Source organism: Phyllostomus discolor, chromosome 3 (genome assembly GCF_004126475.2).
Source record: "Phyllostomus discolor isolate MPI-MPIP mPhyDis1 chromosome 3, mPhyDis1.pri.v3, whole genome shotgun sequence".
Taxonomy (NCBI): domain Eukaryota; kingdom Metazoa; phylum Chordata; class Mammalia; order Chiroptera; family Phyllostomidae; genus Phyllostomus; species Phyllostomus discolor.
This window is the reverse complement of record NC_040905.2, coordinates 989492-1104652: the sequence shown is the minus strand read 5'-3', so window position 1 is coordinate 1104652 and position 115161 is coordinate 989492. Positions and strand designations below refer to the sequence as shown.

General features: G+C 64.6%; 3 protein-coding genes across 3 annotated transcripts; 1 reads left to right on the top strand and 2 right to left on the bottom strand.

Annotated features, from left to right (window-relative positions):
* The first annotated feature begins 6445 nt into the window (after positions 1–6445).
* IL31RA (interleukin 31 receptor A) lies at positions 6446–35745 on the top strand. Its single transcript, XM_036020030.1, has 14 exons — positions 6446–6526; positions 10335–10452; positions 13552–13721; positions 18868–19019; positions 22835–22994; positions 24536–24615; positions 26186–26402; positions 28488–28664; positions 29482–29580; positions 30279–30425; positions 31932–32072; positions 32875–32968; positions 33939–34085; positions 35085–35745. The coding sequence occupies exons 1-14, from the start codon at positions 6472–6474 to the stop codon at positions 35734–35736; spliced, it is 2409 nt and encodes an 802-aa protein (XP_035875923.1). The 5' UTR covers positions 6446–6471; the 3' UTR covers positions 35737–35745.
* A 14472-nt stretch (positions 35746–50217) lies between these two features.
* Positions 50218–83251, bottom strand: IL6ST (interleukin 6 signal transducer). Its single transcript, XM_036020152.1, has 16 exons — positions 83049–83251; positions 71138–71216; positions 67177–67482; positions 66045–66165; positions 64101–64267; positions 63401–63555; positions 62325–62484; positions 58661–58743; positions 57849–58059; positions 57196–57378; positions 56424–56525; positions 56103–56249; positions 55264–55404; positions 52431–52527; positions 51851–51932; positions 50218–51149 (listed from the first exon to the last, which is right to left on the bottom strand). Exons 2-16 carry the CDS (start codon positions 71199–71201, stop codon positions 50463–50465), a joined length of 2706 nt encoding a protein of 901 aa, XP_035876045.1. The 5' UTR covers positions 71202–71216; positions 83049–83251; the 3' UTR covers positions 50218–50462.
* On the bottom strand, positions 82687–85545 carry LOC114506925 (basic salivary proline-rich protein 1-like). Its single transcript, XM_028524861.1, has 2 exons — positions 85465–85545; positions 82687–83697 (listed from the first exon to the last, which is right to left on the bottom strand). Exons 1-2 carry the CDS (start codon positions 85543–85545, stop codon positions 82687–82689), a joined length of 1092 nt encoding a protein of 363 aa, XP_028380662.1.
* Positions 85546–115161: the final 29616 nt, after the last annotated feature.

Here is a 115161-nt window from a genome sequence, read left to right as displayed (position 1 = left end):
GGCGGCTGCCAGCAGACGTGTCTCTCTTGCATCAACCGGCGTCTCCCCCCCTCCCTCCCTCCCTCCTCCCCAACACTGGATGGACAGGGATACAGCCCTTTAGGGAGAGGCCCAGCGAGAACTCGGTTGGGAAGACGGGCCTGGTGCGCCCGAGCGGGGGCTGCCGGCAGCTCTGGGGCGCGTTGGGGGTGAGGGGCGAGGGGCCGAGGGCCGAGGACGGGGCCACTCACGACGCGGACCCCGGGGACCCTGTCTGCCTCGGGACTCACTCGAGAAAAGACACCTTCTTCCCTCAGCAACGCACTCGCCTTAGCTTCCTGTGCGCTTCTTACTTTGTAGAGTCCTCGGTTATTGACGCTCTTTGAGTCTCTTGGAATAACAGAGCTTAAAACTCAAAACCTTGGACAGCTGCACAAAAATGTCTTCTTTCTTTATATTCTCTGTAATTTTTTTTTTACTTTTTTAACTTCTTTGTGTTAAAAACCGAGACACAGATGCACACAGCAGCCTAGGCCCCACCTGGCGTGGCGACCACCGGGGCCACGGTCCCCGCCTCCGCATCCTGTCCTGCCGGGAGGGGTTCGGGGGCCCCCACACTCGGGGAGCTGTCGCCTTCCGGAAGGCCCCCCGCAGGGCCGGCCCGGGGCCTGGTCCCCGGGGGCCTCACCCCTCTCAGGAGCGTGTCCGGTGGGTCAGCGAAGGTTCCCTCCCCTTCCCCGTCTCGGATTTGCTTGTGAGCGGGGAGTGGACGTGCCTTCCTGCGCGTGGGAACCTCCCGGGGCTGGGCTCCCAGCCGAGGCCGGCCCACGCATCTGCGAAACCCTGCGCTGAATTTTCTTGGGGTTCTTCTTCTTTCTCCTGTCTTCCAGTTTCCTTTCCTCCTGTCTCTTCCTCAGCCCTGCGTCCCCGTTCCAGTTCCAAGCCCTCGAGTGTTGGTTCTCCAGGCGCCCCCTCTGGGGCCTCCTCGGTGCCCCCTCGCACCCCCTCGCACCCCTCCCCCCCCCCCCCCCGGGAAAGCGGTCCACTGTCTCGTCGGAGGGCTTGCTGACTTCTGCGGCCTCCGCGCCCTCGGCAAGGCCCCTGCAGTCCCGCACTCGCCTCTTAACCGTCGTCTCCTCTCGGATGCCACACACCTGGGGGCCTCACTTGGAGCCCAGGTGGCCAGGTCACCAAGGCGGACGCAGATGGTCAGGTCCTCCCAGAATCACGGTGTCTTCCTGGAGGCGGTGGCAGCCAGGCACAGGCCCTGCTCCGGAGGCAAGCTGGGCCCGGAAAGCTGCTGGAACCCCTGGCCTCCCTGGTTGGACCACGGCGGTGGCCTTTGAAGGGGCAGTGCAGCTGTGACTGGGGACGGAGATTGCCGAGACAGGGCGGGTGCCAGGGCCTGGTCAGCAGTCAGCCGGGTGGGGGTGTGTTGTTTTCTAAGGAGCCCCGCTGTGCCCCCCTGGGGCACAGGTCATTGGGGGGGGGGCTCCTGGAAGAGGAGCTGGGTCATCCTGGCTTCCCGTGGCTTCTGAAGATGGGGTGCAGGGACATAGCTGGGGGCTCCGGTCCCCCATTGCGCCCCCACAGAGGGTCCCCTGTGTGGCCTTGGCCGTGCCCCAGGCAAGACTGCTCCCCTGGCCCGGGCAGCCCCACCGCCTGGCGCTGACTCGGCTCCCTGCTGGGGGAAAGCCCTCCCCATTTCCAGAAGCGGGAGGTTCCCTCGGCAGCCAGAGTTCCCCGAGATTCTCCGGCTGCCTGCACGTCAGCACCCGCAGCCCCTGCCATGTGGCGCTCTGAGTTATGACTCTTGACTCACTCGGCTCCCAGAGCTACAAGCAAACCCGGCACCCGGTCGGGCCCCGCACTTTCTTCCAGCGCGGCAGGCAGACGGACGTTGGCCTGGGCTGAGCCGGCCTCGGCCCTGCCTCGCTTCCCCACGTCGGACCCCCGGCCGCGGCCCTTCCCGAGTCCTCCTCGAGCGTCTCCTTGCCGCAGGGAGGCGGCTCCTTCCTGCAGCGGCTGCCCCGAGTCACCGACGAGAGGCAGGAGGCTGGGGAGGCTCAGGTTGAGGCTGGGTTTCTTTCCCGTCCCAGCCTCGTCCTCCGTCTCTCGCCTGTGGCTCCATCAGTAACAAAAGGGCTCAAGTCGCCGTGCCCGTGCTCGAAGCCGTCCCGGGACGGTCTGACGGAGCCTTAGATGTTTGGGGAGCCGGAACCGAGGGCCAGGCTGCCTGGGCTCCGTTCTCCGTGTGGCGGACTTGCTCCGCGGCGTGGCCTCGGTTTCCCCATCTGTAGAGTGGGGGTGGACATGCTGCCTGCGGGCGTGGGAACTATTCGTCTGTAGGTGAGCGTGTTCCCGGGGGACCGCTGTGAAGACTGGATGGTCTCATCGCGAGGACCTAGCGCTCCGCCGGACTCAGGGTAAGGGCTGCCAGTGTCCCTCACTGTCGTGAATGGTCAGTGGAAGCTGCTGCCTCGGTGGCTGAGCTGCCCCCCCCCCCCCCCCCCCGCCTCTGGGTGCAGCGTGCCCTCTGGGTGCAGGGTGCACGTAAATAAGGATTATAAAGCTCTTTTCCGAATCAGCTGCTATTAAGTTCTTTCCTCGGCTCCTCCCTTGGTAAAGACAATCACGAGGTCACGCAGCTCCTTTCTCGAGGTGAGGGGACGTGCTCTGAGCCCCACCCCACCCCGCCCCACCCCCCCATCTGCGAGGGCTTCCTGAAGGGGTGCGTCCCTCCCATCACTTACGCCACTGCTGGGCGGCCTCGCCCCGGCGCTGGAGTGGTCCCACAGCAGCGCCGGGCTTTTTGCGCTGACCGCAATGCCCTGCACTTCCCGGCATAAGTGGGTGCAGTGGCGTCCGGGCCTGGGCTGGGCTTAAAAGCGAAGGAAAATCCCGGGGCAGCCGGCGAGGAGACACTCACACTTGCCTGCCCGCACACAGGACCCCAGACGACCCTCCGGGCCTGGCTCCGGCGGTAGGGGACGCAGCACCTCGGGACCGGCGGGACGCCCGGGGCCAGCGCCCGGGGCCGGCGGGCAGGTGAGCGCCACACTCAGTCACGCACGCACGCGAGTCCGAGGGCGCAGCCCCTCGAGGGCGAGGCCTCTCCTCCTCCGACGTCGTGGGTGTCTCTCCTGTGGGGTCGGAACGCAGCGCACGAGCTGGGCCCGGGGAGACGGGTGGGGGCGGCCACGAGGCACCCGGCTTTGGGCAGCTGGTGCTTTAAAGTGCCGGGGTCGGGCGGGGGGCTCACGGGGGACGGAGGCGAGGGGCTGCGGGGCACGTGAACAAAGTGCACTCGGTCTGTCTGGGCCTGGAGGCTGGGGAACGTGAGGCCCAGGAGAGCCCGAGGAAAACCCGCACCAAACCCAGGAGTTTGGTGTCCGGGGGGCCGAGGGGCGGGAAACCGCTCACAGCTACTGCTTGGTCTGGGCGGGCAGGGTCCAGGCTTTGGGGTAAGACAGTCGTGGGTTCGAGTCCCAGCTCCACCCCGTGAAACCTGGAGGGTTTCTGGACAGGCCGCACACACTGTTGCTGAGGCGACGAACGCTTCAGGGTTTTGGAAGGACAGGGACGGTTTGTGTGACGTCGTCGGCGTCCTGCAGACTCGGGGCTGCGTTTTGCGGGCCCCGCCGCCGGCCATCTCCCAGCGGTCTCAGCGCGGGGCAGCGCAAGCCTCCCAGGGGCACAGGCTCCGAGACCGAACGTAGCTGACGGCAGCTTTTAAAGACGCCTGGGACGTGCTGGCCACAGAGCGAGCCGCCAGCGCCGGGAGTGCCCGCTGTCCCTCAGGGCGTGCGTGTGTCCCAGAGGGGCCAGCACCGCGGCGCGGCTCCGGGGTTTCTCCTGACGGGGGGGGGCGCCTGTCAGGCGTGCGGCGCGGCCTCGGCAGCGCTGGTCGCTGGGCGACGGCCCTGAGTGTCCCCTCGGGCTGGGCACGCCGCCCGTCGCCTCGTCCGGAAAGAACGAGGCCGTCCGTCACTGGCCGACCTGGCCGGCGCTGGGCTGTTCTCCACGGAAAAGCGGCGATTCCGTGAGGTCCCCTGGAAACCTGCCTCGCTGGGCTCAGAGGCGACGCGGCTCACGCGGGCACGGGAGCGAGCGCTCGGGGGACAGGAGGCCGCTGTCGTGGTCACCGGCTCTGCCCTTGAAGGAGAGTGTGACCCGGGCCCCCTGGGCTCAGAACCGGCTCCCACTGGTCTGCGAGCCGCGGGCGGCTGGGCGGCTGGGGGCCTGCTCCCTGCCAGCCTCTGGGTGTGCGGAGTGCGGTCCCCAGAACTCACCCCTTCCCCTTCCGGCCCGTCCTGTAAAGACCGGCCCACGCTGTGCACAGTTCCCGGCCCACGGCCGCCAGCACATGAGCACAGTGAGCGTGGGCGTGCGTGGGGGAACGCAGGGCCCGCCCGAGGGGAACCCCGCCCCCTGTGGCACGGTTCTGTGCAAGTGACGGCAGATGGAGCTACTTGGTGTCCAGGACGCAGTGTTGGGCGGGAATTCCTGAACCTCGAAGGACGACAGCCACGGGGGGGGGGGGGGGGGTGTGACCGGGACTGGCCGGCGAGCACCACAGCCGAGCTCCGATCTCGCGCCTCGGCCTCCCGAGACAGGACGTGGGAGGCAGGGGTAGCACGCCAAGACTCTCAGCATCGCCTGGCCGGGTCCTCCGTCCCCTTGGGCGCTCTGGGCCCCCCCGGGCGTGTCTCTGCAGGCGGGTCAGTGCCTCTCCACCCCCCAACCCCCCCACTCTGCTCCCCCGAGGGCCGGGGCGCAGCGCCTCACCCTGCCGGCTGCATCCCCCAGCCTCTGGCCCCTCTTGTTGTTAAAGACCAGGGACCTGGAAGGCAGGCAGGGGCACGGGCTCCTGTTCAGCCCAAGCACCACACGAGTGGCCAGCCGGTGCCGGTGCCAGAGAGCAGGCGAAAGCCGGGGAGAATTCGTGAGAACTCCGGGGCGGCCGGGCGGGGCTGTCTCCTGGCGCCGGTGCCGGCTGTCAGCCGCCGCCGCAGCCTTCCCGCCCTGCCTCTCGGTGTAATTGATCCCGAGGGGTTTTTTTAATTTCTCGAATGATTGGTGAGTAATCTCATTGTAAAGGAGCCAAGCACTCATTACCACCAATTAAAAATATTTTATGTGCGATTCTTCTGCTCAATATTTAATATCGGTAACATTTAAAGTGCGAGCACAGCCCGTCGCAGACTGCCACCGTAGCTTCGGTGCCTAGACGTGTTCTCGGGGCCGGTCGCCGAGACCCTGGGCACCCCGGCCTCCCCGGCCCCGGCCACGGCCACGGCCACGGTCCCGGTCGGCTGCCCTCCCCCGGGGGGCCTGCAGGGCCTGTGCGGGCTCGCCTCCTGGCTGTGGCGGGACGGAGGGGGAAGACAAACAGTCCCGAACAGTGAGTGCTCAGCAGAGCCACTCGGGGAGCAGTTTGTTTTCGGAGAGCACGCTCGCTCTCCGTTCCTCGCTGGGAAGCACACGTGGCCGTCTGCAGGTCGGAGCTCGTCTGTGTGGCGCTGCGCACCGGCCCCTGTTGCCGGAGATGCCGCTCTGGCTGCCAGGCGCCCCCCGGGCGGGCGTTTGCCGGGCGTTTTCACGGAGTGAGGAATCTCCGCTGGGCTGCCCGGGAGACCGCGGGCCCTCTGCCTCCTGTGATGACTGGGGGGCGGGGGGCGCCCCTAGCTGCTCCCCCACCCCCCCGACTCCCCAGGGTGAGGGGGGGCAGCAGCGTGCTGCCCTGATTCACCCACAGACAACTCGGGGTGTCTTCCTCGCACCAGGCGCCGCCGCGTCAGTGGGAAGGCTTCCGAGAGGACCAGCCCCAGTGTTCCGCCCGTGAGGAGCCACCCCCGCGGAGGAGGCGACAGGTACAACAGGTACGCCGCTCGCTCGGAGCCATTCCGCAGGCGCGCCCTGCGGCCCCCACGGCCGGGGGTGAGGAGGGGCCCGGGCCGGGCTGGCCAGCGCCTCGGGGGAGCCCAGGGAGCGTGGTCGGGGGGAGGTAGCCGTGGGGTGGCTCTGGAAGGGGGTAATTTACCGGGTGGGGGAGAGGGAGGGTCTCCCAGGCAGGAGGAACCACCTGTGCAGAAGGTGGAGAAGTGAAACACCAGGGTGCTTTCGGGAAGGGGGGGCGTGGGGCTGGGTGCGGGGGCCAGGCAGCGCCCGAGGGTGGGGGCAGCACCGGGGACCCCCAGCGCTTCCTCTCCGGAGCGTGTTCTGGCGACCGGTGCGCCTGCTGCACCGCACGGCGGCCAAAGGGTGGACGCGGTGAGGGGTGGGCCGGGGCTGACGGGGAGTTACAGCAGGTCTGCGAGATGGCCGCCAGGAATAGATGAAAAAACGGAGGACCCTAACCTAGCCCTCAGAGCCCTCAGCCTCCGTGCGTCCCTGCAAACAGAGTCGTCGGGGAGAGAGAGAGGAGCCGGCTGACTGCTGACCCCCGACCTTTCCAGGTCCCTCCCCGGCCTGCCGGCGTCCGCGGGGACCATGTGGGCCTGGGCGCTGTGGCTGCTGCCCCTCCTCTGCAGACCCACCCGGGCAGGTAGGTCGGCCCCCGGGGCTCACGGGTCTGATCTTCTTCTTGGGGCGGGAGTTGTTCACTCGAGAGCAGAGGGGTGCCCGGACCGGGGCACAGGGGACAGGGCAGCGGGGCATCTGCGAGCGCCCCGAGTTTGTGCGGGTGCCGGTGTGGGTGTGGGTGCAGGGCAGCGTACGTTTGTGGGGGTGCGGACTCGGCAGGACGGCCCAGCTGAGGACCCCCCCACCCCCGAGAAGGGCCACAGCTTTAGAGGAAGATCAGGGCTTGTTTCGGTCGTGTCTGTGTGAGGTGGACTGACGCTCACAGACACACAGAGAAACAAAAATACGTCAGTTCCCCCGTATGTGCGTTCACCCCAAGGGTATAAAGGGAAATGATGACCCCCCCCCGCCCACGCGTCTACCGTGGTCCAGCTCAAGACTGTGCCCGCAGGGCTGAGATTCACCTCCCCCCCCCCCCCCCCCCCCGGGATGGTGAAGAGTTTCTTCCAGACCCGGGGTGGGGGGCGGGCTGGGGCGCAGGGAGAGCGGCCCAGGGCCTGTTGGGGCTGCTGATGTGGACGCCCCGGGCCGGGGGCGGTCGGCAGCGGAAGTTCTGTCCTCACCGCTGTGGAGGCTGCAAGGCCAAGGTCAAGGTGCCTGCAGGGCCAGCTCCCTCCGCCATCTCTCTCCTCTGCCATCTCTCTCCTCCGCTTGCCGGTGACCTCTGTCGGCTGCTGCTTTACAGGGTCCTCCCTCCGCCTGTCCCCGTCTCCTCTCCTCTTCCAGGAAGGCCGCCAGTTGGAGAGGTGGGGCCGCCTGATGCTCTTGTTTTAACTGACACCCCCGACAGGCCCCATGTCCAAGTGCAGCCACCTGAGGCCCCTGGGAGTTGGGGCTCTGATGTGTGGATTTGCGGGTGCAGTCCAGTGCACAGTGTGTAGAAATCGGGGGTCGCCTCTGGGGCATCCAGAACCCCGAGGTGATGAGAATGCTTTTCATGCCTCCGACCTGGCCGGCCCCTCCTCCCCCGGGGGCTCCGCCCAGGGAGCCCCTCCTGGCCAGCTCAGCACCTGCAGTCACCCCGTGACCCCCGCCCCCCCCCGCTCGGGTCCCGGCCTCGGGCCTCTCAGCTCCTGCCACTCGCCAGTTCCCTCACCCGTCCTTTTCCGTCTCCGTCCCCTCGCCGCCCGTGCTCACACCGTCTCCTGTGTAACTGGCACCCGTGCGCACCTGGCTTCCCTTCTAGAACATTCTTCCCTGGCCTCTGCTCAGACTTGCTCTTCAGTTTCAGGATGCTTTTTGGAGCACTAGCTGTAGAACAGCGGCACCGAAGCGCTGTGGGCCCAGGGAGGAAGGGGAAGGAGGGCGGGCACCGTCTCACTCGGGACAGCTTCCCTCTCGCAGGTGGGGGCCTCTCTGACGGGCAGGGACGTGCCCCCCCCCCCCCCGGGTTTCTCTGGGAAAAAGCTCACGGACGTTCCCTTTCCTTCTGCACGTGGCGGGGGGGGGGGGGGAGCAGCCGTTTCTGGGGCGCGTGAGTGTGGTGACGGGAGTGTCTGGGGGTGTGGGGGAGGATGGGGGGTGTGAGGGTGCGTGTAGCCTTCGGTCGTCCCTTTCCACCCCGCGCTGCACCGAGTCCAGACGCCTGGGGAGGCCGGGCGGGCAGCACCAGGGGCTGGTACGCGCCCTCGTCCGGTCGGGCCACTGCGCCTGGACCGTCGTCCGACGCCGCGGCGCCCCCGCCTGGCCGTCCCGAGCCCCTCTCTGCCGTCCCTGGGGGCTCCCTCACCCGCGCGCACAGCGCCCATCTCACAGACCAGGCGTGCGGACGCACACGCAGATCTGAAACCCCGCACCCGCACCCGCACCCGCACCCAGCCTCGGCCCTCCTGGCGCAGGGCCCCGCCTCCCGGGGCAGAGCCGGGACGTGCACGGCCCAGGTCGGCCGCGCAGAGGACACAGGACGCCCTTCTCCTCCGAGACCCGGCCGAGGAGTTTCAGAGGGTGCCCCCCCCCCCCGCCCCCGGGAAGCCAGGCAGGGCTGAGGAGGCGAGGGGTGGGGGGCACTTGCGTTCCTCACTGTCGTCATGGTTCCTCCTGCTCACCGGGTCCCCCCTGATTCTGCCTCTGTGGGGTGAGTGCCCGCTCTCCCCCCGCCGCCGCTGCCCAAGGTGGTGTCTGGGTCCAGGGCGGGTTTGTGCCACTTGCCAGAATCGGCCGGGGCCCCCAAATCTGTCTGCGGGGGTCCTGTGTTGCCCTCGCCCTTCTCTGGACCCTCTGCTGCCCTCTGCCCCCTGGCCGTCCCCCAAGGGACAGCGGCTCTGCCTGGGCCTCGGTGTGTCATCTGACTCCCGAACTCCCCGCCCTGAAGTCCCGCTGTGTGCAGGAGCCCCGGCCCGGGCCAGCTGTGCTCATGCTCCCCTCCCCCGCCCCGGACCCAGGAGAGCCCTGTGACACTCGCCTGGAGGGGCTCACCTGGAGGGGCTCGCCTGCAGGGCTGCCCCAGCCCCCACCCGCCCCTCGGGCCAGCCCGGAGGCGGTGCTGAGTGTGACCTGCGGCTTCTCCTGGACCCTGGGTCAGCTCGTGAGGCCCCCAGGCTGTGCCTGGGAAGTAGGCCACCAGCCCAGGGGACCGTGGCTCCCCCTCCCACCTGCCCGAGTCCGCCCGAGAACACGCACCTCCGAGCTCCCTGCCGTGCCCGGTGTCCCTGCCCACACCCCACCCCAGGACTCGCCTTGCTGGACTCGGGGGCCTTTCCCCACTACTTCTCCGGTGGGGGCTGCCTTCCTGGGAACGCTGGGCTTCGCTCTGCTGCAGCAGTTGCCTCCTTCTCCTTCTCCTAAGAACTCCTGCGTCCTAAGGCCAGGGCCGTGCCGGGGGCTCAGACAGGAGTGAGTTTGAGCCTTGGAGCGGCACGCTGTCCTCAGTCTGGAACCGCCCTCCGCTCTCACCCGTGTGCCCGTGCGCGTGTGGGCGGTGACCCCACGGACTCGGGGGGGGGGGGTGCAGAGAACGGACCTGAGCAAACGTGTAACACGGGGGACGATTCGTGGCCGGGTGACATACGTGCCTCCTCACTGACTCGGCAGCGAAGGGGACCTGGTCGTCGCAGTCATTAGGGACGGTGACGAGAGCGTTTGATAGTTCGAGGTGTCCGCCACACGTGCCGTGTCGCGGGACGACAGCCGACACACACCTGGCGGCAGAGGCACAAGGAGGGCCGTCGCCGTGAGCAGGTGACCATGCTCACGAGCGGGGACACCGCAGGTGTCGGCGGCAGCTTGGCGGGACGGGAAGACGGGAGCGTCTTCTGGTTCAAGGTCACACGCCCCGGGTTTCTGCCTCCGGGCGTCTGCAGGGTGCAGATCCCGGTGCTGAGGGAGCTTCTGCTCCCCCGGGGAGGGGTGGGTGCTCCTGGGTGTGTGTGGGGGGGGGCTGCGCGGAGGGAGGTGGCCGAGGCAGGACCGCACGGCCGCAGACGTCTCCGAGGCACCCCCGCCACACGCTCGTCCGGGGCCTGGTGCTGTGCGAGGCTGGAGGGCGGGGAGGCTCGACATTTTCACGCCCTTCCTCCCCCTCGCCCATCGCCCCGTTATCCGGAGTGGCTCCGTCATTCGCTGCTTTGCTCCGCCTGGTGTATGAATACGGTTTTGGGGTTGGGTCCTGTCCTCGGTCCGACTGGGAGGAGCTGCTGCTGGGCCCGGCCGCGCGCCCACAAACCCAGCGTGGGACCGGCCTGCTGTCATCGAGAGGCACAATGCCCTCAAAGTTCACCGGGCGCTGACGCCGCTGTGTTTGTGTGTGTGTGTGTGTGTGTGTGTGTGTGCAGCTCTGCCCACGAAGCCCGAGAACATCTCCTGCGTCTACTACTACAAGAGAAACTTTACGTGCACCTGGAGTCCAGAGAGAGCAGCCAACCACACGTGGTACCAGGTGACGAGAAACCTGTAAGTCCCGGAGCCTGCACGCTGTCGGTAGGGGCGGGGGGGATGTGTTTCCAGTCACAGCTTCCGGGGACCTCTGTGGTGTCCAGTGGCCGGCGGCCTTTGGGCCACTCACAGCCCTGTGGACACACGGGGTCAGAAACGATGGGGGCGGGAGGGGGAGGCGCCTGGCCGGGCTGAGGGCAGTCCCGGTCGTGCACACGGTGGACAGATCTGTGTGTTTACTGTACTCAACCGCATTCTTCCTCTTCCCAGAATGTGTGATAAAACTGTCCACGCCCCGTGGACCCGGGTGCAATGGGAGGGCACCCTGCCCACCACCAGTTGGCCCTGTGGGCCCTGTCCTCAGGCTCCCACCAGGACCGTGGGCCCCAAATTTGCACTGCCTCGAGCCTCCCTTTTTATTCCAATTCTGTGGGAGTAAAAAATAATTTTTTTTATCACACTTCTGGCTAAAAGTTGGGTGTTTCAGTGAGTGTGCAGAGGGGTGTTTTAACTTCTTTTTTTTAAGATTTTATTTCTTTATTTTTAGAGAGGGAAGGGAGGGAGATAGAGAGAGAGAGAGAGAGAGAGAGAGAGAGAGAGAAACACCAGTGTGCGGTTGCTGGGAATCATGGCCTGCAACCCAGGCATGTGCCCTGGCTGGGAATTGAACCTGCGATGCTTTGGTTCCCAGCCCGCGCTCAATCCACTGAGCTACGCCAGCCAGGGCTGTGTTTTGTTCCCGAGACATGCAATGTGTGCCACGGCCCGGGGGCCCGTGCTGGGCACCTGGGGCGGGGGGTGCGATCCTGCTGCAGGTTCCGTTGCAGAAAGAGCGTCTCTCACTCCAGGCTTTCGCTCCTTTGTGTTTTTAGATGCAGGACCTCGTGTCTGCTTCTGCTTTGTCTTTCCTCAGGACTGGTGACTGGTGTGGGGAGGGGTCCGCTTGAGTCTCACAGAAGGAGCAGGGAGAGCACCCCTTGTGCCCCGCGGCCCTGCTGCATCAGGGGTGGGACTGAGACACGGGTCAGGACGGGGACCACCAGAACTTTCCTGTGAGGGCCAGAGCGCAAGCCCTCTAGGTGTCCAGGGAGGTGGCCCGTCACACCGGCACCAGACGTGGCCACTGTAGCAGGAACGTGCTGTCGACCGGGCGTGAGCCAGAGGGCCCGCCTCCACCCACACCTCCTTCACAGACCCTGGGGTTTGAGTTTCACATAAATTTTCACAAAATAGTCTTTTTATTTTTTCCCTAACCATTTAACCATGAGCAACCTGTCCTTGCCTGCGGGCCCTACTAGAATGCGTGCTGGCTCTGCTGTTGAAAATAAGGATGACAAAGACCCACAGGCCACAAGCCCCCCCGGCCCGCACCCACCCCCCACCCGCCCACACGTGCTGGGAGACCTCGAGTCCGGAAGCCTCGCTGGGTTCCCTCACAGTTTGCTCTTCTACGTGCTCCTGCCCGCTCCTTCCGCCCGGCTTCCTGTGGGCAGCCGTGACCGCCTCCAGCTGCTGTGTGGGGTCAGGAGCCCCTGGGCGTCCTCAGGCCGGTGTCAGCCCCCTCGATGGCTCCGGGCTGTGAGGCTCCCGGGACGCCCACCCCGGCTTCTGCTCTTGTGCGGGGGTCACCAAGGACCTCTCCCTGGGGCAGAAGGGCGGGCCTTCCTTGCAGACCGTGGGCTCTGAGAGCTGGTGGCGGGGTGGCGGCGTGAACAGATGTCCTGCTGACGGCAGGAGCAGCAGGGGTTGACTTTTCCTCGGGGACGGGGGCTGTTGGGGGCCTTCACGGAGGCAGGGGCTCCGCCCTGGACTGAGGAGCCACGGAGGCACAGCAGCGGGGACAGGGGGTGTCCTTCTGAGGCCACAGCAGGAGTGAAGGCACAAGTCCTCGATGTGGTCACAGCACAGGCAGCCATAACATGGAACAAGGTGTCACATGTGGACCCTGTGCCTGACTGCCCCCTCGTCCTTGTGACCGCCCCGGGTCACAGGTGTGTCACTCTTCTCGTTATAGAGATGAGAAATTGGGGTGCAGACTGCAGACGCGGTGAGAAGCGGGCCAAGGTGTGGGTAAACGGGGCAGACTCAGGACTCCAGTCCGGTCCCCGTCCAGAGCCTGACCCTGTCCCCTGACCCTGTCTGTCCCCTGACCCAGCATGGCCCTGGGGGAGTGCTCGTGCTGCCCGGAAGCAAGAACAACCCTTGCGGCTCTTTCTACTCCCAGGTTCCACCTTTCCCTGCGCCCTGGCCCCGCCCAGCAGATGTGGCACCTGTGACGTGCCCCTCTCTGTCCTCGGCCGCCCCCCCGTCCTGCTCACCCCCCGGGCTGTGACTGCGGCTGGGCCCCGAGGGCCCGGCAGGGTGTGCGCCTGTGTGCACCGAGTTACGGCCTCACAGGGTTTACGGGACCTGCCCGGTGATCTATTGGACTCCTTGCCTATTTAGTAGATTTCCTGTCATGAATTTCAACGAGTCTCCTGAAGTCAATATACACCCATGGCACAAAATTCAACCTGAAAAATAGGAAGAATGTGAAATGGCGCCCAGACCCCGTCCCAAAGGCGACACCGTCAGCACTTGGACGGAGGCCTCTGCGGACGCCCCCAAGGGCGGTCCCACGGGGACAGGACTGCTCTGGGCGTAACGCATGTCCTGCTGTTCCTCACCAACACTGGACAGAGCACGGCACCGTTCCATACCCGTGCCTGGGAAGGACTAAAAACGGCCGTTTTAAATTCCGTGTCTGTATCTGCCCTAATGGAGTGAGCAAAGCCTCTTTGATTTTTTTTCTACTAAAAACAAGCCCCAAGGCTAGAATCTGGGGTCTGCTGGGTATTTGTTACCAACAGGAAATGCACAACAGTGCCGCCTTTGATGGACTCACAGGGGCCCCAGGAGGTCCCCACGGTCTCCGGCGCCCCAGGCAGGCGGGACGCAGTGGGCTGTGGTCTCCCCCGGAGGCGAGGATGTGGGAGAGAGGGGTCGCGAAGTCTGGTCTGTCCGGCTCCCCAGGGCAGCACAGACCGAAGTGAACGCGTGCATGCGGAAACATGTTCCGTGTGGCTCTGTTAGAAGCTGCTGAACTCAAGCCATGTCCAACCATGTTTCCCTTCGAAGCACCCTGGGAAAAGTCATCGACTCCTGTAACTCCACAAGTGAGGGTCCTGCTTCCTGCTCTTTCTTCCACATGGTCACGTACCCAGAAACGTACACCATTCGAGTGCAAGCTCGGAACGTGGATGGGACGGCCGAGTCCGATGTCACCGTTTGGAACTTGAATGAGACAAGTAAGTGTTATTGGGTGGCTTGTGTACTTTTTCCTTAAAAAAAGATGCTCCCCCCTTTCAAAGAGATACCTGTGGACTCAAAAGTAGACCCAAAGACCAAGGGTATAGTGGGCCCGTGTTATGCATAAACGAAAAATGTGTCTTCTTATCGGAGCAGGATTGGAGAGAGGGAGGGAGGGAGGAAGGAAGGGAAGAAGGGAGAGATTGGCCAGATTAAAAACAAACAACGAGAAAAGACGTTTTCCTGGCCCCTCATGTCCTCCTGCCGTTTGCACCGTAAATTGTACTCAAAGCAACAGAGTTTTCCCCTTGAAACGCCGCTGCTCACGCAGGAAAGGAGAGGAAAACTCTGACTTAAAAATGTCTCACGAATTCTTATTTTCACTTCTTTCTCAAAACTCATTTTCACTACATAATTTTTAAATAAGAGCTTTGCTGCTGAGATGTAATTCAGACGCCGTGAAGCTCCCGTTCCGTAAGTGACGGCTCAGCCTTCGGCCACGCTCACCAAGCTGAGCACACGTCTCAGCCCGGAACATCCCGTCACCCCAGAACATCTCGTCACCCCCAAAGACATTTCCCATCAGGTTCCTGACCTCCCCTCCCCCCGCCCTCGGGCAGCCGCGTCCCGGCCGATTGGCCTGTGTCTGACACCCCGTAGACGTGGGAAGCTACGTTGTGGCCGTCACGCCTGGTTCCTTTCACTCCCGTCATGTTTCCAAGGGCACCTCGTTTCTGCAGCCTTGTCAGTGCCCGTCACTCCCTGTGTAGCTGAGTGTCGCCCCAGCTCGGGGGGAGGCCGCGTTTCCTCCATCTGCACACCGGTCGGCGGGAGTCGGGGCCGCTCTGCTGGCCCTTTCGAACGCCGCTGCTGTGGGTAACCGTGTACGGATTTCTGTGTGGACACGTCTCAACCCTCTGGGACAGCTGCCTAGTGAAACGGCGGGGTCACGGGGTAGCTTCCTCTTTGGGGTGTCAAAGATCTGTCAAACGTCCCCCAAGGGGTTGTGCTGTTGTCCTTCCCCGCTGGCGACAGTAAAGGCTCCGGCGTCTCCACACCCAGCTCGGGCGACGGGCCGTCCTCCCGTGACCGGGCCGTGAGGCGGCATCCTCTGTGGTTCTCTCACCTGCGTCCCCCGATCACTAATGCGCGATGCTGGGCATCTCATCATGTGCCCCTCAGCCGCTGGGGCGCCTTCTTTGGAGAAACGTGTCCCCTACCCCTTTGCCCCTTTTAGGGTGTCTCGTCGGCACCGTCGAGGGTTCCGCGTTCTTTCAGCGGTCTGGGGACAGGCTCCTTATCAGATACACGATTTTCTCATATTTCCTCCCTTTCTGTCAGCCGTCTTTTTAATTTCTCGATGGTGTCCTTTGAAACAGGAAAAAATTAACTTTGATGAAGTCCAATGTATATATTCTTTTACTGTGTGTGCTTTCTCAGATCTAAAAAAAAAAAAAAGATCGCTAACCAGGAGTCACGAAGATTTACGGCCGTGTTTCCTTCTGAGCGTCTTATAGTTCTGGCTCCTGCGTCTGGTTCTTCGGCCCACGCTGGGCGCGTTTCGTGCGTGGTGTGTGGCGGGCGTCAGACCTCGCCGTTTCGCTCGGGCCTCCCCGGTTGTCTACGAGGGCGGCCCTCGCAGAAAAGTGGTTCTTTGCCCCGCAGAACGGGCTGGCACCCTCGTCAGAGCCCGCCCACCGGGAGGGGAGGGGTTTCCCGTGGGCTCTCAGTGCTGTTCCTCTGACACGTGTCTCCACTTCGTGCCAGCGTCACACTGCCTCGGTTACTCTAGCTTTATAGTGAGTTTTGAATTGGGAGAGGGAGTCCTCCATTCTCATCGTTTTTCAAGATGATCTGACTGTTGGGTCCCTTGAATTTCCATCCGAATTTTAGGGTCAGCTTGTCCATTACCGCCGAGAAGCCTGCTGGGATTTTTGTAAGCTGTTGCTCTCAGTAATGGCAAATCTTCCAGCCCGTGAACATGAAATGTCTATCCACTCATTTGGGCCTTCTCTGACCCCTTCAATTACGTTTCATAGTTCCCAGTGTTCAAGTGCTGCCCTTCTTGGTTAAATTTGTCCCCGAGTGTTCTATGATTTTTGATGCTATCGTAAATGGGATTGATTTCTTAATTTCACTTTCAGATTGTTCAGTAGAGTAAACCAACGCAGTCAAGGTTTGTATGTCGATCTTGAAGCCTGCGACCGTGTTGGACCTGTGTACTGGGTCTGTGTGTGTGTGTGTGCGTCTGTCGCTCAGGGTTCTTCTCTGTCTGTGCAAGACGGTGTCGTGTGAAAATACAGCTTTACTTTGTCCCTTCCAGTCTGGGGGCCTCTTCGTCCCCCTTGCCGGGTTGCCCCGTTCAGAGCCACCAGGTCCTGTTGAGCAGAAGCGGAAAGAGCAGGCGTTCTCGTCCCGACCTCGGGGGGGCGCCCCTGCCCAGTGTGACATCAGCTGGGGGGTTCTGCAGGTGCCCCCCGCCTTGTGTCCCTCGTTGGTGGAGTGTGGTGCCCGCGTGGTTCTGTCCCTCGTTCTATTCAAGTGGTGTGTTCTGTTGACCGACGTTCCCGAGTCACACAAACCTGTGTCCCTGGGATGTGTTTCACCTGGCCGTGGTGCGCGCTGGCGAATTTGGGTGCTAGCTTTCCATTGAGGGCTTTTCCTTTTATGTTCACGGGGACCGTTAGCCTGTTGTTTTCTTGTGGAGCCTTCGTCGGGCTGGGCATTGGAGACAGGTGATAGCGGCCTCACACGACAAGCCGGGGTGTGCCTCCTGCTCTTCCGTCGCTCGGGAGAGCTTCTGGAGCACCGGCTTGAGGGGGGGCAGCAGGAACTGGGTGCGGGACGTGCTGGGGAGGGGGTGGGGCAAGCCAAGGCCTTTCCTGCCGTGTCAAAGGGGACTTTTCCTTCACTGGGTTTCCCTTCGGGGGCCGCAGACCTTTGACGGGTCCCTAGAGCTGCAGCCAGAGGAGCCGGGGCAGTTTCTGCATTTGGTTGTGAGTCTCGTCTCTTTGGGGGACGCACCCGTGGACTCCCCAGGCCGTCCTCGCTCCGTGTCCATCGGCACCTCTCGAGCAGTTCCGAGGGCCGCTTCCACTCAGGGCAACAATTAATGGCGTATCCCCTGGGTGATGTAATTGCAGGATTAACCGGCGCCGCAGTAGGGCTTGTGGGTCCTGCACTGCAGGCCGTGGGACTCCGCGGGTGGGAGCAGGGACCGTGGGAGCAGGGGCACGGACAAATCCCAGCGGAGTGTCCCATGAGGAAGTCATTTAACCTTCAAACCTCAGTTTCACCTTCTTAAACACGAGTATAACACATGCCAGGTGGCTGAGAGGAGGCGGCAAAGGGACGCTTCTCAAAAAATGCTCACAGAGCGCTCAGTAAAAGCCAGCAGCCTTGGAGAAGTCACCCGGCATGTGTGCGGTTTGCAGCTGCACCCATGGGTGGGGCGGCCACACAGGCAGACCACCGCCTTTGGCCAGGCATGGTCAGCGCATGCTGCTTTTCCAGGAGCTGCAAAGAGCGTTTTAATTCCTGATGTTTTCATTTCCCTGGATCTGTCTAAGTGGGGATGTCACTCTCCCAAAGTCTCTGGGGGTTGCCAAGGCAACGGATCTGATACGACTCAGTGTTCGGTGGGAGTGGCTCAAGAAACCGCTGGACGCAGCGAGCCCAGGAGCAGGGTTTATTAGTGGGGAAAAGGGGGAGGTGGAGCCAACCCAGGGAGGTCAGGAGGTCAGGACTCACTGGGTTGTTCTCAGGGCAGGGTCTTAAAGCTCAAAAGCCCACGGAGGGGAACTGGTTGGGGTGCAGAGTCGGACTCCACTCTGGAGCTGGCGGCTGGGTGCCCTGCCGGCTGGCCGTCGTTCTTGGTGCATCTCGTCAGCCTCAGTTAGAGCCACACCCTGGCACACCGGGCAGGCTGGCCCCAGACCCCAGTCTCAGCCGGGCTTCTGTGTGTCCCGGGCAGGGTCGGCCGGCAGCTTCCCGGGCAGGCGGTTTCCCACAGAGCTGTCTCCCGCCTGGTGATTTTCCGTTCCTCTCAGGCCTGCTGGGGTCTGTCACTCGGTGCTGGCGGCAAGGAACCCGCACACTGTCAGCGCAAGCCCTGATTAGTGCAGCCTCACTAGAAAGCACACGGGCGTGGAAGCAGCCCCAGCCGTGTGCACACACGCCCCTTCACTTCCACCCCAGCGGGACCCCAGAGGCCAGCACAGACGCAGAAAAGATGCTGCCCTCGCCCACCGAGCCCCTCACTTCACCAGTACCTGGCGCCGACTCAGCGCCAGCTGGTCATCCTAGGCTTGGCCACCGAAGTGGCTCCTGCTCTCGGGGCGGTGGGGGGCTTTACGGCGAGAACTCAGAAACTTCAAACGCGCAGTGACCCAGAAGGGTCCGGTCAGCGCTGTGTATCTTCAAGGTGCAGCGTTATGAAGCTCTGCAGACAATCAGGTTCTGAAGCATTCTCAGTGCAAGGGGGCCATGTGCCGATTACACAATGTTCTTTAAAAAAAAGAGGAAGGTGTTATTTAGCACAGTATCAATATTGTTGGAAAAACATGCTAATAGCCACACAGAAAAAAAAGCCTGAAAACACACCAGCATGAACAATGCCTGTCTCTGAGTGATGGCATTATGGGTAATTTAAAGTTTTTCTTTGTCTTTTCTATGTTTAAAATTCTTTTGAATGCACATATGTTACTTCTATAACCAGGAACCATGTGAACATGTTTTCAAAGGGAGAGATTTGGGGTGAGAATATTTGTCATGGTCAGAGGCCCGGACAGGCCGTTTTCTCTGGGGCATGCCTCCATGGGGGGGCCGGGGGCGAGGAGAGAGGCAGGGTGGGGGGGAGGGGAGCAAACACCCCTTTCCTGGCCTAACAGCTTCCTCCTCCATCCTGCCCTGCACGCCCGCCCAAGCAGGAAACGCCCTCCGTGGACATTTGGGGGCTTTTTGGGGTGGGGCCTGGAGCGGTCCTTCAGCACCACCTCCAAGACGCATCTGGGTCCAGCCCACCACACAACAGGCACCGCCGTTCCTTTCCCAGGGTTTTTGTTTCTTGTTTCAGTTTTGGGTGGGTGTTTTGGGTGCTTCCTCATCTTATTGCTGATACGAGAACTCCATGGTTTTTACTTCCAGTAAAAGTCGAACCACCCATGAATCTCAGCGTGCAGCCGGTGCCGGGCATCAAGCGGATGCTCCACGTGCAGTGGGTGAGGCCCTCGCTGGCCCCCATCTCGGTGGATCTCAATTACACGCTCCGATTCAGAGCCAACGAGAGTGACCTCTGGGTAAGCGCCCCCGTGACCCGTTTCTGCCCAAGGGCCGGGAGCAGGGGACTGTCCGCAGCTTCTGTCGGCCGGCTCTCCGCTCTCCACACTGGAAACAGGAAGGGGAGTGAGGGAGCCCTTCCGAGCCGGCGTCCGCAGGCCGTGTAGCTGGGGGCCGTCCGACTGTCCCCGCCCCAAGCTAGGAGTGCGTGGGGCCAAACTAAAGGGTGAGAACGCTGCTTTGCCATCCACCCCGGGTCCGGCCCAGCTGCCTCGGCTGCCAGCGATTCCCCAGGCTTGGCTCTTTCCTTTTTCATTTTTCCAACCTTTTTGACACCCTGATGGATGCATGAGACACATTGAGAAAAGTGAACAGAAGATCAATATTGCATTGAATAACCTGTTACTGCCCTCTTAGTGGTATAAGCTCCCCTCACCATTACCTGCTCCCCCAGAGCTAGCAGCTACCCTGACTTCCGGGGGAATCCTCGAGAGCCCTTTGCTCTGTACTGAGGTGCGAGCCTGCAGCCCTGAACAGCGAGGTTTGGACACTGTGCGCTCTGCCTGCCTCCCTCTCTCTCTCTCTCTCTCTCTCTCTTTCATTGTTGTTTGAGCACCATCGTCTCTATTTCCCCCACCACACCCCCTCCACCCCTCCCACTCCCTCCTGGATCCTACCCCGCTTTGGTCTTGTCCGTGGGTCATTTACATGCTCCTTGACGGCCTTTCCCCCGTTATCCCCTTTTCCCCTCCCCTCTGGTCACTGTCAGTCTGTCCTCTATTTCAATGTCTCTGGTTCTGTTTTGCTTGTTTCTTTGTTCTGTTGATGAGGTTCCACTTAAAGGTGATATCATACAATATCTGTCTTTCACTGCCTGGCTTATTTCACTCAGCACAATGCTCTCCAGCTCCATCCACACTGTCACGAAGGGTAGGAGCGCCTTCTTTCTTTCTGCTGCATAGAATTCCATTGTGTCAGTGTACCTCAGTTTTTGATCCGCTAACCTACTGATGGGCACTTAGGCTGTTTTCGGCATTAGCCTATTGTAAATAATGCTTCTGTGAACATAGGGGTGCATGAGTCCTTTTGAATTGATGTTTTGGAATTCTAAGGGTTTATTCCCAGCAGTGGAATCACTGACTCAACAGGCAGTTCCATTTTTAATGTTCTGAGGAGATTCCATGCTGTTTCCCACAGCGGCTGCCCCAGTCTGCACTCCCACAGTGCACCAGGGTCCCTTTTCTCCACAGCCTCGCCAGCACTTGCGTTGATTTGTTGATTTATTAGTGATGGCTATTTTGGCCGGTGTGAAGTGGTCTCTCATTGTGTTTTTTGTCTGCATCTCTCTGAAGGCTAGTGACGTGGAGCATTTTTTCATGTCTCTGGGCCTCTGCATGTCCTCCTTGGGGAAGTGTCTATTCAGGTTCTTTGCCCATTTTTAAAAATTATTGTATTGTTGTTCAATTACAGCTGTCAGCATTTACCCCCGCCCCTCCCCCCACCCCAGCCATCCCCACCTCCCTCCCCTGCTTCCACCCGTGTCCTTTATAGTTGTTCCTGAAAACCCCTCCCCCTTCCTCCCTTTATCCCCTCCCACCCTCTCTCTGGTTACTGCCAGACTGTCCTTAATTTCAGTGTTCCTGGTTATATTTTGCTTGCTTGTTTGTTTTGTTGATTAGGTTCCTATTAAAGGTGAGATCATATGGTATTTGTCTTTCACCACCTGGCTTGTTTCACTTGGCATAATGCTCTCCAGCTCCATCCACGCTGTTGCAAAGGGTAGGAGCTCCTTCTTCCTTTCTGCTGCACAGAATTCCATCGTGTAAATGTACCACAGTTTTTTGATCCATTCATTTACTGATGGGCACTTGGGTTGCTTCCAGCACTTGGTTATTGTGAATTGTGCTGCTATGAACATTGGGGTACATGGGTTCTTCTGGATTGGTGTTTCAGGGCTCTTAGGGGATGGTCCCAGCAGTGGGACCACTGGATTGAAAGGCAGATCCATCTTTAGTTTTTTTGGTTTTTTTTTTTGAGGAGATTCCATAGTGTTTTCCACAGCAGCTGCACCGTCTGCATTCCCACCCACAGCACACTCTCCACCAGGAGCTCCAGGCTGGCTGAGGAGTTTGGCTCAGGCTTTGCACCAGAACTTCTGGTTCGTCTCCGAAGGCGTGAACGCCTGGGGTGAGCCGGATCTGGCACAAAGTGCGGATGGCTGGAAACCAACCAGAGGAGTTGTTTTCATTGGGATCCGTTGCTTGTGTCGAGCTGTGGACGTTTTAGGTTGAAGTCTTTTTGGAGGGCCAGTGGACCCTGGACAGAAGGCCAGAGGACAAGGGGCCCTGGGGGCACGTGTCTGGGGGACCCAGCAGCCTTCTCCCGGCGTCCAGGCTGCGGGACAGGCCCCGAGCTGTGCTGGGCAGAGCTTGCTGAGCACACCCAGCAGGCAACCCCTGCCCGTGACGCAGGGACTAGGAGAGCATAGGAAACACCCGAAAGATTTAAAAAACTAGTATCATCTATTTCAGAAAGCAGGAAAAGTGAGAGAGGACTCTACTTGACTTCCTTGCACGTGGATTACTGTTGTTTGCACTTTCGTTTGCCCGTGGACAGCCTTCCTTGAAGGTCTGTCTGCCTCCAGCCGGGCCCCGACCGCCAGCCCCTGCGGAGGCTCCCTGACCAGAGCCGACGGCTTGTCCCAGACCCACCGTGGGGTTGTGTCCAGCAGCCCCGCCCTGGCCCCGCAGCGTCCCGGGGGCGGCTGGAGGAGGTGCTCCAGGAACTGGGGCTCGGCAGTGACCCAGCCCTGCGGCCGGTCCTGCTTCCCGGGGGAGGCCAGGTCCCCCTGGGGGGCGAGGCCAGCGGGCCCCCCACCGGAGCTGGGCGCTGAGCTGGTCGCCACAGACACCCCCACGTTGCCCGGCGACAGGCTAGGACCTGGGTGCGGCTCTGTGCTGGTCCCCTGGGGCGGCACCCACGCCGGCACTGGCAGGCCTGCGGCCCTGGGGCCCCGGGCGGCTCCTGCACACGCTCCCACATGGACTGCCTGCCGGCGCCAATCAGTGTAAACCACAGTGACAAGCGCCTCCGGCAGCGGCAGCACGGCCACCGCAGAGGCGAACAGCCAAGCCTTTGTCTCTGTTGGGTCCATAAGAGAGGTCAGAGGTCAGAGAAAGCGGCAGGCTCCGCTTCCTGCGTCGGATGCGGTGCTCCGGAACGGAGTGTTCATGCATTTTTCTCCCCCGGGAGCGGAGCGAGTGTCGAAGGGAACGGAGCATCCGGGCTGCAGCCATCGCTGGCAGCTGCCCGGTCGCCCGTAGCCCGGTCCTCGGACAGGGAGGCGGGGGGAGAAGGCGGCGGGCGTCTAGGCCTGCGGGAGCGGGAGCTCCCATCTGCCCCCGCCGACGGCAGCGCTCAGGCCGCCCACGGTCCCCCTGCTGCTGCTGCTCCGGGTGCTGTGCAGCCGTGAGGTTGAGCTCGGTGCCCCTGAGGGCACCCGCTGTCCCCCAGGGCCTCCTCTCTAGGTGCCGGCGTCGCCGCCAGAGTCTGAGCTGAGGCCGGGGTGGCCGGGGCCCCAGGGCCCCACCTCGCTTCTTCCGGAAGTGCAGGCCGGCTTCTCTGCCTCGCACGCTTAGCGGCGGGAAGTGGCGGGGAGTGGTTTTGGGGTCCCCGGGCATGCGTGGAGGCTTGTGTGTGAACACTATACACCGAAAGGCCTGAGATGCAATGCCGCTGGTTCTGAAATGGTGAGAGGGGCTTGGGGAGCGAGGAGGAAAGGTGGACGGGCTGCTGGTGGTTTCCCACGCGGCTCCACGGTCTCTGTGCCTTGCAGACGGAGGTCAGCTTCGAGGAGGTGGACGGGGGCCAAGCCTACAACCTCACGGGGCTGCAGGCGTCCACGAGGTACATCGTGGCTCTGCGGTGCGCGGCTCCGGAGTCCAAGTTCTGGAGTGGCTGGAGCCAGGAAGCGATGGGGACGACCGAGGAGGAAGGCAAGCGGGGCCCTCGAAATCGCCTTCTGCCGGCGGCGCTGGGTGGGGGTGGCCCGGCCCCCTGTTGTAGGGTTTGCCACGTGCAGCATCTGCGAATCGGGAGCCAGTGGTCCCAGAGCTGGAGGGCCCACCCGCCCCACCCCCAGGTCAGCCAGTGGCCTCTGGCGGTGCCAGCTGTAGCAGCAGCCTTTTCTCTGGGAGTCAGAAGTTCAGACCCCATTTTTTTAAAAAGATTTTATTTATTTATTTTTAGAGAGGGAAGGGAGGGAGAAAGAGAGAGAGAGAGAAACATCAATGTGCGGTTGCTGGGGGTCATGGCCTGCAACCCAGGCTTGTGCCCTGACTGGGAATCGAACCTGCGACACTTTGGTTCGCAGCCGGCGCTCAGTCCACTGAGCTACGCCAGCCAGGGCTTAGAGCCCACTGTTAATGCACTTGTAAAGGCCTGTCTTACGCTGCACGCGCAGCGGTGTCGTGTCGAAGACCTCCTGTGGTCCACTGAAGACACACTGCAGCCCCGGAGCCGCTGTCACGGGAGGAAGGGCCCAGGGGTCGCAGGCTATGGGGGGGGCCGGGTTTCGTGGCCCGTCTTGGCGGGCCCCTCCTTCTAAAACATCGGGGGCAACGGAGCGGCTCTCCGGGCTGCCAGGACCCCCTCCCCAACCACACCTTTGGGCGGACGGCCAGAGTTCAGTTCTCCCTCGGGGTGACCTCTTCGCTCAGCTCTGCCCCGCCCCTCGCTGTCGCTGGCCTCCCGGGTGACCTCCTGGTCCTTCCGCCCCATGTCTCCTGCGGGCTCTTCGCGCTCTGGCCAGGGTCTGACGTCACGGTCGCCGCCGGCGCCCGGAGTCGCCACCAGCGTTGCAGCGGGCTCACGGCCTCAGCCACTGGGACGAGATGAAGTGGCCGAACAGTGGAAGCTGCTGGCCCCTGGCTGGTTAGATCCAGTCGACACTCACTGGGCACAGTCACCAGGAGGAAGCTTTTGCCTGTGTTTTCCTTCATTGTTTTTTAGGGTTCCAGAAGAAATTAATGAACACGCACCCATCTGCCCCTGAGAGACCCTCACTTCCCCTGTTCTCACTCGCACACGACTGGTTCTGTGTTTGCACCAACGTGCCAGTTAGCACGACGCATCGCAAACCTCTCTGAACTGCTTGGAAACTTCTAGGTTGGAGCACTGCCTCTTTTCTCTGGGACGATGTGGGATGTCCTCCCGCGTGTAAGCACGTCAGTGCCTGCCACGGCCACACGTGACGTGTTCGATTCAAGTCCGGCTTTGTTTCTTAGGAGCGTGTGAGCGTGGGCAGCTGCCTCGCTGCTCCGGGCTTCAGGCTCGGGGCTGACGAGGTTGGGGATCCCAGACCTCGGGGCCGTGGGGCCATGGGGTCCAGTCGTTCTGCAGGGAGATGTGGACCTCGCTGGTCGGTGCGATGCTGGCCCCGCCGGACCCCGTAGCAAACCCTGCCCGGCTGCCCAGGTCACGGTCACCGCCGCCTGAGGGTGACCGTCCGTGCTGAACCCCCCTCTCGTCCCCACAGTTCCCTTCGGCCTGGACGTGTGGAGGGTCCTCGGCCCGGTTCAGGCGGACGGACGGCGGCTCGTGGACCTGCGGTGGAAGGTGACCGCGCTCGGGGTCCTCTCTTTACCTAAAAGCCCCTGGTCTCTTATTCCTGGGAGAGCCGTGAGTCTCGAACTTTGACCTCCCGAACCTCCCTCCCACGAGGCCCCGTGATGCCCGGTCTCGCCTGGCTCCCCGGCTCGCACAGCCTGCAGGCGCCTTGTGGACGGCCGGGGAGTGCGTTTCCTGGTCAAGTGCAGGAGGCCCCTGCTGAGAGCCCCCGCGGGCTGGCCAGCTGTGGGGGCGGGGGGGGGGGGGGGCAGAGCCCACAGCCCCTGGGGTGTCCTCGGGTCACTGCAGATGTGTGTCATGCGTGTCCCTGCATGGGGGGGGGCACAGCAGCACAGAGCAGGCCGAGGCGTCCTCGCTGGGGGGGAGGGGGGGGGGGGAGAGTCAGGCCGGCAGGGCAGAGGCCAGGGAGGGGGAGCAGGGCGGAACGAGGGGAAGGGGAGGGGAATCGGAAAGGCGAGGGGCAGCTGGAGAAGGAAGCCCGGCCAGAAGACAGGGAAGACGGGGCAGCTGAGGGACGCCCCAGAGGCAGGGCGGGGAGTGCCGGGGGGCTGTGCCCCCAAGTCTCGGTGAGCGCTGGCGCACTCTCCCCGGCGTGCCGAGGTCCCGAGAGCTCAACGTGCTTTTGACAAAGGAGAAATCGCCCGGCTTTGCCAGACGACATTCAGCCCCCCCACCCCAGGGTCAGTCAGAGCATCCTCTGACCCTGGGCCTTTCCTCTCCCCTCCCCTCCCCTCCCCTCTTCCAGGACGGGGGGCTCCCTCGGCGGCGGAGGGACAGGGGTGCCCAGTCAGTGGGGCCAGCCCCCTGGGGGGAGGGGCAGCCAGCCACGCACATCCCACGGGTGGTCAGCCACCAGGCGGTGGGGCAGGTGGGCCACCTGCGAGGGAGGTGACGATGGGCCAGGAAGGCAGCCCAGGCCGGGAGGGCAGCGGAAGCAGGGACCCCGAGGCCCCGTCTGGGTGTCATCAGAGCAGGAGGTCGTGCCGCCCCCGGGAAAGCCTCCGGCCGGTGGCCTCCGGCGTAGGGCTGAGAGGGAGAGCTTGCCTCGGAGCCCCTGGGCCACCTGAGGCTGCCCGCCGGGGGCTGGGGCTGGGGGTGCCGGGCACCTGGGCTGGGGAAGCAAGCCCCCTTATGCCCCCTCTGCAGAGGAGGTGGGGATACGAGGTGACTGCCCGGGACCCTCCACCTGTGGGCTCTCAGGCACGGGGTGCCGGGGGCCAGCACAGACGTGGGGTTGGCGGAGCTGCTTAGTGACACTCTCCGACCTGTGGGCCGGAGGGGAAGAGACAGCCGACAGGTAGTGGGGGGCCTGCGTGCACGGGCCCGGGCCCTGCCCTGGTCTGGCCGCATGCGTCGGGCTTCTGTGAGCGCGGAGCCCAAGGGCGCTTCCGGCAAACGCCCCTGAGGGTTCGGTGTCACAGCGCGGGCCGTGTGGTTCGCCCGGCTCAGCATGGGAGAGTGGATGTCACCCCGCCCCCTCCCCGTCCCCCATCCAGCACCAGCTCAGGGCTCGTCTCTCTCTGTTTTTGGCGACAAACGCTGGCCGCTCGGCGTGCAGAAGGCCCGAGGAACCCCGCCCCTGGAGAGGACGCTCGGCTACCTCGTGCAGTATTTTCCGGAAAACGGCGCTCACCTCGCACGGACCAGTGACACCACGGACCAGCACCTGGGGCTGCGCCTGGGCCGCAAGGCCTACCGGGTGTCCGTGGCTTCCTACAACTCCCTCGGACAGGGGCCCGCGGCCACCCTGCGGGTCCCGGCCGTCGCCGAAAAGCGTGAGTGCCGCACGCACGCACCCCTCCCTCCGACGCCTGCCCCTGGAGGAGGCGGTGGGGAGAGCCCCCTCTCCTCTCCGGGGTTGCTGCTTCTCCTGAGCCCCGAGGAAAACCAAGGGGGAGCTTTTAGGTTCTGTGGGAAGGGCAGAGCTTTCCGGGGACTGATGGCCCGTGAAGCAGCGTCCAGGGAGCAAAGCCCCTGAAAGAAACCAGCCCCCGTAAGGCGCCAGCCCGCACCACCAGCCCCCGAGATCCGCCGGCAGCCGCCTTTGTTTCGGCCCGAACGGCGGCCGAACCCCCCAGAAAACGGGCAGGGCCGCCGCTCCTTCGAAACCCCCCAGTCCTGACCTAGTCCACGTCCCCGCCCCCTGTGCTCACACCCCCATTCTTCCCTCCCACCCACTGACCGCCGGTTCGGGAAGTCCCTCCCGTGCACACCCGCCCACACATGGCTCACTGTGCTGCCTCCGTGAGGCCGTGTCTGGCGCTGCACGGTTCCTCGGCCGACCTGTGTGTCACCCCCGTGTTAGGATACAGCTCCCTCTCCGGCTCTCGTCCGTCCGAGGCACGGCCGGGCCCGCGGCGGGTCTCCCAGCTCTGCTCTGCGCCAGGCCCCAGCGGGACACTTGCTCAGTCCCCAGAGGGCTTCCCGTTCGCGTGCCCGGCCCCGCCCTGCCCGGCCTGGCCCTGCAGGGGCCCAGCGTGCGTCCGGAGTGGCACCCAGCCGTCGGTCATGAGGGTCCCAGACCAGGTGCCGGTAGACCGCAGCTCGTGGGCCAAACCTCGTGAACCGAGTTTCACCGGCACGGCCGCGCCCTTCGGTTCGCCTTCGGTCCAGCGAGGGCAGAGCTCGTCGCCGTGCCACAGACCACCGGCCCGCAGAACCTAGAATGCTGACCGTTCGGCTGTTTACGCGGGAGGCTCAGGCACTCTTGCTGGGCACGGAGAGAGGGTCCCCCCAGACCGCTGTGTAGCAGCACAGTGGCGTCACCGGAGAGCGGCCGCGGTGGCCGTTCTGAGCGCAGCCGTCAGCCGGAAGCTATGCCGTCTCCTCGGGCCCCTCTGGGAAGGGGGTCCGGGACGGGGTCGGGGACCGGGCCGACTTGGGGCTGTCTGGCAGGCGCGCAGCCCGCGGGCCGTTCCAGTGCCCGGAAATGCCCGAGTCACCCCCTACCCTACCCCTGCCCCACCTACCCCGGGCGCCGGGCCCAGGCTTCCAGCCGCTGGGGCTTTGCAGGTTTGCTGGGGGCGCCATCCCTGTGTCTGCCCCCCGCCCCCCCCCCCGGACTTTGTGTTCACTTAGACACACACGGCCGCAGGCTCTGACCCCGAAGGCTCTGGTGGGGGGCGGGAGAGCAGCAGGGGCGGCGGGGGGGGCGCGTCTGATCTTCTGAGCCCCCGCCCCGCCCCGCCTCCCTGCACCTGCAAACAAGACAGGTCTCTCATTCCGACTCCCTCTCACACCCGGGTTCGAAGCTTTCCTGCTAAAGGGGTCCCTGTGGCCTGTTTCCAGGCCTGGGCTCTCCCCCGGGTGGGCAGGATGCCGCTTACCTACCGGTGGACAGCTCGGCCCTTTGGTCGGGTGCGTCTGTGTCTTTTCGGGACAGACACAGGTCTCACCACCTGGGGATAGGCCATTATCACCAGGTCGGGCGGGGCCCGCTGAGACACGTGACATGGGAAGTCACCCCCTTAGTGTGATTATCGGGCCACCCCCTCCCAGCTTCCCAGCCCCACAACTGCGGGTGCCTGGAACCCTCCCTTTAGAGACCCATTCTCTGTCACTCTGGCTTGTGTCCCTCGGGCTAGCAGGGACACCTGTGGGAGGTGAGGCCCTGGGTCGTCAGCACGGCAGTGGGGGTGTGTCTGGGGAGACAAGGAAGGGTTCAGAGGGCACTTCATCATCGAGGGCGGGGTGAGGAAAGGGGACAACAGAAGGGGAGAACCCCCCCAGGGGGTCTGCGGTGGAGGTCCTGACCCCCGACCTCCTTCTTTACGCCCTGGGCAGTGGCCGGACGCTGACGTGGTGGGCGTGTCGGGAGGGGGTGCCGGGTGTCTGAGAAATGTCCTTCTGTCTGCCCCCAGCGGTCCCGTGCATCGAGGCCATGCAGACCCACCTCGCCGGGGACCAGCTGGTGGTGACGTGGCAGAGCTCCGCCCCGGACGTGGACATGTGGGTGGTGGAGTGGCTCCCGGACCAGGAGTCCGCCGCCCTGTGCTGGGAGCCGGTGTCTGGGGCCCAGAACTGGACAGTCCAGCGAGGTAGCCCCCGTGGTCCCACAGGCCCCCTCTGAGTAGGGCCCTGCTCCCTTCCACCTGTTCCTAAGTCTTGAGCGAGGCTGCAGAGCTGCGACCGGGGCTGGTGGCACCGGACGGGCCCGGAGCACACGCTCTGGGCATTCCCCAGCATGTCCCCAGGACGCCGGGGGGCCAGGCCGGGTCTCCGGCAGGTTCCCGGGGGGCAACGCCACCTCAGGACCTGCCGCCCGAGAGCCCTTCCCGGCGTCCCGACCACGTGGTGACGGAGAGTGTGCAGCCCGGGGCTCCCCCTCCGCTCCGGCTGCCGGTGTCTGAGCCGGGCCCCGTCCCCGGGGGACAGGCACCAGGCACCACCACCCTTCCAGGACGTCCCCGACCCTCGGAGGACACACGGGTGGGGGGGCTTTACCCTCCCGACCCCGTTGGCCCGAACTTCTCCCCACGCAGCCGCACCCGCATGAAGGCCTGCGCCTCGGGCAGGGCGGCAGGCGGGCGGAACCAGACCGCACGGCACCCGTGCAGAGGGGTGGGGTGCTCAGTCCCCGAGTCGCCCCGCACAGCCCACACCGGGGACGGCCCGGCCTCTCGTGTCTCCCCTCCTGGGCGGCCCTGTCATCTCATCGGGGTGGTGCAAGGTTAGTTTTAGGAAATAACTTAAAACGCCGGGGCCAGCGTGGACGCGAGAGGCCGTCCAGCCCCGCCTCCTCACTTCTGGACGAGGAAGTGGAGCGGGTGCCGTGCGTCCTGGGTCGCAACCCTTGGCCCGGCGTTCTCGCCGCACGCCACACTCTGCACCCAACGCCTCTCTCTCTCCCTACAGCCGGGCTGACTTTCTGGTGCTACAACGTCTCGGTGTATCCGGTGCTGCGCGACCGAGTGGGCGAGCCGTCCTCCGCCCAGGTCTACTTCGAGCAGGACGGTGGGTGTGGGCCAGGTGCTGGGCAGCGGGGGCAGGGAGCGCGGGGCCCGCGGGCCCATCCGGCACGCAGCCGAGGCTGCGAGGGTGTGCAGCGGCCCCGTGTGCTCGACGCCGCGGCGGCCGGGGGAGAGAGCCGCTGAACGTCAAAGCAGGGGGGACGCCAGACAGCACCAGGTCCGAGCCCCTGGGCTCACAGACGGGGAACAGGCTCGGAGGGGAGCTGAGGGCAGAAGCGACGCCGAGTGAGGGCCAGGCTAGGGGCCCCACGGAGCTCGCCGTGAGTCGGAGACCTGACAGACTGTTTTTGACTGCGTAGCGACAAGCAGGGCTTTCCCCGGCGAAGTTCTCAGACCTCGTGGTTGTCTTCCTGGAAGTTGACACCTCCCAGCTCCAGCAGTGGGCGGTGTGTCTCGTCACTCAGAGTGGCCCGTGGAGACATGCCCTTCGACTGCTTGGTCGTCGCCGGGGCAGGTGTGAGTGAGAGAGCTGGGCGTCAGGGTAGAGCCAGGGGCCCACAGAAAGAGCGAGGGCCCCCCTTCCCCTCCTTTTCAAGACGGAGGAGCCGGCAGGGCGGCTCCCTCCTCCGGCCCAGCCCCCGACACCGACTGGGTCTGCGTGCTGGACGGGGCCCTGCGGGGCGGGGAGGAGCACCTGCTGCGCCTCCGTCCTGTTCACGGTCCGTCCCCCGTCCCGTGAAGCCCCGTCCGCAGGTCCCGTGACCAAGGTGGAGAACATCGGCGTGAAGACGGTCACCGTCACCTGGAAGGAGGTCCCCAAAAGCCAGAGAAACGGCTTCATCCGCAACTACACCATCTTCTGCCAAGCCGAGAACGGACAGGGATTCTGTGAGTCCACGTGTGGCCAGGCAGGGAAAACCCCAGGACCCCGGGCAGAGGTGACGGCGGGCCTGCCACAGGGCCACCTGGCCGGCGACCCTCGGCATCCGGGGGCCTCCCCGAGAAGGGGCCCGAGGGCAGCGGCCTCCTGAGGCTCTCGGAGTCTGCGGAGTGGAGGGTCAGCGCCGGAAAGGCCTGTAGCAGCCGGAGTGTCAGTACGCCTCGCCCCGGTTGGGTGGGGACAGGCTCCCTCCCCGGAGCCTCCTGGGCGTCGTTCCAGACGGGGCTTCCCTGGGCTGGGGGGGGGGGGGGGTGCGGACAGACCCGGCGGGTGGCACTCACCTCCGAGAGGGACCTTCGCCGCGCCTCCTGCTGTCCCTGCCCCGTGACACCTTTTCCTCGGACCCACAGTCTCCGCCGACATCCCCGTTTCCGGCCCAGGCTCAGCCTTCTGTCCTGTTCCGGACGATTCTTTGTTCCAACCCGATACCTGTACATGCGCCCCGTCCCCGTTTCACGGTGTGCGTCCGTGCCGCCGGTGCCCGCCACCCCGTCCGTGTCCACCCCGAGGGGACACCCGTGCCGGTCGTCGGCCGCTGCCCGTCACCTTCTCACGCACAACCGCCCTCCGCCACGCACGGAACCCCGCGGCGTGCGGCCTTTCGTGTCCGGCTTCCTCCCCTTCTCCCGGTTTTGCTTGTGGCGGCGCGTGCCAGCGCCTCGCTCCCTCTCACTGTGAACAGCGCCCGCCGTGCAGGTGGCCGCGTGCCGTTTCTCCATCGTCCGTCCGCGGACGTTCGGGGTGTCTCGGCCCCTTGGGCGCGGCGGCCGACGCTGCTGTGTGCTTCCCCGGGGGGTCTGGGCGGGAACCTCTGTGCACAGGCGTCTGTCTGAGCCCCTGCGTGTGGCTCTGCTGTGGGGTGCATCCCTCCGACGGCTGCCGTCCAGCTCCCTGGACCACCCCGCCCCCCCGACTTCTGCGCCGCGGCGTGTGAGGGTCCCGCCTTCCCCACGTCCTTACCGACCCTCGTTACGTTCTGTTTAAAACACCTCTGCGGGGTCCCAGCGGGAGCCGTGCAAAGGGCTGTCCTGCCGTGGTGTCAGCGTGCACCCTCCTTCCCAGGAGCCCACGGGGCGGGGCGTCTTCGCTTGCTGGCCGTCCGCACACCTTCGGGGGTCTTCTCCCTCTCCTTGCCCATTTTCAGCCTGGGCCGCCGTTCCGTTTGCGGGCTGTGAGGGATTGTGTGTGTGTGTGCTCTGCCCCACCTACCGCACGCCCGGCCGGAAGCAGTGTTTCCCGTTCGTCCCGTGGGGGCCGTCTCCCTCTGACAGCGTCTTTGATGCACAGGAGCTTCCAGCGTCGGGGAAGCCCAGTCTAACCTGTTTCCTCCCGTTGCTGCTGCTGCGTGTTTGGTGTCGGGCCCCGGGAACCCTTGCCCCAGGGGTGGGGGGTGTCGCGCAGCGGGGCTGGCTCCTGACGTGCTCACCCCTGACGCCCCTGCCCTGCCCCCGCAGCGCGCACGGTGGAGCCCGGCACCCTGCGGTACGGCCTGGGGTCTCTGGCGCGAGGGACGCCCTACACCCTGCAGGTCATGGCCAGCACCCGGGCCGGCGGCACCAACGGCACCAGGGTCAACTTCAGGACGCTGTCCATCAGTGAGTGTATCCTCCCAGCCCTGGCCGGGCTCCTCGGCTCCTTGGTGGGGGGGAGAGGGTGGTGAGGGATGGTGTCCCCCAGGGTCGGGGAGAGCCAGGGAGGGAGGGCACCCCGAGTGACCGGAGCATCTGTTCCCGAGCTCCTTGCCTTCCTGGAGGGCGTGCGGGTGCAGAGGGCAGGGGGCAAGGGCGGACCAAGGGCTGGACCCGGAGAGACCTCCATCTTGCTGCTTCCTCGTGCGAGGCCCCACGTCACCTTGAGGAGGGGGTTGGGGTTCGTGCTGCGTTCACTCTCAGCCCCAAGCTGGCTCCCCCAAGAGGCTGTCCCCGGGTCCACAGCCACCCCTTGCGTGTGTCCCAGGTCACTGCACGGTGGGGCCTTGCAGGGGACGTCTGGGTGGGACAAGCACCGCGGGCCCACAGGAAGGGACTCAGCCTCAGTGTGTTCGGAGTTTTTCAAAGCAGAAGTGTGCACACTACGTCCTACTCATCAGCTTTTACCTTAAAAATAGGAAGCAAGAAAGAAATTTTGTTAAGATTTTATTTATTTTTAGGGAGAGGGGAAGGGAGGGAGAGAGAGAGGGTGAGAAATATCCATGTGTGGTTGCCTCTCACTCGCCCCCTACTGGGGACCTGGCCCACAACCCAGGCATGTGCAGTGACTGGGAATCGAACCAGCGACCCTTTGGTTCACTAGCTGGCACTCAGTCCACTGAGCCCCACCAGCCAGGGCTGACCTGTGCGTTCTGGCAGGCCAGCAGGAGCCCCGCCCCGGCCCACCCTGTCCCCCTCTTCCCCCCAGGTGTCCTGGAGATCTGCCTCATCACCACGCTGGTTGGCGGCGGGCTGCTCATCCTCACCGTCCTGACGGTGGTCTATGGCTTCAGAAGACCCAAGTGAGCTGTCGGCCCACAGCGTGTGCCCTGGAGACCGGGGCTGGAGATGGGGTGGGGGGCGCGTCAGGGAGGGGGAGGCCCCCCAGCACAGAGGAGGTGTCCTCCGTTCCCTGGTTCACAGCTGCTGAGCACCCTGCCCACCCCCGGCCAGGGCACCGGGCCCTGTGGAGGCCTGGGGAGTGCCAGCGGCCCCTAGGCTTTATCTGCTGCATTGGGCGTCTGAGGCCGGAGCTGGGGAGACGGCCCTTCCTCTCAGTGTCCAGAGGGGCCCCTGGGGGCAGCAGGAGGACTCCAGGCGGGCAGAGCCTGGCGCAGGGAGCCCGTGGGCCGTGGAGTTAGGCTCCTGGAGGCCGTGAGCTCAGTGCAGACCGCTCCCTCCACGGCAGTGTCTGGGGAGGGGGGCTCCCTGGCTGCCGGGCGCTGTCCCGCCTGCCCCAGCCACTCTGGGGCGGGGAGCTTGCCTTCAGGGTGCCGTGCTTCTCTCCCCAGAGCACCGCTCGCTGCCCCGAGGTCAAGGGCTCCCCACCCGGCCGACCTCTCCTCAGCAGAACTGCCCCCCCCACCCCGTGGGCCGTCTCTGCCCAGCAGCTGCGCTCAATTATGGGCGCGCTGACGCCAGCCTCAGCCCCCGCACGCAGATTGTCACCCAGCCCCCGCACGCATTCTTGGGCACTTTGCACGCCCAGCGCGTCCCTGGGGGTGCTGCCGCTGCTGGGCGGGGCCCCGTCTCCAGAATCTGGGGCACGAATCTCGCAGCGACGGCCCTGGGTGGCCTGACGCCTGGGGCAGGGGCAGGGAGAGCTCTGAGGGGGACAGGGCTCTTCCCACCTCGCCCTCAAGGTCGCCCCCATGCCGCTCGATTCCGGTTTGAGTCAGGGGCCGGGAGCCGCCCCCCTGGGCTTGGCCGAGGTGGCCCTGCAGAAGGCTCCCGGGGGGGCTCACGCCTGTCTGGGCACCTTCTCTCTTTCAGCAAGCTGAAGCGGCTGTGCTGGCCCCAGGTCCCCAACCCCGCCCAGAGCAGCCTGGCCACCTGGCGCTGGGACGGCCTGCAGGTGAGCCCGTGCTCCTGGGTGGGGGGGGGGGGGGGGGGGGGGCGGCCCTGCGGGGCGCAGCCAGGGCACGGTTCCCACGGGCTCCGGCTCTGGCCTGAGCAGGGCAGGGCCCGGCCCCGCAGAGCGAGGGGAGCGGGAGCAAGACGCTCGCCCCACCCGCCCGAGGGCCTGGCTCTCTGGTCAGGGAGCGAGGGGCCGGCTGTCTGGGGCCACTGGGCAAACAGCCACAGCCACGGCCACGGCCACCAGGGGGGGCCGCCTGGAGACCCGGGAGGACCCGCCGTATGCGGGGCCAGAGGCAGGGGTGGGGTTGGGGGGTGGGGGTGGGTGTCCCCGAGCTGCCTTCGGGGGGAGGGGCTGGGATCGCCGTCACCACACTTTGGCAGCAGGGATTCCGGTGACCGACTCATCAGTGGAAACCTTTTTTTTTTTCCCCTAAAACTTAAAACTGAAAACAGTTCTGAAACCTTGAAGGTTGAATTCCTTGCTTAAGTGAAAATAAGCCCAGTCACATGGGACTTTTAAATCGTCACCGTTGAGAGGTCGTGTCCAGCATCTCTCGGGGCAGGAATCGTTACTGTCACCCCTGTTCCAACTCAGGAGTCTCTCTCTTCGGACGTGGACACTGAAAAACTCTTTTTACGTCGATTTGAACTTTGGTTCCTTGGGTTCCATTTCCTCCTCTCTCTCATCAGCCTTGTGTGACCCCGTTCCCCTTCCTGCCCATTAAACGTAACTAAGGGAGCAGGCGGCCCACAGGCAGGGCCGGCCGGCCGGGGCCGACGCCGCTCTGGAACCAGCTGCAGGTCCCGTGGGCTGTGCCCAGGCGCCGGGCTGGCTCTGGGGGGGGCACAGGTGACACAGAAGACACCGTCCCTGGCACGGGCTGCCTGGGGCTCCTGGGAGGCTGGCGCGTCCCTGGGGCTGTGGCTGCGGTTTTCCCAGCTGTGAGGGCTCTGTGACACTCTGCTCCAGGCTGGGCTTTGTGGGCGTAGAGCTGAGGGCTGGGGGGCCTCAAGTCCCCTGGCGGCAGCCGCTGCCTGATGCACTGCGCCCTCCCTCAGACCCGGCCGCTCCTGCCGGCCTTCCCAGAGGGGCGCGTGGGGGGGCGGGGGCACCTCCCCTCTGGTCTCAGGGGGCCGGCGGGGGGCTGGTCGCAGGCGGGGCCTCGGTGCCCCAAGCCTATGGGCTTTCGGTTCCGTTGTGCATAGCCCCCACGAGCCTCCGGGCGCCCCTCTCTTTCAGACGAAGCTGCCGCAGAAGCCATGTGACGACTCCGTGACCGCGGACGACAGGGCTCTCAAGCCGCGCCCTGCCCCCAGTGACCTCATCGACAAGCTGGTGGTGAACTTCGGGAGCTTTCTGGAAGAGGTGTCCTCGGAGGAGTCCGGGAAGGGCCGGGAAAACCCTCTGGGAGGGGAAGACAACGAGTACGTGACCTGCCCCGCCAGGCCTCCCTGTCCCCCCGGAAGGGGTCCCGGGGAGCCCCCCACGGCGGCCGAGGCGGCACCCGCGAAGCCCCAGCCCGGGGGGTCCGGGCGGCAGGCGGGCGCCGGCCCCGGAGCCAGTGAGCCGCTGCTGCCCCCTGCGCAGGGCGCCGGGCCGGCCCGCGTGCCGGGGGAGGGGGCGCCAAACCCCTACCTGAAGAACTCCGTGACCACCAGAGAGTTCCTCCTGTCTGAGACGCTCCCGGACCACGGCCGGCGGGAAACCTAGGTGCCCCGGGGCTCGGGGCCTCTGCGTCTTCCCCAGCCGTCCTGCCCTGCCCAGCCCCCACCCCACCCATCACCGGCCGCGTCGGCCGGCCCCCGGATGGCCAGGCCGGCACCAGCAGGACCCACCCGCGCCTCGCCCAGGAGAAGCCGTCTGTGTCCTTGAGTGCAGCTGGTTCGCTCTCACAGAGGACGGCGGCCGGCAACTTGCAGGGACAGACCGGCCTTCCCAGGAGTTGGGTCAGGGTGGCCCCCTGGCTGGGCCTGCTCCTCACACAGAGCTCACGCATGGCCAGGGGGCAGCCTGGTGGGAGGGGGCGGGAGGGGGCGTCTCTCTCCCATCACCTGGGGCTCCCGGGGCTCCAGGCTCCCCCACACCCCACCCCCAACCTGATTAGCCCTGAAATCTCCTGGGTCTGTCCTTCCACGTGGGGGCGAGAAGCAGATCGGCCCTGTTGGTGGCCCAGGCCCCCGGTCCCCCTTGTTTAGCCTCGAGCACCCTGCACAGCGCCCCACCCTCCCCTGAGGGTTCTCACCCAGCACGCAACGTGGGGTCCCACAGTTCCGCCGCTCTCTGGGCCCCAGCCCGCCCCCCACTGCCCGGTGCTGCTCTTGCTGCCCTCCGTGTTGCACCCCCGTCTGGGGCAGAAGGACCACCCAACGCTCCAGTGGCTTTTGTCCTCGAACCTCCGCTGACTCAGGGCCCAGGGTGCCAACAACACCCCCTCCGGGGCCTCTGCCCGGAAGCGGCCGAGCGGCAGGGGCACGGAGGTGGGCACTGCAGCTGCCCTGCGGCTCCAGCCGTGACTCAGGAGCCTTCTCCCGTGCGGCCAGGACTCCTCCGGCCAGAGCCGGCCGAGGCGCAGGGAACCCGGCGTGTGCCAGACGGAAGGCGGGTGTGAGGAGTCGGCCACCGGCTCAGCTGTGCAGGACCTGGAGCTCACTCCCACCCCGAGGCCCTGACACGGAAGAACCTGCAGCCCGGGGCGTGGTTCCTGGCTGTTTGGGGCTCGGACCCTGTCCACCCCTGGACGGCCCCTGAGCTCAGAGGGTCGGTGGGCGGCAGTGTTCGCCCCAGGCTGGTGTCGGGAGCCTGCAGCCCCACCTGCCCTGCAGTGTCCCTGGTCACTTTCCTCCGCCAGTGGCTGCGTCCTGACGGGGTGCAGAAGCCAGCAGGGCCGCTGCCCCGAAGCTCTCTGCTCTCCTTCAGCCTCAGATGCGGGCAGCACGCCACCCCGCGCCCCCTTCTCCCCTGCTCACAGTGCAGCGACCGTCAGGGGTGGGGTGGGCGCTGCCTCGTGTCCGGGCGGCAGGAAGGGACCGCGCAGAGGGACACACGGCTGTGGGGGGCTTTCTGCCCTGACACCCACCGCCGCTGTGCGGTCGGGCACTTCTGGGAACCCCGTCCCCCAGGGCCCCTGAGGGGCCCTCCTCACCCCACATTCGGGTTGTGAACTTGCCGGAGGGGCAGCCTGCGCCTACGCGGTTCTCTCTTCCCCGTGACCCTCTGCCCGCCTCCGCTGGGGGACCTCCTCAGAGTGTGTAGCGGTGGGTGGGGACGGCTCACTGGGAGGGCGTCCCCTCCCCCACCATGTCCGACTGCCCCTGGAGGCGGCTCTGGAAGCTGGAGTCGGCTCTGGAAGCTGGAGTCTGACAGCCTGATGGTGGGGCCACCAGCAGGGGGCCCAGCTGCAGCTGCTAGTGGGCTTCAGAGCCCACGCGGCCCCCTCTGCTCTCCCTCCCGCCTCTGCTGACCCTGCCTCTCCGGCCCCCTCCCTGCTCCGCCCCCACTCCCTGCGCCGCCCCTATCATGCAGGCTGGCCTCTGCTGCCTCTTCCTTTTTCTGATTCCTTTTCCTCCCGTTCCCTTCCCCCCTTTCCCATCAGCTTCCTCTGACCATTGTCCACATTTGCTGCCTTTGCAGAGGCGGGGGCGGTAACCTGGGAGGCCTTGTCTTAGACGGGTGGTGGGGGGCTTCCCCCAGGGGCCAGCGTTTCCAACAGGACAAGGGGCAGTGTTCCCAGGGGCTCCAGAAACTTGCCAGAGGCCCCAGCTGCCTGCTCATGGCAGAGCCACAGGGCGCGGTGGCTGCCGGTGACCTTCCTGTCCCTGGCCCGGCGTCCTGGGCTGCCCCCGCGGCCAGGCAGGCTCCCTGCATGTCCCCTGAACGTTGGAGACACCGCGAGGCCACAGCAGGATCCCCCTGGTCTCAGTGAGGCCCCTGGAAGCTGACAGAACCCCATTTCCCGGGCTCCGGGGGCCACTGCGGTGGTGCCCAGTGACACCCCCTTCATCCAACAACACAGAAGCCAGGCTGGGGGGAACGGGGTGACAAAGAAGGGGGTCTGGCCTGGCCCAGCCCCCTCCCCAGTGGCTGCCACTCCCCGTGTGGGGAAAGCCCGCCCCCAGCCCAGAAGGGCCTCTGTCCCCACCCCCAGCCCTCACAGCTTCCCGTCCCCGCCACAGCTCAGGGGGGCGCTGGGGGGTCTCTTCTTGGCTTCTATCAGTGGTTCTCCATCGGCTGACTGCCCCCACCCCCGACATTTGGGGGTGCTGCTGCCACTCAGTGGGTCGCAGCCAGTCGTCAGCCTGGGGCGCCCAGACCAGCCCGACAATGAGGTGTCACCCTAGGGTCAGCCCCCAGCGCCCCGGGCCGGCTTCACGGGTGGCGGGTTGTGCGTACTGAGCGCCCTCCTCGCCCCAGGCAGCCACCAGGTTCGCGGGGTCCGCGGCTCCGGCACCTCCGGCCCTTTCCCGCCGCGAGTCGCCGTCCCTGCGGCCCGGGGTGTGGCCCCCTAGTGCGAGCCGTCGGCGCGGCTGCCCCGTGGTCCGCGCCGCTGGCGCCGCCTCCAGGCCGACCACCCCACCCGTGTTCGCTGTCCGCACGCCTGCCCCCGCCTTCCGGGGCCCAGAGCCGCCCCGGGCTTTGCCGTGGGAGGCGCAGCTGGGAGGGAGGCCCCGCAGCCCCGCCCCCGGAAGCAGGGCCGTGACGTCATCGGGTGGGCGGGGACAGCCTCAGAAGGCGCCCTTACCAGGCCTTTTGCGTCTGACCTTGCAAATAATAAAGCTGCAGCACCGCTTTCACGCCAGGCTGCACTGCCGGCTTACCGTTCCACCCGCGCAGGTGTTAGAACTCGGCTCAGAACGCAAAGTCCGGCGTCGTTAGAGGGCGGGGGTGTCCTGCTGCAGGTGCCCAGGAATCGGAGAGGGGACCTGCCCCCGTCCCCTGGGGACCCCGGGGGGCCCTGCAGCCCCCCTCTGTGCTCTTCCCCTCTCGTTCCCCACAGCAGCGTTTCCAAGGTCCTCCCACCCCCCAGGTTCCCTCCCAGCGTCCCCCTGCTGCTCCTGCAGATGGCCTGGCCCCCTCTTCACGGAGGATGCGCGCCCCCCCCTTGCTGGCCCACCCCCTTCCGGACGGACTTTGGGGATGGGCTCAGAGGTGGAGGTGGCCCAGCTCTTGTCCCCCATCCCCCACCCGTCTTGCACTTGTCCCTTCCCCCTTGGGACCCACTTGGGTCACTCCCCCCACAAGGAGAGGGGACAGAGGGTGCGCTGCGGTCCTCGCCGCCCCTCTCCCCCGGCTCCTCACTCCCCCCAGATCAGCCCCAGGTCGGAGGGGGGGCAGAGTGGGCCCCGTGTCTGTAGCAACTTCCCCAGGGAGAGAGCTGCGTGGCTGGAACTTTCCAGAGGGACAGAAGGCAAGCACTGCCGAGCAGACAACTGGGGACGGGGCGAGGACTGCGGGCTGGCCTCCTGCGCCCCCAAGTCTGTCTCCCGGGGCGGAGCTCAGCCGGGCCCCCAGGGGGAGAAGCCGGCTGCCCGCTGACTCTGTGCTGAGGCGGCCCTGTGGGTGTGTTCCAGCGTCCGGCCACGGCCGAGCCTTTTCCGCGGCCGGGGTCTGTGGGGCCAGGCAGCAGCCGGGCCCCGGGCAGGGGTCCAGGCATCCTCTCACCACTGGTGAAGCTGCCTCGGGGCCCTGGCCCCACTCGGGACCACGCCGGAGCGCAATGTTCCAGGCAGGGACAGGCCCTGCCCCGTGGGGCGCCCTGGGCCCACGGAGCCACCGGAGCACCGGCCTGGCAGGGCAGCTGGGGTGGGGGGCCAAGTGCCCGAGGACCCCTTCTTGGTCTGGGACCCCGCTGTCCACATGACGTCCGGACAGAGGCGGGCTCCGCTTCCTGGGCAGGCGACCCAGCCGGTGGACAGCTGGGCGGTCGGGGCCCACAGCGTGACACGTGCGCCCCTCAGGAAAAACCGCCGACCATGTCAGAGGCGGTTTCCTGCGAAAAAGGCTCTGCTCTGAGCCCGGGAAGCAGGCTGCAGGGTGGGGAAACTCCAGCCGCCTCCAGAATTAATCACAGATACTTCAATTGCTGAGCTGGGTGTTTTTTTTCCGTGAGTCAGCTGGTGGGTCCAGCCACTCCCAAGACACTCGGCCCGGCGGCCAGCCTGTTGTCCTCCAGGAAGAAATGTGAGTTCCAGGGAAGGCGCAGGCCGGCTGTGTGCCGACTTCCTGCTGACGAGAGGGCGGCCCCCAGTTCCGGGACGTCTCCCCGCCACCTTCCAGGAAGGGCCCGCACTCCGACCAAGGGGGGCGGGTGGGGGCCCACAGACATGCTTCCTGTCCCAGTCCTCACTGCTCTGTCCTCCCTGGAACCCAGCCCCTCGGTCCTACAAACGAAACAAACCATACCCTCCGAAAACCCCCCACACAGAAACTTCTCAGCAGAGCCACCCCTGAAGAGAACACAGTGAACCCCAAGTCCTGCTGTCCGGTGTCATCCTTGATCCCTCGGCCTCCCGGGCTGGACCCTGCCCTCCGCTGGGCGTCCCACCCAGACTCCCGGCCAGCACCTGCCTGGGAGCAGCCGTGGGGGGCACGAAGTGAGCAGGCAAGCCAGGAGGGCTCCTTGGAGGCGGAGGCCCCAGGTGGGAGGCCGGCCGGTGCCGGCAGAGAGGCCGACAGGGTCCAGCTGTGGGCCCGCGGCCCCTGCTCCTGTGGGGCCTGGCTGCTAAGCGCAAACTTTCTGAGTTCCGCAAAGTGGAGCCAGGTGAGCGAACCAGACCTTCCCGGGAAGCCTGCCTGACCTCACCTGGGTCCCTCCCCGCAGACCTGCCCCTTGCCCCAGGCCAGCCAGAGCTCTGCAGGCCCCTCTGTCCGTGGGGGAGGCCAGGCCGGATGAGGTTTCTCAGTCACAGCCCTTGGAGGGCAGCCGGCGAAGGGCAGGAGCCTGGGCTTTCGTGCCCTCCCCCCTGGGCGGCTGCTGAGGGCTTCCCCGGGCGTGTGACTCGCAGGCACCTTTGGCCGTGTGCCTGGAAGCCGAGGAGTCCGGCTGGGGGGGGAGGAGGTGGTGGGACGGGGCTCAGGACACGGGCGGGCGGGGATGCCCGCCCCACCCTGGGAGGGCTGCCAGATTCAGCTCCTGAACACGCAGCCTCATTTATTCAACTTGCACCCAGAGGTGGTCACCAACTGGTCCCCCTGGTGGCCCGGGGGGCCAGACCCCGGGTGAGGGTAGAGCTGGGGGCCAAGGGACCTGTTTGCAGGCCAGGTTCTCGCCTGTGTGCCTTCGGTCTGCGCCGGGCCCCGGCCTCCCCCGGCCTCCCCCGGCCTGGCTCTCCGCACCGCAGAGAGGGGGGCAGCGAGCTCCCCATTGCCCACGGCACTGCGGGCCGGCGGGGCGAAGTGATGGTTCAGGCCACGCGCAGAGCCGGCGCCGGGAATGACCAATCTGCTCGGAGGACTTGCAGGGCGTCTTGAGTGAGGGGTGGGCCCACCTCGGAGGAGACCGGCCGGCGAAGGAGAAGGGGGTTCCCTTGAGTGAGAAGCCGTCTTCCCGTGATGAGCAAGTTCAGGCTGAGATCGGCCTCTCACGGCGCTGGTCTGCCCAAATCATCTGTAACAGGGGACACCCTCCCCCGAAATGGGGGGGTTTGAGCTGCACACGTGTGACTAGAGGCTCGGCCCCTCTGCCAAATGCCGGTCGGAAGAGGGGCAAAGGGCCCCCACTGGCCCCTCCCCCTGGGTCGGAAGGCTGGACACGCCTGCTGGCCCTGGACACGCCCGGGACTCTGAGACAGGGCCTCTGGAACCGAGCGCACCAGAGAGCAGACAGGCAGTGGGGCTCTTCCCCTCCCTGGCGGGGGGTGTCAATGGTCAGCGGGCCGGCCAACGGTGGCCTGTGCAGGCCGCTGAGCGGAGGCCTGTGGCCCGGACTCTGAGAGATGCCTGGAGCTGGACGGTGACTGGAGACCAGCTCGGCCCCCTGGGCCGACACCGTTGGGCGGGAGGGGAGGCTCCCGGCGTGGCCCGGAGCTGAGCTGGCCGAGGGGGCAGGCGGGTTTCCTCCGGGCGTCTCACGGGGAACGGCTCCGAGGCAGAAACTCGCTGCTGTTTCCGAAGACCCCAGCGAGCAGCTGTGAGCAGAGGTGCGTTCTCCTGCCATTTTCGGTCCCGGGACCTGGGCGTGCGGTGGCTGTGATGACAGAGAGTTCGGCAGCTGTTTCTCATGTCACGCTGACTTTTCCTTGCCCCTTACTTCTGTTACCCAAATATTCCAGGCAGAAACTTGCTATTAAGTAAGACATATCTTTCTTTTCCACCAAACTCGGTCTTTGGAGATTTGCCTGGTAGGCAGTGAGCGGGAGGACCACCCCCCACTGCCGCCCCCACAGTCGTCGGGTTCGGTAACAACGTGGCGGGCAGGCGAGGCCGGGAGTGGGCGTACCCGGGGCGTGGACGTGAGGGGGAGCGATGCCGGGGGACGGGCCCTGGCAGAGCGGGGAGGGGGCAGACCAGGCTGACTGTGCAGGGGGCAGGTGTTGGCTATCGGTTGCCCCCAACCCTGGGGACACAGCATTTCGCTGTGGAGTGCCCTCCCTGTGGGTTGGACGTGGAGGCGGTGAGTGAGGTGCAGGGCTCAGAGACGGCAGGAGGTCAACTTCAGGTGTGACCAGCGCTTGTGCGGCCCAGGGGAAGGGTGGCGGGGGACGCAGTCTGCAGGCCCTGCAGTCGGGGGCTCAGGACTTGGGGCTGCCCGCCCCGGCCCCTCTCTCCCTGACTCCCTCGCTCACAGTTGCTCGGATCTTGGAGGAGGACCATGACGTCTCAGTAAGGAACTGCGAGAGATGCGCCCCGTCACTGTGGTTCTGGAGCCCTGGCCTCTGGACCGGCCACCCCCGGGGCCGCCCCCACCTCAGCCTCCGCCCCTCCCACATCCACCCCCCACGCCGGGTCATGGGCTGCAGATGGACCCTGTGTCGCCGGGTTCCGCACGGGCCCGGCCTCCCTGCTCGTCCCACACCTTCTCCCCGCCCGCCTGCACGAGCCCGTGGTGGTCACCCTGCACCGAGTGTACGCAGTGACCACGGCGGCCGGTCTGCGGGGGCCGAGCCAGCCCGGCGTCCCTGGAGTGAACCCCACTGGGCCGCGGGGCACGACCCTTCGGAGGGCTGTGGGCTGGGTGTGCTGATGCTGCGCTTCGTTGGGGATTTCTGCGTCTGTGTTCGTTGGGAATGTGGATCGGTAATTTTTTCCTTGGGGTGTCCTTGTCTGGCTTTTCTATCAGGGTGACAGTGGCCTCACAAAATACAGCTGGGGAGCCTTTCCTCCTCTTCGATTTCTTTGGGATAATTTCTTTGGAATTAACTCTTCGTTGACTGTTGAGTGGAGTTCCCCCAGGAAGCCCCGGGGCCTGGACCGCTGGGGGTTGGGAGGTTTTCTTTGTCGGCTTCCCTCTCCCCCTCAGGGGCACGAGTCACCATTCAGTCTCCGTTGGCTGTGCTTATAGGAACTGGCCCGTTCTTCCAGGCTGTCAATCTGGGGTGTATGACTGCGTTGCCATGGCTACAGATGAGCCGAGTAGAGGCCAGGGAAGTCCTGCCAGGCGTGTCCACGGCCAGGCCTTTCCCCGACGGCTCACCTTGCTTGTCTCGTTGCTGTATGTGTGTGTGTGGGGGGTGGGGGCTGTGTGACGGGTGGGGCAGGACCCAGCTCGCCCTGGGAGTCCGGGGCATGTCTGTGTCGGGGGCCCCGTTTCACTCCCTGTCGGTGGCGGCTGCCACAGCAGGGGCCCAGGTGAGGCCCGCAGCCCCCTGCGGTGTCCTCGGCAGGTGAGGCCGCTGGTGCTGGGGGGCAGGAAGGAAGGTGAAGGCGGGTGTGGACGGGGCAGGGGTACCGACTCACTGTCCGAAAAGAGGAAATGGGGCTCTTTCTCAGCTCTTTGCCTTTAGAGGTTGCCCGGGGACGCCCTTGTGAGGGCCCTTGTTGAGACACACCCTGGAACCCCCTCCCCCTGCTGGGCCCCCGCCCGCCCCAGCTGTGGGCACAGGGACGTGGCACCTGCATGTGCTGCCCGCCGGGACCCCTCCGCCTCCCCAGGGCCGGAACGTGCTGGTGCTAACCAGCGGGGACAGGGCCTGTGTCCTAGGACCACGGGGTCTCCGCTCAGACGTGCCCCGGCGTCAGAGGTGGGGGGGGGCCCTCCCTCTCCTGATGGGCCGCGTGGCCTCTGGTGTCTGGGGAGCTGACGGCCCCCTCGTGGTCTCCTGCGCCAGCCCCCCTGGGTCTTCACCAGCATCACAGGAGCTCTGCTTACCCGCCCCCGCGCCCCACGGTCTGGTTCATCGCTCACCCACGTGACAAACTCTTCTCAGAGTCGTCCCCCCCGCCCCGCCCCGCCCAGCTGCAGGACCCGCAAGTCTCCCGAACTCCCGAGAGGACAGGCATCCCACCCCCGCCCCCCAGCCACAGGCCACCCCCGCCACCAAGGGGGTGGAGCCGAGGGCCCCTGCTCACTGGCAGCGTCGTGCGCATACCCAGAGCGTCCTCCCCGGGTGTGCGGGGACCTGCGGGCCGGGGCAGGGAGCTGCTGTCCACCCGCCCACTCTGCTTCCTCCTCTTCCCCACGCGGGATGGGGGGTGAGGGCTGGGGGCGCTGACGGCATCGACCGCAACCCCCTGTGTCCTGGGAGCGGCAGAGGGCCGAGGCCTGCAGAGCGGCCCGCACGGAGCCGCCCTGTCCAGGGGTGGGGCTGCTGGGCTCTCCGAACCTGCTGCAGGGCGGACACGGATCCGTGCCGCCTCGGACTCGGCACAACCGGCTGCGACCGGATGTCCCGGCTGAACCCCCTCTGCGGGCCGGGGAGACTTGGAGAGGGCCAGGGGGCCCGGCAGGAGTGCGCCCGGGGCCCGGAGAGCCCAGCTTGCAGCGCGTGCTCCGTCCCTGCCGCTCAGGTCGTCCAGAGGTCGTCTGGAGGACCTTCCGGTTGAAACTGGGGGGTGGGGTGGGGTGGGGGAGGGGTGCTGTACCTCTGGGGCCGCCTGGAATGAGGCCCCAGGGGGAACTCGGGGCCTGGTGTGCGGGGCCGCACCTCTCTGACGCGCTCCCTCCAGGCCAAGCCCGAGTCTGCCCTCTGATTGCACCTTGGGGGGGTGGGGTGGGACAGCTCCCCGGCCGGCCCACTCGTGTTCCTCGTCCGCGGGACGCGGAGTGGAGAACGACGGTCTGGAAGAGTCCGCCCTGGCTGTAGTTTCGTTTGCGCGGCTGTGTTTGACCCACGGAGCACAGAGGCCGGTTTACAGGCGCCGACGCCACTGGGGCGGGCGAGGGGCCGGGGAGGCTCTCACGCGGGAGGGGGAGGGGCGGCCGCATTTCTGACCGCCGCGGCGCCGTGCAGGCCGGGCAAAACGGGGCCCGGGGCCGGCGCTGAAATGAAAGGCCCACGACACAGGCACAGCCTGTCCTGCCTGCTCGCCCGCCCGCCTCTCCCGACAGGCCTTCCCGGCACCCGGCAGGCCCAGCCCTCGGAGTGGGGTGCCTCCGGGAGCCTGCCCCGGGGGGGAGGTGGCGAGGTGGGGCTCAGCTCCCTCGGACAAACGGGCGCAGCCCCCCAGCTCCTGGGGGAGGGGACAGCAGGAGAGGGAGGGCCGCAGTCTGCTGCGGCGATGGGTTAGGGGTTTCCCAGCCGAGCAAGGGTCTTGGCCGGGAGGACGTGTCAGGAGAGGGAGTCGTGCAGAGAGAGGCTGGGAGGGTGGGAGAACCACAGCGTGTCCAGAAACCGGAGAGTGTGCACCTGCAGAGGAGGTGGCGTGAGGCGGGCGGACACGGCCCGACGGGGCCGACGGCCGGTGCGGGCGGTGTGGCCGGAGGAGCCGGGCTGCCCCGGCGGACCGCAGGACCCTGCGTGGCCACGGGAGCCTCTGTGCACGAGCCCCGAGGCGGTCAGGCTGCAGTGGACGCGTCAGTGACCCGCCCCGGGCAGGAGGGGGGGCTCTGTCCCCAGGTCCTGTCCCCGGTGCAGGGGCCAGACCCCACCACTAGGGGGCCCTCTCCTAGACTGCAGCTTCGTGGCCGTGCACTCTGCTCGGGAAGGGGGGACCCGTGACCCCCTTTCGGGCGCTGCTGGGTGTGGTTGGAGCGAGTCTGTGCACTGAGGCCGGGGGCGGCGGGGCTCGGCGCTGAGTGGCGGGCCTGAGCAAGGAGAGAAGCAGCAGCGAGGCTGGGGCCTCTGAAGGAGGCGGACGGAGGGGGCCCGAGGGCGGTGTGGGGGCAGGGGCGCGGGGGAGAGACACCCCGCCAGAGGCGGCCACGGGGCTCTGGGAGTCGCTCTCAGCTGACCGCCCAGGGGCTGGCTTCAGCGGCTGGGAGGCGGGCACGGGTGCGCCCTGGAGTCAGGGCCTGGAGCCCGCCTGCAGCCGACCACGGGGCCCCTCCGAGCCGGGTCTGCCAGCAGTGCTGGGGTCCCTCGGGAGGACCTCCAAGGACTCCCTGGTCGGAAGCCCACATCCCGCGGCTGGTCTGTGCCGTGCAGCCCCACACGGGGGCACGGGCGTGGGGTCCCCTGGTCGGCACAGCTGCTGCGATTCCGCCAGCGGGCTGGAGGCTGGGTCCCGAGGGTGCGTCTGTGTAAACCTGCAAACCCGGGAACGGGTCTCCGAGTCGGTCTGTGTGTCACGAGGCCAGGACAGCACAACGATCTCCCGGTCCTGCTCCCGCCCGCGGCTGCCCGCACCCCCCAAAATGCATCCTCCCGAAGCGTCCACTCCACACGGAGGCCCCGCCCCCACGGCAACGTCGTCGCCTCGCGACGTCGGCGGGGAGTGAGCGCGCACAGAAAGTTCCAGCAAGACTTTATTCCCCAGGTTTACTGAAAGGGCTACAGGTGGCGCGCGGGTACATTCACGGTGAGGTTTAGCGTCACGTCGACGTAGAAACAGCTGTGGTTACAGCGAGCACGTGCGGTCCGCTACACGGGCACGAGCGCGCACGACGCTCTCCAGACGCGCACGACGCTCTCCAGACGCGCATGACGCAGGGCGCAGGGGCAGGCGGCCGTGGGCGAGCACGGGGGAGGGCGGAGCCTGGGGGTGGGCGGAGCTGCGGCCGCAGCAGAGCGCGCCCTGGCCTCCACTGCCCACGCGCAAACGCACTGAGTCGGGAGCTGGCGAACGCCGGCCTCTGAAGACACCCTCCGCCTGTGGCCCGTCCCCACCCACACGGCCGCCTGCAGCAGCAGCACCGGGACGTGCGCCTGCGCTCCAGGCAGACTCCAGTGGGAGGGGCAGCCCCAGGCGCGTTTCCATCACGACCCAGCGACTGTGGAAGACACCTGGGTCTGGAGGACGCCCACGAGCCCTCACAGCCGGGAGCACACGGGGCTCGCCCAGCGCCGGGCCCACGCGCAGACCAGGGGCACAGCGGGGAAGGACGCGGACCCAGCAGGCTCCGCACCGGCTCCGACAGGCTCCGCGACCCACGCCTGACCTCCGCTTACAGGCAGGCCCCGAAGGAGCTGTGGTCGGTCGAGGACCGCCCAGGGACGGCCGGGCTGGCGGTCTGCCCGCTGCCGCCGCCTCCTCTCCAGCCCGCGGAGACGGCCGCTGCCGGGCTGAGCCAAGTACCTGGCCGCCGTGTGGTTTCACGTTCTCTTGATTCACGGAAACGTGCAAAAAATCTCTACAACTAGTCTCACCTGGGCGGCAGGATCTACCGTGACCGGCAGCGAACAGCCACCCCAGCAACTTCCAGCGGCCCAACCGCACGTCTCAGGCCGTTTGCCGCTTTGCCAGGCGAGGCATCTCACCGCTGCCCGGGCAGGAGCGCGCGGGCGGTTCCGGGGTCTGTCCTGAAACCCGGACGCGGGGGGAGAGCGACGTGCCGTGTCTGCAGACGGAGGCGCAGACGGACAGACACACCTGGTGCTACTGCGTGTCGCTCCCTTACTCGGTCCCTGCGGCACCCCCCCCCCCCCCACATGCTGGGGTTTCCTCGACATCCACGCGAGACGACCTTCAACCAGCCGAACGGTGCAATTGCTGAAGGCCCGGGAGGCAGCGAGCCTTTTTAGCAACAGTTCAAGTTCAGGTAAGCTTGTTTGACTAACACCCGGGCAGCTTACGCCAGACGACGGGGTGTTCCAGGGCGCGCTAGTGCACGGCTGCTCTACCTCTGTGCGTGGGGAGACAAGCGAGTCTCTCCAAGGCTGGCTGATTGCTGTTCACGAAGCCGTTTTACACGGTCCACTGAGAGTGCGGCCTTTGTAGGCAGGCCCTCCCCTGCACAAGGAGCCGCCGGGGGCGGGGGGTTGCCATGACGTCAGGCAGATGCAGGGACAGGCAGGTGGCGCACAGCCGAGAGCACAGGACCCACTGGTCGGCCGGGCCGTGTCTCAGGACGGGCTCGCGGAAGCGTTCCAGGCTGTCACGGGTGTGACGTGTTTTCCAGCGGTGAGTCAGACCCCGCCCTGAAGCGGGGCGAGGGGGACCCCGAGGACACGGGAGCCGACCGCCGCATCGCGGCGACCCCACAGGCCGGTCCCCGTGCCAGCTCTCCGAGGGGCCGCCGCGTGGGCAGCGGGGACCAGTTCTGTCCACCGGGGGGGGGTGCTTTCCGAGGCTCTGGCCTCACCTGGAACTCGGTTCCAGCACCGAGGACCGAACGGCGGGCGGCACGCCCACCAGCTTCCTGTGCGCGGACTGAAGGTCACGCAGACCGGGCTGTCTCTCCGCCCGCCTCCAGCGCAGCCAGTGCGCCCCAAACCCGGTCGCGCCACGGCGAGGTCACCGGGCACTCACAGCACTTCCGTCTACTCCCTCTCGGGGGCGCCGGCGTCCACTCCCCGCTGGACTCCGCACGGGGCCGCGCAGCTGCCGTCTGCAGGATGCGCTTCCCCAGAGGAGTCTGCGCCCGTGGCCTCCGGGCTCCAGTGACCGCCCCCCCCCCCCCCCCCCCGCATCCCCGCCCGAGGCCACGCTCCGCCACTGCCCCTCCACGGCAGGCTCCCACCAGAATGTTCTGTCCCCCAGCGCCGCTGCTGGTCCTGAGGACGGTCACACTAGACTTACTCCGACACGGAGACCACTTATCCGGGAAACGGAGACTGACAGACACAGGTTGGGGGGGGGGGGGGGACACGACCGCTCGCTCACAGGGCAAACCGGTCCTGCTGTGTCCCAGCCTCCTCGCCCACGGCCGGTCCGCCGCTCGGTCCCCTCCCAGTGGTCAGAGGGGAGCAGCCGCCCTGCCTTGCTGAGCCCACCGGAGGGAGAGCTCCGGGAGAGGGCCGCTCGGGGCTCTGTGTCGGCTGCGACGGCGCACCAGCCTTCCGTGGCCTCTTCTCCTCCCGAACCCCCCAGATTGGTTCCAGGGCGCCTGGCCCCACAACCCAGAGGGCAGAACAACAGAACGTCTTTTCCACCGAGGCCTGGCGTCTCGCCCCACCCCTCAGGGCAGGATGTGGGGGCGGGGGCAGGTGCAGGGCGTCCTGGGCCCCCACGCCTACCTCACATCCACCCACCTCAGCCCCTCAGCCCCTCAGGTCGTGACCCTGACGTTCAGGACCCAAGGTCAGCACCTGCATTGCGGGGCTGGTCTGTCTTGGTGAGCTCGGCCCCCCCAGCCCTCTCAGTGTGCTCTGAACACCCACTAGAAACAAAGAGAATTTCAATCCTGGCCTACTGAAAAATAAAAACAAAGTGTATTAAGTTGAGATACATTTGAAGTTGACGACATTGTATAAAGTGCTTCATCAACCAAACTGAAACCTTAACAGGAAGGGGCAACAGTGTTTACACAGAAAAACGTCGTAAGCCTTTATAATCGGCGGGGACTCCTAAATGCTCCAAACGGGTTGCGGGAGGTGCTCCCAGCTCCCTCCTGCGCAGGCTGCTGAGCTGTGAGAGGCATCTTCAAAGAGGCTGTTAACGGTGAAAGCGGCTTTTTGAAAACTCAGGTTACTGATGATATCCTACCAGGAAGTTCACATCGAGGTCTGCCCAGGTCGAACGCCAGGCCCCTTGTGCTCCGGGAGCCGGCAGCCCCATCGTCCTCGGCTGAGGTGGGCCACCCCTGCCCGCCCGCTCTCGCCCTCCCCCTCCTCCCTCCAAGACACTCGGTCGCTGGCCATCTCTCGGCCACCGTGCAGAGTGCGTCGCTGCTCAGTGCCGAGGCAGCTGCCCCTGGCCCCACGCGAAGTGCCCTCTTGGGTCCTGAGGCTGGCCTGCCCCTCCTCAGTGCAGACGCCCCGACGTGGCCCAGCCCCCTAAAGCCGCTCGGGGCGGTCAGTCTCTGTAGTGTGTGACGCCGGGTCCGGCGCTCCGGGAGGGGACAGCGTGGGGAGGCCAGGCCGTCGTCCCCGTCCTCCGGGGCAAAGGCTCGTGCCAGTGCGTGCCCACCGCTGCCTCCGGGACCCGGACGCGAGCTCCCAGCCCGGGGCCCAGCGGCCCGGCTCTCACTGGGGCATGTAGCCGCCGCGCCTCACCGTCTGCGGCAAGTAGCTCTTCGGCAGCCCCTCGTCGAGCTCGGCCTCCACCCCCACCGCCTCCAGTCCCCCGATGGGCCCCTCAAGGCCGGGGCCCAGAGCCCCCGCCGCCAGCGCCTCCGGGAAGGCTTTCCCCAGCCCGCAGGCGGGGGGCTGAGCGGCAGGGTCCGGGAGGAAGTCCTCCTCTCGGACGGGGGACCCTGGCCCGCACCCCGAGAGCCGCGGGCCGCCGCTCTGCTGGAAGGGCGGCTGTCCGGGCGGCAGCCCATCGAGCGCGTCGGACAGCGGCAGCTCCTCCGGCCGCTCCTCGGAGTCGAGCAGCGGCTGCGTGGACTCAGAGCGGGAGAAGGCCTGGGCCGGGGGCGCCTGGTGCCGGTAGCCGCCGTGCACCACGGTGGAGTACTGCACGGCGCTGGCCGTGCTGCGTGCCGACTCGCTGTCCTCGCTGCTGCAGATGCTGGGCCGGGAGGAGGACAGGCAGGAGGAGCCGCCGATGCCGCTGCTGTGGCCCTCGGTGCTGGCCTTGTCCTTGCGGAACAGGTCTAGGGACTTGAGGTCCTCCGGGAGCGGCTTCCGGTCGCCGGCCTCGATCTCCACGATGCTCACGTCGGTGACGCTGCTGTCCGAGCACATCTGCTCCTTGGAGCTGAAGTTGTGCTGGGGGGGGGGGGGGGGGGGCAGGGAGAAGACGGTCACCTCACCCTGCAGCTCCCAGCACGCGCTCCGTGCCGCCACATTCTGTGTCCCCCCGCCCATGCAGACAGGCAGTGCCCCCGGCAGCGCCCCCAGGGTCCCACTGAGAGAGGCTGCAGGTGTGCAAAGAGCCCTTCGCATTTCAGGCCCAGACTGGGGGGCCCACGGTTTTTAACTGGATAGAAGAACTGAAAAACGTTAATGACGACCAAACCCAAGCGACTCAAGTTGCATTGACTATAAATGGGGACGCCACACTTCAACCCGCTAGTACAAAATTCACGAGTTAAAAGGCGAAGCACACCCCTGGGGAGGGTCAGAGGCCGGAGCGCAGTCCCCGGATGGACGGCGTCTGGCCACCCCGCCCCGCTCAGTGTGGGAGGCCGAGGGCCCGTCACACCGGGTCACGCAGAGCAGCGCCGGTGACTTTAAGTCCCCGAGCTGTAACGCCAGGACAGCGACCCCTGACGTCACGAATGCCAGAGTGCGCTCCACTGACGATGACACAGAACGTGCAGGGACCGCTTTAAACTTTGGTGAAAGTCCTCACTTGCACACAGTTTTGCTTCTGCTCTCCGATTCGGGCCGGGCCTCTCGGGCCAAACTCTGCCAGTGCCCCCCCACGTGCCTGCGCCCCACGCCCCGGTCTGAAATACCCCTCTTACCCTCGGCGGCGTGTGAGGGGACCACTGGGCAATGTGGCTCTTCGAAGGGTCGGGGACGTTCGGCCAGATGTGCTTCTTGATCCTGTGGGGGGGGGGGGAGGGGGTGTCTGTGGAGCCCGCCCACCAGGCCGCCCGCACCCCGAGCCGGGGCCCGCCCACACCCCGAGCCAGGGCCCACACGAAGGACCTCCTTGGAGGAAACACCGTTGCCAGTGCCCGCGGCTCCCACTCCCAGCCGCCACGGAGAACTGCCGACACCACTAACGCCGGTGGTCGGCGTCCTCTGAGAAAGACCTCGACCGAGCCCCGAGCGGAACCGCCCGGAAGCTGAACCGAACGGAAACGCTCGCAGCAGCGCCACGCCTGCGGACCCCCGAGGGAGCCCCCTTGCCCCCCGGACCCCTCAACAGAGGAGCGGACAGGTGGACTGTGAGGGGTCTGCACTGCCATGGACGGACCTCAGAAACACGCTGAGCGGGGCCATCGGGCATGACACCGGGTCCCGGAAGTGACCACGGCGCAGGGGCGGGGGCGGGGTGGGGGGTGGGGGCTGCTGCCCACGGGGTGGGGGGGTACTCACAGGTCCCGCTTGTTGAAGCAGAAGAGGACTCCCAGCAGCGTCACCAGCAGGAAGGCCAGGCAGACGGGCACCACGATGGCCTCGATCTCGCCCTGGGCTGAGGGGGGAGAGGCGGGGGTGAGGGGGGAGGGCTGTGCCCACGATCCCGGGCGGCGCGGCGCAGACCGGAGACGAGGCCCGGCACCGCCTCACCGAGGGCTCGGAGACCGCCGGCGGTCTCTCCGTAGCCGCGCGGTGTCTGTAAGGCAGGGCGCGCTGGTCTCACAGACGCGGCGCTGCCTCACCCTCTCTTGGCCACAGCGCGGACGGGGCTCCCGTGTGCGCTGCTGGGAGACCCCGGAGTTCACGGCGGGGCCGGGGCGGCGGCCTGGGGGCAGCCCCCGGCATCCTGGACACGGCCGCGCTGCGGGGAAGGGTGGAAGGCCCACCCTAACTTTCTACAGCCTTTTCGACCTAGAGGTGGTTTCCTCCCCGCTCCCCACCCCGCCCCCGGCAACTGCCGGGACGGTCTCGGCCCCTGAGCGTCTGTTTCCGTTCTGCCCGTGCGTTTACTTCTCTGTCATTCGACTGCTGGTGGGTGTGTACTGGCTGCCATTGCATCGTTCATGGTTGTGATCTTCTTTTTCTTAGATAAGTCCCTTTAACATTTCACATAACAATGGCTTGGTGATGAGGAACTCCTTTAGCTTGACCTTGTCTGGGAAGCACTGTATCTGTCCTTCCATTCTAAATGAGAGCTTTGCTGGGTGGAGCAATCTCGGCTGTAGGTCCTTGTCGTTCATGACTTTGGATACTTCCTTCCAGCGCCTTCCGGCCCCTTCTGGCCTGCAGAGTTTCTGCTGAGAAAGCAGCTGACAGTCTGATGGGAACTCCCCCGCAGGTAACTGCTTTTTCTCCTGCTGTTTGTAGATACTATCTTAAAACTTCTGCATTTTACTTACGACGTGTCTTGGTGTGGGTCTCTCTGGGTTCCTCTCGTCTGGGGCTCTGAGCCTCCTGGACGTGTGTGTCTGCTTCCGTCACCAGGTTAGGCAAGTTTCCCATCATTATTTCTTCAAACAGGTCTCCAGTTTCTTGCTCTCTCTCCTCCTGCCACCCCCGTGACGCGATGTTGCTACGTTGGAAGTTGTCCCAGAGACTCCTTCCACTCCCGCTGTTTTGGGTGACTTTCTGTCTCGCTGTCCTGATTGGGCGTTCCTTGCTCCTTCGTGTCCCGAAGGACTCCCAGCCCGATGTGCTCCCCTGCTGCTGCTGCTGTGGGTTGCTCCTCCCTTCGGCAGTGGGTCCTCCCTTTCTGGCTGGACCTGCTCTGCGGTTCCCGAGCTCCTTTCCACGTCCGAGTTCACCGAGCGTCCGTGTAACCAGCGGTTTGCGCTCTGTCTGCATCCACGGGGTCGCTGGTCTCTGCTCCGTTTAGCTGTTGCTCTGGACTTCGGATCCGCGCTTGCATGTGGGCCCTGTCTTTGTCTCCCCATTGTGGCGGCTGGTTTCTAGGTCCTGGGTGGAAACTCAGCGTCTCCCAGGCTTGGTAACGTGGCCTAGTGCGGGAGGGGTCCGGCGGGGTCCGGTAGTAGCACAGCCTCTCCTGTCACCCAAGCTGGGAACCTGAGGTGCACCCTTCGTGTGGGCCACGTCACCCTCCCGTTGTAAGAGCCGTGACTGCTGTCCACACATCCAAGGTCAGCCACCTTGTACTCTGTCCCGGGTCACACAGGGCGAGCCACAGGGCCATCTGCGGACGGCTGCTGCCTGTGTGGGGCTCGGAGGTGGCCAGGCGAGGCCCCGCTGTGAACCGGCTGCCGCTGGTGCCGGGCCGGGGCCACTCAGCGGGAGTCACAGGCTCACTGAGGCCAGATGCTGCCCATTTGGGAAGTGGGGGCTAAGACAGGCCATTCCCCTGGAAAAGCCACTGGAAACAGCCTGGGTGGGCCTGCGAGCTCACCAGGGCGGGGGGCGGGGGGGGACGGGCAGTGAGCAGGTTGGTGGAGCCTCAGGTACGGCGCCTGCCTGCCAGCTCTGTGGCTCTGCAGGGGGAGGGCCCGTCACAGGAACGGTGGCCTCGGCCAGCCCTGCCGTCTGGGAGAAGGCTGCCCCCACCCCAGCGCTCGCCCTGCGGCTGGGCAGTTCAGTCCCTCCCTGCACGTCCCTGGAGCCCTTCAGTGCCCCTCAGTCCGCTGCCCCAGGGCCAGAGCCCGGAGACCATGAGTCCGAGGGCATCTGCGTGCGGGCCCTTCAAGAGGAACTGCCTGGGGCTCTGGAAGCTTCTGTCTTCCTCAGCCTGAATCCCCATTCAGAAGTTGTGGGGACCTGTCTTCCTGGCACTGGAACCCTGAGCCAGGACCCCTCGCTCCGGGGGGGGGGGGGGCTTCTGACGCTGAGGTGTCCTGCCGACTGACATCCGGCCCTCGTGGGCGTGGTCCAGCCGGTCCCCTACCTCTGCCCCTCCCACCAGCCCCATGTGGCTGCCGTGCACCCCTGGCTGCAGGCTGAGGCAGGCGTGCGCTGATGGGACACCTGAGAGGTGTCTGTGAGCGACAGAGGGGCCAGGCGGGGCGGGGCAGGAAGAACCAGAGCGGGGTGTGGGGGGGGGCAGACGCACGCGCCCCGTGTGCTCACTGGGGCCCGGCGAGCTCGCTCGGGAGCCGTCACTCAGCGGAACGACAGAGGTGAGGGGAGCGCTTCCTGCAGAGACACGGCTGAAGCCAGGAGACGGGGAACAATGCCAACGTCCTGGCGTCCCGCACGCCGGGACCGGGAGCCCGAGGAGGCAGCACCCTCGCCACACCGCGGCGCACAGGTGTTACAGGGAGACGGGAGACTGGCGCCCGCTCACCGAACTTGGGCGTGGTGAAGGTGAACTCCGGCCCGTCCTTGCCGCCCTCGTCCGTGTACGCCGCCATGCGCACCATGTACAGCGTGTCGCTGGTCAGCGAGGACAGCGTGTAGTCCGTGTGCGAGGGGTCCACGTGCACGGCTGGAAGAGAGCACACCCGCGTCACTTGGCGCTTCCCGGCCGCCTCTGCCCGCACGCGACACCGTCAGACCGTCAGAGAGCGGTCGGAGCGCACTTCGCCGGAAAGGGAGTCTTGTCACCGACACAAAACCGTGACAACCACCGTAAGGTGCATCTGCAGGTGTGTCTTTTCTGAGGGCAATGTGCCATGCTAAGACAGCTAGTGTAAGGAGGAGAGCCCTAAACTAGCATTCAAAAGCCTAAGAAAAAACTGTTCCAGCGGGTGCGGCTCAGTGGATTCTGCACCGGCCTACGAACCCAAGGGTCACCGGTTCGATTCCCAGTCAGGGCACGTGCCTGGGTTTCGGCCCAGGTAGCCAGTAGGGGGCATGTGAGAGGCAACCACACACTGATGTTTCACTCTCTCTCTTTTTCCCTCCCTTCCCCCTCTCTCAGAATAAATAAACCCTTTAGAAGAAAAAATAACCCGACTCTCAACAGCTGACAGAGCGGCATCACCAACCTCACTCCCCACACCGGTTCTGTAGAAGGTCGTTACCGGCCTCACTCCCCACACCGGTCCTGTAGAAGGTCGTTACCGGCCTCACTCCCCACACCGGTCCTGTAGAAGGTCGTTACCGGCCTCACTCCCCACACCGGTCCTGTAGAAGGTCGTTACCGGCCTCACTCCCCACACCGATCTGGTAGAAGGTCATTACCGGTCTCGTTGCCCGCGCTGGTTTTGTAGAAGATGGTGTAGTTCCGGATGAACCCGTTCTGAACGTCCACGGGCAGCCGGTCCCACTCCAAGACGGCTTCGTTCTTCCCCACTTTTTTCGTCCGGACGGTGGGCCCTTTGGAAGGTGCTGGAACAGAACAGAGGAGATTCGCTGACAGGAAGTCATCAGAGGTCAGTAAAACTGGTCACAGAGTTTTTATCTGAAACAATGGGATGCGGCCCGAGTTCCAAGGGACCCCAGGTCTCTGTGGACACAGAGCAACGCCCCGCCCCCCGCCGGGGCCAGCGGGCCTGGACTCACGGGCTTGCTTGAGGTACGCCTGCGTGGTCTGGGGGAGCCCCGGCCCGTCCACGTACACGGGGGTGACGGTGATCAGGTAGCACTTGCTCTCCTCCAGGGTCCCTGTGGGGAGAGAAGCAGGGTCAGCGCCGTTTTCCCTGGGACAGAAGTGCCCGGTTCCGTTACTGTACGTTCCAGTTTCACGGCCCCGAACTTCCTCCTAAACCCGCCCCCTTCTAACCTGCTAGCGCAGCGCGGCCTTTGTGCGCTGGGTGCAGGCCGACCCGAGTGACACTGCTCTGGGGGAGGAGGCGCTCTGGCTCCAGCCCCGAGTGTGAAGACGTGCACAGCGGCCACGCGGGCCCCGCCCGCATCTCGACAAGGCGCTCCTCAAGGCACAGGGAGGCCCGTGCAGGAGCTCTGCGGTGCCGCCGCCTCCCGCCCTGCACACGCGTGTGTGCTTGAGGACACGCTCGAGGAACCTGAGTCCCAGCTCTGCTCCCCCGACCCGGCTGCTGGGGGAGGGGGCAGAGCCCTTGCTCGCTGCCGGGTCAGAGGCTACCCCAGGCGCAGAGGGCCAGCGAGCGGCAGAGGTGAGGTCCCCGTGCCTGCCCCCCACGGGGCAGTTCTGGGGCCATTATTCGTCTGACGACCCGAACGACACGGAGGCCCAGGAAGGCGACCGCACTGCCTGGCTGTCCGCAGACACACCCCGCGGTGCAGAGAGGGCAGGGCGTCCGGTCGGTCAGACGTCTACCCGGCCACCGGGACGACCGCGCTCGCGGGGACGCACCTGTCAGGAAGGTGCAGTGCACGGTGCCGGCTTCTTGCTGCCAGTCGGGCACGCAGGGCGCCCTGTCCGACAGCACGCACCACTCCAGGATGTAGCTGGTGACGGGCTGGCCGGGGGCCGTCCACTCCACCCACAGCATGTCGTCCTTGGGGAAGGCTTTCAGGTCCCTCACGGGGCGCGTGGCTGTGAAACAAGGAGAGCACCAGTGTGACAGATGACAGAGAGACCCGGGAAACGCTGCTCTGAGGCCCGACACTCGTCTCCCCGACTGCGTGACCTGTCCTGCCAGCGGCGTCCGATGGTGACGGCCAGTCGTCGGACAGGGCCCCCCACTACAGTTTACGTGCAGCCGACGTGTTGGAGACGTGAGCGCTTGCCCTCCCAACACTGGTGTTCTGTGGGTGCGAGTGACAGCTTTTCCCCTTCGAAAGCCACAGACACACGATACAGGTGAGCCAGAGGCCCCAGCGCTTCACAGCAACATCCACAACACTGGCCAGGCACGCAGTCAGAAGCTGCCCACACGACTGTGGCGCTGGCAGGAAGGTGCCGGGGCCGCGTGACAACGGCGCGCACGCCCTGCGGACACCGGGGGACGGCACGTGACCTCGCCCGCGTGGGCGGGGCCTGGCACTGCCCCCCCAGGCACAAACCTTGGAAGTCGCAGGCAGGGATGGTGAGGGTGGCCGCGTCGGACCGGCCCACCCCGTTCCTGGCGGTCAGCGTGGCTCGGTAGCGGTCGCCGGTGAGGTTCAGCGTCAGCCTCGTGTCGTTCACCGTGTAGTTCTGCACGGCGGCCTTCCCTCTCCAGAGAGTCACCTCGTAGTCCAAGATTCTCCCGTTGGCCTCGAAAGGAGGCAGCGTCTGTAGCGGAACACTTCACGTTAGAATGTACTCCATCCGTCGGGACGCAAGCTCATCTTCTCCTTGCTCACGAACAGTGCCACCGGGCCGCACGCTCACCGGAAGGTGCTGGCCGCCCCACCCTGGACTCGCAGGTGCAGCGGGGCGGGCGCCGGAGGGGAGGGGAGGGGGCGGAAGGAGCGTCGCCCGGGGACAGTGTGGGCCTCGGGGCTCCACTCGCCCCCGTGTCTAGTGGGACCCCCCCCCCATGAATACCCAGGGCCTGATCAGCGATTCTGCGTTCCCCGGCACCGAGACATGCTGGGGCCGCCCTAACCTCCGCCCGTCGCTCCATGGCCCTCGGGCACGTGCAACAGAGGACCAGGTCTCTGTCCGCAGAGTGGGCCGCCACACCCACGCGGCACTGCCTGCGGTCCGTGAGCCCGGCTCCGTCCGTGTGGGGCACACGGAACTTCGAGTGGCTGCACTCCCGTTACCGCGTGCCCCGCTGCCATCGGGGTGAGTAGAAGCTTCAGCTGGAAGACCCCACTCACGCTGCCACGTACAGCGTGTTCGCTCGCACAGGAGACGGGAGAGGACAGAGACCAGAGGGGTTTCTCACCTTCCACAGGAGGCGCACGGACCTGGAGCCGTGGGCCAGGGGCTGCTCCGTCTTGTACCAGAAACTGGGCGCCTTGGATGGCCCTAAAGAAATGACACGCACTTCTCACCAGTCCTTATCGTGACAGAGAAACAAAGTCCTGGGGGCTGCTCTCGTGCCCAACCGCCCGGAGTCTCTCCCTTCACAGGTGCATGTTCCCGTCCCCGCAGGTGGTGCCGGGCCTGCCTCCCGTCAGGGGCCAGCCCGACGGTGCACGTCACACCGACACCCTCTTACGGTCTTACACGGGGCAGCGGCAGGTGCTCCCAAGCAGCGACCAAAGAGGCATCCCTACTGTAATGCTGAAAACGGAACTGAACACTCCTGCTTAACACCGGCGTGCGGCCCCTGCGCGTGTAAATGCGAGAACACCCAACACGTGAGAGTGGGTGGGTGAGGGCAGCACAGGCGCCCGCCCGACCGCAGGACGGTGCGGCGTACCAGGACGTGACCCAGACGACGTCACAAGGTCAATCACCACCCGCGTGAGAACAGCACTTTGCAGGACGAAGTATCGAACGCTAGCAACTAGGTGTTAAAAATTACTGCAGGACTCCCTGGTCTTAAAAACTCTTTATGAATGTAATTGCAAAACACGGTGTTCAAAAGGATTTAAGAAGGACCAGAATGAGGTCTCAGCAGGCGTGTGGCTCCCGAGAGGCAATTACGGCCGACGGGCTCAGAAAAGACAGACAGACAGACAGACCAGGAGGCCGGGACAGGGCTGCCTGCACGGCGGGTTCGGACAGGTGCGTGTGTAAGTACAGAAACACACAAGCAGCCTTCCGGCCAAGATGGAGGCGTAGTCGGACACACTGGGCCTCCTCGCACAACCAAAATTAAGGACAACAAAAATTTTTAGAAACAAAAAAACAACCAGAACAAAGAAAACTGAACCGTAAGGCAGTCTGACAACCATTCATCCAGACCGGTAAGAGGGGTGGAGTCAGAGGCCGGCGGAGAGGGGTCACGGCAGGAAAAAGTGGTGGCTGGCCAACCCCGAGCGTGGGGTGGCAGCGGGCAGACCCAGTGAGGTGTGCAAGGCAGCTGGCTGTCCGCAGTCACACGTTCACGTGCAGATGAACCAGGTGAAAACAGGCAGCGAGACAGCCCTCACAACCCAGGGCTCCGGTGCCGGGAAACAAAGCCTAAAAGCACTGATTGAAAACACTTGTGGAGACTGAGGCGCAGGGAGAGACTCCCAGCCTCACGAGAGAGGTCGTTGGAGAGACCCACGGGTCCTAGAATGTGCACAAGCCCACTACCTGCCTGGGAGACAGCACCAGAAGGGCCCAGTCTGCTGTGGGGAGCAGTAGAGGGGACTGAAATCCGAGAGAGAGCAGAGCAAGCATCATTGTTCCGTCTCAGACCCCGCCCCCACAAAACGTCACAACCCAGCGACTGGGGTGCCCCGCCCTGGTGAACACCTAAGGCTCCACCCCTCATACGTAACAGGTGCGACTAGACCAAAAGGGAAAAAAAAAAGATGGCTCAAATGGAAGAACAAATGAAAGCTCCAGACCCAATACTTTTAAGTGACCGAAAGATAGCCAGCCTATCAGGTGCAGAGTTCAAAGCACTGGTGATCAGGATGCTCACAGATTGGTTGATTCTGGTTGCAAATTAGATGAAAAAATGAAGGCTACAATAAGTGAAATAAAGAAAAATGCACAGGGAACCATCAGTGACGGAATGAAAGCTGGGTCTCACATCAATGGAGTGGACCAGAAGGAAGAAAAAAACATACAACTAGAAAAGAATGAAAAAATAAGAACTCAAAAAAATGAGGAGAGGCTGAGGAACCTCCAGGAAATCTTTAAATGTTCCATCATCTGAATTATAGGGGAACCAGAACAAGAAAAGGAAGAGCAACAAGTGGAAAAGTTATTTGAACAAACAATAAAGGAGAACTTCCCCAATCTGGCAAAGGAAATGAAGTTCCAGGAAATCCAGGAAGCTCAGAGAGCCCCAAAGAAGTTGGACCCAAGGAGGAACACACCAAGGCACATCATAATTACATTACCCAAGGTAAAAATGAAGGAGAGACTCCTAGAAGCAGCAAGAGATAAGGGGACAGTTACCTACAAAGGAGTTCCCATCAGACTGTCGGCTGATTTCTCAAAAGAGACCTTGCAGGCAAGAAGGGGCTGGAAAGAAGTATTCCAAGTCATGAAAGACAAGGACCTATGTCTAAGACTGCTCCATCCAGCAAAGCTGTCATTTAGAATGGAAGGGCAGATAAAGTGTTTCTCAGATAAGGTCAAGTTAAAGAGTTCATCATCACCAAGCCCTTATTATATGAAATGTTAAAGGGACTTATCTAAGGAAAAGAAGATAAAGAACATGAATAGCAAAAAGACAGCAAACTCACAGTTATTAACAACCACACCTAAAAAACAAAAACTAAGCAAACAACTAGAACAGGAACAGAAACACAGAAATGGAGATCACATGGAGGGTTAGCAGCAGGGAGTGGGAGGACGAGAGGGGGGAAAAGGTACAGAGAATAAGTAGCATAGATGGTAGGTAGAAAATAGACGGGGGGGGGGGGCCAAGAATAGTGTGGGAAATGGAGAAGCTAAATAACTTATGACACATGGTCATGAACTGAAGGGGGAATGTGGGTGGGAGGGGGTGTGCAGGGTGGAGGGGAGTGAACAGGGGGGTAATGGAGCAACTGTAATAGCATAATCAATAAAAAATATTAAAAAAGAAATACACAAGTAAAGAACGTGAAATTACGGAGAAAAGGGTGTGGGCCAGACACATGTCCTCACGGAAAGTGAACCCCGAGGTGTCGGTCACTAAGTCGACGGCTCCCGTCGGGTTCAAGAGCGCTCCCCGATTCCACAAGGGCTATGTCCCCCCTCCCCAGAAAACGCACACCGGCGCTAACGGGAGGTCCGGACTCCCCCAGACTGACTAGCTCGTGGGGGGGGAGGGGGAGGGTGTGGAGCGGGGGCAGGGCAGGCTGTGCAAGCACCGCCCCTGTGAGCCTCCGGCCGAGCCGGGGGTGAGGGGTGGGGCGGGAGGGGCTCGGTGGCTCGGGACACCTCGAGAGGAGGCTGCAAGGGGAACGGTTCAACGGGGAAGCCGCCCGCCGAGGGCCCACTTCACAGTGGCCACAGGGAGTCAGCAGCACCCGCCGCGGCGGTGGCGGTGGTGAGGGACTCTAACCGGGAACCCCACACCCTTTTCCTACAGAGTCTCCGCGCAGCGTCCTCACGCGGGAAGGAGAAAGCCAAGCGACCGAGGGAACGGCAGGACTCTCTTCCCGGGGCTCGTCAGGGGCTGGGAGGAGAGCACGGACCCACAACAACAACAACGACAACAACAATGTACAAAGGCTTCTGCGGAGCGAGGACCTGGGGGTGTTCCGCTGGACGGTGAGGCTGTAACGGTTCCAGGGGTGACGGTCTGGGCAGGGGCCTCTGGACCCTGCTCCTCAGTCACGAGGCCCGCCCCCGCAGGCGCCTGAGACACCCGCCCCCGCTCGCTTGCCCCCCCCGGGAACCACACGCGTGTGCACTGCCAGCAGCGCACACGAGAGCCCGGAAGGCCGGTCTGACCGCCGCGGCCACAGAGCGGGCCCGCGGCCGGCCCCCCCACCCCCGTGCGCACTCACGGTCCTCGCAGGTGGTCCCGCTGGCCTCCTCGCTCCAGGCGCTCCAGTAGCCCCTGCCGTCGTCCTTCATGCAGCGGACCCTGAACACGTGCTCCGTGAACGGCCGCAGGTCCTGCACCGTGAAGGAGGACCGGGTGGACGCCGTGTCCTCGGGGGGGATCTGCAGGCAGAGCGGAGCGGCAAACGCCATGGGGTTAGTTACGGGGTTAATCCCAGAGCCAGCGGACGTTAGGGGCCAACCCAGCGGACGCGACCGAGGAGCTCAAGTGCAGGAGAGGGGCCAACGCGGGTCAGGAGCGGCCAGACTCGGCCACGGCGGCAGATTCGGGGAGCGTGCAAACATCTACTGTGTGGACCCTCCTTCCTCCCTCCCTCCTTCCTTCCCTTCGGTTTCCTTCCCTCCCTCCTTCCCTTCAGTTTCCTTCCCTCCCTCCTTCCTCCCTCTCTCCTTCCCTTCAGCTTCCTTCCCTCCCTCCTTCCTCCCTCTCTCCTTCCTTCCTTCCCTCCCTCCTTCCTTTGCTTCAGTTTCCTCCCTTCAGTTTCCTTCCTTCTTTCCTTCTCTCCCTCCTTCCTTCCTTCCCTCTTTCCTTCCTTCCTTCCCTCCTTCCTTCCCTTCAGCTTCCTTCCTTCCTTCCTTCCAGGGGGCCTACAGCAGGACGAGTCTCAGCGGGAAGACACTGGGAGTTCCAACCTCGATTTAACTCAGGGAACTTGGACAGGAGGGGGTGCGGTCCGCACGCCAGGGCTCGCAGCTGTGACCCACGGGCGGGGCCCGCCAGCCCCTGCTCGCCCTCAGCCGCACACTCTCTCATGCCCACTCCTCCCCTTCACCGGCATAGGCCTTGGGCTCCCTTCGCCTCCCACCCAAATGCCGTCTGCTGTCGCCCCGCATGGCTCCCTCCCGTCACCTAAAAGCCACTGCAGCTCGGCAGAGCTGCACTTTCTGTCGGACGCCCTCCCGTTTGCCCCACCTGGAAACGCAGATCTACAGGAGGCGACGCAAACCCCTTCGGGGGAGACGGTGGGAAGGGGACGGACCCTTCCCGGCCGAGGGCGGCGAGGAACGCCCCGCGAACCTGGGTCCAGGCCGAGGCGCCTCGGGTCCGGTACTGGATGTCGTACTTCAGCCGCATGAAGCTCGTGATGCTCGGGTTGACCCAGGTCAGCTTCAGGATGCTGGACAGCTCCTCCGAGCTGCTGACCGACAGGTTGTGCGGCGGGTTGGGCCTCACTGCAGGACAGAACATGCCCGAGGTCATCGAGGTCCTGCACACACCCATGCCCCCCCCCCCCCCCCCCCGCCCGCTCTACACTTCCTCACTGCACAGCCTCCGCTCGCCCCGCCCACTGGGCCCGCCCCCGCCCACGGGGCCCGCCCACCGGTGTGGGAAGGAGTGCCTGAACTGGGGCCCTCCCTCTCCGCTTAGCACCCCTGCTCACCTTTTCAGCTCAGGCATCACAAAACAAGTACTCGTAGCACAAAGTGGCAAGAAGGAAATGCAAATGGAACGTGTCCACTATGGTTATGACCCTATGACATGCTCGGCAACCGGACAAACACCAGGACGTAACACTCAACGTGAAAACAGCCGTGAGCATGGTCAGCGGGCTACGGGTGTCTCTCTTTATCCGGATTATTTTCAACGCCGTTGGTGAAACGAACTTGTAAAAGTCCCGAATAAAAAAAATGCTCGTTCCTACGCTCGTTGAAAGCTGACAGCTACTTTATAACCCCCGTACGTGTCCAGGAACCCCGAGATCCGGGGGCACGCCCACCTTTATCCACAGGGTCGAAGTTGAGGTGCGCCGACACGGCCCTCCCCAGGGCGTTCTCCGCCTCCACCCAGACCTCCAGGTTCACGAAGTACACGGGCGAGTAGTCGACGGTGCAGGAGGTGGGCGCCTCGCGCCTTGCCCTGCAGTCGGCGAACCTCTCCGTCGCCCTGGACGCAGACGGGGGAGAACCAGCAGTTACAGCCGTGTCTGCAAGGACAGCGTGAGAGAGGCTGCTCGAAATACTCTGGGTCTGGCGAGACCCGGGTCCCTGCACCTCGGAGCACGCAAGCTGGTCCCAGTGAGAGTGAGATAAACTGGTCGCCAAGAGCATTTCTTAAACACGAACCTGCTTTTCTTTAAAACCGAGTCTGATCTACGCCTGACACACAACCGTTTTCTCATCTTTGCTCGGGAACGCTGCACGTAAAGCGCCGGCTCTGCCCCCCCGCCTCTCCTCCGGACCTCAGCCGCGCCTGGGGTCTCCGTGCCGGCCCTCCCTTCTCTGAAACAGAGTCCTCGCCGCACCGGCGGTGGCCTTCCCCAGCACAGGGAGCTCGGAGGAGACAGGAGAGCAGGGGGTGAGAATCCCCGGGCCCTGGCCGGGCCGCTCAGCTGTTTACAGTGTCGCCTGGATGTGCCGGAGTCGTGGGTTCGATCCCCGGTCGGGGCACTTAGAAGAATCAACCAATGAATGCAGAGATAGGTGGAACAAATCCATGTTTCTCTCTCTCTAAAATCAACCAAAAGTTTTTTTTAAATAAAGGAAAATGAAGCCCATGAACTCTCGCGTTGAGCTGGTGGTATAACACAGCTATTTCAGGTGTCTTTAAGCCTGTAATTGAACTGTATCCTCAGGGGAAGAAAAACAGTCCCGCTGAGACGCACACTTGACCAAAAACGGAACAGTTACGGACCTCTGACGAACGGTGCGTGTGCGGAGGAGTCTGGGGTGGGGCAGACTGCCGGCAGCTCACTGTGCGAGGGGTGTGCGAGGGGGGACCGCGGGCCGACGGGGGGAGAGGAGGGAGCGTGAGCACGCACGCGACAGAGCGAAACGCTGCCGCGTCGGTGTGACTGTGGGGCCCCGGCGGTGGGCGCGTGTGAGACCCCCCCCCACTTCTGTGTCTGACGGGAACCAGCGGGCAGCTTCCCGGTGCGCGGGGGTCAAGCCGCCGCCGCCGGAGACCGCTGCTCGACGGGTCTCAGGGCCGGGGAGCGGGACCAGTCAGCCGTCAGGCGGGGGTCCCTGCCCGAAGCGCACATCACCCCCACTGAGAATTTTCGGGGAGGAAAATCGAAGCTGCATTTGATCCAGCATCTAGACCCAGCAGCGACTTCCGGGAAGTGAAGGGTCAGGGATGCGGAACGGTGCAAAGCCGCCACTTTAGCGAGGGGGCCGCGGGGAACAGGGCGGCGGGGGCCGTGGGGAACAGGGCGGCGGGGGCCGCAGCCGAGAGGGACGAGAAGTGCCGGCCCACAGCGCACACAGGCTGTTCCCACCTCGATCGGAGCGGGGGGGGGGGGGCATCTGTGTACCTACGAGACACCTGGGGGGATGGAACCCTGCCCGGAAGCCTGAGGGCGGGGCTAAGGGGTTCTCAGGCATGTTTGGGTGCAGCCGTGGAGTTCGGCTATTTTTCCAGGGGCCTTGCCTTTCGGAGCCTGTGCTCCGGCCTCACTGACGGGACAGCAGGAGGTCTGGGGTCTCCCCTCAGACAGTCCGGGGCGGGGCCCACAGGACACGGGCCCCGAGCTGCCCACTCCTGAGCCGGACGGCGGGCACGCGGGGGCCCACGCCACTCTCCCCCTGCCGCCGGCCGTGCTCACGAACAACGTGAGAAGAAGTGTGTAAGAGTTTGCACGTCGTGCACCAGTCACCCAAGCGGGAATTCCAGCACCAGTGCCTGACTGCGCGCATGCACGCAGCGACCGAGTGGGACTTGCCATTCCGACTTCAAGGTGAAGTTCGTCTCCAGGTGCGTCTCCCTGCCGGCGTCCCACTGGCAGGTCATCCTCTTCCCTTCAGGCACGATGCAGCTCAGGTTCTCGGGTTTCTCTGGAGGCACTGGAGGGAAAAAAATTGCAGCTTTCAAAAGGCTTTTTATCCCCGAATAACAGGCACTGCGTGTGTTTAACCCAAGAAACTGACAACCGAAGTAGAAAACAAAAGGCTCAGGCAGAGTGAGGGCTCGCCGAGACTGCCGTCTAGAACACTGGTCTCTACTGAACCTCGAAGAACTTCTTTCGAGACGGTGACATACACTTCCTATCGTAACCGCCGTTAACTAGTGTGTCTCAAAGTAACTTTCTACGTAAGTATCTAAATAACAGTACCCGCTGATTTCCCCAGTAAGTGCGTTTTATTTTATTTTACTTTTTTAAAGATTTATTTTTTTAGAGAGGGAAGGGAGGGAGATAGAGAGAGAGAGAAACATCCATGTGCCGTTGCTGGGGGCCGTGGCCTGCAACCCAGGCATGTGCCCTGACTGGGAGTCGAACCTGGGACACTTTGGTTCGCAGCCCGCGCTCAATCCACTGAGCCACACCAGCCAGGGCCCCAGTAAGTGCATTTTAGAAAGTGGCCACACGTGCACATTAGCAAGAGGCCAGCAGACAGAAGCGAAAATGATTCTTTCTGTTTCCCTTCCAACTGCCCCCCCGGACCCTGCTGGAAGGGAAGCAGATGGCACAGCACTCGAGCTCTGGGTGACTCGGGGACCCGGCGAGCCCCTCGGGGGCCCCCTGAGTCGGCTCACTCTGGGGGAGGAGCACCTTCTCCAGGTGGCTGCTCGGCGGGCGTCTCCCCCGCCACAAGGGGGCGCTGGAGGTTGCTCCGGGCAAGGTCAGCTCTGCCCTGGCGGCCGCGGGGGGCCGCGGGGTCACAGGCCCTTCTGGAGGCCCGCCGGACGCACGGCCGGCCGGGAGGACGGCGGCGTGAAACTCGCCCTGCTTTCCGGGTTTCTCTGGCCACGGGCGGTGAGACCCCACCCCTCGGCTCCCTCCCCGCGGACGGGAGTGCCAGGGGGGCCCCCCGCCCCGCCCCCGCAGTGCCCGCCCCGCCCCGCCCCGCACTCACGGCCGGCCGTCACGTGGACGCCGTACACGTTCTGGTCGAGCTGCCCGAACGTGCGGACGTTGCAGGTGAGCTGCACGCTCAGCAGCGACAGGCCGGCGAGGGTGACGCTGGCCGCGGTGCTGTTCAGGACGGCGTACTGCCGGCGGGGCACGGCGACGTGGTTCGTCCTCCAGAAGATGTCCTCGGCGCGGACGTGGAGGTCCCGCATGCACTGCTCCTTCAGCACGCACACGGCCGTGAGGTTGGCGCCCAGCGGCACCACCGGGGCCTCGGGGACGATGGAGCCGCAGGGGTCCAGCAGCTCGCCTGCGGGGGCGACAGCGGGCCACGTGAGGGCGGGCCGGGCGCCCGGCGCGCGTGCAGACCCCCACCGCCACGGACGCCTCTGAAGACACGGAGAGAAGAGACACGCGGCGAGAGGCGGCACGGCCGGAATTCAGTGCCACCGTCCGCAAACCAGTAAACGGACCCCAGGGACCACGCGGGAGGAGGAGGACAACAGAGCGAAACCCAGGCGGCTGCAGCCCATCCTGTGCTGTGCCACCTCGGCTTCCGGACACACGGGCTGTCCGTCCCCTCACAGCCCGGGGCCAGCCGGAACCCCCGGCCCGTGAGCTGCTGGGGTTCGAGGGCACTGGGGGGTGGGTGGTCCGCACCGGTCACGCGCCCCCGTTCAGCCGAGGAAACAGCAGGGGCAGCGAAAGACAGAAGTGGAACGAGGGGCCCAGACGCACTGGTTTTAAGCGTCCGTGGGTGGGACAGGGCGGGTGTTGAGAGTAGAGGACCCGCCCGTGGACACGTGAGACGCGACTGGACCGACGACAGGCGTCCCGACCCCCCGGCGGGGGAGACCCGGTGGGGGAGATACGCTGGCACTGCTCCGTGTGTGACCGGGGGTGAGAAACGTCCCCACGGCCGGAGGGAAAGGCAGGCTCACTGAAACCGTTCCAGATCAGCCCCGTCCCACAGAGCTGCCAGGCTCTCTGAGGTTAGATCCCGGGAAGGTTTTTTTAAATCCAAAGAGGTATTCAGTAAAACTGTGGCAGGAAAAGAAAACTCCAAAAGTTTCTTGTGCTCTGTAACTGTGACACTTGCAAAATTTCACACAGGACTGTAGAAGCTGACCAGTCGTCACCAAGGCAACGGCCAGTTACTCAAGGTCGTACACTGACTCCCGTGATAAGCTCCTGTGCTCTGTAGCTTCTGCAAATTCCTCCTGCGTTTTCCCTTCGTCTCCCATATAAGGTAGCTGGACCTAACTTCCGCATTCAGCTTCTGTAACCTCGCTCCGCCACGTAGGTAGGGAGCCCGGGACTATTTAAACCCCGGGAGAGTGAGGATCGGTGAGCAGAGGATTTGGATGTTAACCACCCCCTCTGGGCCCCCGGGGAATAAAGTTTGTGCTTCGTTATCTCCCCGCGTGTGGGTGGATTTTCCACAACAAAACCGGCTGGAGTCTTCGGGCAGATGCGCTGGAGCTGCGGACGGAGTTCACCACGGCAAATGCCAGCGCGTGCACCGTGGCACCACGGACGCCTGGCTGCCGTTTCCCCACAAAACCAGGGTCTCGTCCTCGGGTTCAAACCTGCGTTTGACTGGCCGATGACTCGTAGTCGAGGTCTGTCCAGGAGGTGTCCAGCCACGTGACGTGAGAAACGGAGACAGTGAGTGAGGGAGACACAGGACACAAGAAACACTGTGCACAGGACAGTGACGCCTCAGTCCCCTTCAGAGTGGGCACCTGGGACCTCACGCCGGTCTCCCCCAGTTGCCATCAGCTGCCCCGTCACAGTTTCCTGAGTCTCATCGATGGTCTGAAACCTCCTCCCCTTCAAAGGTGCTTCTGGGAGAAGCCAGAGGTCGCAGGGCGCCAGCTCTGGGCTGGCAGGGAGCCGAGTCACCGGGTGACTCGGTGCTGCATCGGAAAGCTCCTCGTGAGACGTGACGCACGAGCAGGCGCAGCGTCTGTCGGGACGAGGCTGCCGATCGCCCGCTGCCCGGAGCCGCTGCGGTCTTCCAACTCACCCGACCAGTCTCCATGGACGGAAGTTCAGGCTCAGCACGGAACCCGACGCAGACACGTCACTCCACTCGCTCGGTCACTCCGACTGCGACGGCCGCACAGTGCAGGCACGCTCACGGAACAGTGTCCACCGCCCCACCGACTGGCACAGTGAGGGCGTCACAGCTCACACGTGCCGTTCCCGTGCACTCTCCCGGTCTGCCGGGTCACATCCACGTTGCTCAGACCGTTCTCGTCACGCCAACCCTGACCTCACGTGTGAAGAGCACCGACTGAGAGAGCCAGGTGCCCAGGCGAGCGGCCCTGCGCCCCTGGACACGGCTGTGCCTCCATCCTGCCCCACACGCTTCTCTCTTCCTCGTCGTCTCCTCCCCACCCAAGGGCATGCTCGCCGGTTTTACGGCGTGGGGAGGGCGGGGGTGAGGGCGGGAGGGGGACGCCCACGTGAGAGACACGCACCGGCTACCTCACGCGTGCACCCCAGCCGGGGACCGGACCCGCAGCCTTCAGCTCGAGGGACGACGCTCCCGCCAGCTGAGCTGCTCGGGCGAGGCCCCCCGCTCCCCTCACAGTGCGACTGGCACCCCTTCCGCAAGCCGTGGGGCCCTCAGCCCCCCCGCTCTCCGACCTGCCCCTTTCTGCCCCGGCAGTGGGCGGGCTGACCTCCACGGCCGGGCTATTGGAGACATGCCACTGCTGGCCAGCTCCCTCGTGCTCTGGGGACACCTGCCCTCGGAGCCCAGCCGAGGCCACGTGGAGGGAGGCCATGCGGAACGAGGCCACGCGTGGTACGCTCTGGCCAAGAGCTGCAGTGCCGCCCTCGGCCCGCGGCCGGCAGCAGCGCCGCCCAGGCGAGCGCGTGCCCTCCAATGACGCCAGCCTCTGCCTCCGCAGCTCCGGGCGCAGGCTCCAGGCGCACCGCGGTGGTGGGCCGGTCTGCACCGCCACCCTCGGAGGCCACGAGATGCCATGACTGCTGTCGCCGGAGGCCATGGTGCGTCGGGGTGACCGGTGAGGCAGCGGCGGACAGACCGGCACCGTGGGAGGGAAGAGGAGGAGGGGACACGCACACTCACCACACTGGCCGAGGACAGGACCGGGGAGGGCCGCCCGCATGCCAGACGCCGGCATCGGGGCTGAAGACGGTGTGTGCTGCTGGGGGAGCATGCCGATTGGGGGGGGGGCAGGTACCGCAGACTCGGCGGCAACAGAGGACAGCGTCCCCTCCTCACGGGGTGACGGGGGCACTCCGTGCGAACACACCGGTCAGACTCCTCCCTGGCCGGCAGCCCAACCGGGAGCCACGTGGCCCCTCAGCCGGCAGCCCGCCGTGCAGCTGCAGGAAAGCGACGTTCCGACCCGAGCAACAGAACCACCGCCCTCGGACCGTGTCTGGTGCGGGCGCTCCCCCAAGCGCGCTGCACTTGCACCCTAACAACAAGCATCTCACCTCCACCCTTGTCATCAAGCCCCCGGGGGGGCTGCTGTCCAGACACCCTGGTGCACCAGTGTGCTGGACTTCCCCAGCGGCCTGAGGCGGCGGGGACCACGGCGTCCCCAGCTTCTGGCCACACATGGGGATGAGCTGGCGGCGGGGAGGGGCAGGGCTGTGCACCGCGTGTGACCTATGGCGGCCAAGTACCAGGAGGGCGATGGGCAGATTTTCTCCCATTTCTTTATTTTTAAAAACAACGACCTCCCCTTCCCCTGCCTCACAGTTACCGTTACTACAGCTACACGGCGTTCAGAATTACTGTCTCGACTCCAACCGTACAAAGTAGCATGATTTATTGAGAGCACTGCACTCCTTCGAATCGTTTTAACACGGCGTTAGTCTCTTAACAGTGGTCCCAGAAAGAGCACGTAGCAGGCAGAGTTGTACGGCCATCAGAACCGGAGAGAGGGGCGGGAGGCGGGGTCCCCCCCGAGCCTTACCTACTAGAGACTCGACGGCCAGGAGGAGGAACAGGACTCGCCCCGTCCAGGTCCAACGTGCCGGCATCTTGCGTGGGTGTTTCTGTGAAGACACACGTAACATGATTTAACATTTCGTCTCTTACTGCACCGGAGGCAGGACAACTCTGACAGCTCCTCTGTTTCCAGTGCACGGCTGTTTTCTAAACGGGGGTGCGTTCTCATGAGAACCCAGAAAACTGTGAGTCTTCCGAATACTTCTGTTTACTCCCGCTAAAGTCACGGCCACGGGAACCGTGGGCGGAAAGCCTGTTTCACACTTCGGGGTGGATGACCAGAACACCCCGCCCTCTGTCATCGAACACCCCGAGACGGAGCGCTTCAGGGAGACCGGGTTCGGCACTGCAGACCCACGCACGCAGCCTCCACGGTGACCCGAGAGCGTGGAGAGGAAACACCTGCCACTCAGAGCACGACCGAAAACACCCCTGGTACGCGCAGGAGCCAGCCCACAGAGCAGTAAAAGATTCCAACACCGAGTAGAAAAACAGGAAAGAGAGGTGAACAGGCGATTCGTAGAAAAGGAAACACAAGTGACTCGAGCACCTGAAGCGGTACTTTCGACTTCACTCACAACGAAAGATGCAAATGGAATGGGTGTGCGGCGGCACGAGGCGACACCAGGTGACAGGGACGCGCTGGGAAGGAGCGTGGCAGCTCCTTGCCCGGCTGTGGGCCTGTGAGCGCCCCTGACGACCCGGCACCCCCACTCCCGAGCACCTGCCCGAGGGAAGGGGGCACCCCCGCCAGGCCTCCCGGGGACGCGCCCTCCACTGCTCTCCGGCCCCACCTGGCAAGGACCCAGACGCCCGCCGCCCGCCGGCGAGGGAGCAAACAGCTGTTCCGACCGCGGGGCGCCTCTTCGGGACACAGACACAGGGGCGAGCTCGTGACGGGCGCAGCAGGAGGAGGACTCACAGAGTCACGTGTGACTCCACTCCTGGGAAAGACAACAGGTGGCCTCGGCATGGGGACACAGCGCCCAAGTGGGCCAGTGCAGCTGGGAGGGGCCGAGTCCTGGGCACCAAGGGACTCGGGGGGGGGGGGGGGCAGGGGGTGACAGAACCACTCCACAAGCTGACCACGGTGGGGACAGCAAGACTCCACATTGATGCAATACGCTGCTGACTGGTGTTGCCAGGGCCAGGGCCAGGCCCCGCCCCTTGGGGCAAGCGCACAGGGGCTGGGGTCTCCGGGACTGCGTGGCAGCCAGCACGCAACCCCGGGGCTGGCGACGGGGACCTGGTGACTCACACCACGGTGGCAGCACAGGGTGGCATCAGCACTCTGGCACCCGCTGCCCGAGCCCCACACAGCACCACCGTCCAGAGCAGGTGACAGCGGGGCCCCAGGGGCCTGCAGAGGCTGCTCCTGTGCAGCGGCAGGAGGCAGGCCTGCGCTTCACCCCAGAGGAGGACAGCCTCTCTGAGTGCCAAGGCTGCAGGCAGGAAGCCCTCTGCTGTGTGGTGGGGCACCTTTTCTGTTTTCCCCACCTCGGAAAGACGGTCCAGCCGAAGGCAGTCGAGGGGCCTGCCCCAGGAAGTGCAGGAGACCCAGGGAAGCTTGTCTCCTGGCAGACTCTGTGCCACAGGCGGGTGAGTTTAGGGCTGACAAATCAGTCCTCAGCCCTGGCCGGGTACTAGGTAGGTGGCAGCGTTGCCCCTTACACCAAAAAGGCTGCAAGTTCAATCCCTGGTCAGGCGTGGATGGGATGCAACTGATTGACAGTTCTCTCTCACATCAATGCTTCTCTCTCCTAAACAAACAAACAAACAAACAAACCCCAATAAACGTATCCTCAGGTGTGGATCATAAAAAAAAAAAAAAAAACCTCAATGAAAAACAAAACTGCCCAGGCTGGTGTAGCCTGGCTCAGTGGATTCAGCACGGGCCTGTGAACCAAAGGGTCACTGGTTCGATTCCCAGTCAGGGCACAGGCCTGGGTTGTGGGCCAGGTGCCCAGTGGGGAGTGCTTGAGAGGCAACCGCACACTGATGTTTCTCTCCCTCTCTTTCTCCCTCCCCTTCTCTCTAAAAATAAACAAATAAAATCTTGAAAAACAAAACCAACCCGGACAAGGTGTGCAGCCAAAAGGGGTGAGTAACTCCTCCCAAGGACCCGAGCACGAAAGTGCACAGAAGCTCCATTCACAGGAGCTGAGCAGCAGGCGCAACCACAGGCCCATCAGCGGTGGAACAAGTCAGCCGTGGCCCGTCACGCCCACACCCCAGGGAGTTGGGGGGACGGGGAGACCAGATCACGGATGACTGACTCAGAGCAAATCACAGCAGCGACCCGAACCTCACGTATGACGTGGGAGGAGGGAGCCAGACGCAAGGAAGGCACGGCCCGGGGCGTCCAGCCCGCGGCCCAGGACCGCCGTCAATGCAGCCAGCACCAAATCCCAGGTTTACTTAAACCTCCTTCTGCTCATCAGCCTTCACCCGTGTTTGATGGGCGGCCCAAGACAACTCTCCTGCCCGTAGTGTGGCCCAGAGACGCGGAAGGCCGGCCGGCCCTGGCACAGGCTCCCCTGCACCAGAGCCCAGACACGGGCTGCAGGCAGGGCGAGGTGACACAGGCCGGCCAGGTCACCCCGGGGGGAGGGGCGGACAGGAAACCTGGACGTGGTCTGCACGCGGAAGGGCTGGGAGCCGGCACTCAGGGCTGCGGGGCGCGTGGGTAAGTCGTGCCTAGAGAAAACACTCCCCCCGGCAGTGCTGGCGAGGGCAGAACTGCTGGAGCGGGGCGCCGTGCCCTGCGGAGATGACTCACGGGCGCTCTCCTGCCCCGAGGTCACCGTGGGGACCGGCAGAGCTGCTCAGAGCCGCCCGGAAGCGGGGTGAGCGGTGCTCCGTAGCGGGTCCGCACACGTCTGAGCCTGTCGGTTCTCCGGGCAGCTCCCCCTCCAACGTGAGCGCAGCCGCCCACGCGCAAGGCTGCTCACGGAGCAGGATTTCGACAGCCGGGCGGGAAGCAGCCCGCGCCATGCTGCGCGCAGGGCCCAGCTCCCTGGCGGCGAGCGTGCGCGGCCCGGAGGAGGGAAGCTCCGTGCGTGCGTGTGCACGTGCGCGCGCTCGGCGGTCTCTCGGGGTCCTGTGACGTACAGGGGCGAACAGTGGGTCACTTGTGGGCAAGACGACAAAAAAAAACCCACGACAAAAGACACGCCAACTTCTTGCACACGCGTAAGGCGCAGACACCGCCCCCACTGGGCGGCCCAGACCCCAGCGCGGGAGGGGGCCGCCGCCCGCGCTTTAAGTCAGAAAATGCTCAGGAGGGGCGGGGGGAGGTAGAGGAGGGCGGGGGGGACAAATGGTGATAAAAAATAGTGCACGAATGAATGGACGAACGAATGCACAGAAATACTGGAGGTGCAAGCGTCCTCCCCCAAGCACGACTGCGGACGCCGTGACCCGCGCTCCGCCGTGGACCCTGTGGGACGCAGCACTGAGCGTTGTCAACGCAAACGCTAACTGGACGCCGCAGCCCCGGCCACGAAGGAGCCGCTGGGCACCCAGGTCCCTGGCAGCGAGCGGCTAGGCGTCCCCGGCAGCGGCCTGAGAGAAGCGCGGGCAGGACCCGTTCTCCTCCGCCTCGTCTCGCTCCGCGCCTCCCGCAGCCCGCAGCGCCCATCGGAAGAGCCCCCGCGTCCCACGGCTGCCCCTCGCAGCCCCAGCCGTCCTGACCACGCCCCCTCGTCCATCCTGACCACGCCCCTCACCCGCCCCTAGTCCGCCCTGACCACGCCCCTCACCCATCCTGACCACACCCCTCGTCTGTCCTGACCACGCCCCTAGTCCGTCCTGACCACGCCCCTCACCCATCCTGACCACACCCCTCGTCTGCCCCGACCACGCCCCTAGCCCGTCCTGACCACGCCCCCTCACCCATCCTGACCACGCCCCTCGTCCACATGGCAGAGGGGCTGGAAACTGGCCGTCTCCCCGTCTCCCCGTCTCCCCGTGGCACCACGGTTCAACGCTCGCAGAGGAGGGGCCCCAGGGAGACCCTCAGAACGTGACGCTCCCCGATTCGTACCGAAGTGTCAGGACGATGTGATGGGACGAAGGGCCGCCTGCTAACGAGCTTGACTCGCGGCCCGAACCCAACAGACGCTGCCCCGCACCCCGGGAGCTCTGCTCAACCGGCCCAGCCCGGCCCGCGGCTGCGCGTGTTGTCCGTGGGCATCCTCTCTGGAGCCGAAGCCTGGCCCCTGACCACAGCGGCAGGAGGGGTTCGGTCCGCTCGCTCCAGAAACTGAGCGGCTGCTCCGGGGCAAGGCCTCCCGCAATGCCACTCCAGCAGGGGCCCCCTGCCACGGGCGGGCCGGAGCCACTCACGGCTGCCGACACGCAGCGCAGCGCGCAGGTCCGAGACGACCCCTGGAGCTGCTCATCTTCGCCCCCGCTCGCTCCCGGGGGTTTTCTCAAGCGGGAGAAGGGCAGTGGAGCCACATCGACAGACAGTGGGTAGTTTTGGTCTTCACGAACTATTTTTATTACATTGGCTGTGTTCTGGGAGCGTCCCCCAAGGACAGAGGGAAAAAGCATGAATGCGTCCAGGTGCCGCTGCTGCACGTGGGGAGCAGTGTCAGCAGCAACTTCGCGCCGCGGCCGCAGCCGAACCACAGCTGCCCGACCGACAGACAGACGGCCGCGGGAGGCCCGCTGAGTGGGCCGCGGGGCAGCGAGCAGGACGGGACACGTCCACACGGGAGTGTGACCGGGAGTAAGTCTGCGAGAAGCTGATCGTGCCCACATTACATTAACTGATTATTATTTAAAAACCATCCAACTCTGCCCCATGCCAGTCGTGCGGACTATGAATTCGTGGCACCCGATACCAGTATACCATTCTGCATTACGCAAAGTGCTGCCATACAAATTGTTCCACTGCTACTTCAGTTATCCCAGGGAACCAGGTGGGGAGGGCAGGGGTTATCTTATCACTTCAGACAGTTTGTTTCCCAGAGCGGTGTCAGGGTTACGACAAGCCTGAGCGGAAGGTACTAGACTCCCCACACCCCCCGCCCCCACCTCACTCACCAGAGTGGGGCGTGTGACCAAGGGGGAGCCTGCAATGACACACTGCAGTCACCCCAAACCTGCAGGTCACCTTAGGGCGGGCTCTTGGTGTCATTATACACCCTACGGGTTTGGGACGACCGGGACGGGCCACCAGGGCTTGACGACAGAAACCGGACACTCACAGAGGACCCCCCCCCCTTTCCTTGGGGCCTCGCTCAGCGGCTTCCTGCTCTCAGCTCTGTGGGGGCGTCCCACTGCAGATCCTCCCCCCCCAGCCCCACCTGCGCCCAAGCGCTCCAAGGTCCCGCTGCCCCGCCGCGTGCCTGGGACACGGGCGCCCAAGCCTGACCTGAACTTCCCTGGTGTCTGGGGCACGTTCCGGAAACGGGAGAGGGACTCGCTGCTGAGTCCGACAAAAGCAGTTAATTTAAAACAAACCTGTAACCCAGCCCTAGCTCCTGCCTCCCCAGCGGTGACCTCAGGCCACCTGCCCTTCAGCTGCCGGGTGACGTAAGGCGCCGAGGGGTCCAGACGAACCCTCAGACCCGCTTGGCGCCAGGCCACCTTCCAGCCGACGGGGCGGCAGCTCCTCCCTGAAGCGTAACAAGGCAGCTTCGAACTGGGGCAAGGAGCTGGGTCTCCCATTGCTGTTTCAGACACAGTTAAGCCTTTGATATCGTTTAGTGACATGTAAGAAATTAAACTGGTAACGATGATATTTTAAAATGCAAAGCAAATACATAATTATTTCTAAATGTTCAAAGAAACAGAAGTTGAAAAACATGCCATGTGGAAGTCCTCCATAATCCCACCAAGACAGCAACTAAGTAATTTCTTAGATAATTTTGCAAACACTTTTTTCTATTTTCTTTTTTAGTTTGGCATGGCTAGAGTTATTTCAGCCTGGAAAAAGAAGAAGAAAAACAGAAAAACAAACAACTCAAAAATGCCCATCCACCCACATCTTCCCTCTGGCACCCAGCAGCCTGTCCTCTGTCCCCGAGTCTGTTTCCGTTTTGTTTGTTCTCTGACTCTGTTTTTTCCAGATTCCACCCGCAGGTGAGCCCTGCGCTGCCTGTCTCTGCCTGACTGCTTCAGCTGGCACAACGCCCTCCGGGTCCGTCCGTGCGTCCGTGCGGTCCTCAAGGCCAGACCCCGCGCTTTCTCACCGCTGAGCAACCCCCCCCCCCACCATGCGTGTGCGGCGCTGTCTCCGCCCAGCGGTCACTGAGGGACATCGGGGTGGCTCCGCGGCTCAGCCACTGTACGTGCTGCCACCCTGGACACAGGACAGCGTGCATCTTGCAAAGTGGTCTGCACACCGACCTTTGCACTGCACAGACACGTGCTTCCTCACTCCACACGAGCGGATCACAACACCGTTCCCTGCCCTGCTCTCCTCGGGTCACACCGAGCACTGGCCACGTCCCAAGTCAACCACAAAGACGAACCCCTTGCGTCCTCTGCGTGAACTCACCGTCTGACCCAGGTCTCCCCGGACCACCCCCGTTGCTCACCCCCCGCTGCCTGTTTTTCTCAGCAGCACGTGGCACCTTCGCAGACGAGCCGGCGGCACACACGCCCTGTGGAGAGCCAGATCAGAAACGATCTAGTCTCTTGGAGCGAGTCGGCCCTGTCACGCACGGGAGGGCTGAGGCAGTCCTGGACAGAACGTGTATACAAACGTGGGGGCCGGGTTCCGACGGAGTTTATTGACAGAAACCTGACTTGCCCCACCTGGAAAACACAGGGGAGAACCCCTGAGCAGGCGGGTCAGGCAAAGGTGTCTCAGACTCAACACTAATTGGTAAATGAGACTCCATTAACGTGAAAGCTCCTGCTCTGGAAACACTAGTAAGAGAATGAAAAAACAAGCCAGACTGGGGGAAAACACTCACAAATCCATTTTCTAATTAACCCTTATTCCAGAATACATATTTAAAACTATCAAAACACAAGGAGGCAACACACCTAATCACAAAACCAGCAGAGACAGACAGGCCACTGGCAGAGATCTGGCTGCACATAATCCTGTGCCCACGATTCCACTGCTGGGCATTTTCCGAGAGAAATGAAGGCTCCGTCCGGGCAAAACCTTGGGCCCAGTTAAATTACCGCATATTTTTCCACCAATTAAACCTGCCCACCCACAACAGGGAAGTCGGTTTATTCGTGCAACAAGCACATTCAGTGCTCTCTGTGCGGGGTGTGATTCTGGACGCCGGGAACGCAGCGGAGGGCCGACCAGAAAGGCTGATCACACCCACACCCGCAGCCACCCCGTTCCCAAACAGGGGCCCGTCCTGCGGTGCTGGGGGTCTCGGCTCCCGTGCAGAGCGTGCAGGCGTGGCTGGCTGCTGGCACGCCCCCGCCCCACGCAACGTATCACAGACGTGCGGCAACGCCGCTCGTAAAGAAGCAAACGGGAGGCGTCCCTTTTAAAGTCAGGATTCTAAAGAGATGCTTGGAGTCATCCCTTATTCAACACAGCTCTGGAGGGCGTAACAAAAAATAAAATAAATCAGATGAAAGTGGGGGAAAAAAAACCTTGCAGGTGACACGTCATCCATTGCGAGTTTAACATAACAGGTGAATTTAGAAAAGCTCACCAAGCCCTGGCTGGCATAGCTCAGTGGATTGAGCGCGGGCTGGGAACCAAAGGGTCGCAGGTTCGATTCCCAGTCAGGGCACATGCCTGGGTTGCAGGTCAGGTCCCCCAGCAACCGCACATTGATGTTTCTCTCTCTCTTTTTCTCCTTCCCTTCCCTCTCTAAAAATAAATAAATAAAATCTTTAAAAAAAATCACCAAAAAATAGAGTTCTCTCCTGTATGCCAGTAACAAGCAACTAGAAAACGTAATAGAAAAACTCCCATTCACAGCAGCATCAGAAAGTGTATCTAGGGAAAAACTAATGAGACTAAGCGAGGACTTTATGGAGAAAACGGTAAAACCTCACTAGAAGTTTCACTAGGAAGACCTCGATTTCATGGAATGAACAAAAATGTACAGGGGAGACGTCAGTTCTTCACAGGCCAGTATTTTAACGCAGTGCAACTTGAATCCAGACTGCGGAGTGATTATGGAGCGTCGCAAACCGATGTCAGATTCCACATAAACGCTGGCGAAGGGCCAGACGGCAACGTCCAAAGAGAACAGACTCCGTGTGATGAGCAGACGCACCGTCCATAAGGAGACCCTCTAAGACGGCAGCAATCAGAACACGGCACTGGATTCTTACAGCAGGCGGCCGAGTCGGCGGCACGGAACGGACTGTCCAGAACCAGACCCGGGGCTCAGGCCGTCCTCCCCAGAACCAGCCGCTCTCTGCCAGGAGGGGCTGCGGCACCGGGCCTCGCCCCGAGCGGTCAGCAGAAGCCAGTCCTCGCCCGCCCACACCGGGACACGCTCGCGGCGCACAACAAACAGGAAACGGTCACCGTCGTCGTGACAGCATCGCGGGTGCTCCCGGAGCATCTCACGTGGCCGACCACCTCGGCGCCTCGAGTTTCTCGGTTTCCGTGCAGCCACATCACGTGGCTGAGCTCCGTCCTCTCCCGCCTCTGCCGTCTGTCTCCTGTGCGAAGTCTCCCTGGGGGTTCGTCGCCTCCTGGCTGCGCACGCACCAGAAGGGCCTGGCGTCTGCCATTAAAGCATCAACTTCTCCGAAGACTGAAGAAGTCAGCTGCGACCTTCCAACACCGATCCCGCCCTCCGGCTGGATCTCCCGCTCCCGCTGTATCTCCATCCTGAACACTCTGTCCCTGCCGCAAACAACGCACGCACACACACTCAAATGCACATGCTTGTCTTTAAAGTCCCAGCACTCCCCCCCCCCCCCCATCTGAGAAACAGCCACCCTTCCTGAGCGGCCTGCGCCAGGGGGCACGTGTCCCCGGCCCACCCGGCCCACCGCAGCTCCCTCCGTCAGGAACCTGGTCCAGCCACCCTCCACGGCGCCCTTCCCTGGGTCTCCTCTCCTCCACCCTCAGCGCTGCTGCCCCGAGGAGCACTGACCGCTTCTCCCTCCGCCGGCCTCCTCCCTTCCTCCAGTCCCTCCATGCCGCTCTGACTGAGCTCCTGTGGTGGGCAAAAGTCTCCAGAGACCCACCTGCAAGCTGTCAGTCTTTTCCCCCAAACTTTACAAAGGGTGACTAACAATGCCCACTACTACAGCTATTCAAGCACCTAAAAACGTGGCTTCAGTGGGCCTGTCCAAGCTGTCTTCTCCAACGTCTGAAGGCTGCTCTAAACCCCCTCCCCGCACCCCGGACTCAGACTCTCCCTCGGGCCACCCTGCCGAAGCGCTTACGGAGAGAAGAGGGAGCAATCCGGTTCCTGCTGCGGTCACGCTCAATTACCCCTGTTTCCCCAAGGCACAGCGAAGACCGGGGCTCTGCACCCGCACAGCTGGTCTGGCCTTCGGTCACTCCCAGCGGCCACCCCTGCAGAGTCTAAGCTCAAGCCCAGGGAATGATAGACCCTCCTGGCGCCCGGCTACTGCAGAGATGGGCGGCCGCAGGCGCCGTCCCCTCCTCCGCAGGCTCTCCCTGGACGCGGCTCCGTACCGTGCACCGCTCGGCCCGCTTGTCTTTCCCCGGACGCCTCCTCCCCTCTCACAGACGCCTCTGCTCCCAGTGTTCTTGCGTAACCAGTGTCCTCGGGGGGTTCATCACCCTGGACTGGAACGACTTGATCTGTGTATCAGCATCCTCAGAATCTAATGTACTCCAAGGCACATAACAGACCATTAAGAGTGGGTTTTAAAAGGCCATCTGGTATGGCGTACAGTTCCAGGCCCTGTCCCTCCAGGCCGCTCTAGCAGGAGGCAGCCCACCAGCACCCGGTTACGGGCTGAGAGTCTGTGGCTAGGCTGTCCAGGTATGAATTTGGACCTGCCATCTCCCAGCCAAGGGGCACCAGGCAAGTCCATGACCCTGGTTACACCTGGGCCTTTCCACATAAAACTCCAGTTGGAATGGGCTCCCTTCCTTTTTCCCTTTATCCAAATCTCCCCCGGGCTTCCAGGCTGACCTCTGGTGAACCCTTGGGTCAGTCCAAGCCCGCAGCGTTTTCTGTAACACTATGCATTTAATTAACACTCCCTTTCACCCCGTGAGTCTCCCCGCCTGCCTGCCTGCCTGCCTGCCTGCCAGCTCTGGGAAGGTCCCGAGGGCACTCCGAGACTCCCTCAGCCCCCACAGCCAGCAGCAGGCGCACGGTGCTTGTTGGGTGAGAGGAGGAAGCTCCGTGGGGACCCCACCCCCTCTGCAATCAGAGACCAGGGGCAGTTGCGGACAGACGCACCACCTCCAGCCCAGCCGCAGACACGCAGGGGCTAGCAGGGGCCAGAGTGCCGGCCACAGAGGGACAGGCTCCGAAATCAGGCGCGAGAAAGAGAAAGGCTTTCTCCCTGCAGGGGAGCTGCAGGCTATGCGGAGGCCCCAAGCCCTAGGCAGCAAGCAGGTCAGCTAGGGGAAGGGACCAAGGACAGGACCTGGGTTTCCCAGGGACGCAGCCTCAGTTTCCTCTCTATCCAGTGAGCCGTGTAACCCACATCCCACATGAGTAATAACTACCTTCACCTGACCACGGGCTGCAGCCCTGGGGAATGCCTCAAATAAACTGGAAGCGCTGCATTTCACGAGTAAACACGAGAACACTGAACACACTTCTCACTGCCCGAGAAAACTGTGCGCAATCGGCTGGCAGCAGTGTTTACACTATTTAAACAACCTGTGAGAAAGTCAAACACACACAGACAAGACTGCCAAAACTTGAGACAATAGCAGAGACTCAAGACCAGGAAAAAAAAAATTCCACTACAAACCTGATCCTGCATTTCTGACACTTTCTCCGCCCTGCCAGTGTTTCCTTCCGCTCGCGATTAACACAAGTGTCCAAAATTATCCCGGAAGGACAGGCGCTGGAAAGCACAATTTCACTCTGTCGCCAGTTGGTTCTACGCAACACACTATTCCAGCTAACAGTTCCAAAACACTTCCAAACAGGAGAGACCATGAACGTAAGAAGCTCAGACAATGGCAAAGGGCCTGAGCCACTCAGTTCAAATTCGGAGCCCATCCAGCGCCAGGCCGCCCGTGCGCGTGTGCGGGACGTGCTCACCACACCGACCACCCCAGCCCCCAGCCTTTCAGAGGTTCCCGCCGGCTCTGGGACAGTGAGTTCCCATCGGCCTAGTCGCCGACACACTCCACGATCCTACACGGGCTCCACGGGGACGGGCTCCTTCCCAGGGACGCACGGGAAGAACCAGGGGCCCGCCGTCTCCTGGGCTCAGGCAGGAGCTCTGGGCCCGGGAGGGGACACTGCAGAGGGGAGGCGTGTGAGCTCCGCAAGCGGGAGCCAGAGACACTCGGCTCCGGTGGGAAGGGGGCCGCGGGCCTGGCCTGTAACCCAAGCGGAGGCTGAGCGGCCCGGGACGGAGAAAGTGGGGATTCGTAACCCAAAGGGGGCAGAATCCTCAAAGGAGCTGGGGCGGGGGGGGGTCGGTGAGTGTGTGTGCTGGAGTGGACGCGTCGGCCGTCCGTGTGCGGGCCAGCGGCTGGGCGTCGCGCGGGGGGACGCGCTCCGCGCTGAGGTTCCCGGGGACAGAGCTGCGGGCTCCGATCCGGATGCGGGACCGGTTCCGAGGAATGCGGGGATTTCCCGGCGGGGATCGGCGGCTCCCCGCGCGCGGCGGGGGCGCCGCCCTCCGGGCCGGCCAGGCGGGCGGCCCCGAAGCGCCAGGTCGCAGGCCGTCCAGCCGCGCCTGCGCTCCCGCCCGCGCCCGCGCCCGCGCTCCCCCCCGCGGCGCGGCCCCGCGTTCCGCCCCGGCCCCCTCACCTCCGGCGGGCGCCTCGCTCTCGGGTCTCCGCAGCCGAGTCCCCTCGGCGCCGGGCCCGGTCCGGCCCGTCCACAGGGCGGCCGCGGGCCGCGGGTCTGGCTGCGCCCGGCGTCCCCTGCTCGGCGTCCCCCGCTCACCGCCCCTCCGCGGCCCGCTCCGTCCTCCCCGCAGACGCGGCACGCGGCCCTCCTCCCGGGCGGGACTCGCCCCCGACCCCGCCCCCGACCCGCCCCCCGAGCGGGGCCCTGCGCGCTGATTGGCCCCCCACGGGCCCGGCGCGCCAGGCCACTGGCCCGGGGGCTGCGCACGGCGGGGGGCGGGGCCTGACGGCCGCGATTCCCGGAACGCGGCTCCCAGCGTCCCGGATTCAGGCGTCGCCTGTGCGCCCGGGATCGGAGGGTCCCACCCCCCGCCCCCGGGCGAGCGCAGGAGCGGAATGTCCCGTCCCCGTGTGGGGCGACGGGGGCGGGGGTCCAGGCCCGCGTGCGCGCGCCGCCTCCCGGCTCGCCGCGGCTCCGCGGCCTGCCCGCCCGCGGGACCCGGCCCCGAGGGACTGCGGGCTCCCTGGGGACTGGGACGGGACTCCTCGAGGGAGCCCTGCTGGCCGCCGCGACCGCAGGTGGCGGCCGCTGCGGCTTGGGCGCAGTCCTGGGAAACGAGCCAGGGTTGCCGCGTCTAAGTTAGCGAAAGGTTTTGGGTGGGATCGGTCGGGCGGGGACCGGGGCTGGGGACGCGCCAGAACCCAGGGTTCTTTGTCGTCGTACCTCCCCCCATCGATCCGACAAAAACCCTGAGAGAGAGCTAGGCTGGTGGCACCCCCGCCACCTCGCCTGCGAGGCCACCTGGGGTGTGTGTGTGTGTGTATGTGTGTGTGTTGGCCCGGTGTGTGGCCAGGCCTTCAGTGGAAGAACGGCAGGCTAGCTGTAGGGGGACAGTAAGGGTTCCATGGAGCGGAGGAAGTTACACCCGTGCCCTAAGGTGGTTATAAGGTTCTTCCTTGCACTGAGAATTCGGATACAGTAAAGCACAGACCCAGTGATGCTCTCTTAGTGGAGGTCACGTAACGTTTGAAAGACACAGACAGGCGGGCCTGCTGCGTGTCTAGAGCCGAAGCAGTCCTAGGCCAGCGTGGGGACCACCGCACGGGGAGGAAGCTCCGGGATCCCCCCGGCTGCCCCCTGCCACCTTGTGTCTCCCCTCCGGAACCAACGACCTTGTGCCCCCGCTCTGCCACTCGGAGCGGTGTGTGTTGGAAAGAAACCTTTCAAAATCCAGCACACACTTATTCAGGGGCAGTGTCCACCGGCACAGGGTATCTCCCGGCGCCACAGTGCCTGGGCGTAAATCCCGCCCCTCCCCCGGTGTGTGGCCTTCAGCAGGTCTTCTCGGTGTCCCCCTCTGCACGAGAACAACCGCCACCCCTGAGGTGGCCGCAAGGACCCGTCGGGTTAAGACTCGCGACGGGCTCAGCCCACAGCAGGCGCTCAGCACGTGCCGGCTCTTCCCGTTAGGGACTGTCTGTCGTCCACGTCAGTGCCTCCCGAGCCTTTTGCTTGTACTGAAAACAGTTGCATGCAGTGGCACAGGGAGTGGACAGAGGGGATCAATCATGCACAGCACACTAGCCTGCCCTGCCCACTGGTCAGAAAAGCTCGGGACCGGGTCCTTTAGTGGCTGGCTACCTCTGTATCCGGCCAGCCCGGCCCTGACCGCTAAGAGACCCATTTCTCGGGCACAGTGAGAATCCTGGGCTAGAAGAGTGAGTCGGGATCAGAGAGGTTTCTCAGAGCAGTGAGGACACTTGTCCCCTCCGCTGGGGTGAGATGACTTTGTGGACAGCCCTGTAGGGTACTGGCCCTGAGGCGCCCACTTTCGGGGTAAGGGCCTGTCCTTCGAGAGCCCGGTCAGGACGCACAGGTGAGTGGGGACGAGTGGCACCTACACGGGGAGTGTCCACCCGTGCCCTGGGACTGTTTGGGGTTTGGACAGTCGAAGGCAGAGGCCACCGTGAGGACGCGGGGGCTATTTGCGGGCTGGGAACACAGTGGGGGCGGGGAGAACGCCACAGCACACAGGTGGGAAAGGGCGCTGTCCACTGACAGGTGGCCCTGACCAGGGCACCGCTTCCCTCCTCGCCGGCGCCCAGTTGCACCTGAAACTCTGTGTCAGCCGCGGGGACTGTCCCCAGGTTCTGCGTTGACTGAACCGTGCCAGCATCCCGTGGTGACTCAGCTGGCACCCTGCCCTCACAATGCCTCATCCTCCTCTTTCACCACCAGCGCCGCCCTCCGCCCCATGATCCGAAACCCACAGGTGCGGCCACACCTCGCACCCAGTCGTCAGAGGGGTTCCTGCCACCTGCCACGTTTTGCATCTGTGGGGAGCGCGGGGCCCCGCCTCCCCACAGCCGCCCGCCTGCTGCCTCCCTTCCTCCCCCTGCGCCTGCAGCTTGCCCTGGGTGACCTCCAGTCCACATTCCCATCGCGTCACCGTCATCGGCCGTTTCCTACCTTCGCTTCCTCGCTCCTCGGCTGCAGGAGCTCGCCTCCACCACGGGCCTGCGCTCTCCCGGTGCCTCCCGTTCCCCCGGCCTTCAGCGTGTTTACCGGGCCGGGCCGTTTCCTGTCCCCGTCGCCTTGAGAGGCCTGCCCCACCCAACACTTACTCACTGTCCAGACCCTTGGGTCATTATTCCCTGGAAAGACCGCGACCGGCGTTCGTGAGCCTCCTTAGCTTCTCTCCGTCCCAGGAGGCCACTGCGGACGTGGCCTTGCCTACTGCCCCCCCCCCCCCCCCGGGAAGGACGACCCTTATCCTTTTAAAGGGCCCCTTCCCCTGTGTTCGTGGTTCTGCTGCTGCCCCATTCAGTCCCGGGTTTTATCCTGCCCGTTGCTAGCACAAAGTGCCCTAGGAAACAATGTCAATTATTTCCTCCGTGGTGAGTGGGAAGCAGCCTTTCCGGAGGTGTTAAAGCCTTTGTAGCCCGAGAGCTGCTCATTCACCAAACAATTAGAAGGACGTCATTAAGTCCACACGCATTTCAAAATGAAGCCGTTCAAAACATGTTGCAATCCACTCAGTAACACAAGTTTAAGATGAACTTAAATCGAGTTGTTACTACGCTTCCAAGCCAGGAAACGGGCAAGATCCACTTCGTAGGGACAGAAGCAAGCAAGCAACACTATGACTCACTCGTTTCAGAAATTCTGCTGCAGAACGACATGTATTCAGGCAAGTGAGCGTCACGCCAGAGCACGGCTTGAAATTTTTCACAAACCAAACACAGCCGTGTAATTCGCCTGCAGACCAAGGACCAGAAGGCAACCGGCACCCCCAAGGCCACCCCCCGGACCCCGCTGGAGGCCCACTGGTGACCGCTGCTCTGACTTCTGCACCACAGCGTCACAACTGTCACTTTAACAGTGAGACGCTGGCAGAAGCTTCTGGACCTTGTCCGTGTTTGCTTATTTCCAGCCGAGCATGTGACTGTCTGTGACAGGCCAATGGGTGGGGCGTGGGACGGTGGCGTGGCCGGGTTGTGCTCAGAGGACACTGGCCGTGTTTACACTCAGGTGCTAACCCTCGGTGGCCAGGCCCACAGCAGGCCAGGGCACAGCATCTCTGGCTGCGCCGGCCGAGCGCCCCCTCCCCCGACCCCCAGCACCGCCCAGACCCTTCATTCACTGCCTGACGGCCAGTGGGGGAGCCGAAGGCCCTGCCCTCCCACGACCACAGCGGGGAGGGACAGAGGTGGTCACTAACAATAGCTGCGGACTGAGGGCTTGCCCCGAGCCAGGCATGACGCTGAGGGTCCACACACAAGGTCTCATGTGCTTCTCACGTGAGAAAGTGAATAGGCATGATCTTCGCTGTCCCACCCACCCCCACTTTACAGATGAAGAAACTGAGTCCCAGACGCCAAAGAGCTTGCCCGTGGTTATAAGTAGACAGCAGTCGCACCAAGAATCCAGCCCCCGGTCTGATTCCAAAAGCCGGCTCCTCTCACGCTGAGCTCTGCTGTCTTCTCAGAAGGCGGGGGGACTCTGGCTCACGCACACACTCAGCCTCCTGCCCCCCGACACAACCCCCGACACGACCCCCGCGGTGGCAGCCAGTCTCCAGACAGCGCACGGTCAGACAAGTGGGTGCGTGCTGATGGTGGTCCGGCCACTCGGTTTCCCGGGGCGGCATCGGTCCCGCAGCACCACAGCGCTGTGCTGCTCTGTGCAGGCGGCCCAGCCCTTCCCTGGCATTACACTGTCTCGGTTTGCTCCCGGGTCCTGGCCGAAGGAAGGCGGGAAGCCGGCTCAGTCTGGCTTCAGGCCACAGCGGGATCAGAGCTGTGGTTGAGTCAGGGTGCGGTGTGGCGGTCCTCGCCAGGAAGGGCTGTGACCGGGGCTGGGGGCAGCGCTGGCTGTGGTCGCGTGATGTGGACCCGGCCCGTGGGGTCCACCACGCTGTGGATGGGGGACAGATGTTCACACAGACCACCGAGTCCGGTGGAGGGAAAGGGCGAGCATGGCTTTTCTCTCGAGGGGAGCAAAAGCCTCGGCCTCCACCATGACAGGCCTTTATTGGGTTTCTCCGCCCGTTACATGAAGGTCCTCATTTACTCTGCACAGGTTCGCTGCTGGTGGTCACCTTTTACAGAAAACAAAGGAGCCAGTGCCGCTAATCACATCACAGGAGAGGGATATTTGCAAATGAAAAGGCAAAAGTGGTTGAACCAGTTACACTCCATACTGGGGAACTTTGGCTCAGATTTTAGGAAGTTCCAGTAAGCACTTGCTGTCTCAGTTCAGGGTGAGGGAGTTGTAGCACAAGCAAGTCTCACAGCGGCCTAGGTACAACGCAGGCCTGACTCCCCACGGGAGAACCTACCTGTGGGCGTGGGTCCTGTGCATCTCCCAGTGGGAGCTGGGCCCACGCCACACAGAACGGTCTCCTACAGTTGCCCACCAGCACCTCCTCTCCACGGACCGTCCAGGGGAGTCAGCCCGTGGCCTGCGGGCCACACGTGGCCCAGGATGGCTACGAAGGCGGCCTGACCCAAAATCATAAATTTACTTAAAGCCTGTTTTTTTGCTCATCAGTTTTCATTAGTGTTTGCATATTTAGTGTGTGGCCCAAGACAACTCTTCTCCTTCCAGGGTGGCCCGGCGACACCAGCGTGTCGGACACCCTGGAAGGGTCTGTGGGGCATCCCTGGAGGCCACGCTCGGTGCCAGGTGCCAGGTGCCAGGCACTCGGGCGGGACGCGGCCCCCAGACGGCAGGAGAGAGTCCGTGGGGAAGGCGGGACGGCGGCTGGGAAGCGAGTGACGGGACTTTGACGAGGAGGAGACTGCGTGGGGGCGGGGGGGGAGTGGTTGGGGGTCGCTCGTGAGGGCGGGCGAGTGGGGCTCCGGTGGGTGGGCTCCGGCGGTGCGAGGGGCGGGGCTGCAGGGAGACCCACGGGAGAGGGGGGTGGGCGGGAGGGCGGCCGCAGTCAGAGGCAGGTCCAGCCCAGGGGGTGTGAGCAGCTGCGTGTGAGGAAGCCCTCAGCTAGGTCAAGCAGGGACGGCTTCCACACTGATTCCTTCTGGAGTCCGAGGGTGGGAGTGGGGGGGGGGGCTTCAGGTCGGGGACCCCCCAGCCAGAGAGTGCCGGGCTCTCCCCCGGTCCCCGCGCTGCCACCGCTCATGGCCCCCCTCAGCGTCGGGCGACATGGTCCCTGTCCACGTGTCCCTAAACCCACCCCAGTGGAGGCTGTGGGACACCAGGACGGGCTGAGGCAGGGGGGGTCTCAGACCCCAGCCCCCCTCGGGGTAACCTGGGGGACAGACTCCTGACTGCCCGTCGGGCCTCTGCATCTCTGAGGTCGGAGGCCGCAGTCGGACACAGCGCCACGGGGTGCCAGTGCCTCTGGCAGGGCCCGCACTCGGAGGACCGCTGCCTTGGCACCCTGGTTGGTGGAAGACAGACAGAGGCTGGGGCGCCCACCACCATGTGCCCTGTGGATGGGCCCCGCCCCCCGAGTGTGCTGGCGCGGTGCCTGCCTGTGCCGGTTAGGCCAGCGCGGCTGCGTCCCCCTCGCTCTCCAAGTGCCCCAGTCACCTTCATACGGATGACGCGGCGACCTTCCTGCCAGGGTTCTCCACGCTGTTCCCATTGAACATTCGTGACAGAAGAATTCATTTCACCGGCTTCTAAGGCATCAGTTGCAACCAACTCATCTTATGTCTTACGTTTGTTGACTTAACATTTTCATAGAAACAGGAAACATTTTTATTCAGCTGAACCGTCACACTTAAAGAACTGTAGCGCAGCTCCCGGTGAGACGGAGGTCAGAGTTAATACCTAGTGTCGATCGTCACTTACTTCTGGTTCACCCAGAGCCCAAGTTTCTCTTGGAAATTTATGACGGCCGGCGGTCACTCACGGCAGGGGGCCATGTGCTTTCTGGAAGAAAAGCACAGTGAAAGAATTTTCCTGTTTTTCTTTCCTAACCTAGTTTCTTTCTCTTGGCTTTTTCTACCCAAAGGTTACCAGAGACGAGGTGGACATGGTCTCACCCGTCGGGACCTTCCATCTCATTCATGGAACGGGAGCCAACCTCCTTCGGGTTTTAAAAAACTGGTGACAAGCGGTTTTGGGGATGCAGTTTGAGAGTTTAATCAAACCACTTCCTCCCAACCTCCCACAGAATCGTCGACCGAAGCAAAATCCCCATGAGAATCGGCCACATCTCATCGTGGCTCATAAAACCGAGAATTGTGAAACTTCACTTACTCCGAGATTGTTCGGATGCTGTTGTCTTAAGCCTCTGACCAGACTTTTGTTCTTAGGCCAAAACAACCACAGAGGGTTCCAATTCTTGGAGAGGACAATCTGAGGAGAATCTGGTAGAACGGCAACATTGGGTAGGCTTACAGACGGGCGAGTTTCTGACGTGGAGAGGCCCCAGCACTCTCCTGCTCCAAGCTCCCGTCCGTGCCAGGAGGACCCTGCTCCCGGGGGTCCCAGACGGGAGGTTTCCCGAGCTGCGTGAGTACTTCCGGCGACAGGCAGGGCCCCGGCCCGGGAGAGCGCCCGCGGTGGGTCTCTCTGCGGAGCTGCTCTGGCCCACGAGTCCCCTCCCAGAGACGGACGAGGCCTTCCCCCGTGTGTACGTTAGAGGGCTGTGTGCCGTGCTGTGCACTGAATTGCTGCTCCCAACGTTCACTTCCAAGCTCTCGGCCCCCAGAAGCCTGTGTGTAGAGGCAGGGATGACAGGAGGTAACCCAGATTAAATGGGTTGTCAGGGTGGGGCGCTAATCTGATACCCCGGCACCCTGCTCTGTCTCCGCGGCCGGCACAGAGGAAAGGCCAGGGGAGGACGACGGAGGAGGAGACCAGACGTCCAGAGGCCGGGCTTGACCCCGGACTTCTGGCCTCCAGAGCCGTGGGCAACTCCCTGCTGTCGCTGAAGCTGCTGCGATGCTTTGTCACAGCAGCCCCAGCTCGGACAGGCCGTGGGCACTGCTGCTGCACTGGCCAGAACTTCCGGCTGCCACGCCTGTCCTGACACTGCCGTTCCTCACACGGAAACCCAGCGAGTTCCGTCCTTTCTTCCTCCGACACAGTCTCCAGATTTCTGTCCGGGTGGCTCATGCTGAGGTCCCGCCCGCTGGCGTCTGCATCACGAAGCGGTGGTGTCTGGAGCCGACAACCGCGCACATGTCATCCCGTGTCGATGTGCATTCTGCCCCATGCAGAACACGCCAAGACACTATTTGTAGGGGCCACATGCCCCGTCTTCTGGGGGGTCATACCCCTCATGTCGGGTCTGGTTTTCCAGAAAACACACTCTGCACGGGTCACACTTGTCATCACCCCCAATCTGCATGTTTTTAGACGAGCTTCATCCTGGGCCCTGTAAACCACCAGGCGCATGGGTGGCCAAACATGAGACCACGTGAGAGAACGTGGACGTTTCAAGGAAACCGATATTTGCCGGGCAGACGTCAGCTCCAGGGGCCAGCTGGTTCACGGAGCACACAAACCGGCTCTGTGCAGCGTCGGAAGGCGCTAAACGCTGCACCAGCGGGAAACAGCAGAGCAGGAGGGGCCCGGGCAGCGCCTGTGGCCACGCACCGGACCTGTGGACCCAGCTGTCGCTGCTTCCGCTTCTGCTTCCTCCAGCCCAGCCGCGGACCGAGGGTTGGATTTAGAATGTGTCACGCACCCCGCACGCTTGTTTCACAGCTCTGACACTGCAGGGTGTCAGGGTGTCACAGGTGACGGTCGTTAACGTGGCTCAGGACGCAGTCACTGAGTTAGTCACTTACATTGGCAGCTCGGATTCTGTTTATCGGCGGCGTTGCCTGATTTGGAAAACACCTTCATTTAAGCAGCTGATGAAGGCTCCATCCTTTAGTCAGCAGATGCCCGATGCCCGGGACTGCCTGCTCTGGGGGGCTGAGGCGCATGCACACGTGTCGGAGCCGTTGCCGCATCCCTGGGTGTTTACAGAGGTGGCGTTAGATGCCCGGGGATGTCGTGCAGCGGCACATGGCAGCATGGTCTGACCCAGCGCCCGCAGCTGTGGTGGGAGCCTCCTTCTCGTTTCCTTTGTGATCACGTGAGAAGTCCAGCCCCCCGCCACTCCTCGGGTGAGCAGGCCAGCGAGCGGGTTTTCCTCCCGGTGCCTGTGAGGAAGCTGGGTGTTCCAGGAAGACAGGCCCCTGGCCCTCGGTCGCTGAGGAGTGTGCAGAGTGCGGTGGGAACCTTGGGAGGGAGTCCTTGCCCAGTGGTGAGCTGGAGCCAGTTAGATAAGAGGGCACACGCAGCCAGTGAGCGCCAGGGTCCTGGCCGCGGGTCTCTCTGGGGGCCGGGGTGGCCCCTGTAATGTGCGCGCAGACCGCTCCTGTTCCTCTGGGGTCCACCTTGTGGGGGTCAACGGGCTCAGGTTTGGAAAAGTCTCGGAGAGCTGCAGGTCACACCTGTCTGAGCCGGGGCGGAGCCCTGCCCCAGGCCCCGAGTCCGCAGCTGCTGCAGGAGGCCCCAGCCACGCCCAGCCCAGCTTCCTCCTCGTCATCCCGCCGCCCCCGCGGCCGCTCCTTCCCTCCTGCTGCGCAACTTCAGCAGAAGGAGAAGGTAACCCCAGAAGAATTCTGGAAATGTGACCCTGACCATGTAGCTTCTGGAAATGTCATGTGAGGCCTTATCTGCTGACATTCAGCCTGGTCACAGATTGGTCACGGAATTCACCCCAAGGAGACGCCCGCAAGTTCCCGGGAAGGACGTTGAACACGTGTCTCTCTGCCCCGGCTGCGGTGGCTCAGTGGACTGAGCACAGGCCTGCAAACAGAAAGGTTGCCGGTTCGATTCCCAGTCAGGGCACAGGCCTGGGTTTCGGGCCAGGTCCCCCGTTGGGGGTGTGCAAGAGGCAACTACACGTTGATGTTTCTCTCCCTCTCTTCCTCCTTCTTTCTTCTTTCTCTGAAAATAAATTTAAAAATCTTTAAAAAAAAAACAAAAACGAATCTCTGCCTCTCACCCTCCCCCACCCCTCCCACTGGAGGGGCTCAGGCCGGCCCAGGCTGGCGGCCCTGGCTGCCCACCGAGACTGCCTCCACGTGTAACAGTGGGCCCGGGCCCGGGCCCCCCACCAGGCCCTGTGAGCTCTGGTCCGAGGCACAGTCCTGACCGGGGTGCGTTCGAAGGTCCACGTGCCATCAGTGTGCTGCCGGGAGTCCCCAGCACCCCGTCCCGCCCCCACTCCCGCTCGGCCGTGGGAGTGAGCAGGACACGTCTGAGAGCGTCAGCCCAGCCACTCCCCAAGGGTGGCTCACACCCGGCCGCTCAGCCTCACCTGAAACCGTGTGGAAACGCCAGCTCCTGGCCCAGCACCAGAGCTGCCGCATTGGAAACCCTCAGGGCCCGCGGCCAGCTGGGAGTGTGTGTTCGGAAACGCCCCCTGGGTGAATGTGACGCAGAATAAAATCTGAGGTCCATAGTCCCGGCCTAGCCTCTGGTACTCTGAACATGCAATCTGAGCCTAGTTGGGTGAGACAGCTGTCCTCTTTGGTAAGGAGAGTCTCCAGGTCACCAACAGGAGCACGCCCAGGGCTTTGTGCAGACAGTGGGAGTGAGCCAGTGGGGGGTCACGTGCTCCCGGAGGGCCCGGGGGTGAGGGCGGAGGGTCCAGGCCCAGGCCTCTCCTCCCCAGGAGGCCACAGAGCCCGGGCGGCCTCCTCCTCCCCTGGAGCTACAGCTCCTTTTGCGTTGACCTTGAGTTTGCATTGTAACCTTCCCCAAAGCAAACAGGACCTTCAAAGACAGTGAGTGCAGCTCAGCAACCAAAGCCCTGCGCCAGCGAAGGGGGCGGGAGAGGAACGCCCAGTGCCACGGAGCCAGGAAGGGCCCGGAAACCCGAGGCCAGGAGACTCACGGGAGTCGGGGTCACGGGAGTCGGGGCCCAGGAGTGACGCCTCCTGGTCCACGTTGTCCCTCGACGACGACCCCTTTGGGGCCTAGAGAACCTCCAGGTGGGACCGTTGGGGGGGTGGCGGCGAGAGTGTTCAGATGCCCTTCAGGCATCAGGCTGGCGCGGTTCCGGCTCTCCGTCCTGTGGGTGGGGATCCGAGCCCAGTCCGAGTCTGCTCCCAGCACTGCAGAACCAGAGCGGCAGCCTCTTCCAGGACAAGGCCTCCCGTGCCGCCAAACTTCTCCGCGGTGGGGAACTCACTGTTGCCCCGGACCCCGCAGATGCCGCGGGGTGAGGCTGAAACACCCCGGGGTCGGGAGGCTCCCGGGTGTCCGGGGAACGCCTCGCTCCCGCAGGGGCCGCGCCCAGGCCAGAACGCGGGTGCAGTGATTCAGCCTGAGACTTCGTGTCAAGCCACAGGAACTAAGAATGCAAGTCCGTTTCCCAGCGTGAAACATGGCCTGTCATCTCAACCCGTTTGACTTCCTCAAACTGCAGCCTCCCTCTGGCCGGCCTGTTGCTTCACCGAGCGTGGATGAGTTTCCTCTGCGGTGGCTGTCACAACCTGACCCGGGGACCGGCCAGGCCTCCCTCGCCGTCCGAGTCTGCTGCCTTCAAGGAACGGAACGGCCATGAGCAAGCGGCCCTGGCCCGGGGCAGAGCGCGGGCCTGGGACCCAGGGCCGGTGTCCGAATCCGCCAGGGGCCGTGTTGGGGGTCCCGCTGCGGGGCCCACCCGGTGGGATGCGGAAGGGCTCGTCCTGAGCTCAGAGCCTCAGCCGGAGCCCTGGGGCGGGGGGACCCGGGGCTGGGGCAGCTCCGTGAGTGTCAGCTCCTCCCGGCGCGGCTCCCGCAGGGTGGCCGAGAGCAGATCTTGCGGCCGAGCCGTCCGGTTCAACTCCCGCCCCTGCCACGTGTCACTGGGGGCGGGGGGGCCTGGGACAGGCGTCCTGGTCCCCCCGTGCTGGTGCTTCCTCGGCTGCAGAACGGACGGCAACAGTGTTGTCCCACGGGTTGCGGGAAGGACGGGGACTTCTGTGCCCAAAGTGCTGGGACGGCCTCGGGCACTCGGCCAGCCCGGGTCAGGCCCCGGGTGCTGTGCCCCGGGGCCCGCGAGCCGGATGCCGGTCAGGACGTGGGCGCGGTGGGCCCAGCACCCAGTCCCAGGTGGGTCCGGGCTCTGTCCTCTCCTCGGCATGGCGGCCCGGTTGGACCGGCGGCTCCGTCAGAGGTGCAGCTGACAGCAGGTCCAGAAAGAGGGGACAGTGTGCCCCGGGTGGGCTCCCCTCCCACTTGTTGGGCACCGGCGGGGAGGAGGTGTGAGGCTGGCCAGCCCGCCACATTTCAAACACATACAAGTCACGGGGCACGCTAGAAAACCTGCCAAGTGCAGTGTTTCTGTCCCCTATCTCCCCAGCCACCGGGAAGGTCAGGGCGGAACAGGAATCCCCAGAGCGTCGCCCCGCACGGCGGAGGCACAGGGGGAGCCAGCGTCCAGCTGGGCCACCAGCCTCTTCCTCTGTTCAGCACCTCCCCCTGCACCCACCCCGGTGTCCCCGCCCCGCCCCGTGACCTGCCACCTGGCAACCTCCAGGGGCGCCCCAGGCTGATGGTGTGCCCGTTGGCCGGGCTCTTCGGGCAGAGAATTCCAGAGGCCCGGGTACCGGGAGTTCATCCTGCAGGGGCACCGCCGTGGACCGAGTGTCTGTGCCCGCCCCAGGTCCATACACTGAGTCTCAGCCCCCCGTGTGGCCGTTTTAGGAGCTAGGGCCTCTGAGGAAATAATCAAGGTTAAGCAAGGGCACGAGGGCGGGGCCCGATCCCATCACCCTCAGGGATAGGGGAGACACCAGATGGCTGGCTTTCTCTGAATCCCTTCCTGTGCATGCAGCACACCGGCCACGTGACCACGGAGAGACCGGGTTGCCACGCCAGCCAGGGACCGAGTGCTCACCGCACACCGTCCGTGCGGACCCTGCTCTCAGGCGTCTGGCCTCCAGAGTCGTGGGAAAGTGCATTTCGGTGGTCGGAGCCCCCGCTGGGCACGCCCAAGGCCCCGCGGGCTCCCTGACCTGCGTGGGGGAGAGGTGATGAGCGCTGAGCCCCTCCGAAAAGAGGACTCGGCGTGGGGACCCCCCCCAGCCCCAGAGGCACTCGGGGAGAAGCAGAGCAGCCCAGGGGTTCATTCACACTTGCTCAGGGGTGGCGACCCCGCACGGGGGCAGCGAGCGGGCAGGGCCTTGGCCTTCTGGCCACCGCAATGCATGGCCCTCGGGGGCCTTCTCCTTCCCTGTCCAGCTGGAGGACTGCCCACAGGCCACACAGGAGCCCACTGAGGTTGTGCGGCTCTGAACTCCCAGGCAGACGCCCTCTTATCTGTTCCCGAAGCTTCCCCGTCCAGGATGAGCCTTCCCAGCCCTCCCGAGCGTGCCAGGAGCGTTCCGGAGGAGCTAAGAGCCGCTGCCTCCTCCCGGCCGGGGCAGCTCCGGCGGCGGGCTGGAAAACACAGCCAGCCACCACGTCACATTACTTGCGTTTCCCTGGACACTCATTAACTAAAGGAAAAGTACAGAATGACACTGCCGGCACAAGGCTTTGGGTGCGGACACCCTGTTTCTCAGCCCAGCGAGGCGAGCACGTGACTCGCAGCTGACCCAGCCCGATGCGGTTCCAACACGACGCTCGTGGCTCCAGCCCCACGCTCGTTCACACCACGGGCCGGCTCGGGGGGGGGCCCATGCAGGAAGCACTTCTGAGACTGGGCCGAGCCGCGGTGGCCCCGCCGCAGCCCAGCCATGGAGCCCGCCTCCGCTCCCATTCCTGAGGGCCCCGCTCGGAACCTGAGACCAGGGACGAGGACCCAAGTTTGTGTCCTTGGACACAGTGCCTTCCAGGCACGGAGAAAGCTCTCGTTGCAACACCAACTTTCACTTCTCTGTGGTGTGTTCGTTTTCACTCGGGGTGCCCGGCTGTGCGCTCATCCTGCTCCCACGCGAGAGGCGACACTCCTGACGCCCAGCCGGCGAGTGTCAGGGCCGGGCCAGGCAGGGCGAGCCGCCTCCAGCGGACCTCGGCTGCCCTCATCGAAGGTCAGGACCCGAAGAAGGTGGGAAGCTGGTGTTTTGTCTCCTCCCAGCACGGCTCTCAGCCCGTGGGCGTCCTGGGCTGAGGGCCTCTCTCCGCGGCAGCCCGGCCCCCCTGCCCACCCCCCCTCCGCCCCCGGAAAGGCCCAGGGCCCTGGGCCCTGCCCTTGGGGCGGAGGCAGGTTGGAGAGGAGCCACTAAACCACTGAGAAACACGTACGTGTTGTGGAGGCTCCGCCATTTGTTCAGACACTTCTCTGGAGCACGTGGGCTTCCCTCTGAGTTTCCAGCCACATCAGTCATTGCAGCATCCACGTTCTCCACACGGCTCCCCAGCTCCGTCGTCCAGGTCCCCACACCTGGCTCTTGGCAGGCGAGTCATCAGGTCAAGGACGACACGTTCCTTAAGATCCTTGATGCGCAGAGTCAGACTGCTTTTCCAAGAGGCGTTGCCGGTTCACTCCGCCAGCGGTGGCTCTGCCCTGCGCCTCCCCCGGCTGACGGCCAGCCCCGGGGTCCGGCCCCCGAGTCAAAGGGTCTGCGACGGAGCCCAGCTCGCCGCTGCCCGCCGGTGCGCCCCGGGAAGGCTGCTTGACCGCCCCGTGCCTCGGTTCCTCCCCGGTTCGGCGGGTGCAGCGGTGCTGCCCGCGTCGCAGGGCCGTGGGGGGGCGGAAGCACAGCCGGAGAGCACGGGGAGGAGGGGCGCCCGGCACGCACAGGCCTCAGCAGACTCCGATCCGTCACCATCAACCCCACTCTCTCCCAGTCCGACGGGTGAGCGGCTCTCACGGCAGCGCCGAACCGCACTCCCTGATCACAGTGACCAAGGTTCTCCTGCTCGCCCGCCGGGTTCCGTGAGCCCACGCCCTCGGGCCCCGCCCAGCGGGGGGTGTTTGCGTGTTAACGCGTCGACGGCGATCTCTGTGGAGGGTTTCAGCCTCTCGCACGTCCCTCGGCTGCAGATGCGTCTCACAGCGTGAAACCTGCTTTTACTCGGTCACATACGGCGTTGTCCTTCTCGTTTTTTTTTTCTGTTGCTCCTGAGCGCATCCACCCGGCCCCCCTCCCCCGGGTCTGTGACACATGATTTCCCACGTGGAGTTGCTCAGAGTCCAGGGCTGGCTCGGGGCTCCCTGGAAGGCCCCGTGCCGCGTCCACTGCTCGCAGCGGTGTCCTCGTCCTTCTGCGTCGTGCACCGCAGTGCCCGGTAGCTTCCTCTCTCAGACGGGTCTCAGAGACCCCGGGCGCTCTTTCCTTCAGCTCGTTTTAACTCCGTGCTCTCAAGTTCCCACACATGAGAAACCCTTTTAGGTAGACTAAACCTCCAGGTTAACTCTGCGTCAGGGCCGGGGGCTGGCCCCTCATCCACGGCAACCTGTGTGGCAGTTTGCCGTCCCTCCCGCCCTCCTGCTCTCTGGCCCCGCCCCCAGCAGCCCCCCCTGCCCCCACTACACGGCCCTCTCTTCTGTCCCCAGGACGCCGCAGGGGCCTGTCACCCCAGGGCCTTTGCCCTGGCGACGCCGCCTGCCCACACGCTCTCCCTGCGGCCTCCGGCCCCCTGTGTCCCAGCCACAGCCACGCCCACAGCCACGCGCCCCCTTGGCCACGCGCCCCCTCGGCCACGCTGCCAGGGCGCCTGGTCTGTGCTCTTCCAGCGGCCCCGCCCTGCAGCCTGCGGCAGCCTCGCCGGTCTGCCCCCTGGACGGGAGCCTCTGCCACGGCAGAGTTTGCGCCTGAGCCCCCGGAGCCTGGGACGGCGGCCCGGGGGGCACGTGAGAAACACAACTGGGCACAACTGCCCCGACAGGGAGCCGCACCGGGGAGCCGCACCGGGGAGCCGCACCGGGGAGCCGCACGGGGGCTGCGGGCGGAGCTCGCGGCTGTCCGCGGTGAGTGTCGGCGCCCTTTCCCCGGCGTCCCAGGCCACGCCCCTGCCCAGCGGGGCTCTCTGGGGCGACGAGGACGTCCCAGGTCCGCACTGCCCGAGGTGGTGGCCAGTGAGGGCCGGTGAGTCCCTGCAGACGGGAGAGACCCAGTTTTAGCTTGAGTTCATTTGAATGTTAACCGCCACGTGTGACCAGGGCCCCCAGACCGCAGCACAGTGTGGCCACGGGGGGTGAATGGCACGTGGACCCTCGGCCCGGGTCAAAGCTCACTGCGCGCCCCGACGGCTCAGTCGGTCTCCCCATGAGGGTCACTGACTTGGGGCGTCGTCCCGCAGCGGCTCGGGTCTGAGGCAGCAGCAGCAGGTTCTGGGCCCCGGACACAGAGTCCCGTCCCCCGGCTTGTGCCCAGGCTGTGCGGTGGACGGGTCAGTGTCTCCCTCCGGGCATAGAAGCGGCTCTGTCGGCGCTCCCCCACGAGGCTCTGGGAAGCCACCGCTCCCTGAGGACCCACTGTGCGCCGTGACGGGGCACAGCGGGCACCTTGGGTTGTCCGTCCCCGCGGTGCCCCGCCCCCCAGAAGTAAACGGCTTCAGCTCACCCACCCGCTTCCTCAGCTGCACTAAGTGTCTGGGACGCGCCCAAGCCCACGCCGGGTGCCGGGAGAGGCCGAGCACCCAAGGCAGCCGGCTCCATGGAGTGTGGGAAGGGCGCCCCTGCACCCTGTTCTCAAAAGACAAGGGTCGTCATTCCGGGAACTCTGCCGGGGAAGGTTCCGGAGGCCGAGCGGCCGAGCTTCAGCGGAGAAGCTGCCGCCTGGACCGAAGGGAGAGAGACACGGTTTCCAGCGCGGCCTGGGCTGCGTCCAGGGAGGAGGGGGACGAGAGTTCCTAGGAGGCCGCAGAGGTGGCCGTCACTGATAACGCCGCAGCTCCTGAGGAGGGCGGCCCCGCTGTGGGATCCGCGAGTGAGAACTCCCCTTGGGTGTCTGTCGCATGTGCCTCCCGCCGCTTGCTCTTTGCACGGGGAAAGGTGACAGGGCACTTTCAGGTGCGTGGACAGTGAGACCTGTTTGGTTTGCACAACGAAGTCAGGAGGCGAACTCTCGAGGCCAGCGGGGGACTGCCCCAAGGCCCCACACCTGCCGAGTGCATCTCGCTCCGACGCATTCGCACGAGCAGGTGAGGCAGACGTGAGCCAGGTGTCGGGCGGGTCCCGGAGGAGGCGCAGACCCCGTCCCGTCCTCCCGGAGCTCACAGTCCACTGGGGGGAAACACACCCCCAAGTCCAATGCCGTGGAGAAGCCCGCCTCAGCACGGGGGGGGGGGGGGGGAGGGGTGTGCACACACACGTGTTTCTTCCCCCTTCCCCGCGTCGCTGGGCCGCGGCTCCCCAGGTCCCCCCGGGTGGCAGCAGACGGACTCGTGTGCGGTGTTGCTGGCCCGGTCGGTCACTCTTCGCTTTGTCCTTTCCGGGTCAACGGGCCGATGGGCGCCCTTCTCCTTCGAGGCCAGGCCGAGTGCGGCCTGTGACCGCAGGGAACGCCGAAGGTTTCCGTCTCCAGCAGCACCTTTCCCGGCGTCGGTCCCACCAGCAGGGGAGGGCACGCAGCTCGTCCGCACGGGCTCATCCCACCGCGCACCTGTGTTCCGGCGCGGACGCCGGGTCCTGGGCGCGCCCGCCCCACCCCCCACCCCTGCCCGCCCCCCAGCCCCCCAGTCCCCGCCCCGCCCCCCAGCGGTGCGCAGGCGCAGAAGGCGGGAGCCCGCGCCGTCCCCAGGAGAGGCGGGGCCGGGCCCGGGTTCTACAGAATACAGACCTTTCCTGGGCGCGTTCCCAAAGGCGCCTTCCAGGGGGATGTGCTTTTGGGGTGCGGGGCGGCTGAGGCAGGGACGTGACCCAGGGGGGCGACAACCGAGAGGGCTGCCGAGCCGTCCGGCGCCAGGGGAGCTCGGCCAGCTTGCCTCCTGGAGGCCGCGGCAAAACTTGTCCCAAATAGTCTCTACCTCGGGGACTTGGAGAGGGGCCGTCGGGAGAGCGGCAGCTGTCTCGGGCTGCGGGCAGCGAGCCGGCCGCCCTCCGCCGCCCCTCCCCCACCCCTCCCCCCTCCCCCCGCAGAAAAGGGCGCGTGTCGCCTGGAAAGGATGCGCTTGCACCTCCGTTTCCTCTGGGGCGCAGGCAGCTCTAAAAAAAGCCGCTGAGTGAACAGAGGCCCCACAGGGCTGTGGCCGCTCTGCGAAGTGATGAGGAAGCACAGTGAGAGTGTGTGCAGGAACTGTGTGTGTGTGTGTGTGTGTGTGTGTGTGGTGGGCGGGGGGCAGGGCAGGGGGGGGGAGCCAGCCAGAGATCACAGGTCAGCCCAGGGGCCCCGAGGGGCAGGGCTGGTGGGCCCCCCTCACCGCACAGAGAGGAGCCTTCGATCGGCTCTTCCCCTTTGCCCTGGCTGGGAGCAGCACTTCCCTCTCTCCAAAGGCCGCCGGCTGCCACTTGGTGTCTCACGGTCGGGAGTTCCGGTGTGGACTTCAGCGCCTCCTCTGAGGCAGTCAGCCGCGGCAGGGTCCGGCACTTTTTTAAGGGCACTGAGCACAGTGTCGCTGCAGAAGCGCCGGCCCAGGGCTGTCACTTGCTGTCCCCCCCCCCCCCCCCCGGACACATTCTGGGACACGGGGATGCAGGTCCCAGGTGCGGGGTCGTGCCCTCCCTCCGGAGGGGCCTGGGCCTCCTTTTCCTGGAACAGGTTTTGGATTCGAGGCGAGCTGCCCAAGCGACTGCCAGCGGAGCTGGTCCCGGCCGCCGGGCCTGCCGCACACAACGGCCGACTTCTGGTTTCTGAGTTGGGGCTGGTTTGAAAGAAACTGGTCAGCACGACGTTGTGGTTGTACAACAGGATGCTTTATGGGAAGCTCATGGACTGTGTCCTAATCTCCACCGACACAAAGGAGTCCCACGGACCCGATTAAGTATAAAGAACAACTCTCACTCTCAGAGAAGGCTCAGGAGTCACCACCTTCCGCCCGGTGGCCTCAGGTTGACATCCACGGGAACGAAGCCTTGGCCCACCTGTGCCCCGTGACCGTGCCCCACTCAGGTGCGCACCGTGCTCCGGCCGCGGCAGCTCCTGGTGAACCCCTGTCTGCAGACGCGTCCGGTCGGACCCCCACAGCTGCGTGGGCCAGGGCGGCGGGGGGTGGCTCGGGCGTCCAGCCTGCAGGAACGTTCCAGGTGGCGATACGAACGGGAGGCCCAGTCTCGGTGAGCCGGCAGGGCCCGCCCGGGGCCCGAGTGCAGCCCAACCGGGTTCCCCGACAGTGTGGGGGTGTCCAGGACCATCCATGCTCTGGGCCCCCCACAAGCTGCACATAGGCACATCCGGAGAGGCTTAAAATGCTCCCCCACCTATTTTTAAATACGGTGACATTTGATTTTTTGGTGTCAGGTTCTACGAGTTGTGACAAATGGTGGCTATCGCCGCCACAGTCCAGCTGGAGGGGCGTCTCATCACCCCTCCCAGCATTCCCCGAGCTGCCCCCGTGGTACCCGGACCCGTCCCCCTCCCTTAAGCTCCGGAAGCTGCTATCTGTTCCCGGTCACTGTGGCTGAGAATGCCACTCTGCAGAATGCCGTCCGCGTGGAGCACGGCAGAGGAAGTGGGCCCTCCCTTCGGCGTAAAGCCCCGGAGATTCCTCCCGGCCGCCGCGCCCCAGAAGTTCCCTTTAGTTCCCGAGAACTGGTCCACGTCCGGGGTGCGTCGAGGTCTGTCCCCGTGTCCCCGACTGAGAGGCGCTCGGTCACTCCCGGGTGTGCGGGGCCGGGAAGAAAGCTGCTGTTGCCGTTCACACCGAGTTCTGTGTGCACACACCTTGTCCATTTTCTTGAGGAAATAGCTAGCAGCAAGATACCTGGAAAGTTCCGGAAATATTCTTATACCCATCGAATTTCAATCTTGTGGTTGTGGAGCCTTGGACTATAAAATAAAGAGAATAAATCTTAATTAAAAAGAACACGCAGCAGGTGGAACCTCTCCCTGGGTAAGGGGACCCTCCTGAGGCCATGCAATGTCTCACAGGGAGACGCAGGCGGAGGTGCGTGGCGGTGCGGCTGTACTCACTGCCATTGCCTCGCACACTCTAAAATCGTTCATGGTTAATGTTAGGTTATACGGATTTTAACTGAATTTTAAAAAAACTGAAACAAAAATGCTCCCCAGGTGGTTCTGAGGTTTGGGTGTCCTGACTGGGGGAGGCTGTTTCTGGGTGTTGGGAAACCACCTTTTTGGCGGGGGGACACTGGGGTGCATGTTACGTAGGGTGTTGTCAGCTTGTATCAACTTGTGCATAAAAGGTCGAAGTTCCAGGGTATTATATGGAAGCACAGAATTAACATGCTCACCTATCCATCCATCCATCCACCCAACTATCCACCAATCCATCCATCATCCAGCCACCCATCAATCCACCAATCCATCTATCCACCATCCATCAATCCACCAATCTATCTATCCATCATCCAGCCATCCACCCATCCACCCACTAATCCATCTATCCATCAATCCACCAATCCATCTATCCATCATCCAGCCATCCACCAATCCATCTATCCATCATCCATCAATCCACCAGTCCATCCATCCATCATCCAGCCATCCACCCATCCACCCACTAATCCATCTATCCATCCATCCACCAATCCATGCATCCATCATCCATCTGTCCATCCACCCATCCATCCACCCATCATCTACCCATCCATCCAGTCATCCACCCATCATCCACCCACCCACCCACCCAGTAAACAATTATAAGCCCCCTGTGTGCGTGCTGTTCGACGCACTGGACCAGGCGTGCTGGGAAGGAGAGGGGAAGAGACAGAGAAGAAGGAGATAGACCACAGTCTGCTGGTCTGGGATTTGTCATCTGAGAGGAGCTGGAGCTCTCGTCTGCCCCCACAAGGATGCCCCTGGGGAAACCAGGCTCTGGCGGGGACAAGGGGGCACGTGATGGCAGCTGGCCCATCCAGTCCCCGGGCACCTTCCCCCCGGGGCTGGGGTCCCCGAGCCGTGGCCCCTGGTTGGGATAGCGGCTGGCGGGCTACGTCCAGTCTTGGGTGACAGCTCTCTCTGTGGGGAGCGTGGTGTCACTGTGGACAGACGAGGGGCTGAGCTCCATCCACAGCTTCTGGTGGTGACTCGTGAACACGCCACCGTAGCGAAGGCCAGCTCCGGAGCTGAGCTCCTGCCGCCCCCCGCAGAGCCGCGCTCGCTGCAGCGTGCTGACAAAACACGAAGCGAACCGTCCGTGAAACACGGCGCCTCCCGGTTCTCGACCACAGGCGGGGTTTGTGTTGGGGGGAGGGGAGAAAAAAGAACCCGTCGGCAGTCTTCCGAAGCGATCTGGAAACTACGTTACGCAACCTTCAGAGCACTTCCGTTCCCGGAAGGCTCTGCACCCTCTGTGACGGTGCCCGCTGTGCCGTTTCCACCCGTGGGGCCGCCGCCCTCCCCACCTCGGCTCCCACCGAGACGTCGTGGTCGGAGGCCCGTCTGAGCGGTGTGGGGGCGTGCAGGGAGCAGGGCTTTGAAGCTGCCGCACTCTTATCGGCTCGGTCTGAAAAACAACGTGTGTGGTTCCGCGTGTCGCGTCCCCGCCGCGCGCTCTCGTGAAGGTCGACTCCAGAGTGCCGCTGTGCGGCTGGGGCGAGGGGGCGCGGCTGGGGCCCAGGCTCCCACTGAAAGGAGCCTCAGCCGCCTTGAGACGCTCTGGCGCCTCCATAGCCTGCCGGTGCGCGTGCAGAACGGCCGGCCACTCCGGAGACCGCACGGCGGTTCCCTGCGGCGTCAGACGCATCCTCGAGGAACACGGCCATTGTCAGCCGGCGCACCAGGGGCACGTCTGAGACTCGCAGCACCTGGCGAGGTCGCCGGGGTCGCCGGCTCGTTTTCCTCCGGTCGTCCAATAAAACCGACCACAGCCAGCACGGTAGCCGTCCCGTGCGAGTGAGTCAAACCCAGACCTGTTGGTCTGTCTGTGGGGCTGGCAGAAAGTATGTTTTCGGGCAGGCTGCAGAGTTTTTGTCGTTGGGTTGTGCGAGCCGTGAGATGAAAAGGCTGAAGATCTCTGGTTGAGCAGATGACACGGCCACGAGGAGGCAGACCACGGCCCCAGGCAGGGGGCACCGGGTGTGGTGGGGGTGGACCCTCCAGGCGGGGAGCAGTGGCCCCCAGAGAGGGAGGGGCTGGGGGCCCGAGGGCGGGGAGGCAGCCAAAGGCGGCTGGAGACCCCGAGCTGGGCTCTGCGGGCCGAGGCGCCACACCGGCCTTCGCTGGGAGACCCACAGGAGACCATGAAGGCGCGTGAGGGAAGAGGGTGGCATCTTCAATGGCAGTTGGCCCAGCTGGGGGAGGTGGGTCCCCAGTGGGCAGGCTGCCGAGGGCCTGGGAGGACCCACAGCAGGTCTGGGCCCGGGGTGGGCCTGCAGGGTTCCCGCGTGCCCCCCAGACGCCTGAGACGGTCCGTGCAGCGGCCTTTTCTGTAACGCTATTTCTGACGGAAGCCAGGGGGACATGCCGGTTCTCTCCAAACCGGCTCTAAAGTCCTCACTACGTGGGGAAGAACGCATGTCCCACTAGGGTTGGTCTGAGAGTGCGATAAGAAGCATATTATCATAGGAGAGGCGGCCTCGGGGCGGTGGGGGGCTGAGAGGCACCCGTGTGAGGTGGGCCGGGTCCCCGGGAGGGGCAGAGAGGGGGCAGGTGCTGGCAAAGGTGCCAACCCCGAAACCTCTGCTGCCAGCGCCCATCACAGAGAGCAGGTGCGGGCTCCCGCCCTCTGGGAGCGGAGTCCCCTCGACGGGTGGCCTGAGACGGGAAGCAGGGGACGCCTGTTCAGGGCAAAGCTTAGACAGTCTGGGTGTGGGTTTCTGAAAGTTAAGTGTGGAATTGTGGCTACTGTTTTGATAAGGTCTCTGATTCCGGGAGCAGATAAGGTGGAACCGCACGCAGACACACACACACACACACACACACACACGGGAGACTCTCCAAGCCCTCGAGTGGCGGGAGCCGTGGGTTCAGAGCAGGACGGGGGTGAGTTTTCAGAACAAGGACACAGCGGCAAGGATCCCGGTGTCCGTCCTGCAGTGCGATCGGCAACCCCCCACCCTCGGGCCCGGCACGGCCTGCTTCTGCGGGACCCACGGCCAGGAACGGCTTTTACGTTTTGTCTGACTGAGTGAACTTTCACCTTTGGCACAGTTGTAGACCCACGTGCAATGAGAAGAACTGACACAGAAAAAACACACAAACTGATTTGTGAGCATGAAAAGCTTATCGATGAGAGGGTTCTATCAGGAGAATTCAAAGGCAACCCACAGAACTGGAGAAAATACGGTGACTCACATCTCTGATAAGGAGTTGCTACCCAGAATGAATATGTAAAACATTCTTACACCTCAGCAACCACCACGGCAACCCCACGGGACAACTGAAACCGAGCCCAAGGCCAGGGCCCAAGTGCCCGATGACCAGGCGTGACCCAGACCCCCACGTACTCCACTGCCCACACAGCTCACGTAGCCGATGAGATAAGACGCCGCGGCCCCAGGCCAGCCAGCCCTTCCGGCTGGGAGACCGGACACGCCCAGGGTGGGGAGTCTCCCGGAGGAGGAGGCGGAGCAGGGAGCGCTGGGTGGTGTGCTCAGCCCCGTCTTCACAGGGGCCGGGGCCTGCAGCCCGGGGGTGCTCCGGGGGGGCAGAGGGGCCCCTTGGAAACAGCAGGTGTGTCCCTGAGTCCACGAGCGCACTGCCCGCCGAGGAACACACATGAACCAACAGTCCGTTTTCTAGAAGGAGCGAGCCCCCCTCCGGCCCCAGGACCCGGCCGACACTCACGCTCCCCGGAACCCTCCGCCCGCGGCCTGCGAGTGCGGAGAATCACGGTCGACCGCACCACCTGCCTGTGCGGTGCTGACGCCTCCGCAGTGGGGGGCTGTGGGGCTCCGAACGGGGCGCCCCAAGGCGTGTCTCTGCGGTACGCGGGGTGTTTGGGGCTAAAGGTGATGGAGACCTGCAGGCCTCCCCCTTCCGCTGCCCCCCCAACGCCCCCCCAAGCGACCCAGAAGGATTCAAGTGAGGGGCCTGGTCCCAGCGCTGGTGCCAGAGCTCACTTTTCACAGCCGAGAGAACATCTAATCAGGGCACACCTGCTGTCCTCGTCGCCCTGGGAACGGCCCTCCCCCGCCCGGCGCCCCGGGGCCCCTGAGCTCGGCCCTCGCTCGGAACGTCCCGTGGCCCTCGCTCCATCTCCCCGTCTCGGCGCCTCCCGCGGGCGTGGGCTCCCGTGGGCGCACCGTGCCTGCCGTCTCTCGTGCGTCCGTCTCGTGGAGCTTAGACGGGAGCTCTTGGCTCAGCCAGAAGAGCCCGAGAGGGTGGAGGAAAGCTTCCCCCTGCCCCAGGGGCTGTCTTTTTAAGGAAAATAACACAAAATCGTGGACATCGAAACTGTGTGAAGCCCTGACAGGCTTCTGAAGCGTCCGGCCCCAGTGAACTCCCGGCAGCCCGAGGGCGAGGACAAGGCTGGCCCCGGGGAAACACTGACCGTGGAAATCTTAAAGGAGACACACGTGTACCGCTGAAGGCGTGTTCCTTACCAGCTGGAGGAAGCCGGGGGACTCCTGGGATTGCTTAAACGCCCAGAGGGAAAACGCTGTCCCCCCACCGATCAATTGTTATCTGAAATGTGCACACGAATCCCAGCCTACTGCGGGAGCCAGGAGGCTGGAGCCAGTCCCTTTCTTCCGAGATTAGGCAATCTTCCGGAAATGCCCCCGGGGTGATGCTTCCTGGCTGCAGGGGGGGGGGGGCACTGTGCCTCACCCACCGAGAACAGCCAGCGCCCCCGGGGCGGGGAGCAGGGAGGGGTCTGCAGCATAGCTGGCCTCGATTCCAGGCGTTAAGGACAGTCTCCATTCCCAGTACCCAGCCCCTCGGGCCTCCCCGGAGACCCAGCGCCCACCCCCACCTCCCGCAGACCTGGCGCTGCTGTGGACAAGACCCCCAAGGGACCGACACGACGCCCTGATTTCTTCGGGAACACTGAAGAAATGACAGCTCCCAGCGTGTTCTTTCTAAAAAGCAGGGTTTTGCCCTCACTGGTGTGTTGGGCTGTAACTATGGGCGTCCTTGGCAGCCACGTGGGAGGGTTTCCAGAGCCGTGTTCCCGGGCCAGACCGGAGGCGTGTGAGCTGTGCTCTGCCCCGAGACGCCGGCGCCGGGCAGCAGGGCAGGCCGGGCGTCTCTGAGCACGGTCCCTGGACACTCGGTGCTCCGTCCGAGCCAGTTTCACTTTTGCTTCTCGGGGGAAGAGCGGTGCCCGCACCGCGGCCCATGGGCCTGGAGGCGGCCGACCCCGGCTGCACAGCGGACGCGCTGGCGAGCGGAACAGCCGGGTGGAAAAACCGTCTCCGGCCCGACAACCCAAAAGTCACGTGTCCTTTCAGAAGAGGCTGCACGTGACTCGGAAAGACGGGTGATCAAAAATAAACCTCAGCACAAGGTTTTGCTGAGTGTTTCCTCTCCGCGTCCTGCGCCTCTATCCGGGGGTGAGGCCGCGCTGGCAGATGTGCGGAGCAGACTTCCTGGGGGGGGGGGCGCGGGCGGGGCGTCGGGGGCAGAGTTGGTCTGCCGGAGGCCGGCCCCCGGCGACCCACACCGTGGGCAGTGGCCAGATTTTCAAGACGCCCGCAGCCGGAGAGGCAGGGCAAGGCCCTCCCCACTCCCCAGGCCGCGGGGTCTCTGAGCTCAGGGACGTGGTGTGGGCGAGGCCCCAGGGGCGCCGGGCACCCGGGGGACACGGGCTCTGAGCCCAGACTGGAAGGCCCAGCCTGAGACACACAGGCCCGGTACCCGACCTGCGGGCCTCCGGGCGCCTGCAGAACCCGGGGTTGCCTTTCAGAACGGACAGCTTCGCTCAGGAGGCTGCGGAGCCGCCGGCGAGAGCACGTCGCGCCGGCTCACAAACGCGCTTTAGGGGAAGGGCTGGGCAGCGAGGTGCGAGAGGGAGGGCAGGAGGGAGAGCAAAGCTGACCGAAGTTCAAGTCCAGCGTGCGGGGGCGGGGCTCGGGGGGAGCCCAGGCGGACTTCTGGGGCCCTGGTCTCCAGGAGCCCTCCGCAAGCCGGGGGTGCGGGAGGGCTCGGACCGGGCGGCGACCCGCACTGGACGCTCGTTGAAGGAAACGCGGACCACGCACTGACCTCTGGGCGGCACGCCCCTCACCCGCTGAGCGGCAGAGGGAGCCGGGGACTCCTCCTGGGGCTGTTTGGACGCCCGAAGGGAGACCCCCCCGGTGACGGGCCGGCCCCTCGCTGTCCTCTACCCAGAGGCCCCGGCAGCGGCGCCCTGGGGTGGACCGCACCTTGCCCCCTGCCGCAGGCCCAGCGCGGCTTCCGAGTCCGTTCATGAGTCTCGTTTTCCAGAGTATCGCCCTGACAGGCCTTGCCTCGCTCTTGAAAGTATCTGGCGCTCTCCCTGCCACAGGGCCAGGGAGTGCGTGGTCTCCGCCCGTGGGGGTGCGTCCGCCCGCCGGGGCAGTGCCGGGGTGACCGCGGTTCCCATGTGTCTTGTGTGGACGCCGCGCCAGGCCCCAGGCCGACCTCTCCCTGCACGTGCTTCCCGGGACCCCACTTTCTGCGAACCGGTCATCTCTCCCGACTAGGAAACAAATGAAAGGAACGGGGGGGGCAGGGGACAGAGCGAGATGCACGGAAAGGAAGTCTCCCTCCCACTCTTACACCCCCCCCGCCTACCCCCACCCCGCGTCCACCCCCTGCCCCCCACCGCGCTCGGGTCTGCCTCCGAGGCACCGCGCTGAGGCTGAGAGTGGGCTGTCTGCCCCCCCCCCGAGCCCCACGTGCTGTGGGAGAGAGAAACCCCCCTCCCGCCGCCTCCTGGGCCCCGCCGGCCGGTCTGGACGCCACACCGGCAGGAGACAGAGTACCAAGACGCCATGAGCAAACTTCACTTCCCACGTATGTATGGGAGCTCCCGCACACCCGGGAGCGTCACAGCCCCACACACGTGACAGAAAGGGGCAACAAGTTCCGAAGGTCGTCCCGAGCAAGGGCCCAGCTCGGGGGCCCCGGGGCGCCGGGGGGGGGGGGGGGGCCGTTCCCTGGACGAGGATGACGGCAGACGCTCAGCAGCGGACACTGGTCCTGCCGGACGCTGGGCCGTGACACTGCCCCTGGGAGTGAGTCCCGGTGAGCGAGGCCCCGCAGGCGTGCTCTTCAAGGGACGGGTGGCACTGCCCGTGAGCCCACGGGTGGCGGCCGAGCCTGCCCAGAGCACTTCTCGGGCCGAAGTGGCCCGTCCGGGGGAGGCCAGCCCCCAGCCCTCCAGCGACGCCCCCTGCGCACCCCCTGTGCACCCTGTGGGTGGGGCAGCTGCTGCACCCCCTCCATCGCAGACCAGGAAGCCGCAGCCCTGGGCCTCGTCCTGAGTCACAGGGGTGTAGGGGACCCGGGGCCGGGCTCACCCCGTCTCACCCCGGGCACGTCCTTCCAGCGTCTTCCCTGCAGAGGGGCCCCGACGACCGCCCCTGCCCCGTGTGCCCCCCCGGACACCACCCCGCCGTCCACCCGCCAGGGCCCTGCCTGCACCAGAACAGTAGCCTCCGCCGAGCGCTTGGTGTGCCGGGCATGCCGGACACGGTCTCGTTTAACCCCCGCCGCCCCGGGAGGACGTGTTACTGCTGTCCACCTACTGGGACCGAGAGAAGCCGACACCGAGCCCTCACCCAGCTGGTGGGCGGCAGAGGGGGACCTGGCCGGGCCGGTCCGGCCTCAGGGCTGGCCTCCCAGCTCAGACAGCCCCACCCCCGCGGGGCCCAGCTCCGAGTGGACACAGCAGCTGGCCAGTCGGCATCCCAGACTCCTCCCCTCCAACTCGGCCGTCCGCTCCCGGCCAGCAAGGGCCTGTTTCAGGGCTCAGTCCTGAACCTCGACGCTTGGCGGGCGTCTGGCTAACAGTGAGTGTTGGTGACTCATCGGTTTATTTTTGACACAAAGGGTCTGGCTCCAGGTGAGCGGTGGCAGAGCCAGAGCGAGAAAACGGACTACAGAACGCCAGAGAGGCGGACCGTCCAAGCTGGGCGCAGGGCTGGGCTCCCCGCACTCCAGGGGCCCAAGTGTTGTCGTGACGAAGGTCGCCTGCACCCTCGACGGCTCTCTTTCTCTTGAGCCAAGCACCCGGGGCTCTGCAGGAGGCTGGCTCTTGTCCTCCTTGGGGACCAGGGCTGCTGGGCCAGGCCAGCGGGGACACCACGGGGACACCCCAGGTCCTGCTGTGGGGCCACTGCCCGGCCTGCCAGGACCTGTTTAGCCTGCGGATTCCGCGGTGGCCCCAGGCCCTCCTGCCAAGGTCTGCCCCTTGGGTACCAGCAGGAAGGCAAACATTGCCCAAAGGGAGGGAGGGAGGGAGGCTCAGGCACGGCCCTGGGACCCCTCCCAGACTCCCGGAAAGGGCGGTGGGGGTCAGGGGGGAGATTGTGAGCCCAGCACTCCAGCCCGGGGCCTGCAGGGACGGGAAGCTGCACTCTGGGCCCCGGCCGGCCCAGGAGGCGATGCGAGAAGCCCCCCTCCCCGGCTCCACCCGTGGGTGGGGCAGCTGCAGCTCCCTCTGTGTCCCTATAGCAGCCTCTGCCTTGTTGGGCCCCGTTCGTTGGCCTTTCTGACAAAGGGCGCTCCTGGCCTGGGACACCCTCAGCTCAGCGCCCCCCTTCTCCGGGGTGTGTTAGGCTAGGGCACCATGCACGGGCTGGACGAGCCGTCTCCTCCGACAACCCCTCCCGTCCCGCTCTCGACGCCGCCCCCACATCCGAGGGGGCTCCTCGCTGGTGGGGGGAGGCCAGTTCAGGGTTTTTCTGCCCAGTGATCCTTCCCATGTACCATTTCCCAAAGCCTCAGTCCCGGGACCCGTTTCCTCAGGAAGCACCCCGCCCCCGCTTCCAACACCAGCCCCTGAGGGCCCCCCCCCAGCCTCCAGCACCTGGCCCTTCCGCCTGGGACCCGGGCTGCGTCCAGGCCACCTGCCACCCTCCCCCACCCCGCGGCCACCTCGACCACCGGACTTCACTCCTCGCTGCCCATGGTCACCGCGGTGTCGTGGGGTAACCGACCCGCTCTGTGATTTTCAGCTTTTAAACTCACCCCTCCCCATCCAGGTGCACCTCAGAGAGAGCGGGGGCAGGGCTGCCTGGGTCGTGAGATGGCGGACAGCAGGACCCCGGGCGCAGTGGGTGCCTGGGACCGGCGGCGGTGGTGTGGGTGTCCGGAGCACCCGAGTACCCCGCCTCCCCGTGCTCGCCGACGGCCGCACCTGCCGCGGTGCACGCCGGCCGCCACCTGCTCTTCCCCGGGCGTTCCCAAATCAGGCAAACACTTCGCCCCAGTTTGCATCCCTGAACACGACACTTCCGCACAGAGCCCTGACAGCCACCGCACTGCGTCACTGTTTTGGTGCCCAAGGGAACAGACAGCGTCCCACCGTCACCCCAGTCCCCAGGGGCTCTCACGCCGGGTTTATTCAAACCAGCGTCCTCCCTGGGGCCTCCCTGGTTGGCCCCGCCCCCTCGCCCAGGCTGTTGACTTGGGGGGAAATCGGGCCAGTTCTGCCCGGAGCCCCCTTTCCCAGGGCTGCTGACCCCCAGGCTCCTGGGGGGGCTGTCCAGGGAGGCAGGAGCGGGCCTCTGAGTGGGGGCTCCACCTCCAAGGGGCCGCCAGCGGCCGGCAGTGCCATCCCAGAGTTCGCATCGGAGGCGAACTCTCTGTCTTCCCAACTTCCACGAACTCAGCAGATTTCGAAATTCGCCCCAGAAAAACAGCCTGTTTTCTAAGGGGCCAGAGGTCCGGCCCTGCCAGCCCGGTGGGCCAGCTCCAGGCGGGGAACCGTCCCACTGGCTGCTCCTGCTGGGAAAAAGAGGAGGAAGGGACGACGCCCTGGTGGACAGAGACCTGTGCGGCCCCAGCCGGCGTCCAGGCCCCGACGCCACCCAGCCAGGAGGAACAGGGCCACCTTCCCGCTCAGAGGGAGGGTGGGCACTGGGCCAGCGTGGGGCCTGGGCAGGGGTGTGGGGTGCGAGGTCCCAGGTGCACAGGGTCCCCGGGGGGTGGCCCAGAGCAGGGGGTGGGGTCATGGTGGGGTGGGGGCAGCCGGAACCCCAAGGGGCGGTTTCCTCCATCTGGCAGGAGGATCTCCCTGCTGACACTGGCTCCTTGGGCTTGCACTCGGGTTTACTTTCTCATGAAGAATCTCTCTGGGACGGCTGCCCTCTCGGGTGGGGGGGGTGGCCGGGGGCGGGGGGGACCGAGGACAGGCCTGGGCACGTCCACCCAAATCCCCACCCTGTGGCGTCGGTCACAGCCCTGCACCCCCTGGCTCTTCCCCCTGCTGGTCTGTTTCCTGTTTTCCCTTTGGCCATGCCGCCCCCCCGCCCCGCCCCCCACTCTCAGGACAGTGGCGCCAAAATCAGAACATGGTTCGGTTTTGAAACAGTCACTGAGGCGGAAGCTGATGAAACCCTGTGTTCTGGAGGTTTCACTACAGCACATCGAGCTGCTTTTTAACTTTTTATTTTTGCAGTTTCTTTTGCAGAGTGGCGTGCGTGCCGGGGGGGGTGCTGGTGCAGGAGGGGCGGCCCGGGAAGGACCCCCGCTTTGTGGTGCAGAGTGGGGGCGGAGGGCAGGGGTGGGCGGGGCTCCCGCCTCCAGGGGAGGCCCCGCGGCCGCTGGGCAGACAACGTGGTGGCCGCCGCTCCAAGCTGGGCTGCGGTCGATTCGGAGAGCAGATTGCTGAGGGCAGCCAGGATGCAGCCGCAAACCCCCTTTGAGACAGGGCCCCCCGACACACTCTGGGGGCAGGGCCTGGGCCCCCGGGGAGGAGGGGGGGGGGCGCCTGGGGTTCTGAAACAGCTCAGCTGTCCGGGAGAGCAGTGGGAGGAGGAGGAGGAGGAGGAGGAAGAGGAGGAAGCAATGACTTGGCCTTTGAAGCCGGGTGGCGCTGTGTGGGAGGCCGCGGGCACAGAAGCTGGAGGGTCAGGAACCAAACAAGATGGGGGGGGCGGGCGGACGACACGGGCCAGAAGAGGCCCCAGGCCCAGGCCCCGCCGGCTGTGCACCTCCTGTGGCGGGCTCCCCGGAAGCTGATCACTGCCGTCTCCACGTGGGGTGCCCTCGTCCTCCCTGGACTCAGCGGTGGGTCCCTGGTTGCTCCCCTGAGGTCAGCGCCCCCCTGCTCCCTGACCCTTCCCTGGGGCCGCCAGACCCTCCTGGGCCCAGCAAACCCGCCCTCCTCCACCCTCCCCGAGGCGGCAGCGGCCACACCTGTGAGGCAGTACCTGGGGGCCAGCAGGGGCTCCGCTGGGCCCCACGCTTGTCACCTCGGCTCAGGGTCCCCTGGGCCCACGGCTGGGGGCGGGGAGCTCAGCCCAGGACAGGAAGGACAGAGAGCCATCGGGCAAGTTTTGTCCTTGCACGTGAAACCACAACCAGAAAAAGTGCGCGAGCATTAAGGCTGACACCCGTCTGTGTGTCTCTGTCTACCCAACCGGCCTCCTGCTGTGGACTTTTTCTTCTACTTTATAAGAAAAAAATAAAGGCCACCGGAGAGCCATCCCCCCGTATTCCCTGCCCTCTGCCCCCCACCCCACGTGCCCGCGGCGATGCTGGCCCCGCGCCTTCCCTCCTTCGCGCTGAGCAGCCGGCCGTTGCCCAGGGCAGGCCACGGCTGCCTCCCCCGCGGCCGCGCCGACGGCTCGGGGGCAGGGCCCCTCCCTGCTGCCACCCGCCATGTTGACATTGCCACACGCCCACGAGCTCCGCACCGATTTCCAGCCAGATGACCACGCTTCTGTCACGGTGCGTGCTCCATGCTCTGGCAGGCGAGGCCTCGCTGACCGGGGTCAGCTCCGCGCCGGGGGTGCAGGCACCTCAGCTGGGACAGCACCTTCGTGTGCACGCTCACCCTCCCTCAGGGCCCACCTCCCGCCCTGGTCACTCCAGCACCCCACACCGGGCACTCAGAGACAGCCCCTGGGCCCCGGGCCCGGGCCCGCTGGGGTTACTCAAAGCAGCCGGGCCGGCCCGGCCTGCCTGCGGAACACAGCACCCTCCCCTGCGCCCCCTTCCCCGGGCCCTCCCGCCCTGACCCGCTGAGCCCCTCCCCCGGGAGCTGTGGGCAACGCACCCTCTTCAGCTGTGGCGTCTGCTGGTGGGTCGGCCTCGCGCCCCTGGAACAGGAGGAATGACGATGATGTGAACAACCATGGTGACCGACACGCTGGACCGTCCACCCCCTGCCCACCCGGTTCCTTCTGGGCTTTAACCATGTGCCCGGAACCAGGTGAGTGTGGGCTCGACTCCCGCCCCCTCGGCCCCACTCTCAGACGCAGCGGCGTGCAGTCTGGGCCCCATCCGGCCCCCTCGGAGGGAGCTCCCGCCACGTCCCCCGGAAACTGTGCGGCCCTCTCCCGGCACCATCGGCTTGCGTGGGAGGCAGGGTCTCATGCCGGCGGCTGGGCTTCCCTCGGCCTCAGGGATGTGCAGGGTCTCTGCCATGTCCGCGCTCACTGCTGACTCCACCCCCACGCACCTCCCCTGCCGTGTCCGCGCTCACTGCTGACTCCGCCCCCACGCACCTCCCCTGCCGTGTC

Bases quoted from the DNA above. Each gene is read 5' to 3' on its own strand.
- IL31RA (XM_036020030.1), top strand. From the start codon at position 6,472: ATGTGGGCCTGGGCGCTGTGGCTGCTGCCCCTCCTCTGCAGACCCACC. The intron at 24,616-26,185 runs GTGACCGCGCTC...CTCGGCGTGCAG, and splicing joins TCGTGGACCTGCGGTGGAAG to AAGGCCCGAGGAACCCCGCC. The intron at 29,581-30,278 runs GTGGGTGTGGGC...CGTCCCGTGAAG, and splicing joins GGTCTACTTCGAGCAGGACG to CCCCGTCCGCAGGTCCCGTG.
- IL6ST (XM_036020152.1), bottom strand. From the start codon at position 71,201: ATGCCGGCACGTTGGACCTGGACGGGGCGAGTCCTGTTCCTCCTCCTG. The intron at 67,483-71,137 runs TAGGTAAGGCTC...TCGCCCCCGCAG, and splicing joins CCTGGCCGTCGAGTCTCTAG to GCGAGCTGCTGGACCCCTGC. The intron at 66,166-67,176 runs GTGAGTGCGGGG...TTTTCCCTCCAG, and splicing joins CGTCCACGTGACGGCCGGCC to TGCCTCCAGAGAAACCCGAG.
- LOC114506925 (XM_028524861.1), bottom strand. From the start codon at position 85,545: ATGACGGTGACGCGATGGGAATGTGGACTGGAGGTCACCCAGGGCAAG. The intron at 83,698-85,464 runs GCGGGCGGCTGT...CTCGTTTCCCAG, and splicing joins GGGAGGAAGGGAGGCAGCAG to GACTGCGCCCAAGCCGCAGC.